This window comes from Cnephaeus nilssonii (genome assembly GCF_951640355.1).
Source record: "Cnephaeus nilssonii genome assembly, chromosome: 6".
NCBI lineage: Eukaryota > Metazoa > Chordata > Mammalia > Chiroptera > Vespertilionidae > Cnephaeus > Cnephaeus nilssonii.
In genome coordinates this window covers 14,578,955-14,723,133 of record NC_137077.1, presented here as the reverse complement: position 1 = coordinate 14,723,133, position 144,179 = coordinate 14,578,955, and the positions used below count along the sequence as shown (strand labels likewise).

At 40.3% G+C, this 144,179-nt stretch overlaps 2 protein-coding genes and 1 pseudogene across 3 annotated transcripts; 1 reads left to right on the top strand and 2 right to left on the bottom strand.

Annotated features, from left to right (window-relative positions):
- Nucleotides 1-17,535: 17,535 nt before the first annotated feature.
- Nucleotides 17,536-19,119, bottom strand: LOC307102040 (lysine--tRNA ligase-like; annotated as a pseudogene). Its single transcript has 2 exons — nucleotides 18,863-19,119; nucleotides 17,536-18,303 (listed from the first exon to the last, which is right to left on the bottom strand). The product of its transcript is annotated as a lysine--tRNA ligase-like (transcript).
- A 4,808-nt stretch (nucleotides 19,120-23,927) lies between these two features.
- Nucleotides 23,928-115,772, top strand: UTP20 (UTP20 small subunit processome component). Its single transcript, XM_079773390.1, has 62 exons — nucleotides 23,928-24,135; nucleotides 24,996-25,076; nucleotides 28,676-28,742; nucleotides 28,856-28,988; nucleotides 29,437-29,625; nucleotides 32,420-32,501; nucleotides 33,295-33,432; nucleotides 33,878-34,033; nucleotides 34,821-34,967; nucleotides 35,050-35,184; nucleotides 36,326-36,403; nucleotides 38,449-38,627; nucleotides 44,779-44,934; nucleotides 45,069-45,157; nucleotides 46,640-46,745; nucleotides 48,633-48,783; nucleotides 49,395-49,457; nucleotides 50,570-50,728; nucleotides 51,803-51,879; nucleotides 52,569-52,648; nucleotides 52,888-53,131; nucleotides 57,302-57,484; nucleotides 59,784-59,874; nucleotides 61,023-61,108; nucleotides 61,697-61,822; nucleotides 65,326-65,492; nucleotides 67,155-67,363; nucleotides 75,825-75,968; nucleotides 76,674-76,753; nucleotides 81,027-81,244; nucleotides 81,737-81,881; nucleotides 83,591-83,678; nucleotides 84,424-84,567; nucleotides 84,684-84,734; nucleotides 84,845-84,997; nucleotides 87,126-87,281; nucleotides 87,612-87,752; nucleotides 88,188-88,325; nucleotides 90,643-90,782; nucleotides 91,039-91,121; nucleotides 93,606-93,901; nucleotides 94,942-95,081; nucleotides 95,343-95,499; nucleotides 97,534-97,632; nucleotides 98,948-99,115; nucleotides 100,293-100,459; nucleotides 101,309-101,450; nucleotides 102,342-102,458; nucleotides 103,638-103,808; nucleotides 104,041-104,172; nucleotides 104,580-104,690; nucleotides 107,058-107,137; nucleotides 107,524-107,593; nucleotides 107,724-107,906; nucleotides 108,616-108,747; nucleotides 109,198-109,330; nucleotides 110,789-110,976; nucleotides 111,719-111,790; nucleotides 112,541-112,837; nucleotides 113,063-113,189; nucleotides 114,407-114,552; nucleotides 114,859-115,772. The coding sequence occupies exons 1-62, from the start codon at nucleotides 24,091-24,093 to the stop codon at nucleotides 115,012-115,014; spliced, it is 8,382 nt and encodes a 2,793-aa protein (XP_079629516.1). The 5' UTR covers nucleotides 23,928-24,090; the 3' UTR covers nucleotides 115,015-115,772.
- A 66-nt stretch (nucleotides 115,773-115,838) lies between these two features.
- ARL1 (ARF like GTPase 1) lies at nucleotides 115,839-130,061 on the bottom strand. Its single transcript, XM_079774025.1, has 6 exons — nucleotides 129,850-130,061; nucleotides 127,549-127,686; nucleotides 125,227-125,308; nucleotides 122,989-123,100; nucleotides 120,656-120,834; nucleotides 115,839-119,718 (listed from the first exon to the last, which is right to left on the bottom strand). Exons 1-6 carry the CDS (start codon nucleotides 129,851-129,853, stop codon nucleotides 119,688-119,690), a joined length of 546 nt encoding a protein of 181 aa, XP_079630151.1. The 5' UTR covers nucleotides 129,854-130,061; the 3' UTR covers nucleotides 115,839-119,687.
- Between the last annotated feature and the right edge of the window lie 14,118 nt (nucleotides 130,062-144,179).

Here is a 144,179-nt window from a genome sequence, read left to right as displayed (position 1 = left end):
GTTTTCTTCCCAATTTGAGGGTTAGAAGGTGACTCAAAAAGATCAGTAAGTTGAAAACAGTATTTTACTGAAATGTGAAACATCCCAAGAAACATTTGTTAGTTATTGGACTCTACCCAGAAACCAAAATTTAAGGTTCTTTCCAAAGTAACTGAAATATCAACCTAAATATATGTCTATTATTGATGAGAAGTGACTTGAACTTGTGGCCCCTGAAATATCACTGAGATATGATAAAATACCATGGAATTAAGTTTGCAAAGGTTTCTTAAATAGGACACAAAAACCACTAAACACAAAAGGAAAAAAAGTAATACGTTATGTTAAAATTGAGAACTTTGTTTATCAATAGACATGATTAAGAATGAAAAAGCTCCCATAAAGTTGGAGAAGATATTTGCAATCATTACATTAGGCAAATTACTCATATTCAGAATATATAAAGAACTTCTACAAATCAATAAGAAAAAGATACTCAATAAAACAATATCCAGAAGAATTGCCCAAAAAAGATATTCAAATAGCTAACAAGCACATGAAAAAGTGCCTATCTTCATTAAGTCATCAGGGAATTGCAAATAAAAACCATAATGTGATATACTACTTACCCACCAGAATGGCTAAAATGAAGAAGATAAAAAGCATCAAGACTTGGCAAAGATGAATCCTGAAGCAACCTGAATCCACATGGACCACTTGTGAGTGTGTAAATTGGTACAACTTCTTAAAAAACTGTTTGGTACTAAAGCTGAATGGAAGCAACCCCTCAGACCCAGCAATTCTACTCCTATGTGTATACCCAACAGGAATGCATGTATGTATTCACCAAAATACAAGCATTAGCATGTTCATAGCAGCACTCTAGATAGTAGCCCCAAAATGGAAATGTCCCAAATGCCCATCAATAGCAGAATGGATACATAAATTGTGATATAGTCACACAATGAAATCCTATGCAGAAATATGAATGAATAATTTATAACTACAACAGCAATATGGATGAATCTTAGAAACATAATGTTGGGCAGAGAAGCCAAACACAAAAGAGAGCATATGGTATTGTTCCCTTTATATAAAAATAGGCAAAACTAATCAATGTTGTTAGAAGTCAGGACAGTGGTTATCCTTGATGGGAGAGGGGAGTAGGAATAATGACTGAAAAGGAACATACCACAGGGCTTCTGTGGTTTGGTAGTATTTTTTGACCTGGGTGCTGGTTATAATTTTCATTCCATTTATGAAAATTCATGTATGTACTGTTATAATATGTGCCGATTATAATGTATATTATAGTTTTAACAAAAATGTTTTTTAATAGCTAGGATTATAAATAGATCTAATCCATGTTCACCAGAATTTATCTTGGAGAGAAGTTCGTATGTGGTTGGAAGCAATATTTTCATGAGCTGCTGGTTACAACAGTATGGTAGACAGTTGCTGTGTTGCTTGCTCTTATACCTCTTGTTCTTTTGGAAACAAAATTCCAATTTTCCTTTGGATAATTATCTATTACATGATGAGGCTTTCAGATACAATGTCCTCCCCGCCCCCACTTCCCCATTACAGGGGTATGCATGCAACTCAAGCCAACCACTCAGAGAACCTTATCCATCTAGACATAGTTATTTGTCCTAATATTGGCATATATCCCCAAAAGGGTCAATCAGAATCCTTTTTAGTATATCTGAGGTCAAGGGTGCTTGGTAAACCCTCAGATTCTCAAGTACATCAGCCAATAAACCCCATTTTCATGTAAGTTCATTAAAGTGGGTTTCTGTTGCTTGCAGTCCAAAGAGTTCTGACTTTAGTGGTAAGGTCTCTGAAGGTATGTTCAGGTAACATAGCTGGTTTCCAAGTTACCTTGTAAGGAGGTGGTTCTAGTTAACATTGGAACTTTGATTAGATGGTATATGCAACCTTCACAGCTCAGTACTTGTAGTAATCGATTGCTGTGTAACAAATTACCACAAACTTAGTGGCTTAAAACAGCATATCATTATTACCTCTCAGTTCTGTGGGCCAGGAATCAGGCATGGCTTAGCTTGGTTCTCTGCTTCATGGTCTCCTACAAGGCTGCAATCAGGGTTGGGGTCTCATCTGAAGGCTTGACTGGGGAATTGAACACAAATTTACATAACATCAGTTTGAAGGGCACCAAATTATTAGCCTGCCTGGGCCATATGTTTTGGCCTGATATACTGTATATTCACAGCTAGTATAAGTATTTATGGAGTTCAGAAAGTCAAGGAGCTTGGAAATGATGCATAGTAAATTAAATTAAATTTCTAAACCCAAATGGAAAAACACTCTGTAGTAAAATTCCTCTGTATTCCTCAAACCTTAAGAAATAAAAGGAGTAGCATGAACTTTATGGAAGTTTTACTATGAAAATACTGACAGTCAAGCATTTTTTTTTTCCATCAAGCACTTTAAATTGCCTTTATATTAGTTATCTCTTTGGATTCCTCTATAAGTTCTTAGACATGCATCAGACGAGGCAATATAAATTGATTAAGATCACAAATATATCCCCCATTTAAAACCTGGAAAAAAAGAAAATTATGTCTATATAACATATGTAATATACAGATAATTATTATATTTACTAGAGGCCCAGTGCATGATTTAATCATGCACCTGGTGCACCAGCGGGCTGTCCGCCGGTGCCCCAGGCCTTCCGAAAGCCTCCGGCGCTGCGGAGGCTTTCGAAAGGCCTTGCGACGGAGCAGACAGGCGGCCAGGTCCCCCGCTTTGGCCTTTGATCGCGGGGGACCTGTCCGGCTGGCTGTCCGCAGGCGCCCCAGGCCTTCCGAAAGCCTCCGGCGCTGCGGAGGCTTTCGAAAGGCCTTGCGCCGGAGCAGACAGGCGGCCAGGTCCCCCGCTTTGGCCTTTGATCGCGGGGGACCTGTCCGGCTGGCTGTCCGCAGGCGCCCCAGGCCTTCCGAAAGCCTCCGGCGCTGCGGAGGCTTTCGAAAGGCCTTGCGCCGGAGCAGACAGGCGGCCAGGTCCCCCGCTTTGGCCTTTGATCGCGAGGGACCTGTCCGGCTGGCTGTCCGCAGGCGCCCCAGGCCTTCCGAAAGCCTCCGGCGCTGCGGAGGCTTTCGAAAGGCCTTGCGCCGGAGCAGACAGGCGGCCAGGTCCCCCGCTTTGGCCTTTGATCGCGGGGGACCTGTCCGGCTGGCTGTCCGCAGGCACCCCAGGCCTTCCGAAAGCCTCCGGCAGCCATGGTACAGACGCTGAGCTCCTGGCGCCGCGAGCTCAGCGTCCTTCTGGCCCAATCAGCTACCCCGGCCACCCTGAGTCCCGCCCCCTGCGCCTCCTGCTGGCCCAATCGTGGGCGTAGCGGAGTGATGGTAATTTACATATTACCATTTTATTATGTAGGATAATATAATTTTTATATTTTATGTAAGTGTCTAGTATTTTTGTATACTATGTGTGCCATATAAAATATAATATAGATAGGTAGGTAGGTAGGTAGAGATATATGATACATAGATAGATAAGTCACATTATTTTCCCTTTGAATGATGAATTCTATCTTTATTTCCACCTTACTTACGGTTAAAATTTCATCTTTTTGAGGTTATAGGAAGAAATGGAGAGAGAAGACTTCTGTATCTACACTTGAGTGGTTTAGAGCAAGGGGATTTGTGCCAGTCCAACACAGAGATAAGAAAATAAAAACCTGTTGATTCATAGCCAGTACAGCATGTCTAGCCAGCTCAATGCTGGCACACATTCTCAAACTCACAGTTTCAAGCTTATGAATAGGAAATGTTCCAAACTCATTTGGAAGCATGCATTAAAGTGACTACTAGTATTATCAAAGATATACATGAACCCTGATAAATAAAAAAACTCTTCTGAAGATATAGTTAGTAGCAGTTTTCCCTGTCACAGAAAAAACACATGTGTTTTTCAGGTCTGAGTCAACAGCCTCAAGATCTTGGCACTAGGTTCTATATCAGCTATTTTGAACCGGTGTGCGGCAAGAATATTTAAAACATGCATTACCTGACTAGTCAGGGACACTGACCTCTTTTCCCTTAGATTATCAAATTTTAAAAAAATGACAAGAGCCAACACAGCAATAGCCACCCAGTATGAATGAATCCAAATTTATACCTGTTGTTGTCAGATCAGCAAAAATATATTTCTTGGTGTGCTGCAGAACTTTAGTAATTAGTTTATGTATGCCACAAGATAAAAAAGGTTAAAAATTGCTGTTCTATATGTCGGTACTCACTGGAAACGTGACTTATCTGAAGTCCCGGTACTTTTGTGGAAGGCTGTGCTTTGAGTCCTAAGCACCCCACAAATCTAGGGTCACCATTCTCATCATAGTCTAAGTGAATGCTACCCACACAGTTAGAAATATATGAAAAGTGAAAGTGAATCACTTTATTATAGAGACCTGTAAGAAATATTTTGCCTGTCCAGCTCTTATTCCTCACTCTTTTAGTAACTCCATACAGCTCAGGTGAGCTGACCACAATACACCAGGGGTGCACAGAAGAATCACTTGGGCCTAATAAATTAGAGTTACAGCGATTGGTTTATGGGTGAGTATGTGGACACAAGGCCCACTTTGAATCAATGAAAGTCAGCCCAGGAACTTATCCCAAAACAATTACAAAAGAGGCATTCTGGAATTATCAGGGGGAACACTTTGAAGATATATAAACGTCTAACCACTATGCTATACACCTGAAACTCATATAATATTGACTATCAACTGTAATTGAAACAAGTTAAAATAAATACCATTACACCATATGCTTAAAACCTATTAAAATTTATACTGTACATACATGTTTATATATGTGTGTGTGCACCCATACATATATCTATATCAATAAATCAAATCTTGGAATTCTAAAAAAAAAAAAAAAAAGTAAAAGGCATTCACTTTGGGGCTTGTAAAATGTAGAGCCAACATGGGAATTAAACTCTCCTAGGACAGGGTTGAAGCAGCATTTGAGTAGCAAATCCCTGTGTTGTACTGAGAGTATTGCTAGTAATCAATGAATGTCCTAGGTACTTCAATTTTGTCCTCACTTGGGGTAGTTTCTGGTGTCCTTTGGATTCCCAAAAGGGCTGAGGAATGCCTTCATCTCACCAGCTGTTAAGGAGCTTGACCTTACTGTCCTGGATCTAATCTCTACTTGCCAAAGTCCTCTTTAGTCATTTTTCCAGATGGCCAGTATGACTTTATACTTTAGAATACCTGATAACCTGCTTGATATGCCTGTGTTCAGGAAATGTGTATAAAGACCAAACTTAAGATGGCAAAATGCCATTATTTAAGAAAGAATTTTCCAACAGAGCTCCCCAAAATAAAATGGATGTCTAGTAAAGTCCCATGTCACTGGAGATGTTTTGTACCAGTACGATTCAACAAGGCTAAGTAAATTGCCCAAGATCACACAGCTGGTAAGGAACAATGCCAAATAATAACCAAAACAGCCATGCTCCTCCCACCATGAGAAGCTACACTGTTTCTTCTAGTATCCCTATACAGATGGATTGGCAATGGCATTTTGGCTTTCCTCTGTCTTTCACTCTCCTTCAGTAATCAGAGGTGTGTATTTTCAAGAAGGGTACCAAGCATGTGACCACAGAGCAATATGGACTAAATTACACATAGAAGGACTGATCTAGAATCATGCCTAAGTCAAAGCATAATAACACAGTATGTTTCTACATTGGTAAAATGAAGCGTATCCTAAAGAATCGGGCTCCATTTTTTGATGTTTGACTTCTGACAGCTTTTAAGCCTCACCCCTTCCTCTTGCCCCTTCTGCCCCACATCTGGACAACTAATTAGAAAGTCTGGGTGCTCCCTCCATTTGTGCTGTTGAGAAGTTCAAACCATGTGTGGGAATCCTCACCCTGGTCTCTCTCTCTCTCTCTCTCTCTCTCTCTCTCTCTCTCTCTTTCTTACACACACACACACACACACACACACACGCACCCACACACACTCCAAACCAGTATCATTTCCTTGTCCTATCTCAAGTCATTTTTTTTTTTCTTCATCTGCTTGGGAGCCACCAGCTCTCCCCAGAAAGCCTCATTATGTGAGTAATAAGCTTTTTTATACCCTCTTGGTATGTTTGTGGCATCGTCAGCCTTGATATGCCAATCAAATTTTGGCTGGGGATCCTTCCTGTTTCTAAGGAGTGGTCACAACAATGGAAATAATACTATCTCCAAGGATTATTGGAAGAATGAGAGATAATGCAATAAAGTACAGTACTTTACAATCACATAGTAGGTGCTCGCAAGCCTGTGATAAAGTGGAAATGAGTTAATAATTATAGAGCCACTTAGAACAGTATCTAGCAAATATTAAGTGCTTTCCTTTTTATTTATTAAATTTAGTGGGGTGATGACATTGGTCAACATGAACATATAGGTTTCAGGTATGGGTTTCTGTTGTAAGATCTGTATATTATAATGTGTTTAAGTGCTTTGTAAGTATTTGAAGCCTCAGAAGAAGCCTTAATAGAAACGAAGCATGGCAATTTGGGCATATTTACAATATATACTCTCTCTCATGCAAGTTTAATATGCACTTAATACAACTCCCCTATAAGCATGTGGTTGCACTAATCTGTGATCCTTCATCAAGTGAATGTCTGCAGCCTTTGACTTGAAGTGCCTGTGAACTGCGGGGAGAGATGAGAGACCTGAGTTGCCTCAAGGAGAACTACCAAGATCTATCTGAAGAATAGTCTGACAGCTACAGACAACTCGGATGACCTCTAGGAAGAACAGAGCTCACGGGCAAAAACATCATCAAGATCTTTAGCTGATGTTTGGAAGTCAATCTAACCATCCCCAACCTTAACCCCATGGGATGGTAAAAGCCTCTATGAAAGATTTCCTCCAAAAACAGTAAGCAATATTAGGACTGTGATGGGCCAATGGTCCCTTATTCCCATTGACTTTGATAGTATACCTATTTTATTTTTTCCTTTTTAGAGGTAGAAAGAGGATGAGACTTTGTGTTTTTAGCTGGAAAATCTCTACCAGACACATTAAGTTGAAATCTCTAAAGTGCATGGAAGACTACATCTTCCAATTTTATGACTGGTATTTCTAACCAAAAACTTGGGTATGCAGCAAATGTCAAAATCATGAGAAGTTTCTCCTCTGATAAAATGTTTTGCGATGTATATTATGGAAGATAATTTTAGATGATGGCATTAAAATATATTAAATTATATGGGGGAAAAGTTACTCCTCTTAAAATTTATTTTATTGTTTCTGATTACACCCTCAGTAAATTCTCAGTTGCTGTTGGTCTTCTAGTAGCCCTATAAACAGGGAGAATGCCTTTCAACAGTATGGTGATAGCAGAGGGAAAGGGGTTTGGGGGATGGTAGAAATGGGCAAAGGGGGGATAAATAAGGATGGAAAGAGACTCCACTTTGAGTGGTGAGTGCACAATGCATGTGCAGATGATGTTTCAGTGAATTGTACACTTGAAGCCTATATGGTTTTCTTAATTAATGTCACCCCAATAAATTCAATTTTCTTAAAATGTTAAAAGGAATATCAGGAAAGAGGTTTAGTTGGAATTTTTTCTAATATTTTCTTCGTTTTCATTATATTTACTTTTTTTTCATTATATTTACTTTTATAGGTACATTCAATGTTTAGCAAATGGTACCTGTCTCCAATTTGATGGTATGATAGAAAGTCCCTTTTCAAAAAAAATTTTTAATTTTAAGAAAGTGATTTGATTAAAAAATCAATTTAATACTAGTACAGGTAACAGAAAGATCTTCAAACACTGGGATGGTAGTTCAGAATGATGAAGCTTTGGGAATCACTGACCTAATATATATTTAAATTACAAGGCACAAACAATTCCCAGAAGATGATATCTCTGATTAGTTTATCTCAATTCTAAATCCTGACCTGAAACATCTAAGCCAATATGTTCCTGCCTGTACCTCACTTTCTCTCTCCCACCCTATTCAACTTTCCAATATGCATGTGTTATCTTCAACTGTTCTTCAATGCCAGAGTTTCACCATGAGAAGACAGGGGAGTCCAGTTTTATGGGTAATAGAAATAAGCTCAATCTAATCATTTTAATCCAAAAGTTATTTCCATCAAACCCACAGAGGTATGTAATCAACACTGCTGAAAACATTTTCAGCTTCAAAGGACTATAGCAATTAGTTAGCTTTGTAGTTATCATATGATAGTAAGTATAAAATAAATTATTTGGCATAGAAATTGGATGGTCTTCAACTGAAATCAAGGTAAATGCACTTTTAAATGACAATGAGCTTTAGCAAAAAATAGATGACAGATAGATAGATAGATAGATAGATAGATAGATAGATAGATAGATAAACAGACAGGTATATACATAACATGTATATATTCAAGAAATCATTCAACATATGGAGCACTTACTATAGACAAGACAATGTGCTACTTGCTGTAGTGGATCAATAAAGACCTTGTCTAGTCTAGGTTCCCCAAAAGACGACATATATAAACTTCCTGGCACAGAGAAAGTGCTAAATACTAGTAAGTGTTAGTTCTCTTACTTCACTTTCTCCCTTCCATATTCTCATTCTTAATACAAAGCGAAAGAGCCTCAAGAACTCCTTTTACTGGTAAGTAAAAGGAAGAGGAATGCACTGGAGGGAGCCCCTTGGCCCTTCTAATAAAGGAAGTCATTTTACAACAGGTACAAAAGATTTAACTGGAATGGAGTCAGACTTTTCAGAGCAAATAGCTTTGTAGCCTCATTATCCTGGCTTTAGACTAGCTGTAGGAAAGCTTTTGGAAAGCAGGACGGAGGCTACCCCACCGGAGGCTAACAGGACAAGGGCCAGAAACTGTATGTCCTGGGGCCAGGAACTGTATGTCCCGGCACCAGGCTCCATCCTGCTGTCACCATCCATCGCCAGCCCTGGCAGCTATGACCACTGCAGGTTTGACACTGATGCATGTTTGGGAAGAGCTGACTTTGGGGAATTCCAATACACGCCCCACATTATTGAGGAAGTGACAGAGTTCTTCACAGGTGAGCCACAGAGCGTGTTCACACTCCCAAGAATCCTGTTTGATAAAGGGAACTCCACAACCCCAATCACAAGGGTTCTTGAGAAGACATGAATGGTCAATTTTTCTTTTTTAGGAAAATGGGAAATGGGTGTTTTTTAGTTGCCCGGAGGCTAGCACAGGACCTGACATATCTAGGCATCCAGGATATCATGTGTTGTTTGAATAAACAATAAACTAAAAGTATCACTTAGGAAGTTGCCAGTTCTGTGTGACCTGTTAGGAGTCTAACAGAGTGACAATGATAATAGCTAACACATACATAGTTTCTATTATATGGTAGGCACTGTTCTAAGTGCCTAAAGTTATTACATTTTTTACTCTTGCAACAACCCTATGAGGTAGCTATAATTATTAACAGGAACAATTCTTTTAAACCCACTGTACAAAAGGGAAAATAGAGACTCGTATAGTCTAAGGCACTTGCCCAAGACTGTCCAGTAATATGAAGCTGAATTCAAGCCCAGGATGTCTGACTCTGGAGTCAGTGTCCCTAACCACTGAACTGTACTGCCCCACGGAAAAATGGAAGCAAGTTGCCACTCATACCGTACCCTTCTTATGAAGAGATACTTGAACATATGTATAGCCTAGTGTGTTTTAGTAAACACACACCTACATCCTGTGGAGGAAGCACAATCTGAAACTCTGGACTCTTTTCTATCTAGTTAGTGCCAGGAAACTTAAACATATACAGTCCCTTTCAACTGAATTAGGAAGAAAAACCTCACAGCTCAAACTGAATAATAGCTTGTAAACACCTTCACATAACAACCCATAATGAAAATGTATGAACCAGACTTTGGTTTGAGGTCTTACTACGAAGAATATTCATGTATTTAACATACAGAAGACCCCAGACTGTCTTCCTGAGTACAATTATTAACTCTGAACAGGACAGAGCTAACGAAGAGCCATGGAGAAAGAAGCTCAGTCTAGTACTATTTCTTGAAGCTCCCACCTGGATCCAAAAGGGAAAAAGTACAAACACGTGATTTCTTGATGTGTAGGTTTTCTTAAATATTCACAAGTTAATAATTTAAGTCGTTAATTTGTAAACAAAATATGATACGGAGAACAAATTGTGTTATTTAAAAGGTAATTGAAGTGCTTATAAAATACTAATTCAAAATATACTACAGAAGATGTCATTTGGTAATGGGACACAAGTTTAAAATTGCAGGTAAATGTAGTCTTTGTGAATGTGGTTAAAATCTCATTCCTCCTAAATTCCTTTCTCAGTTACTGGCTTCATTTGGAAGCCCAGGTGATGAACCTAGAGTAGTCTCTCCCCCCGTCCCCCGTCCCCCCCGCCCTGCTTCTCTCTCTCTTTCTCTCTCTCTCCCCCTTTTCTAAATCATATTTGGATATGGGCCAGAGCTCTAAAAGAGAAATTGATAGGCACCCTACCCATTGAAGAGACATCCTAATACATAAAATAAGACTCAGAGATGCCCCAACAAGTAAGTGATAAGCCCATGTTCAAGCCCTGGTGTGTTGACTCCAAAGCTCATGGATTTTTCACACTACTGTTGTGAGGAATAAGGGCAGTATAAAAAACTAATATATGGAAAATTTTCTAAGTGCCAGCCCAATGTTAGACATCTTACATGGTTCACAAGATCTAATTCTCCCAACAACTCTACAAAGGAAATGTAAGCTCAAGAGCAATCCTCAAACCATTCCACCAAAATGCCCTTAGCATGCAGGGGAGGCCAGCTCTCCTCCCTGTGTGATCCAGAGGTGTAGCTGTGAACAGATGTTACAAACAAGAAATATTTGTGTGGTCTCGTGTTTCTTCTACAATTTCCTTAAAAATTTGGGCTTCCATCCCATACAATGTTTAATACTTGTTTTAATTTTAAAAAATGATGTTCTCTCCCCATTAAATCTTCTAGTGAAACTGACATTCCAGAAGGATAGTCTGTTTGTGTGGCTTCCTTTACCTTGCTTCTGACATATCACCAAGTTTTAGGAGTCGTTGGCAGTAAGTTTATAAATGAACCTATCCAATGTCAGCAAATAGCAGGATGTAAGTTGCATGGGAAGAGAAACCTTGCCTGACTTGTTTACCACACTATCCCTAGCACATAGGCCTAGGATAGGAGCTCAATATTTGTGGAATGATGAAGCAATCCCTGGAGCGTAGGCTTTTTAAAAATAGTTGGATCAAGCCCTAGCTGGTTTGGCTCAGTGGATAGAGGGTCGGCCTTTGGACTGAAGGACCCCGGGTTTGATTCCGCTCAAGGGCACATACCCAGGTTGTAGGCTCTATCCCCAGTAGGGGGTGTGCAGGAGGCAGCCAACCAATGATTCTCTCTCATCACTGATGTTTCTATCTCTCTCTTCCTCTCCCTTCCTTTCTGACATCAATAAAAAATATTAAATTAAAAAAATGGATCACTCTCTTAATTGCTATCTCCATTTGAAAAATTGATAAACAATCTGGACAACTGTATTATCTCTATGGTTGTGTAGAGATAAGTCAAGATTAGTCTAAAGCTTGCCCAAATTAGGGATTTAGCCCCTCTCTTATCAAGACTTTATTTTTATTCTTGTTTTCTTTCAAAGAAAAGGATATTGAGGAAACAAGAAATAGCAGATGGACCATTAGGCTCCACCCTACCTTGGTTCCCTATGACATGTTTCACTAAGTACTATACTAGTACAAACATTAGCTGTTCCACTTCCATCTCTCAGCCAGGCATGAGATTTCTCAACCACCCACACAGTAGCGTTGTTGTCTGTCTGAGTCAATCCAGTTATTTTTTTTTTCTAACAAGATGGATCATCGAGGATAGAGGTATTTTGCCCCCTTTTATTACACCTCTGGGGCAGAAGTTATGGGCCTATAACAATATCTGTTATGATCTGAATGTGTGTGTCCCCTTCCAAAATTCACATGGGGAAGATGCTAACATCCAATGTGATGTTATGAGGAGTTGGGCCTTTAGAGGTAATTAGGCTTAGATGAAGTCATGAGGGTGGAGCCCCCACATGGGGTTAAGGTCCTTATAAGAAGAGGAATAGAACATAGCGAGCTCTGTCCACACATAAGGACACACAGCTGGAAGGCAACCATTAGCAAACCAGGAAAGGAGTTCTCACCAGGAACCAAATTGGCTGGCACCCTCATCTTGGACTTCCATCCTCCAGAACTGTGAGAAAATAAGTATCTGTTGTTCAAGCTATCCAGTCTATAGTATCTTACCTAATAATAGACAAACATGTAAATTGACCATACCTCCGCTACACCCACAGCCAATCAGAGTGAGTATGCAAATTAGAAGGCCAAACATGGCAGCCGCCCAGCTGCTCCAGGCGCACTCAGGGCAGGATGCTGCTATGGGAGGGAGTGGGGGGGCGGGGGGAAAGGGGGCAAGGGATCTATAGGAGCGAAGTGCCACAGCGAAGACAAGACTGCAGACTCCGGAGTCTGCAGCGAAGATGGCAGACTCTGGCCAGAGTCTGCAGCAAAGACAAAGAAGGCCTGGGTCACGGGTGCCGGAGGAAAACCGGTCCTGGAAGCCAAGGGAAGGAATGCCTATTGCACGAATCTCTTCATGCAACGGGCCTCTAGGTTTGTTATAACAGCCCAAACTAAGACAATATCCAACCACAAATCTCTTTTTAGCTTGTTTTGAATACAAAGGGATAAATTTCTTTCTATTTTTACATACAACTGTTAAAACAAGTATGATTTCTAAACAAAGGGACTTCAAGAAGGAGGTGTGTAGATGTTACTTGCTTTCTTTCCTTAAAGCAGCTAAGTGGCCTTTCTCTGGGAAAAGGGCACCAAAATTTGGGTATAACTTACTTAATAACAATAGACAATTGTCATAGTATATTAATCTCAATTGCTTTCCATGACAAGGAAAAATTGTTACTAGGCCTTGTCATGAAAGATTTTTCCAAGGGTTTCCTATAATAATGATCTATTGTGTTTTTAAAAAGCAGGTTATAAAATAATATGCATTCTATAACTATAGTTTAGTATTTATAGGCATAAAAATGTTCTGGAAGGATACACTCAAGGATGTTGACAGGAATTACAACTATATATTAAGAGTATGTATAATTTTTTTTCTTTTTGCTTAGCTAAATATTTTAATTCTTGTGCTGCAAAAATATACTTTTGTAATAAGAATTTTGTAATAAAATGATTCAACTACTAATATAATACAAGATTCAGAAAAGCTACATACACAGTTTCTGAGAACACCAAACTTGCATTTAGAGTTTATGCTTTCAGAAAGGAGTAAGAAAATTAACAATTATTAAGTATTTGCCATGTTTCAGCAATCCTGCAAGGTTATTGATACTGTTTCCATTTTACAGATAAGGAAACTTGAGGTTCAAGGAGGTACCATGAATAGTGTAAATCATAGACTTAGTACAAGACAGAGCCATGATTAAACCAGATTCGTCTGATCCACAAGGCCACTCTCTCAACTTGACTGGACAGTTTATAGAAAGTGCAGAGACCTGGTTTTACTCATCACCACTCATGGCGCCTGTATACAATAAATAGGCTGCCAATAATGGCTGCACCTCAGTTGCCTCTGAGCCAAATTCCTTTCTTATAGCTCAGGGAAGGAGCACCAGGTCAGGCTCACGCACCAAGTAAAGACAATGTCTCCGATTCTTGTTACAACTTCAGTACAAAGTGCTGCGACTTTTAAGACTTAACGTGGCTTACATTCTTTCTGCTTGAGGTAAAAGCCCATTATTAGAGTGACTTAGAGCCCTTTGATAATTCTGAAATACACATGCTCTTAAGGGAAGCGCCTCTACATCATGGTCCACTGACAATTGGCCTCTTATTTTAACAACTGGCACAACATCACTACGTTGCCTCAATTGTCCTTTGTTTTCCTGTCCTGTCGACTGCTTTGTTAAGTATTAATATAACTTCGATTCCCATCACACCAAGGAGCTTTGGGCAAGTTATTTATGATCTCTCCCTGCTGTCACATCACTTCTGTGAAGGACTTAATTGCCAAACTTGGTTTTCCCATCATTAAAATGGACACAGTAGGGCACTGCATGCTGTATCTCATGGAATCAGTTTGGCAAAGTTGCAAGTGAAGAATTATTGGCAAGGAGTCAGTGTTTTAGGTGGAAGAGAACCAAACTCGGACCAAAACATGAGTGAGTGCTGACATTTAGGGAGTGGAGCAAAATTATGTGGGATGTGTGGTGATGGAGGGAAAGTACCTGTATGACAACAAGGACTATTTATGGAGCTCTTAGAATGGACAAGATGTTGGGCTGAATGCTTTACACATGTTATGTGATTCATTCCCACAAGCAGGAGCCGATCCAAGTTGAGGCTGGGAGGACTACACTTTGGGATGGAGTCTCTTAATTACAAAATTAAAAATACAACATGTCTAAGCACTCTGCCCCCTCCCACCCCCACCAATGATGGTATCCTGATGCCTCAAGTCCTTAGCTTCATGGTAAACCCATAAACCCTCACAAGTATGCATTATCCAGTCTAGGTATAAGAAAGTTCAACTAGGTTAAGAAACTTGCTCGGTCACAGAGCTACCAAGTGGCAGAGCAAGGATTCTAACCAAGCTCCCAAAATCCTTTAAAAAAAAAATGCCCAAAGCCCCCAAATAGGCAATTCATGAGGACAAACTCCCTTGAAAGAGCAATGTGACATCTTAATGTGGCTCTGAGAGTTTCCGGGCAGGGCCCAGCCCCTGTCAGAACCTGCAGGGCTTGGGCATGTGGAGTCCTGCCAGGACCTCTGCAGGAATGTGCACCTTTCAGATCCACAGACTCCGTAAGAAAAGCCACTGTTGAGGGAGAGAGAAAGACAGGTTTTGATGACTCTGCTCTTTGCATCTACAAACTGAAAAGTAAGGAGGGGAAAAAAATTATTTTTAAGACACACATATTTAATTTTGCCCAGCCCTGGATAAGGAGATATCACTGTTCAAAGCTGAATGCAGCGATGTGCTGGTAATTAGCATGCAGGGCAGAAGGAGGCCTGTTTTGTAGCATTTGCCAATTTCTATGGTGTCAATATTCCCATATTGATAAGATATGCGTTTCAAATTACCAGTGGTTGTCTGGCTTGCAAATTTCCTGAACATGGAGCAATCAAGCTCCTACAAGCAGGTACAGCTGCTCCAGCACACCATTCGCTGCATGTTGGACTTGGCCTTGGTGGTCATGGCCTCAAGATCTTTAGGAGGATCGTTCTTAAAACTCAGAGGCAAATATTCTTGGCCCTGAAATCTTGTTGCACTGTGGAAAAAGGACTTGAGATAAATTATAAAGTCTCAAGAATGTTAGGGAAATGAGTTAGGAATTCTGCGTGGCCCACCATGACTCATAAAATCTTTTTGCAACATGTACTCAACTACTGATACAGATATGAACCCTCAGTCTCCTTTTCCTAGTCACTGTACCTACTGACCTACCCCCCCTCAAGCCTGTTATCTGCACCCCTCACCCTATAAGTAACTACAACAGCCAATGGCACATGTCAAACCTCCTCATCTTACAGATAGGCAACTGAGGCCCAAGAAAAGAAAAATTACAAAGGCCATATAAAATTTTAAATACTAACAGTGGACTAAAACTTAAGTCTTCTGACCTTCTATAATCCTTTCTAACACCTTGCTGTTTAAGTAATTAAGCCTTACAATAAACATTTCATGATGATATCTTTGAACACTATGGTATCTTCCAGATTAATTTTGTAACAACATCAGGAAAGTGATAATTTGGCTGCTTGGGGCCTTGACTCATTTCCTCTGCCTTGTTCAGTTTTCTGAAGCTATAAACACTCAACCCTGTACAGCTAAGCTCAGGGCTGCCCGACTCAAAGACTGGCTAGATTCCCCCCCCCCACCCCCCCACAAAAAACAAAAAACAAAAACAGAGCCTGGTACAGCAGCTCATAGAGAGGTAGTTTATTTTGGGACATAGCCCGGGGAAGCAAGGAAAGGCAACACAGGTGTGTTATCAAACTGAGCAACTGGGACTTTCCCCACTGGGACCCCAGGAGGAGTCTTATAGAATGTCTTTCAGAATTAGGGGATTCCTGCAATGTGGTACTTTCAATGTGAAAACCAGGAAAGTCCTGGGAAAACTAGGACAAGTTGGTCACCCAATCAGAGTCATCTGCCCAATGGCCAGGCGAGAGAAATGTTTACGCACTAGCTCCCATGCTTCAGTGGTTAAGTTGCCCCAGGACAGTGGTCGGCAAACTCATTAGTCAACAGAGCCAAATATCAATAGTACAACGACTGAAATTTCTTTTGAGAGCCAAATTTTTTAAACTTAAACTTCTTCTAACACCACTTCTTCAAAATAGACTCGCCCAGGCCGTGGTATTTTGTGGAAGAGCCACACTCAAGGGGCCAAAGAGCCGCATTTGGCTCACGAGCCGCAGTTTGCCGACCACTGCCCCAGGAGATGCCAATTCTCGCACACTTGCATGTTTGCATGTGTGAGACTCAAAGCACATTTTCTCATGTGTCCAAAGAACTGGCATGAGAGCAGTCCCCGAGTAGAATGAGATGCAGGGCACCTGAGGAGAGGGACTGACGGCTGACAGTGGCTGGGGTAAAGCTAGGGACAGGATGTGTACAAGGGGCATCCCAGGCAGTTCATGAAGGGTTGTACAAAGAGCCTTGGTCCCTGATTTAGTAGTCACCATATCCTCTGGGACCTGGGATATGGTGACTACTAAAGCTGCCTTGCAGTTCACCAGGCTGCTCTTTCATGAATCTACCCTTGACAAGATGTTGACCCTTATATGGTTTTCCTTCCTTCCTCCATCACTTCCTCTTTCCCCCCTTCAATAAATATTTAGTGAATACATATACTATCTAGGGTCTATGCTATGTACTTGAGATATAAAAATAATTAAACATAATCCTTGTCCTCAAGAGCATGTAGATGGAGGACCAAATCATAAAACAGTTATAATACAATATAACTCTGGCAGAGAAATGGACAGAAGGGAAAAGGGAAAAGAAAACCTTCACATAGGAAGTAAATTTTTTAAAAAAATTGTATTGATTTGAGAGAGAGAGAGAGAGAGAGAGAGAGAGAGAGAGAGAGAAACATTGATTTGTTGTTCCACTTATTTATGCATCCACTGGTTGATTCTTGTATGTGCCCTGACATGGGATCAAACCCACAACCTTGGTGTATCCAGACAATGCTCTAACCAACTACCTGGCCAGGACCTAAGAAGTAACCTCCTTAGTCTCTAAGGAGGAGGATGATGATAATAACAACAGGGACAGAGAACTTCGATGGGATGCTGACTATGTAGCAGGCAATGTTTTAAAGTCTTTATAGCACTAACACATTTACAGTACAATATCCCTGTGGAGGGGGTGCTATTGTTATCTGTGATTTAGAAATGACAAAGCTGAACTATTGAAAATGGGTTTTGGTGAATAACTGTCAGTCTTCAAAAACCTGCCGCTGCCTCATGGGGTCATTCAGCTCAGTGGAGGCATTGCGTATTTCCTTCCTCATGACAAAAAGCTCAAAGTGCTCTGTCAGACCCTCTTTAGGGCGGTGCCATTTTACAAAAGGGTTCATTATCTGTGGGTGATCATAGATGAATGTAGGATTGATGCATGCCACTTCCAGGAACTCCTCAACAAGCTTAGTGGCTGTGGTCCGAGGTGGAGGGCATTCAACAGCTTTCGCCACACAGATATCATCAGGAATTTTGCAAATTTCTTCAGTTTCAAAGAGGATAGTTTCTGGCAGCTTCACCCCCAAGGCTTTCTCAAGCTCTTTCTGGAAGGGTGGGGTGAAGTCAATCTCATAGGCTTGGCCCTCCAGGCCACTGGATGGTGGGTGGCCTTGTAACCATCTGTAATGTGCTTTACCATCCCTGAAATCATGTTCTCTGCAATTTCCTTGAGATCATGATAATCTGTAGAGGCCATGAGAACTTACAGGTGGTGAGCTCAGGATTATGAGTCAAATCAGTTTCTTCATTCCGGAACTAGTGTCCAATTTCATAAACTCAGTCAGTGCCACCAACCACCAGCATCTTGTGGCAGAATTCTGGAGCAATTCTCATACATACATTCAGGTCCAGCTCATTGTGGTTGGTGCTAAAAGGCTTGGCCACAGTTCCCCCTGGGATGATGTTCATCATGGGAGTTTCAAACTCTAGGAATCTCAACTCATCCAAGAAACTTCTTATATATATGACTAGAGGGCCAGTGCATGAAATTCATGCACGGGTGTGTGTGTGTGTGTGTGTGTGTGTGTGTGTGTCCCTCAGCCCAGCCTGCACCCTCTCTAATCTGGGACCCCTTGAGGGATATCCCTCTCACAATCCAGGACTGTTGGCTCCCAACCGCTCGCCTGCCTGGCTGCCTGATTGCCCCTAACTGCTTCTGCCTGCCAGCCTGATCGCCCCCTAACCACTCCCCTGCCAGCCTGATCGACACCTAACTGCTCCCCTGCCAGCCCGATTACCCCTAACTGCCCTCCCCTGCTAGCCTGGTAGTCCCTAACTGCCCTCCTCTGCCGGCCCGGTCACCCCCAACTGCCCTCCCTTGTAGGCCTGGTCCCTCCCATCTTCCCTCCCCTACTGGCCTGATTGTCCCCAACTGCCCTCCCTTGCAGGCCATTTTGTAGTGGTCATTTGGTGTCCACATGGGGGTGGCCATCTTTGACAAAATGGGGCGGCCATCTTGTGTGTTGGAGTGATGGTCAATTTGCACATTACCTCTTTATTATACAGGATGATCTTAGTGGAGGATACACTTCTGCCTCACAAAGTCATTCAGGACCAATTTCAAGTATCTCTGATGATACTTTGTTTCCTTTTCTTTGAGGCCAAAGTGAAAATGAGGTAACATATGTAAGCAAGGACACAGCAGTGTGATTTCATAGGAATCACAGCTAACCCTTCTTGGTTTACCCAGAATTCCCCTGAACTTCAATTATGTCTCCTCAAAGCAGTTTGTTATTGATATGAATGGATTCTTCTTCTGATTTATAATTCCTGGAATTGGCCATGACTTGCAACTTGAACCCCTCTTCTCAAAGGTCACAGAAGATGAGCTTCCCCTTGGAAGCTCTTTTGGCATGGATCCTATCTAGAAAAAGAACTGCCACGTTTAAGGTAATGTCACTCAGGTGGTTCCCAGGCTACAGGTGACTGTATTCTTGGATGAAGTGAGTGACTGAGACACCTATATGTAACTAGTGTGAGTATGGGTCTTCCCCATTAGCCTTCAGTTGATGGACTGCTTGGCTGCTGATCTTGTAGTATTGGTTTAGGTCTAGGCTCTCCTCTTTGGCACCCATATGCTTGTCAGTGGTGTGGTTGGTGGCAGCAGCATTGTCCTGGCTTAGTTGTTTCTCCCTGAGCTCCTTCTGCTTGGCTTCCTTCTCTGCTACTTTCTTCTCAACTTGCATACATCTCTTTAGCTCATTTTTGCTCACTTCCAGCTCACCGCTATCCACATTCCCCTAAGGTCCCTGAACCATAGTCATCTTTCTGAAAGGAATATGGGCTGTTCCTGTGACTTGCTTTGCCCAATAGCATACAGTAAAAGTGGTGCTGTGACTTGTGACAGTTCTGCGCCTAAGCTTTTCACTCTTCCAGGCTCTCCCTTGCCATGAGGAAAACCCAGGCTAGCCTTTGGGATGAGGAGAGACCACATATAACACAGCCATGCAGCCAAGTCATTCAAGTCAACGCCATGTTAGATCAGCCAGTCCCCAACCAGTGGTCAGCAGACCACAGATGCCTGAGTAAGCCCAATCAAGATCAGCCAAGGCCCTTGGGGGTTCTTCCAGTTGTAAAATGTAATCATTCTTGTTTTTGCATCCGATTCATTACAGGATTTGGCCATTAGAAAAAAAAAGATTAATCTAAAATTGGACTCCCGATTTATTACACCATGCCACCACTCCCAGATATTTGAAGCAACATTGTTTAGGTAACAACAATATTTTTGTTGTCGTTTTTTCTTTCCTAACAATTGGGTAAATAAATGTTTGTGAAGTAGGTGAAAAATAAATTTATAACTTCAACAACTTAATAGCTAAGTGCTTATGCATTGACAATGAAAACAAGAGAAAATAAATAGCATTTTGGCTCTCACTTTGGCATTTATGATTTGCTAGGTTGGCAAAATGAGCAGATCCTGAGTAAAAGAGAGTTAAGAGTGACTGATTAATTAAAAAAGAAGAAAGATCAGCCAAGGCTAACCCAGAAGAGCAGAATCACCCAGCCAACCACAGACTTGTTGAACACCACTGTGGCTTTTTTCTATGCAGCTTTACTGTGGCATTAGATAATGGATATAGTTTAGCTTTCAGGCATAGCAGGTATTAGACCTGTATTAAGCAGAACAATTTATTAATCAGGAAAATTGGTCTAAGTTTCAAGCAACAGAAATCTGACTTAGATTTGCTTAAACACACAAGGGAATTTTTTGGCTTATATTATTGAAAAGTCCAAAGGTAGACACAGCTAGATCTAGATGCCCCAAATTTGTCATTAGGAACCTGATTCTCTCCATCACTTGGTTCTATTCTTTCCTGTCTTCATTCATTCTCACGCAAATACTCCCATGGGGCAAGATGGACACCAGTAGCCTCCAGCTTATACTCCATTGTATTAGTTATTAAGTGAAAGAGAATGAATGTTTTTCAATAGTTCAAGTAAAAGTCCTAGGGACAACTTTCATTAGTCTGACCAGGATCATACACCTGTCCTTGACCAATCTTTTTTTTTTTTTCTTTTTCAGGGAGATACACTGGACCTAGGCCAGGATTATGCATGCAACCCTGGAGATAGGGGATGGGTTAATACTGAAACCACATTGACGAAGACTAAATAAGGAGATTTCCTAAAGGAAAATTGAAATAGTGCAAACGAAAGAATGGGGAATAGATGTCTTCTATACTCCTCAGCATTACTAATGAATTTTTTTTAAAAAAGAGAGTGATGACTGAGCATTGTTTTTCTGCAGAAGGCAGTTCACTCCTACCTGTAAACACTATTCAACATTGATGCCAAAGTAGCTATTGTTATGCACAAGGGTTCTTCCACCCTGCCCAGGTGAATGGTCTAAAAATCAAATTTTGATCACATCTCTCTACCACATAAGTAAGATCCAGTGGCCATACACATGACAGGGCTTATGACAGTCAAGGAGCAATAAGGTGTCTGAACTTAATCTCCAAGACTCTTTGAAGTGTGCTTATGAGCTACCTGAATCATAAAATTGCTTCCATGTCCTAACTGGAGAGGTAGCACAGTGCGGTGGCTAAGAGCACAGATTCTGGGTACAGCCTGCCTATGTCTGGGTTCCAGCTCTGACTACTTTCTGAGACTATGTGACTTTGAGCAAGTGAATTAGCCTCTCTGTGCCTCAGTTTTCCCATCAGTAAATGGGGGTAACAGAATTTACTTTATCGGAAGAGTAAATGAGTCATTATATGCAAAGCACTTGGAATATTATCTGGTCTGTTATCACAGCTATAAAGTGTAAGTTATTAGTCACCTGGGAAAATGCATGTGACAACAATTCTTTGAATGTGGAATAAAAAGCCTGACACTGGCAATTAAAGATTCATGACCTTGGCTAAGTCACTTGTTGTCTCTGGGGTAATTTTACTTCTTCAGCTATAATGTGACGGAAATTATATCTACTCTGCTTACCTCACAAGGCTGCCACAGAATCAGAGATGATGGATGCTAAAGCCTTTGAAAACCTCCAAGTCCTTTATAAATAAAAGGCCTTATTAATATGAATTATCTTCATCCAGATTATCTGATTAGTGTGCAATCAGGGCAGTTTTTCATCCCACGCTGTTTTGCGCAAGGAATCATTAGGAAAGAAAATCCACCGCTGACATAAAATTATACATTCCCCAGCCAAACCCAGTTCAAAAGCCTTTGGGACTGTTCTGGGATTTGAAATATCCTCCACCATCTTTTGTACCTAGCATGAAATAAAGTTGATTGTAATAGAAAAGTTATTAAACTGGGGGTGAGGACACCTGGATTACAGCTCCCAGTTCCGCTGTTAATTTACTGTCATCTCACGTGAGTCATTTTATTTCTCTGGGCTTCCCTAGTCTATAAAATGATGAATGCTTATAACACTGTGACTGCCTAGCTTTTGTGACAAAGATGTTCCTGGGCATTGGGGTTCTGGTGACTTCTTGGTGGAATATCACCTTCCTGGCCACTGCTAATTGTTCGGGCACTCCAGGGTTAAACTTGGGTCTTCTTCTCTTCTTCGTCCTCCTCTTCATCATTTTCTCCCTAAGTGATCTCTTCCAGTTCCATGGCTTTAAGTATGTCACACTTTCTGTAAAGTGCATGTAAGGTATTTAATTCACACCTCCACCCTGACCTCTATAGTGAGCTGTAAGCAGGAGTGTATTCAATTGTCTGCTTTACATCTCTCCTTAGCTATCTAAGATGTAAGCACCTCAGACTAGATATTTCCAAACAGAATTATTATTATTAATATTCCTATTGTCTGTGTTGTTCAGCTCATAGAACAATGCATGGCCATAGTAGACTCTCAAAATATATTTGTTGAATGAATCAGTGAAAAAATATATATACGGTACTCACACACAACTGTTTGTACAATTATGTTTAACAACATGACATTAGAGTGACGGGAAAAACACCAAAATGTTAATGGCTGTGCATGAAATTGTAAGTGTTTTTTTTTTTAATTTAAAATTTCTTTTCTATTTTTCACTTCTTGGTGGAGTATCGCCTTCCTGGCCATTGCTAATTGTTCAGCTAGAATATGACGGAAATTATATCTACCCGTCTTACCTCACAAGGCTGCCATAGGATCAGAGAAGATGGATGCTAAAGTCTTTAAAAACCTCCAAGTCAAAAATATCAAACTTTAGGGAATGATTAACCGGGGAACTTATATGCATATATGCAGAGAACAAGACAATAGTGTGATGAAGGCATGGGAGAAGAGGTACAGGGTGGAAGGGGTCAATGGGAGAAAAAGAGAGGGGACATCTGTAATACTCTCAACAATAAAGATAAATTTAACAACAACAAAAGGAATATCAGACCTTGGAGCTGAGCGACCTTTGCAAGACTGCACTTACCTTACTTTCTTCCTATGCCAAAGGGGCTTAAAAATAGGTACCTCATTTATATTCATGCAGCATTCACAGTGCTTGAGGAACAGAGTGAAGAAATAAAATGGAGTCACTATAGTAGTGAAGCTGCTAAATTACGAAAACCAAGTAGTTCGAGATATGAGGAAAAGCCGTGTCGATGCCTGCATACACCACAGACCTCAGATAACCCTCTGATGACCCCCCTGAGGGATTCAGGAACGAATGGACACAGATCCAGACCAGGGGTCATCTCCAGGTTTATCATCTTTCACCAATCCAGAGGCTAAGAATGCAGGGCTGATTCTTCTCAAGAATATACTTTAAACTGTAAGAACCTCCAGCTTTTCTTTCCTTTTTTCAGAATACTCTGGGTTTTGCCTAGTCGTATGTCTGTTTGCAAACCCTGGGAACCTTGAATAAATCTTTATCCCCTATTTCTAGACCAAGGTTCCTGATTCACGCTTTCCTGTGAAATTACGAACGTAAAGAACTTCGTGGTGAGTGTCTGCTGATAATAATGACACACGGTTCCGTTTGTCATAAAAATACACACGTTCCTTATATACCTTCACCAAAGGGAGCAAAAAGAACTCCGCCGACCTACCCACCAGCCGGCGCCTCCACCTCCCTGGCTCCCCCGAGGGTGCGCCTGCTCCGTCCCCTCCTTCCGCCCACGTGACCCTCCCAGGCTCCTCCCCGTCTCCAACATGGCGGCCCCCAGGCGCGCCGGCCGCACGTGAGGAAGAGTTTGGACACCTGGGGATCCCAGAGCGCAAGTGTGTCAGCTAGCTTCCCCTCGTTGCCTTCTGTTGCATCCCTTCGGCCTTTCCCCGCGCCCTCGTGGGCCGCTGCCGCTCCGCCGTCATGAAGCCAAAGCCCGTTTCCCACAAGACCGAGAACACACACCGGGTGAGCGAGGGGTCTTGGGCCGGGAGCCGGGGGCCGCTGGAATCCCAGCCGTGGAGTTGGCCCCGAGCGGGATCCGGGGGGCTGCAGGGTTCTGGGCCTCGCCTGAGTCACTTGCCCCGAGACTCCAGCAAAAGAGGGCGACTCTCTGCGTGTAGTAAACATGGGGCGGAGAAAGAAGTGTGGCAGCTAATTGCGCCCGTCGTGTGTGGGGTCTGGAGTGCTTGGGGATCCCCTTCAGTCCGGAGCTCTGCTCCCTCGGACAGACGGATTCCTTAGGAGCTGTTCTCCCCGGCTGTTTTATCTTCAAAAGGCCAAATTAGGGGGCGGGCCGCTGGGAGACCATGAGTGATTTCCAGCCAATGGCTGCGACCCCACTCTCTCTGTCCCTTGAGAGTTCCTTTATTATGGTACAACCTAGGTTTATATGGGCCTAAAAACACTGTTATGGCAACGACTTAGCTGGGTACCTGGGAAACCTAACGGTGGATCTAGCAAGGCCGCATCGCCAGCGTTCGCTTAGGTCCACCACAGCCTAGCATGGGAATTTTATTTGAAATGACACACCTGACAGAACTTAGGCAAATATATTCCTAGACGTATTCTGTGACGTTTGTATAGTATCGCGGTGCATTTGTTTAAGGTTCTGTGTCTTTCAGTTTGTTTTTACACTGTTGATTCATCAGTGATAATCTACTTGTACTTTTAAAACTCAATCATACGTTTTATGATTGACGGAAAATACAAGTCTGAAATTGCAAGTGAAGGGTACCATTATCTGTAATGATAGTACCTGAGTAGGCTTACCTTGATGAGTATTAAATGATGATGTATCTGAAATATGCTCCCTCCCTCCCTTGCAGTTTCTGACATTTGCTGAACGATTGGGGAATGTGAATATCGATATTATCCACCGGATTGACAGAACCGCGAGCTACGATGAGGTAAGAGAATGTCATACTAACCTCTCTTCTAAGTATTCATAGTGAGATTTTCAGTCTCTCCTCTTAGAAGTAGATTGTTTTTCAAGCCATTCCTTTATGAACATGAAATGCATTCGACCTAATACAATAGCCATGCATGGCAAATTAGATTTAAATTAAATTTAAAATTTAAATGCTCAGTAGTCATATGTGGGTAGTTGCTACCTTATTGGACAAGTACAGAAATGAAACATTTCCATCACTGCAGAAAGTTCTGTTGGGTGATGCTGTGTTATACAACTAACTTGATACTGAGGTGGCTTCTGTGATCCCGGCCTCTCCCTGTCCCGCATGCATTCCGAGAACTGTTGCAGATCCATATTCTGAAGCTACAATTTTAAAGAAATTATGAGCAAGTCACTTTCCTGGGGCTTAGTTTCCCCTTTTATTAAAAGGGGCTAGGACTACATAATTATTTTCTACTTCCAGCCATGATGTAACTCAATCACACCTCTCAAAAAAAATCTTGTTGCTTCAAGTAATTAATTCTTTGCCAGGCTTTTTAAGATCCAGCATAACATGCTTTTAGCTTAGGAATCCGATCTCAGTTCTTAACTGTTCATCACTTGGCTGTAGTTGGACTCCGCTCACTCTCTCTTTGAATGCCTTATCTCCACTGTATGAATTCAGTGTGTTAAATGATGTTCTCTAGGTAAGCACATAATGCTTGGGGAACTCATAGTTAAGGGAGACTAATCTAAATTATTTGGGATTGTAGGGTGGAGTGTAAAAATGATAAAGTAGCATGGCTGGTGTGGCTCAGTGGTTGAGCGTCGACCTATGAACTAGGAGGTCATGGTTTGATTCCTGGTCAGGGCACATTTCTGGGTTGCAAACTAGACCCCCAGTGTGGGGTGTGTAGGAGTCAGCCAACTAGCTATTCTCTCTCATCATTGATGTTTCTCTCTCTCTGAAATCAATAAAAAATAAATTTAAAAATTTAAAAAAAAGATGAAGTAGTTAAAGTGATACCTGATTTTAGTCTTGTTGTTTGTGTAGATTTTGGCTTGGCAAAGAGAACAGGGAAGGCTGTTTAGGCTGAGGGAGAAGCCTATATAAAGGAACATGTAGGGTGTGTGTTTGTGTTCGATGGTGACTGGAATGGGGGAAGGGAGTACCTGGTGAGAGAGTCAAGGATCATAAAGGGCTTCATATGGCAAGCTAAGTTAGGATTTTATCCTGAAGCTATGGGAATTCTAGGATTGTAAGGCAGGGGAGTGAGTGACATGATGAGGTTGATAAGGTTTAAGCTTTAGATCTCTCTGGCTTTAGTGTGGAGGAAAGAGCAGGACTGGAGTCAGAGTAACCAGTTGTGAGGATTCGGTAGTTACCTAGGTAAGAAATGATTATGGTAGTAGCAGTCAAATGGAGAGAAGGGAAGGATTCCAGATATATTAAAAAAGTAGGATCAGTAGGGCTTGTGACCTGCTGGATATGAAGGGAGGAAGGGAATGGAAGTTTTTTGGTTTCAACAACTAGGTCAGTGGTCGGCAAACCGCGGTTCACGAGCCACATGCGGCTCTCGAGCCACAGTTTGCCGCTCTGTTGACTAATGAGTTTGCTGACCACTGAACTAGGTGATTGAGGATATTATTCATCAAGGTAGATTTGTAGGGAGAAGAGCATGGGGTTCGTTTTGTTTTGGGCTGGTTAAGTTTGATATACCTGTGACCATCCAAATGATGGTGTCCAAAAGACATTTGGATGTATGGATTTGGTGACTTCAGAGGTGGAATTATTGACTTAACATTCAGCATATGGTTTATAGCAGGGATCCTCAAACTTTTTAAACTGGGGGCCAGTTCACTGTTCCTCAGACCGTTGGAGGGCCGGACTATAGTTTAAAAAAAAAAAACTGAACAAATTCCTATGCACACTGCACATATCTTATTTTGAAGTAAAAAAACAAAACGGCAAAAACACCCGCATGTGGCCCGCGGGCCATAGTTTGAGGACGCCTGGTTTATAGTTTAAGTCACAGGAGAGGTTGAAAGTACTAAAGGATTGAATGTTAAGTTGGTGGAAAAGAGAGCCTAGAATAGGATCCTGGCCTGGGTGGGCTTAATGGCCTCAATCAAGTGTCTCTTGTTCTCCAATAAGCTGGACTAGGCTTCTTTTCTTAATGGCAGAATCTTTCCAAGAGAGCAAAAGCAGAAACTACGAAGCCTCTTAACCTAGCTCTGGCAGTCACAGAATCATTTCCATTGCATGTTATTGGTCAAGCAGGTCATGAGGGTGAGGAAAGAGACTCTGTCTCTTGCGGGAGGGGCTGCAAGTCACATTGCAAAGGGACAGGGACACAGTGTATCACCAGTGGTTGACATGTGCCCGTCACAGTGCCAGGCTAGGAATGCCTTCTACCTTAAGGTTTTAAACTGTTTAGATGTATTTCCCTTCTGCCTGAAGAGACACTGGAACAGAATATAATTGGATTCTCTTTCTTCCTCTCTAGTCTCTGTAACTATTGATTTTATTTCATTTTTATTTTTTTAAAGATTTCCAAGGCACTATGTAAAGATTTACCCCTTTTTTTTAATATATGTGGTAATATATGTGGAGGATCTAGCATGCTGTTTGTGTATGTGCTTATGTATTTGTCCTCTCTTTCTGTTTCTCTGTCTCTTTCTCTATACATATATATGTACATATATACACATGTATGGTAATAATTTATTGGTCTTACCTTTCAAAATACAAGGTAATATATATTATGTTAAAAAGCTAAATAATGTAGTGATGAACTTAGACTATTGCATTATCTCAGCCCTCTACCCCTATTGCCAAGGAAACTGATATTGGCAGTTTGGTATACGTGTATTCTTCCATGTTTTTCTCTCATACAGATATGTGCGAACGTTTATAGAGGTCTTTTTAAAAAAGAAAAATTGATTCCTACTGTACACTTGGCTATGGAACTTTTATAAAATACTTTGGGGAGTATATCATCAACATCCTTCTTGTTCAATATAGTATAGATCATTTTTTGCCACATAATATACCTTAGTATGTATAGACCACAAGTTATTCCAGTCATTTTCCTATGTTGGATATATAGGCTGTTTTATGTTTTCTCCCCCACTACAATAAAGCTAAATAAACATCTGTATGCTTGTATCTTTGCAAGTTTTATAAGAAATATCTCCAAAGGAGGACTTACTGGGTCCAAGGGTATACCTGGTTTTCATTTTACTAAGAAATGCCAGATTACTTCCCTTTAAGATTAAAGAACTATGAAGAGTCAGTGCATTTTTCTGGGCCTAAACTTGTAAAAAATAACAGGAAAAAAATTTTTTTCCTTAGTATGACTGTTTTATAGGTTTTAGAGAATTATATGCTACAACCAAATCAGCAAAACTTTGTTTTATTAAGCATCTCTCCTTATTGTACACCCGAATGCTTTTCAAGTATGTTAGCTAATGCCCTTTTTTAAGAAATAAAAGTTTAATTCTTGACTATCATCAATCATTGTCTTAAGATATTACTCTATCACTATTATTATTTACTTTGATTATGGTTTGTCTTTGAATTAAATAATTAATGGGTGGCTTTAATCTTGACAGGAGGTTGAAACCTACTTTTTTGAAGGTCTGCTGAAATGGAGAGAATTGAACCTTACGGAACACTTTGGTATTTTCTACTTTGTTTCTATTTTATTCACCTGTCATTTGCACTTTATATGTTCAAAACAACTAAATCATGGTGTGATAGAAAAACAACCTTTTTTTTTTTTTTTCATCCAGGGAAATTTTATAAAGAAGTTATTGACAAATGCCAATCATTCAATCAGCTGGTCTATCATCAAAACGAGATAGTTCAGAGTTTGAAGACTCACCTGCAAATCAAGAACAGTTTTGCTTATCAACCCCTTTTGGAGTAAGTAGCATGTTGAGAGAAAGCTCATGGATATTTGTCTGAACTTTATGAATGGTTGTGTTTATAGCTACAAATGACTTAGATCTGATGTTTAAAAATAAGAATTTACCTTTTCTGTTAGTCTGAATACTAGTGCATTGCCATAAAACAGAATCTTAGGCATATATTTTTTTGCTTTTGTTTCATACTTTTAAGAGAGCCCAATTTTTCTTTGATACAGTGGGAATGGTTGACCATAATTTGTGATGGAATGCACCTTCTTGCGTTAGCCTTATCTTTGCTGAACTCTTGAAATATGAAAAACTTTATACCTCTCAAGATTTGATTCGGAAGGTTTAATTAATCCTGTCATCATAGGCGATTAACTATAATTTATGAAATAGACTTGCAGCATTTGTTTTTTGGCCTATATGTCTCACAAATGTTACTTTTCTTATTGTTAATCCAGTTTGGTCGTACAGCTGGCACGAGATCTGCAGACTGACTTCTATCCACATTTTCGGGATTTTTTTCTGACTATCACCTCAATCCTGGAGACTCAGGACACTGAGTTGTTAGAATGGGCTTTCACCTCGCTGTCGTATCTTTACAAGTACCTGTGGAGGCTCATGGTGAAGGACATGCCCAATATATACAGGTGACCCTTTTCTCTCTAATAGAGGGTTTATCTTTTTCTCTTTTCTTTTTTTTTGCTTTTAATTTGTATTATATTTTATTGACAATTCAGTGCTGTTGGGTAAGTTCATAAAGTTATGCAAGCATCGCCACAATACAGTTTAAGAACATTTCCATCATCTCCAAAAGATTTCTCATGCCTGTTTGCAGTCAGTCCTGCTCCCCATCTGCAGTAGTTCTGCGAGCAAAAGCAATGTATGCATGTTCAATGTTCAAGATTGCCTCTGTGAAAACAGCTGTATGATCCTTTGCAATAATGAGAACTTTTAGCCTTTAAGTTTTATAGGTTTTTATGTTTTGGTCAAGGGCACAATATAATGAGTACTGACAACCAGGAGAGAATTTCTGATTCTCATTTGTATTTAGTTAAAACAAGCCTAACACCTGTCATGTATATCTGCCCACATGGCTACCTGACTTTAGTATGTTCTTTAATTGCCTTTTCCCTGGCTTCGGTCTGACTCCAAACTATTTTTCCACCCCAGGCCCCAATTATTTCCTTATATAAAGTTGGTTCTCTAGCCAAAGTGGTTCACAGTCCGCTTTGCCAGTCTGCATTGACCTGACCTTCTCTTATATCCAAACGATTGAACTCATATCTCCCTCCCCATTAAAGCCGGCTTGGATTCCATAACCTCCACTAACATTGCGGGGCCCCTTGGCCAGAAATGGAAGCTTTGTGCTCAGCCCCTTTGGCATTCCATACCACTTACATTATACAACCTCTGTTCATAATTGTTTGTTCATAATGTAATAGTATCCCCTACAAACCTGTAAACTGTTCAAGGACATGGTCTTAAATATCTACATTTCCCCAGTGCTTGTCATACTTACTAAACCAAAAGAGACACTCAGGATTTATGAGCAAATTTATGAACAAGGAAATAGAATGAATTTCATAGTAGCTTTTGTTTAAAAGAAGGGAGATATTGTTCATAATTGATTTCAATCTGGGACTTGATGGAATTTTCTACTTGGTGTCCTGATTTTTTCTACATACTTTAATTGCCACATGAATACATAGATTAAATCTTCTCCCCTACCATATCGGTGTGGGTATGGGTTAAGACTGTAGATTTTGCTTTTGTATCACCTCCCTTCACCGTACTCTTCTTTGAACAAAGAATGAGAAAGAAATACTTTCCAGCCTTTACTATTTATCTATGAAGCTTTTGGTCAAATGTATTAGAAACCAAGATTACTTTATTAAAAACTTATGAGATCTTGGGGGAGATACATAGTTTATTTGGTTTCGTGAGTTCCGTTAATTTTATGTCTCCTAAGTCATTTCTCTAGTTCTAAATTTATTTGCTTTGAGTATCACATCTTCAACAGCCTGGATAGTTTCACTTGAGTATTACTGAAACCAAAGTCAGTACAGTCTCATTCAGGCCAACTCGTTTTATTCATTCATGTGTTCAGTAAATATGTCCTTATGCCAGGCCCTGTTTGGTTGTCCCGTTTCTAATAGTGACACCATCATTCTTCCCATCACTGAGATTTGGTGCCTTAGGGGCATCTTCGACTAGTGTCTCCAAGGACTCCAGATCCTCTTCATTCTGTTACCCACTCAGTCAGTTCACTGAATTGAATACTGTCTGTGTGTTAGGCACTTAAGATATAGCCTCAAAAAGACATATCAAAATCGCTCTTCTTTCAAAGTTTACATTTTAGCAGGGAGAGAACTTCTTGGGCACATGCCTGGCTTGCGTGGGGCTGGACAAGGAAGCCTGGGTGGTTGAGCGGCATGTATAAGGCAGAGTAATTAGGTGATGTCAGGATCCTGATTGTTAGGCGGCCAGATCATAGAGGGCCTTGTGGACACTGTTAGGTCTTTGGTTCCATTGCAGGGACTCTTGAGTCCATCCTATGCAATTCCCTCCATCACCAACCTCTTTCATGCTGTTGTTCTCCCAAGCTTGTATGGCTTGAGCAGCTTTCTACTTGGAGTGCCAGGCTCTTCTTCCTTCCTTTATTTCATCCCGTATATTGCTGCCAAATGAGTCTTTCTGAAAATAATCATTTCTTTTTCAGCCAATATTAGTACCTGCTATGAGCACGGAACCGTTAGGTAATAGGGATATGCAAAGATGCCTTTCTGTCATTAGGAAGACCAACTTAAGCAGTGATTATACAAATAACTAGTTATAGCTACACGACTCTCTGACCTTGAGCAGGTTGATTAGGCTTTGGGCCTCAATTTCATTATCTGTAGAATGGGCATATTAATACTCCCTACGCTACAGAGTTGTGCTGAGGAAAGTAACAGAGGGAGTGCCTACATGAATGTAAGCTAGAGTCCAAACTCTTCTGCTTGGTATTCAGAGCCACCTGTTTACTGGGAGGCTTTATCTGCAACTGCCTGCCCCGACTGGCAGACGCCTCCTTGTTATCTCTTGACCATGATTATTTCTGCAAACTCTGTCTTTGATCTTGCTTTTATCTCTGGTGATATGCACTTTGGTATTCACCTGAATTCTTCTTGTTCAGGGCTCACTACAAGTTTCAACTTTTTATGGAGTCCTCCCTGTAAGTCCAGTACCACCAATCCTTGCTTCTTAATTTCTGTGACCTACAGTCTTCTGTTCCAGCGTGTGGGTGGGTGTCTTGGTAATCAAATGAGATTTTAAACTTTTTGTTTTATGCCTGCTACATATTCCTTTCATACCTAGTTCAATGTTAGTTGGATTTATAGTTGGCATTTAGCTCATCTTTATTAAAATTATAATTATTAAACTTTTTTTTCTCATTTATAGGATGTATAGTACACTCCTGGCTCATAAAAAACTACATATAAGAAATTTTGCTGCTGAAAGCTTTACTTTTTTGATGAGAAAGGTTAGTCTGATATTTTATGTTTATTGCTCATTAATTCTCAAGAACCTGATGTACAAAAGCCTGATATCTTTTATAATGTAGTTATTATGGAATAATTATATATATGTATATGTGTTTATATATGTGTGTGTATATGTGTCTATCTATGTATACACACACACACCCCATAAGTATTTTGAGTTTATATCACCATAGGTTTAGTCTTCTCACTAATGTGAAATAATTTGGGTCATACTTTTGTTGTTATTTAGGCTTTTGGTAGTTTTCACTCTCTGTCTGTGTGTGTGTATGTGTGTTTAAAAGTGCCACCTAATTCAAGCCAGTAAATACATGAACAGTGAGATTAACAGGAATTTTTATAAGGATTTCCTGGAAGAAACTGATTGCATAGTGTCAGTTGTATTGGTTTTAAAAACAAAAACATTGATATTAAATGTCTTTTATACTCATAAAATGATTTTCTATAAAAGAATGTTCCCTTATCTAGTTTTTCTTGGTTACATCCCTTACACCAATGAATTACTCTTGTGTGATGTTATAAGTGTTAGTATGCTATTATAGTAGTTTGAGATCATTACAAGTGTCTGTTCCTAGAATTTTGTCCTAATTATATTTAACCTTTTGCACTCGGATGTCGAGTGTGACTTGACACGGTTAGCATCAGTAGCAGGAATCGAGAAAAAAGCAAGCGAGTGCAAAGGGTTAAATATAAATCTGTAGAATAATGAGTAAAATTTCTTTATTTGGATGTTTGTGTTTTAAATACAATTTTCCATTTACATTTTTGTTTTAGGTCTCTGATAAAAACTCACTTTTCAATTTAATGTTTCTTGATCTTGATGAACATCCGGAAAAGGTAGAAGGAGTTGGACAGTTGCTCTTTGAAATGTGCAAAGGAGTGAGAAATATGTTTCACTCCTGTACAGGAAAGGTAAATAGCCGGGAGGAAAACTTTCAGTCTCTGTGAAAGGGGTTGAAAAGAAAACAAAAAAGATTTACTGAAATGATGGACAGAAGACTGCCGAGAATAAATAGCATTAAATGGGGAGCATTAAGGCTTTGATAGCAGTATTTACCTAATGTAGGCTCTGGATCACTAGGTATTTTTACTTGCAAGATCATTGCTCTCTTCTTCATCCCGAATCCTAGTAACATCAATTGATTAATGAGCAAAAGTGGGTGTGTGGGGGCAGCTGGATGATGAAATTCCCATCCTAGTTAGAAAATTCCTTTTAAGACAGTTAACCCTCAAATATCCTTGATTAGTTCTAGATTCAATTTTAAAGTGACTAATATAATCAGAGTGGGAAATCACAGTGTAATACTTAAAAATGAAGGTTTACATGTTTATTTTAATGACTCTTGAATTCCCACAGGCAGTGAAGCTAATTTTGCAAAAGCTAGGACCAGTTACTGAAACAGAAACTCAACTGCCATGGATTTTAGTTGGAGAAGCACTAAAAAATATGGCCAAATCCACTGCTTTCTACATCTACAAGGAACATTTTGGTATATTTTTTGAATGTTTGCAAGTAAGTTCTAATTTTTCAGGACTTGTATGTAATAAGGAGTCCAAGAGTTGATTATTCTTGCTTGTTTAGCAGACCACTCCTGGAAACTGTATTTCATAATTGCCCTTATACTTTTATACACTTATTGGAATTTTCCTTCCCTCAACCTCCTGTACTATTTTGATTTGATTTGATACTTTGAGATGCAGTAGGGCATAGTGATTAAGAAAGCAAGCTTTTCAGCCAGACTGCCTGTATTTAAATCTTGGCCTTGTCGCTTATTGTTAGTACTAGAAGCCCGATGCACAAATTTGTGCACTGGTGGGGTCTGGCTGGCCTGCCCCATCCGGTGATTGGCCAGGCCTGTGGGGTGAGGGGACATGGGAGGTTGGCCGGCTGACCCCACCCCCTGGTCAAACTCCCAGTCGAACTCCTGGTCGAGGGGACAATTTGCATATTAGCCTTTTATTATTTAGGATGACCTGGGAAAGTTATTTATGTCTCTATTCCCCCATCTTTTCATCTAGTAAGTGGGGTAATCCTTTTTTTCTCCTTCATGGTTGCCATGTGGATTGTGAGGAAATACTTATGAGGAGCTTAACAACCATGTACTCAGAAATGTTAGCTGTTATTGTCCTTAGTGACTCCCAGTAAATGTGTCCCTTTTTTTCTCAGAGCAAAAGTAAGTGAAATTTTTGAATGCTTCACACAGTATTTTCATTATTTGGTTAACAGATCAGTTGGATATTTTATAGTTATTCTCTCTGTTAAATATTCTCTCTTTTAAATTAAAATTTTTTGTTTGCAGGAGTCTCTCCTGGATCTACATACAAAAGTAACCCAAACTAACTGTGGTGAAAGTTCTGAACAGATTAAAAGGTTGTTAGAAACATATCTGATACTTGTAAAACATGGGAATGGATCAAAGATAACCAAGCCTATTGATGTTTGTAAAGTGAGTTCTCAAATTAATTTGCTTAGAGTTTATCATTAAAAGCTGATTGCTAAGTACACATTGTTTTTTCTTTTACTTTTAGGTATTGTCTCAAACATTACAAATAGCCCATCTCTCCACATCTTGCCGGGAGACCCTCTTGGATGTAATTTCTGCTCTGATCCTAGGCGAAAATGTTGCCTTGCCAGAGACCCTCATCAAAGAAACTATAGAAAAAGTAATTTACTTCAGCTTAATTGAGTGGTTAATAATATGTTTTATCATTGCACAAGCCTCCTGGGGAATATAAATGAATCATGGCAAAGGCTCTGCCTTCTGGGAATTTATAATCTTAATAATCTTTAAATTGCACGCTATAATAAGGAAAAGATAGTGTGATAAAAGCTAAATCTGTTCGGCAAATGTTCACCAAATATATATAGCCTACATTGCACTGGGTATGGACTAGATTTCACAGAGGACACTATGGTGCCTATGATTTTTGATAGGGAATGGTGCTCTGAGAGTTAGTCATTACAATTTGTCAAACTAATCTATTGATGTCATATAGAAACATAATGGTTAGTTTTGTCTGGGGTTGAGGGACGGAGATTGCTTTTCAAAGGACTTGTATTTGGGGTAGTCCTTGAAGGTTAATAGCAGTCTGCCAGTCAGAGGAGGGGTTGAAAACTCTAGGAGAGGAAACAGCAAAGCTGTGTTAAAAAATGTATGACGTTGAGGCACATGGACACATGAGGAAGTGTAATGTACGTCATGTCAGCAAGGCTCTGCTTGGCTTTGAAAAGTTAGGTTGGATGTTATCCTGCAAGTGTTGAAGGGACCTGGAAAAACTAAGCAGGGACATGATTTGATGAAATTTGCATTTGAGTGAGTTTAGAAGATGGATTGGAGGGAAGTGGGATTGCAAATAGATCAGTTAGGTTCTTCCTAGCTTCGTGTGCACAGTAGAAAGTACAGAGGAAAGTTTAAATCGTGCTGCTGGCTCCTGTGTAATTCTCTGTAGCTGGAGAGAATGGAGCAGCTCTGGCAGAGCCCTGTGTCCACTAGAAACGCAGAGCCCTTCACGTCTGTGTGAGTTGCAGGGGACAGAATTACTCCAGCTGCTTTCCCGAGGGGCCTCTGCCTTTGTCTCCCACTGGGTGTGTCCCTCTCACAACCGCAGACTCGGCAGTCAAGTTCTTTTCACCTCGAGTGACTGTATCAACTTGTATTGAGCATCCCACCACTTTCTGCTTGCAAGTGGAGGACCTTGAACGTTTTGGAAGTTTTTGTTTGTTTGTTTGTTTGTTTTTTCCAGGAATGGGGAAAGTACTCCCTGTGTACTTATATTAAAATTTTTTTTTATTTGTGGTTCACAGACTTTTGAGAGCCAATTTGAAAGACGTTTAATTTTGGACTTTTCTGAAGTCATGTTTGCTATGAAGCAATTTGAGCAGGTGAGGAAGATACTATGTTTCCATTTGTTTTGTTTTAAATCAGTTATAGTAAAATAAATTTAAAATCCTGTGATTTTTATTTGCTTTTTTTTTTAAAGGAACAGAGTATGTATTGCATGTTTGTATTCATATATGTATATATTTTAAATGATTCTAATTTTAGTTCACAGATAAATTTTATTCCATATGCTAAGGCATTTAAATTGTTTTTATTTTTTTAATTACAGTTGACATTCAATGTTATATTAGTTCCAGGAACCAACTTGTTTTTGAACCTTTTGCACTCGGAATGTCGAGTGTGACTCGACACGGTTAGCATTAGAATAAAGGAATCGAGAAAAAAGCAAGCGAGTGCAAAGGGTTAATAATCCTTTTGGGAGTTAAAAAACCATGTGGTAAAATTGGGCGGCAGGGGGGGGGGGCAGTTTCAGAGACTTTCATGTGAATTTGAAGCATAGAAAATAGTTTCTAAAACACTTTGCCTTGTTGGGTTGTTGCGAATTGATTTCATTGCTACAGAATAGATCCTGATGGAATGAAGTCGAAATCTTTCTCATCAAATCCTGAGTTTATTTTATCCCTTTCCTCTCACTCCCATCAAACATTTGCCACTCCTTGAATACTTCATGGAAACCCATCTCTGTATCTGTTCTCTCATTTTCCCTTTAGTCTTTAATAATATAATCCTTTGTCTCAAAGAAAAAAAAGTCTTTGTACACATACCAGCTCTGTTCCTTCCTGCCCAGTGAGTGTCCTTTATCTGGCTTTTTTATTTTTAATTTTTTTTAGTAACTGCATATTTTCCTTCTTCCCTGTTCCCTTTTGTCTTTTTAAAAAAATGTTATCTTTATCAGAGTACTCTATGGTGTTTAAAATTTAAAGTCAAACAGGGCTAAAGGCAGTCACTTGTTTTCCACTCCCATCTTACACGAAGCAAACCATCTAATGAGTTTAGGTATTTTTTTCTGGTGTTTACTTTATATTTTTAAATCATCTGAATTTGTTGCTTTTCTTCTATGCATTTGTTTTAGCCCTCATCTATAGACTTCCTCCTATGGTAGATGAATTATGGTTCTTTTACGCCTCTCATCTTAATGGAGTTATATCACAAATTTTGGCTGAGTTCATATTCACCATATATTTCACTCTTATTTAAAAAGGAGTATTCTGCCGAAACCGGTTTGGCTCAGTGGATAGAGCGTCAGTCTGCGGACTGAAGGGTCCCAGGTTCGATTCCGGTCAAGGGCATGTACATTGGTTGCAGGCACATCCCCAGTGGGGGGTGTGCAGGAGGCAGCTGGTTGATGTTTCTAGCTCTCTATCCCTCTCCTTTCCTCTCTGTAAAAAATCAATAAAATATATTAAAAAAAGAAAAGGAGTATTCTATAATTATATTCCTTTCTTGTATACCTTCACATTTTTCCTGAAATTGCTTCATTCTTTAAAAACTGGAAATTGTTTTCTTTGAATAGCTGGTCAGTGAGTCTGTTTTCCAACAGCATTGTAGAATGCTTTTCACATGACACTTGGTCAGATAATCTAGCAGTTCAGATAGGTAGTCAGATAATCCCCACCTTTTCTGGAGACATTCCTCCTGGAGCAGTTCTAGTCTGACTGTGTTGTTTTTTTAGCCCACTGCACAAATGTCAGACTAGAGCATCCTTTTCTTTTCTCTTGTTTCCTAGATCCCACATTTTTCTTGTGTTATAGTTTACTCTCTTATTTTGATGAACATTCTTCAGAGGTTAATGGAAGTAAAATTTTGAGATTTAGTACATCAGAAGATGTCTTTATTCTTTCTTCACACTATATTGCTAGTAGGCTGGGTATAGAATTCTAGATTGTCATTTTCCCTCAATTTTTCAGGCATCACTCCATTGTCTTCTGGCTCCCATTGTTCCTGTGGAGAGTTCTGATGCCATCATGGGTCCTGATTCTTGGTTATGATTTTTTTTTTCTCTGTAGAAGTATTAGACTCTTCTTTTCCTTAGATGTTCTGAAATTTGTATCTGTTAATAAGTGTGATTTTTCTTTCTTATTTTTAGCTTTTTCTACCCAGCTTTCTCTTATATATTGAGAACTGCTTCTTGATTGATGACACTGCAGTCAAAGATGAAGCTCTGGCCATTTTGGCCAAGCTCATTCTGAACAAAGCTGCACCTCCCACTGCTGGCTCGATGGCAATTGAGAGGTACCCTCTGGTTTTCTCACCACAAACAGTGGAGTAAGTTCTACGTCTTTATTCCCTTTATTGTTGGTAAAAATAATGCAATAACAATGCCATAAAAAAATGAAGATCTGTATGTATTAACTAGAAAGATGTTCATGATATGTTGTGATGAGGAAAAAGCAAGAATATTTGTGAAATATCCATTTTGCAAAGCTAAAACAAAAAGTGTAGGTAAGCATAGGAAAACACATGGAAGATACACAATGTCTGGAGGATGGTAAGTAAAAGATGTGACTAAAATTTTTTAACCTGTTTTAAAATACATTCACATACAGTTGCAAGAAATATTTCAGAGAGGTTCCATATACTCTTCACCCAATTTTTCCCAGTGGTAACATCTTACATAAGTTCACTGCAATATCACAACTAGAAAATTGGCATTGGTGCAATACACAATTCCATTTTTATAATGTTTGAGACCTACGACTAGGCAAAGTTCTTAGACTTGACATCAAAGACTTGACCTTGCACCCACCTTACTCAGAGTTACTAGTTTTACATGCACTTGTCTCTACATGCGTATGTAAATGGATACAAGTTCTGTGCAGTTTTATCACGTGTGTAGTCGTAACCACCACCAGGGTCAAGATACAGAGCTGTTCCATCACTACACCGATCTTTTGTGCTACCTTCTAATAGCCACCCTCACCCTTCTCCCCACTCCATCTCTACCCCCTGGGAACTACTAATCTATCCTCTATTTTTGTAATTTTGTCATTTTAAGAATATTATATAAATGAAATTGTACAATATACCTTTTGAGATTGGCTCTTTTCATTCAACACAATTCCCTTGAAATCCATCCAAGTTGTGTCAGTAATCCATTCCTTTTTATGTCAAACGTCATTTCACATGCTTATTGCTGAATAGTATTGTTTAATCATTCACTCGCTGAAAGACGTTTAGGTCATGTCTAGCTTTTGGCTATTATGAATAAGCTGTTATGAACATTCCTGTACATACTTTTTGTTTCTCTGAGATAAATGCCCAAAAGTGAACTTGGGTTGTGTGGTATGTGCATATTTGGTTTTATAAGAACCTGCCACGTGGTTGTCCAGAAGGGCTGTGCCACTTCCTGTTCCCCACACAGTGTGAGCGACCCAGCCTCTCTGCATCCTCATCAGCACTGCACGGTGTCACTGTTCTTTGTTTTTACCAGCGTAATAGGATATAGTGATGTCTCATGTAGTTTTAACTTGCAGTTTCCTGATGGCTGATGATGTTTAACATCTTTTCATGTGCATATCTGTCATCCACATAGTCTCCATAGTGAAATATCTGTTCCTTTTCCTGACCCATTTTCTAACTCTTGTTTCTTGCTTTACCACTAGTTTTGAGAGTGCTGCATATTTTTTAGATACAAGTCCTTTCATCAGATATGTGGTTTGCAAATATTTCTCTCCCAATCTATAGCTTGCCTTTCTTTGCTTAAAGATTTTTCAAAGAGCAAAGTTCTAAATTTTGATAAGTTCCAGTTTATCAATTTCTGCTTTTATGGAAAATGTTTTTGATGTCAGCTCTTAAGAACTCCTTGCCTAGCTGTAGTTTCCAAATATTTTCTCCTATTTTTCTAAAAGTTTTATAGTTTTATGTTATACATTTAAGTCCATGATCCATTTTGAGTTAATTTTTATATAAGGTAGGAGGTTTTGGTCAAGATTCTTTTTTTTTTTTTAAATTTCTTTATTGATTAAGGTGTCACATATTTGTCCTCATCCCCCCATTCCCAACCCACACCCCTCCCCACGGATGCCCCAACCCCCTGTTGAACTTAACCATTGGTTAGGCTCATATGCATGCACACAAGACCTTTGGTTGATCTCTCCCCCCTCCCCCTACCCTCCCCTATCCTCCCTCTGAGGCCCGATAGTCCGATCGATGCCTCCTTGTTTCTGGTTCTGTTCTTGTTCATCAGTCTATGTTGTTCATCATTTCCCCTAGATGAGCGAAATCATGTGTCACTAGAGATATACTTATAAGAATTGGATGTGCGACGAGCAATAATAGTTACGCTGACAGGCAAATGAATCAGTCTGTAGTGAGTTTCTTTCTGGACCAACAGTTCTTTTGAGACCCAATATCAATGTCCACCAGTTCCTTATGAGTACATGTCGGCACTGACCCCTCAGCTCTGGATGGTGGACAAATGGTGGTAATGCAGGTCCGACTCCCTCTGGTTTGGTCTCGGCCTGACCCAGGGGCACGGCTTCACCCGGATCCAGGGGCCCACGGCCTCACCCGGACCCGGGACCCAGCCTCACCCGGATCCAGGGGCACACGGCCTCGCCCGGACCCGGGATCTAGCTTCCCCCGGACCCAGGGGCACTTGGCCTCACCCGGACCCAGGGGCGCGTGGCCTCTCCCAGACCCAGGGTCGCGTGGCCTCACCCAAGATTCTTTTTTTGCCTACGGCTGTCCATTGGTCTGACAACATTTGTTGAAAAAGCTTTTCTTCTTCATAGAATTGCTTTTGCACTTTTGTCAAAAATCAGTTGGGTGTAAATGTGTGGGTCTATTTCTGGGTTCTCTGTTTTGTCCCATTGACTTATGTGTCTATTCTAGGCTACTACCACACTGTCTTGTTACTATAGCTCTAAAATAAGACTTAATATCGTGAAAAAATATTCTTCTTTATTCTTTTTCAAAATTGTTTCAGTTATTCCTGTTCCTTTGCCTTTCTATAGAACTTTTAGAAGAAATTTGTTTGTTTACAAAAAAAAAAAAGAAAGGAAAAAACCCTTCTGGGATTTTGTTTGGAATTGCATTAAATCTATAGATCAGTTTGGGGAGAATTGACATCTCCACAAACTGTTAACTTTGTTTACATCACGAGGCTGGCAAGAGGAAGAAAGAAGTGACTTAGCACTTAGATCATATACCTTTGCATTGTTAAAGGCCATGGATTACTTTCTTAATTCTATTAAAAGCAATGCATACTCTTTGGAACTTGAAAACAGTTTTACATGTAAGTGAAAGGATTCTGCTTATCATTTTTCAAGTAGTTCGAGTGGGTGTGCTTCTAGAAATTATGCATTGGAATACATAGGAATAAAACATTTTCTTCTTTCTTTAGGATTACTTAGACCTGTTGCTGCGTTCCTTGAGTTTGTGCTGAGTAATCAGCTTTGAGGCATTGTAGCGTCCCTTGAGTTGGTGTCATTGTCCCCACAATCACACAGCAGAGTTAGGTTTTGAGTCTGATGAGCATGAGATTCTGAAGGAACCCATCTTTTTCACGTGTTGCTCATATACCGATTTTAAAAGGAGCTTCTCTTTCAAAGCATACCAATAGGGTCCTGTTGGTTTTTTCACTTTGCCCAGCTCTGATTCCTAAGGAATGGGTACTGAATAACCTCTGTAGAATTATTCCGTTGGAACTTTTCTCTTGATTTTGCAACACCAAGCCAATCCCCAACAGGCAAATTCCTTACAAATGGCCAGGACTGTGGGTTCTGGGCAGGGGGAGCCAGCTGCGTTGTTCGCTTCCCTGAGGTGAGACCAAGGGCGCCACTGAGGCCGCAAGTCAGACCTGCTCACCCTCCGGCTCAGCCTTCTCACATCCTTCTTAGAACGTGGCATGAAAAGTATAAAAACATTAATGGAGGCATGGTGACTAACGTGAGGCAAGCGCCACAGCTTCTGTGTTCTTTTCTCCAAGGAAACCTCCTTCTGCCACCTCCACAGAAATAAGCCAGATGCGAATGTTCAGTCACCCATCCACCCATTCACAGACTTGTTGTGAGAATAAAAAGAGATGATAGATGTAAAAAGACTCTTTGGAAGATGAACTTATTCTGTCATTTGACAGATATTTATTGTATCAGGCACTGTTCTGGGGCATAACAATGAAAGAGAAAAAGGTTCCTTCTTTTGAGAAGATGACATTCTTGGGGTGGGGGTAGTATGTGAGGCAGGGACACAAAATAAATTTAGATAGTGGTAAAATGAAAAGAAAAAAGGGTGTTGCGAGGGAGAGTGAGTGGAGAAGCTGGACTTTCTCTAGAGAGGGGACTTTTGGGTCCATTGTAACTATGGGAGGAGCCAGCCTGGTCAAGGAAGGCTCTCCAGGCAGAGGGAAGAGTGTGAGAAGGCTCTGGGACAGGAATAGCCCCAGTGTGTGTGAGGAACAAAAAGCAAGCCTGTGTGGATAGGGAGCATTGAGCTAGGAGAGTGGAATGAGGAAGTGAGAAATAGACAAGGGTCAGATCACTTAGGACTTCACAGAACGAGGTAAGGGGTGTGGATTGTATTGGAGGAGCTCATTGGCAGGTGTGACGAAACAAGGGAATGGCATGCCAACTAAAGATGCACTTTTTGAAAGCTATTTGTAAGGTTTTTGCAGTTTGTTCAGTCATGGTTAGGACTTGACAGGCTATATATCAAGGGGTAGTGATTTTTAGAAATTGCCCATGAAATTATCAGAATTTCCAAACATTCAGTATCCTGATAAGTATGACACAAAAGGGAATGCAACTTTTTGATTACTTTTAATGATAAGGAATAAAAACCTGATATTCTACTTCTGTTGAAAAACAAGCTAAGCAAACTGGTCATGGTGGATTAATTATAAAAACATCATTTTACAGGTTTTTATGCTTTTACTTTAGATTAGATTTTTTTTTTTAAAGAGGACAGAGGTATAGTTCATTGACAAAAATAAAAAGAGGCTAACAAGAATAGTGCCAAAGTAGTACTTAAAACTGAATGTCATATCAGAAAACATCATTGAGTGACCATTTATTGTATTAAAGCAGCAGAGAAAATTACTTCTAAATCATAATCATTTTAGTAACATTTGTCAGATTCACTACGAGAACTTTGCGACGTTGTTCTACATTTGTGAAGTATAGTACCTCCCACCCCCCCACCCCCTTATCAGCAAAGGATACATTGTTCCAAGTCCCCAATGGATGCCTGAAATCTTGGATAGTACCAAACCCTATATATATTATGTTTTTTCTTTACATACAGGCAACACTCATTTTTCTCACTTTAAGGAAGCACTTAACAGCTTCTCTTTGACATATCAGAGTTGCCAGCATCACTACCCTTGTGCTTTGGGGCCATTATTAAGTAAAATAAGGGTCACCGAACACAAGCATGGTGCTATCTGATAGAGACTAACGGGCAGGTAGCAGTGTGGAGAAGCTGGACAAAGGAATGAGTCACACCCTGGGCGGTCGGTGCGAGACTTCATCACACTCCTGCGAACAGCACTCTATTTAAAACGTATGAATTGTTTGCCAAAACCGGTTTGGCTCAGTGGATAGAGCGTCGGCCTGCGGACTGAAAGGTCCCGGGTTCGATTCCGGTCAAGGGCATGTACCTTGGTTGCAGGCACGTCCCCAGTGGGGGGTGTGCAGGAGGCAGCTGATCGATGTTTCTCTCATTGATGTTTCTAACTCTCTATCCCTCTCCCTTCCTCTCTGTAAAAAATCAATAAAATATATATATATATAAAAAAAACACGTATGAATTGTTTATTTATGGAATTTTCTAGCAAAACTGCAAGTAAGTTGTGGGGAGAGAGGGGAACTGTAGTAAACTTATATCAAAAAGGAAAGAGGCCCTAACTGGTTTGGCTCAGTGGATAGAGCCTCAGCCTGCGGACTGAAGGGTTCCAGGTTCGATTCGGTCAAGGGTATGTATCTTGGTTGCGGGCACATCCCCAGTGGGGGGTGTGCAGGAGGCAGCTGATCGATGTTTCTCTCTCATCGATGTTTCTAACTCTCTATCCCTCTCCCTTCCTCTCTGTAAAAAAATCAATAAAATATAAAAAGGAAAGAGGATGGTGGAAGTCAGTTTGTCAGTTTATTCCAATAAACTTACCTCTCCAGTTCTTAAAAATATGTGCATCAGCACAAAATTCAGAAATAATACTTAAAACTGGAAAAGACTTCCTTTAAGTTATGAAGCAAATTAAAATGGAAAAAATAGGAGAAAGTAGAACCAGTTTGGTTGAAAAGCCTTTCGCTAAAATCAGAAAGCGATACACATTTGTTTGGTTGTGTATATTCACCCATCACCACCAGTTCCCTCCTCTCCCCAAGTGCTCCACACATGGAAAGGAGCCCAATTCTATATCCAGCTTCTTAAGGCAAGAGCGATTACATTCTGTCCTGTTTATCTCTTCTTCTTCTTTCAGATCCTATGTAAGGCTGAGGAAGACCAGATCCAAGGGAGGAAAGGAACAGATCCCAGTATTGGACCATCTTCTGTCTGTAATTCAGTTACCCCCAAATAACGACACTACCTTCCTCTCATGTGCTTGGGCAGCCCTTGTCGTGTTACCTCATATTAGGTGAGAACATACACCGTGTTTTATTTTGAAAGAGATACTTAGCATGCTGATGAAAACCTTTATTAGCCATTCCCTGCCGTTTCATGAAAAAGCCAGTGTGAACTTTTCCCTTTTTCTCCCCATTTCTTGGATAGGCCCCTTGAGAAAGAGAAGGTGATACCCCTAGTCACATGCTTCATAGAGTCACTCTTCATGACGGTTGACAGAGGGAGCTTTGGAAAAGGTCAGTAACAATTCCTGTCTTTCTTTTCTGACACACCCAAAGTCATTGTAAACCCACAGGATGCCAGAGGATAATACTACATTGTGTTCTGGCATAACCTCCTATGTGATAAATACGGAAAAGGAGGGCAAATAGGAGGTGTTGCACTTGTACTTTATAACCTGGTGACCAGATCAAGGCGGTTTAAACATAAGCTGAATCTAAAGGTCAAAGAAATAAGACACCCCCACCCGAGCCCCAGCCTGCGTCTTGTTCCCTGTCTCCCAGGCCCAGGCTGCCCCTTCTGCTCCAGGCCTTTGCTGATCCTAGGAACACACTTCCTTTCCCAACTCTCTGGCTGCCCTTGGACGTGCCGTCCTTCCTAGAGTTCTCTCTAGGTCTGTGCCATTTGGTGAACTCTCTCTTACCTTTCTCAGCTCAAGCACAACACCTGTAGGAAGGCCCTCGTGGCTCTTCCAGGCGGAATGTGGCCGCCTACCCAAAACACCATTCCCTGGGGTGTGCTTGTACGTCTCCCCTCACTAGCCTGAGAACAGCATAGGAATTTTGTTTTATTCTAGCACAGTATTTTTTTCTAACAGTCATTCATTCATTCATTCATTCATTCAACTATTAATGTGCTATATTCTGTGTTGGGAACTAAGCAGACATATTGGAGAATAAGGTAGCTTCACCTCACTTCAAGTGCTCAGTCACACATGACAAGTGGCTACCATATTGGACTGTGGCTGCTTATTGGCCCAAGAAAGAACATTCATACCATTGCAGGAAGTTCTGTTGGGCAGCACTGTTCTCAAGTCTAGAGCAGGGCTTGGTAAAATGTTCACGTGAGGACTAGTTAGTAAATACGTTAGATTTTGTGGGCCACATTCAGATTTGTGGTATATTCTCTTTGTTTGGTTTTTGTTTAAAAACAAACTTTAAAAATGTAAATAATTATTCTTATCTTGCCAGCCATATAAAAACACACTACCTACAAGATTTGACTTGCTAGCTTGCTGGCCATAGCTTACCAACATCTGGTCAAGGATTAAATGAATGTATAATTAATATTAATTAAGTGGATTATGGATAGTAGCCATTGGATATGTGACTTCTTATAAATTGGAGACATAAAATCAACATGAGCTTTATACAAAGATAGTCTTAGCTTTTCAAAAGTCCAAGTCTTCTCTCCTCCTAAGTTCTAATTTTGATAATGCCAGTTGGTGGAATCATTGAATTTCGTCCTCATCTCAGTTAATGGACCATACATTTTTATTCTCTAATTCTGAATATATTTTTCTCTAAAATTAACATATAACTTGGAGCCTTCTCTTTTAGTTCCTTTCTGTTAAATTCTGACATTTACGGATTATTCTTTAGAAGGCTCAAATTTAACTTAATTTTGTATAAATGGCAAGTGTCAGATAAATGAGATGTCCGGTAGTTACTGTGTCAAAGAAATAAGTACTGTGGCTTCTCCTGTTTTTCTGCGTTTAGGAAACTTGTTTGTTCTTTGTCAAGCTGTAAATACTCTGCTGAGTTTGGAAGAATCTTCTGAGCTTCTTCATTTGGTTCCCGTGGAACGTGTGAAGAATTTAGTATTGTGAGTAAACACATTCTCCATTTACCTTAATAACAAGTAAACTACAAAAGCTTCTGTGTTTGTGAAATCTTGGACATTGTATACCTGAGCTGTATTCACATAGGAGATTCATAATTGATTTAAATCCTCCAACTAAAATAAATACAATTCTTGAGAGTTTTATATGCAGGTTCATCTTGGTAAAGGGGAGTTTTGCTGTGTGTGAATTAATGTAGAATTAGTAAAGGGTATTTCATGCTGATTACTCCCAACCATAACATTGCACAATGTTGACCTTTTGTAACTTGTTGAGTGATTCCAACATACACATTCCTGCTCCTTTAATGTTCTCTCTCACCTTGACACAATCAGCATCTCAGAAAACTTCCCTGTGGTCTTTATACTATACACCAGCCAGCTCTGGTTTGGGTAGTAGCACAGGGCCATTAGCCATTCATTACTGGATTTAGCCTCCTTTTAAAAAAAAAAAAGGCCTTCTGGAAACCTGGTAAACTAGTTTGTTTCTGTTTCTGGAGTCCAGAACATTTTATTCCCATGCTTTTTAAAAACAGATTTATTCATGAATATTCATTCGCTTTTTCTCATGCACCAGCCCCCTATTTTGGGCACAGGAAGACATAGTGAAAGAATCACTAAATTTCCTGCCTTCAGGGAACTAACATGCTAACAAACAAAAAACAAAAACAAAAAAAAAAGTAAACAAAATAAGTAAGTAAAGTAACTAGCATGTTAGGTGGTGGTGAGAAAATTAAAGCAGAGGCAGACGACAGGGAGAGTCTGGAGGTTGGGGATAACAGCAGTTTTAAATAGGGAAGGCCTCACCAAGGAGACATCTGAGCAGAAGCCCGGTAGCGGCAAGGGAGTAAGCCACGAGGATGTCAGGGCTCTCAGGCACTCTCTCTTCCAGACCCGGGGAGATTTGCGTGCCCATGGCAGGGGGTGGGGAGAGGGTGCTGACTTGAGCAACAAGGAACTGTTGTGGATAAGCAGAGCAAGGAATGGATAGTAGCACAAGAGGACGTAGAGGTGGGTGTGGCAGGCCGTGTATGACCTTTGGCCTTTGTAGGGCCTTGACTTTTACTCCGAGTTTAAAGGGACAGAGGAGGATTTGGGGCAGGGGGGTGTGACTTAGGCCTAATCATCCTGGCTGCTGTACTGAGAAGAGACTGAAGGGCAATAAAGAAACCAGTTAGGATCTCTTTACATTTGCCATTTACCACTCCCCATATCAAATAGCACTCCTCCTCATCCCTCACCCTCTCCCCTCTATCCCCACAACCCAGACTCTCAGTCTAGCTTCCTTCCCCTGATTTACTTTTCTCCTTCCCCTGATTTACACACTTATCGCTCTCATACTGACAGTTCATTTGTTTACCGGCTACCTTCCCCTAATGGAATACAAACTCCAGGAGGATAGGGACTTAGCCTACTGTGTACTGCTATATCCAGTATCTAGAAAAGCCCCTGGCACATAATAGACACTCAGTAAATATTTGTTAAAGGTGGGTGGCACGGAGAGGTTAAGCGGCTTGTCCAGGCTTATATGTTAATGGATGATGGGGCTGCCCCACCCCAGAGCCTGTGTGCTGGACCCCTCCTCTGTCCTGCTTCCTCATTAGCTCAGTGTCATTGTTACTAACAGCTAGATAGATTGCAAAGACAGCATACTCCCGCCTCTGTCTCCAACTAGCTATGTGTTTTTGAGCACGTCATTCACTGTCACTAGCCTCAGATTCATCTCTAAAGTGATGCTGAATGTCCACGTGAAACTCGTACCTGTCCCTTTCTACATTTCCTTCACCAGTGGTAATTTTCCGTGGTTTCTGTTATAGTCTGAATGCTCTGGCTATGCGGGACAGTTTGGGTCTAATAAATGTCTTGTTGCAGAATGTTTCCTTTGGAGCCATCTGTGTTGCTGTTGGCTGATCTCTATTATCAGAGATTAGCCTTATGTGGCTGCAAAGGGCCGCTTTCTGAAGAAGCTTTAATGGAATTATTTCCCAAGTTACAAGCAAACATTTCAACTGGTATATCCAAGGTAACACTGTCATGTGGTGTGTGCCCATCTCTCATTTTTTGTTTGTATGTATTGCCAGTGGTTGTCACAGCTCCTTAATCAGAAAGTGCTGCTCTGGGGTGATTTCTGTTTAAAGCAGTGATTCCTGAACACTGACCTACAAACTGTTTGCAGCAGTTCTAATTGGGGAACTTAATAAAAATGTAAATTCGGGATCCCAACACCCCAGCTCTGATTCAGTGGGGGCTTTAAAGCCCTCTGGGTGATTCCGCTGCTCATTTGAGGTGTATAGAAATACCTGAATACATTATTCAGAGAGAAAACTCACTAATGTCAATGGAATTGTGAACTTAATAAGTTCATTGCATTTATTTACGGAAATGCCTGTAGTGTCACAGTTCAAAGAAACAACATGGTTTTATGTGCAACCTTCCCTTCCCATCTAGTCTGGTCATTAAATGCTCCATTTGAATAAGGTGTGTGTTGGTGTTGAACATGAAATAAGAGATAGAATATACTTATATTACACTGACAAGTGGTATATTTTTCATAATTCTATAAAATATCTCACTATTAAACAGTTTCTTATGTTTAAACTTTGGACTTTGAAACATGCCTTTTACTTTCTCTAGATTCGGCTTTTGACAATAAGGATCCTAAACCACTTTGAGGTTCGACTTCCAGAACTAATGGAGGTATTTTAACTGTTCGATTTGGGTAACTTTTAAAAAATGTAACTTACTATATATATATATATATATTTCCAAAACTAGAGGCCCAGTGCACGGATTCAAAGACAAAACTCACTAATACGGACATCCCCCGAGGGGTCCCGGATTGCGAGAGGGTGCAGGCCAGGCCGAGAGACCCCACCAGTGCACTATCAGGGCCAGGGAGGGACTACAGGAGGGCTCCAGGGTGTGTCCAGCCTGTCTCACCCAGTCCCGATCGGCCCGACCCCAGCAGCAAGCTAACCTACTGGTCAGAGCGTCTGCCCCCTGGTGGTCAGTGCACATCATGGCGACTGGTTGAACGGCCGAACAATGGTTGGACCTTCGCATATTAGGCTTTTATTATATAGGATTGTAATTTCATAGAAAATTCAAACACTATGTAAATAGCTACCAAAAAATTGAAATTTTTTTTGTAATCCTTATTCCTGCCGAGCCAACAAGGCCACCACTGAAACTCCACAGTTAATTGGTGAATATTGTTTCAGACTTTTGTATACACATACACAATTTAAACTAATGGTGTCGTGAAGGTTTTCCATATCAGTGCCTCTCATCCTACCTCATTTCTTTTGAGGTTTGAATAGCAGCCCACAGTTTAAAATATCCTATTTAACCAATTCCTTGTTGGTGAATGGTTCAATGAGTTGCTCACAGTTTTTCAGGATTTCTAGTAATACACAGATAGTTTTGTATAGCTAAATATTTCCATCATGAAAATTATTACTTCTTGAGGTAGAAATTACTTCTACTAGAGATAGATTTATTTAGTGAAATACATATACTTTTTTTTTTTTTTTACAAATGTTACCAATTAGTTTGAATCATTTTGAGAATTACTTTCCTCTTCTTATCATTTCTGTGCTAGATACTAAACCTAAATTATCTACTAGAGAGTAAATGGTGTGAGGAAAAATGAATCATTTACACCCTCCTCCCACCCACCTCCCAAAAGTGTTGCTTATTTAACTTAAAACATTAACATCCCAGTTTTTACTTTTTAGACCTTTGGTCACATTTAATGCTTTTTTGGAAAACCACAGCTGACATGCCTCCCTGTTTTCCCGGCTGCTCAGGATGACGGGCTCTCGGAGCGGCAGTCCGCCTTCGCTGTGCTGCGCCAGGCAGAGCTCGTCCCCGCGACTGTGAACGATTACCGAGAGAAGCTCCTCCACCTGAGGAAGCTGAGACACGATGTGGTGCAGACCGCAGTCCCTGACGGGCCGTTACAGGAGGTATAAAACACCACCTTTTAGGAAAAAAAAATTCTACTTATGCTTTTAGATCTGTTTGGCTGGCTTTTGAAAAGAGAAGCATACCAAGTAGTCACCCCAAAAAAGTTTTTATAACTGGATAAATCCTCAGTTCCCTTAGATGCTTTGAGTTAGGTGGCTCTGTCAGTCATTTCAACAGTGGAAATAATTTCCTGTCCCCCTTCTGAAGATGTGTCCTGTGTGAAGGAAGGTAGTTAGTGACAGCAGAGGATGCAATGTCAAGTTTAAAGCCTGATTTCTTCTCCAGACTTGTTCACTGCCCCACGAAGTCAGCCTCTACCTTTCGTATCCGGGATTTTCTGTCCATGACCCTTGCAGATACATCACGTATCCCTTTGGGAGGGAAGCCAAGTGGAGGCATTCCCCTTCCAATCAGAGCAGCCTGTTCCTGCTCTGATTTATATATTAGTGTCCTGGGTTATGTTCTGCTGCTAAAACAGCTACAGGCACCCACCCCCAAACAGTACTAGAACTGCCATTCTGCATGATGCCTCCCTAGCCTATTGTATTCTGGTCATGACTGTCACTGCCAAAGGTGACTGAGAAAACTAGACCTTGTGAATGGACTCCTTTAATGCATAGTTTTGAGAACTCAGACATCTGCTTGCGAAGCCACAGCTGCCATTCCCAGCAGACTTGTTGGGTTCTTCACCATCTGCACTTTACGGATGTCTGTTCAAGTTTTGTCTAACGAGGTGATGGAGGTGGCAGTGTTTGTTAGGGAATTCAATCGTGAGTCAGATCTGTACGTTTAAATATTTCCTTTCAGCATGAACATCTGGAGTGAGTTTGAATACTAGGTTTGCTTTAGTGATTTTTCTGTGTTAAATAGCAAGTGACATTTTGGGGAGGGTTGGAAAATTATTGTCCACTGACGTGCAGATTGGTACTTATAGCTTGCAGATTGGTACCTACAACTTTTGTAAAGCATGAGCTCCTTTGCAAACCTCCAGATGTCTGAGTTGGGATATTTGCATCTCGGTGCCATTCTATCCTAGTTTGTTACCCACTTACTAAACGAGTCTGTAATTGCAGGTACCGCTTCGTTATTTATTAGGCATGTTGTATGTTAACTTCAGTGCTCTTTGGGATGCTGTTATTGAACTCATAAGGTAAGCATGGATGAAGCTATTACATTTTAACTACTGCAGAATGATGGAGCCAGTATTAGACTCCTTCTAGGTGTGATTTAAATGATTTAAAGGATTTATGGCTCTCATAAATCCTTTGTGGGTAAGGTGAAGAAAAAACAAACATGAATTATTCTCTCTGATGCCAAGTTTTTCAATAGTTCAAATGTTATATGTTTATTTCTTTGTACATTGAAATAACTTTAGAGGCCTTTCTTCTTTTACTTTATATGATACAGCTGTATTGTTGAATTTTTTCAGTACAAAGTATTGTATAATTGAATGATTTTATATATATATATATATATTTTTTTTTAAATATATATATTGAATCATTGAGCCAAACTTAATTAAAAAAAAAGGAGTTTCTCTAAATAGAGGCCACTCCTTCCCTTAATAGGCCATACTTCATACCCCATGCCCATTATTGTGCCTTTAAAAATAGTCTTCTTATGGGTATCACTTAGGTTTTTAAAAATACTGTTTAGTATTTTATAACTATAAAAATAATCTGTGTTCCATGCAGGCATTTTGAAGAATATAGAAAAATACAAAAGTCATTTATAATCCTACATTTTAGTTATATCCTTTCCTTTCACTCTTTTTCCAATAAGATACCTCAGAATAAAGATCATATCACATCTTTTGTCTGGTGATCTCTTTTTCTTTAGCTCTCATGCACATGAAATGGAAAATAAGAAATTTTGGAACGTCTACTATGAACATCTAGAAAAAGCAGCTACCCATGCTGGTATGTAAAGAGGCATCAAGTGGGACTGGGAAGAAAAGTGATTGCTTAACTTTCATTTTTACTGCTTCATTACACATGAAGTTGGGAAACAGAAATAAGAAGTGTGTTATCTTTGATAACCTTTGGATGTGGTTTATTGTTTCCTTATATTGCTAGAGAAAGGAATGTCCTGACCTGAGGGACACAAAGGACAAATGCTGACATTTCTCTGGTGGTTCTAATGACTTTCTTCCTTTCAGAGAAAGAACTGCAAAATGATGTAAGAGATGAGGACAAGTTCATAGGAGATGAAAGTTGGGAGCAGACTCAAGAAGGAGATGTTGGAGCGCTTTATCTTGAGCAGTTAGCATTGAAAACCAACTGTCAGGAAAGACTGGACCATACCAATTTCCGATTCCTGCTGTGGCGAGCTCTGGCAAAATTCCCGGAAAGGGTAGAGCCACGGTCCAGGGAGCTTTCCCCGCTTTTCTTGAGATTCATCAAGTAAGTGTTCTCTTCTTGGAATATATTCCTGGTAGTGTATCCTCAGTACCTGGAAGAGAAGGTACAAAGTATTAAGCTCCCAAATTGGCCGAGTTATTTTTATGTCTGTCATGTTTGCACATCATTGGCACATCTATAAAACACTGGCTCTGTCTGCTAACAACTAAACTAATTTAGTTCACCACTTAACTTTACATGAATTTAACTAGTCCACAAATGGTGTTAATGAAAAATTCCAGGTTACAAAATAAAAAAGGTCTTATCAAGACCGGCCAGAGTGGCACAGTTGGTTGAGCATTGTCCTGTGTACCAAAAGGTTGCTGGTTCAATTCCTGGTCAGGGCATATGCTCGGGTTGTGGTTCGATCCCAGGTCGGGGCTCTTTCAGAGGGTGGCCGATCAATGTTTCTCTCTTCCTCCCTCTCATTTCCTCTCTCTAAGCATGTACTCTGGTGAGGATTTTTTTTTTTAAAGGCCATATTGAGTTAGCTTGGTGCACAAAGAGCTTGCTATTTCTTGCCCTGTTTGTTCATTATTTTATTGTCTGCCTGCAGCTTAAAAATACTTTTCAGTAACTCAACTCCAGCCACTTTGTTTTGAGCTTCTTGAATGTTTTCCATGATGCTGAGGAATGTACACTTAAAAAATAATAAGAATGTTCTGGAGCATTGTTCTATTTTGACTCGATAAGCTGTGTGAGAATTAGATTGCTTTAAAACTAAAGATAAGGAATGTATATAGCACAGTACATGTATGTTTTCTAACACTATTTCATTACATGGGAAAATACTATAGGTTTAAGTCAAACAGGCTCTGAACCACAATATGTCAGGCTTGTTTAAGGAACAGCAAGGACGTCGGAGTGGCTACAGCAGTGATCCCAGGAGAAAGTAGCTGGAGATGAGGACAGAAAGTTAACAGGAGACCAAGTTGTGTAGGAACTTTAAGTGATCGCAAGGACTTTGGTTTTTATTGTCAGTGAAATGGGAAGACACTGGAAGGTTTAAACAAGGGTGACATGACTTCAGTTTTTATGGCTGCTATGTTGAGAATAGACTAGGATACCAGTGGTGAGAGTAGAGAGAGTCGAGAGTTAGGAAGAGATTGCAAAAATCTGGGGAAAAGTAGATGATGGGAGACTTGACCAACGTTACAGTAGTGCAGATAGTGAGAGGTAGTTGAACTCTGGATGTTTTGAAGAATTTCAATTCAATAAGATATTTTCAATAATTGCAGCTAGATTAGCCTGCGGGATTTGCCAACAGATCAGATGTATCCTGGTGGGGATGGAGGTGGGGAGGGTTGAGGGCCAGTGCAGGAAGGAGGAAGGGGAAGAGTCAAGGATGTCTCTGAGGGTTTGGCCTGAGCAACTGGAAGAAGAGAGTCACCATTTACTGAGATTGGGAGAAATGCAGAAGCTTTCAGATTTGTGGGGAAGATCAGGAGTTCATTTTTAGATACGTTAGTTTGGGATACTGAATAGACATTTAATAGAGATGTCAAGTAGGTACTTGAATTTGAAATTTAAAGTTCAAGGCAAAGGTTTGGTGAAAAGATAAATTTGAGACTCTTCGGTGTATAGGTGGGTTTTTTTAAATTTTGGGCAGGGAATTCAATCACACATGGGCATGCAAATCTAGAGAAAGATTTTCAAGGACTGACAGCAATATTTAGAGATTAGGAGATAAGAAACCAGCAAAAGAGGCCAAGAAAGACTGATAAAAGAAGAACCAAGACCACTTAGTATTCCTTGAAGAAAGGATTTCAAGAAGGGAGTGACCAGTGGAATCAAATGTGTCTGAGACATCAGTCCGATGAAGAATAAGAACTGATCATTGGCTTTGGAAGGAGCTTAACAAATGAGTTGTTTGGGTTAATCTGGTAGGGCTGAAAGCCTGATTTAAATGGGTTTAAGAGAGAATGGAAAACAAAAATGGAAATAACAAGTATGAACAGTTCTTACAAAAAAAAAAAAGAAGATATAGGTGGAAGGAGATGTGGGAGCAGAGAGGGAGCTGCTGTTGGGTTGCTTTTTTAAGATTTAAGCAGCGTGTATGCATGTAATGCTGCTGGGAAAGATCCAGAAAGGAGGGGTAAACTCACATGCAGGAGGGGATACAATTGCTAAAGCCATGTCCTTGAATAGTTAAGAGGAAATAGGATCCCTTGCATAAGTGAAAAGGTTTCCATGAATAATTCATCTGGCAAAGGTTACAAGCAAGATGCGGGCAGGTCAGTAGACGGGCTGGTAGAAGAGTAATGATTTTCTCTTTTTCACGTAACTCTTTAGTCTTTAATTTATTTATAGAATGAGGACAGTGGTATTTAACTTCCTTGCCTTGTTTTGAAGATCATATAAAATAATGTTTTTTAGTTATTTGTGAATTGCAAAGGGCTCTGCATTTGCAAGCTGTGTTAGTAGGATATGAATTTCCTACCTTGTTAATTTTTTAAGTTTTTCCCTCATGAAAGAAATAGATTACCCCTTAGCCTAAGAATAAAGACCTTCCTCTAATAGTACAAGATGCTGTGAGATGGGGATAGAGAAAGGAGCCTATAATAGGAAGTGTGTCTTTGAGTGTAAGAAGACAGAGATGAAAAATATACAGTTTTTTAAAATGTTCAAATTAAGACTAGTTGACACTGATTACCTATAAATAATACTTTGATAGATGATCCAAACTAATGGGAAACCCAAATGTCACCTTTAATCCTGGCAATGAAATCTATTACTGCCTTTTTATTTTTAATTTTGGCTAGAAATTTACCTTTCTATATCTGTGTCAAATAATTTGATATTAGAGCCAGTTTGTGAATCTCTTGTAAACATTCTCTGAGAAGAATCATATCAAGAATCAGGAACAAATGACTAACACTGGCAAAAACATCCCAGTAATAGGTGACAATGACACTTAATGAATACTTGCTATGTAGACACTCTTGTAAGTGCTTTGTGTGAATTATCTTAAATTTAATAAATGAGTGAGTGTGCTGTGCATGTGATAAAGGTTAAAGATATGTCATGTGGTTAATTGAATGTTGAGAGTATAATATGGATGTTATTAAATCATTTTATAACTGACAGAGCAACTTTGCTCATTTAATTTGTTCATCCATTTTTTAAAAATTTATTAATTGCTAAATATTGCTAGGTGAGAACACAAAGTTGGATGTGGTAGCATCTCAGCCCTCCAGTTGTGGTTTAGTGTATTAACCGGGCGTTTCCTCCAGGTGTGTTGTATGGTAGTATCTTAAAACATGCTATTGTATCCGTGTATTTTTGACTTTCATATCTGATCAATTCCCTTTCATCTGTAGTTTAAAGCCATGCACAAAAGAGACAAAAACACACACACAATAATTGTTGGATGGATGAGTTAAAGTGACACAAAACAAATGAAGTGAATGACAGCGACAGCCTTCAAGAGATTAGTTACCTGCAACAATGGACCAAAATTAAAGGATGGACTTCATTAAGAACAAATGTGAATGCCAATTGCACAAGCTTAGTTTAGAGGAGACAGACATAAAGACCTACTGGTTTTTATTGCCTGGACCTTCAGTTGAGTCTGTGACTGCCCCCAAAAGCTATGCAGTTGATAGTTCCATCTGTTTTCTCAGTCCCCATACCTAGAGGACTGAATTTTGTTACAGCCCTCTACAAAGTAGAATGTATCTGGTTTTAAAGTGACCAACATGGTCTTAATGATATACTTTCAATTCAGCAATTGGCAAAAGTAGGTTTATAGTTGTGATACAAATAAATAATATAATAATAAATAATAGCACAAGCATAAACTGTGTTTTGTGTACTCACAACTGTAAACCTACTTTTGCCCACCCCGGTACTTACTGTAATCCACCCCTATTCCTGCCTTCCCTGGTTGTGTTTTCAGTGACAGGGAGGCTAATTTCAGCTCGGTCCAAAGTAGACATTTCAAATATCTTCAACAGTATAACGATGAGCTGTCTTCCGCAGTTAGTGATTGACTTGTGAAGTAGGGTCTTCCGAGGGGTAGACTACAACAGAATAATGTTTTAGAAGAGGCTTGACTAAGTGCCTCTGAGGTCTCTTCCACATGTGATTCTGTGAACTGTGGATGTACGTTTGTCACAAACAGAATTAGGACATTTCAGCTTCATCTGCCTTGTGTCACTCTTTCCACTGCAGCAACGAGTATTACCCGGCAGATCTGCAGGTCGCTCCAACCCAGGATCTGAGAAGAAAAAGCAAAGGAGTGGCAGCGGAGGAAACAGAAGAACCTGCTGCTGGAGACGATGAAGAGTTGGTGGAAGAGGAGGTGCCCCAAGATGAACCCTCACAGAAGAAAACGACAAGAAGAGCTGCAACCAAGTAAGTTCAGCATTGCTGCTAGATCACACGCCCATGGCTCTCGGCGGAATGGGGGAAGGTCTCAGGGCCTTGATGGGAAATGGCCTTGGACGAGATCACCTGCTCAGATAGCTATTTACATTTTACATAAGTGCTCTATCTCCCTGGATTTATTTTTTATTTTGTTTATTTATTTTTTTAGAGCCCAAAGAAAACTGTCATCTTCCAAGCATTTTGGTTGTTGGCTTTTTATTTCGTTCTTGTTTAGCCATAGAATGTTAGAGTTGGAATCATCTAATGATAGCTTTTTCTATGCATGATATTGCCCAGAGCTGTTAAATGGTCTTTGACCTGTGTTGTTGCCTTTTCTTAGCGCCAGGGCATCGTGTTTGTGTGCTAGGGAAGCGAGTAATGGAACATCTGTCCTCTTATAAATGAGCGTGTCAGCACTTGGCTTTGCCTTTTGACTTGTCTCCTTCTGGTTACCTTTTCTTCATGCTGTTATATTATCTTTTATTCCTGTGGGTAACTCATTTACCTAAATTGTTAGAAACCTTAGAAAAGCGAGAAGTGATCATGCTTGTAGAAGTTACTCCAGCAACTTGAAAATCATCTGAATTGCGGTGTCAGAGATCCACTGGATTTGGTGCCACTATGTTATTTTTTAACACTTTAGATCTCAACCTACATCTATTTGTTGAATTTCTCCCATGAGCCATTTATTAGTTCGCCCATTAATCAACTGTATTGAGTGCCTTTTGCTAAGTGCTGGGCTGCAGATATGGACAGTACATAGCCTCTGCATTGCAGGAAGTAAGGTCGAATGCTGGTGAAATATCTTTATAGAGGAAATATGTTTAAAAGAGTTATGGGAACACAGTAAAAAATGACTTAATTCTACCATAAAAGGAAGAAGATTTGTACAAAGTATAAGATGCCTTTGAAGCTGAAAGACGAAAGTTTGCGAGCAGCTAGGTCAGGGAAGGGCTCGCCAGCTTATGGAAATGGAATGTAAAACACAGAAGAAGAAAGGTCAAGGCCAAGTTTCGTGCAACTAAAGTCCCTTCTCTGCTTCTGCCTTCTCACAGCTGTGAATGGTCTGTTCCCCACGCTTTTCTAAGACACGTTGCTGTTTTCTCAGCATAATAGCCAGCACAATATTAGTCCTATTTGTTTGGTGAACAAATGAGTAAGTTATCCAGTCAGACCTCTTCCTTTCTCACCCTGAACCTTCCCTCTTTTTACTGTGTCCCTGCTTTGTTTCTGCCAAGTGAAACTGTTCGTGCTTCAAGACACAGGTCCCTTACTGAGGCTTTTCTTGTCCTTTAAACTACAAGTTATTTCACCCTCCTTCAATCTTTCATGACAGCCATTTATTTATACCTCCATCATGGGGCTACTCCGAGTCTTGCCTTGAATTATTGGTTAATTTTTTATATATCTTCCACGAAAATCAGAAACTCTTACAGGATAAGGTCCGTGTCTTAATTTTTCTGTCCCCTGTAGTCAGACCTAGGCTATTGCAAATATACACCATGGTTGAAAATCATGTTCTTGGTGCCATCTCAGTATATTCATAGTCCAAGTTAATAATCCTTCATGGAACACACCCCTCACTGGCAAGTATTTAATGAGAACGTGCAGCTTAGCTCCTGTTGTCTTTGGCTCTTTAAGGCTAAGTGGTACATAAAAAATACTTCATAACTGGTGGGAGAGGAGTGGATGTGTCAGTGGGATCATTTAGAAGTTTATTGTTAAACTGCAAGCACCCAGTGATAAGTAATTACAATGGACATTGCATCAGTCAGGGCTCTTGAGAGAAACCGAGCCAATGGAATGGAGATGCATGCATGCTGATGTATGTATGAATATGTGGACGGATGGATAAAGAGATGTGTTTTAAGGAATTGGCTCACGTGGTTGCAGGAGCCAGCAAGCCCAGAATTTTCAGGGCAGAACAGCAAGCTGGAAACTCAGGCAGGATTTGATGCTGTAATCTTGAGTCTGAAATCCAGAGGATAAGATTTCTGTTCTAGTCTTGTAATAGAATTCCTTCTTTTGGAAATACCCATTTTTGTTAAGGCCATCAACTGATTGTATGAGGCCCATCACATTTTGAGGGTAATCTCTTATCAAAGTTCCTTTATTGTAGATGTTAACATCTACAAAATACTTTCATCGCCTCACCTTGATTGGTGTTTCATTACATAAGTGGGTACTGTGACCTAGCCAAGGTTTTTGGAATAATGGTCAGAGAAACTAAAATTGGTGAGTACTTCATCTAAAGAAAATAATCTCTGTTCTTTAATTGTTTTTTAAGGCAATTAATTGCTCATTTGCAAGTTTTCTCTAAGTTTTCGAATCCACGGGCCTTGTATCTGGAATCCAAATTATATGAGCTCTATCTTCAGGTGAGTCAAATAAAGTCTTGCCTCTGCTATTACTTGTGAACTATTCTTTTCCATTTTCTTTGCCAAAATAACTTTTAGGTTTTCAATAATTGTTGAATAGAGCCCTGTCTGCATTCTAATATTTTTTATAATATCTCATAGTATTTTAAAACATATATATTTATAGTATGTATATATTTATAATATTTTTAAGTATATATATTTTAAACTAATAGACACTTTCTGTATCTTGAGAAACAGTTTTAGACATTACTAATTTAGTTGATTTTAAAAGCATTTTGAGTGACCAAACATTGACGGGCTGTATTAACATAATTATATCACGGGAAGTAGCTTTTAGAAGGGAGTGCATGTTGTGCCAACAGCAGTTGGCTACTTTTCACTTCTTGGTAAGTTAGCCAGATGGAGGATTTGTTATATTGAGGGATTTCAGGATCTGTTATATTGAGTGGAAGCAGGTAGTTGGCAGAATGGTCTGTTAACAGCCACAATATATGACCCTAAATTCCAGGAAAGATTGAAGAAAAAAATTTAATGTCAGAAGCTGAGTAAAAATTGGATGTCATTCTCAGCCATCTGGGAAACAAAATTTTCTTTCTCCATTTGGATGTTTTTTAGATGAAACATTTCATTTTGGCACTTCAGCAGAACTTATCCATGTCTTCCCATAATTCAGATCTAATTTGTTTGTAAAGCCAGAGCTCAAGTCTCAGGTGACCACAGGAAGCCAAGTTCTGAACTGGATGATCAGAGAGGCCTCAGAGCAGGTCTCTCCTGGCGTTATACTGACAGCTGTTACCTTCACGGTTGTATCAAGAGCTTTTGCTCACCACAGGACCAGCTCATTTGGTGTAAATCCCGATTGTGTAGGGAATTGGTCTTGGCCAAAAGACTGACAGACCCGAAGGTCTGGTGTACGGGATGCAGATGTTAGAGTTTTGTTTTTATTTTGTTCTTTGCTCATCTTCTCTTCATCCTTGTTTAACCTCAGGGAAATGTTAGGCTTTTGTCAGGAATCAGCATTAAACCACATCTAAAAATTTGAATTCTAAGAAACCTAATTTTATAGATTAACACAAATAAATTACTATCCCATGGTATGCAAGTATGAGACTTCATTGATTTATTCTATGAAATATCATCCTTAGTTGTTGCTTCACCAAGATCAGATGGTACAAAAAATAACCCTGGATTGCATAATGACGTATAAACATCCGCATATTCTCCCTTATAGGTAAGTTATTTGAAGCTAAAGAAGTGCTATTTCTTTGGTTGATTTTTATCTTTTTACCTGAGAGCCTCCTCTAAAATAATTTTATTAAGGCCTTGGATTTCCTTCTTTTCTAAGGAAATCATAATGCTATTTTAGGTAAGAAATTAAAACAGGGTGTATATTTATTTGTTAAGAGTGCTTATCCATATACATAATAATAAGGTGGGAAAGAGAATATTAATTTAAAAATATGTGTTGAGAACATTATACCATTTTTCCTTGCTTATATAATGTCTTAAAATTTTAGTGACTAAGCAAATCATAACAATCACTTTAAAAACTGAAGAAAGCTTTTGTATTATGCTCTTTGAAACAGCTGAATTATTGACTAAGTCTAACTCTTTATAATCCCTTTTATCTTTTAAAAATTGAGAACCTATCATTTTGGGATGTATTTCTGTGAAGATTTTCCTTTATGGATGTCAACTACTTTATAGACTATTCTTTAGTATCTATTTTTGTTACACATAGTACTTTACCATATTGCAATTTTTTAAAAAGTACTGTTGATTATTAAGTGGTGATTTGTGCTGTATTCTATTTTTAAAGGGAAAATTTGCAGAGATTGCTTGAAGACAGAAGCTTTAAGGAAGAGATAGTGCATTTTAGCATTTCAGAAGATAATACAGTAGTGAAAACAGCCCACCGAGCAGATCTGTTTCCTGTTCTGATGAGGTATTTGTACTGTTTAAATTCTGGTTTATTTTTATATTTTTAAGTATATGTTTTTATTGATTTTAGAGAGGAAGGGAGAGGGAGAGAGAGACAGAAACATCAGTGATGAGAGAGAATCATTGGTCGCTGCCTCCTGCACACCCACTATTGGCGATCGATCTGCAACCCAGGCATGTGCCCTGACAGAATTTAACCGTGGCCTCCTGGTTCATGAGTTGATGCTCAACCACTGAGCCTGGCTATATACTGATTTTTTTAATAGTGGATCACAAAAACAATTGTGAATATTAATAGTATTATGGTTCTTTCAGTAGTTGTGAAATTCAACATTGCTCTTTTACTATTGAGAAGTAATAAAAATAATTCCTTTATTTGGTATGTAACTAAATATGAGATATAAAAGGTATTGACTCTTTGTGTTACTTATTTAACCATTTCATCACAAAACTTTGTTACTATTAGTTTTAATATTTTTCATTGGATTTTCTTGCTCAAAAAAAATAGTAGTAAATAACAGTCATCAGTCAGATTGTTAGTCTCTATTATAAACCCTTTGAGGTACCATTTTACTGAGAATAAAATAGAAAGCCCTTACTGCTCTTTAGGGGGCCTGGAATGGCCTAGTCCAGACAGCCTCTCTAACCATATCTCTTCCATTTACCGGGCCCTCAGAGCCCACTTTAGAGCCCTTGGACTTGCCATCCCTCTGCTTGGAACACATAACAGTTAACTCCTCTTCACTCAGCCTCATCTCCAGAATCATTATCCGAGATGCCTTCCCTGACCTCATTAAATAAGATCACACCCTTATCACTCTAGTCCCTTACCTCTCTTTATTTTTCTTCACTATACTCAATCATCCAACATAGCTCTTCTTTTTTCCCTAGCTAGAAGGTGAACTCTACGGCCTCTAGTAAATATTGGTCAAATTAATTCTGTGTTCTCCTTTATGATATAAAATCTCTTTTTCTGTTTTGTTTGTTTTTGTGTATTGGTGTTTTGTTTGTTTGTTTGTTTTTTAATGTTCATATTGCCTACATAGCCTAGAAGAACTAAGTGTGGAGGTGATGGTGCTGCTGGTGGTGGTGGTGGTGATCATTCTTGTGTTGCTCCTGGAAGTAACAGTAATGCTTCTAGAACAGCCACTTTTTTGTGTATGGGGGGGGGGGGGGGGGAGAGGATTTATCTTTATTGTCGAAAGTATTATAAATGTCCCCTTTTTTTCCCCATTGATCCCCTCCACCTTGCATCTGCCCCCACCCTCCCTGCATCAGCAAATTAATTCAATTAACACAGCCTTCACCGAACTATTGTCTGTGTCCATGAGTTATGCATATAAGTTCTTTTGCTTAATCTCTTCCCACCTACCCCACCTTCCCTCTCACATTTGTCAATCTGTAGAACAGCCACTTTTTAAAATATATATATGTGTGTGTGTGTGTGTGTGTGTGTGTGTGTGTGTGTGTGTTTTAATTGATTTTTATAGAGAGAGGAAGGGAGAGGGATAAGGAGATGGAAACATCAATGAGAGAGGAACATCATGTATCGGCTGCCTCCTGCATAGCCTCTGCTGGGGATTGAGACCACAACCTGGCCATGTGCCCTGACAGGGAATTGAAACAGCGACTTCTTGGTTTTGGGGTTGATGCTCAACCGCTGAGCCACACGGGCCAGGCAGAACAGCCACGTTTAAAGTGTAGTCTGCTCCGTCTTGACGGGCTGTTCCTGAGACACTCTTCAGAGGTTCACAAAGTGAAAATTTTTTTGCTAATACGACTAAGACATTACGTTAGAAAGTTTTATCATGCTAAGAAAGTAGCTTTTATTACTAAGTTACTTCTTAGTATGTCATCAGGAATGGATGTTAAATTTTATTAGAATGCCTGTTAAGCATGTAATAATTTTTTCCTGTGAACCACTGACCTATATTAATCTAATAGATTTGATTAATTATTCTTTCTTGCATTTCTGGGGTAATCCTTATTTATCTTGTTTTAATGCAGCATTGGATACTGTATTTAGAAATGTTGTGTTTTATGTTCACAGAAAGACTAGTATATAGTTTTGCCCCATAACCCTTCTCAATTATCACAGTTAGATCACCTTTCATAAATGAAAAAGGACCGTTTCTTGCTTTCTCTCTTGGAAATTGTTTTTTCTTGAATGTTTAAAAAATATGTCTGTAAAACTACATGAGTTCCACATTTACTCATGTCCCAAGTAGATCCCGGGAAAGGATCTGGGGCGTTCATCTAAGGCGTCCCTTGAGATAAACTTTAACTGTGCAGGAATTGGGACATTCAAGTAGTTGCTGATGGAGAGACTGCTCTGCATCAGCAGGACCGAGGGCAGGCTTAGGACCAAAAAGGCCAAAGGCTTTAATTTTAAGTTTAAGGGTACGCAAATTAATTCAATTAACTGCCGGAGGAATTACACCACATGAAGCATATGCAGTTGCAAATCACACACCTTTTTATTACTCACACAAATTCCTGAGCGGCTGCGGGTACAAACTTCGTTAGGGATCCCCGTGGTGTTGTCCTCTGTGGTCCGGCAGCTAGGCTGGTCTGGTCCGGGTGCAGAGGGGCTGGAGTTCTTCTCCCAAGAGCTCGGTCGCATCTCAATTGGGGATTTCTGGCCGTTCTGTCATCTGGCAGGAAGAGGAGCGTGGAGCAGCGTCACTTGTCAGACCGACAAAGGGATGGGCCTTTGTAATGTCTCGACAAGACAAGCATCGTTGGCTGGCAGGGGTCCATATTTAAAGCTTGTTGGTACCCATAGCAGCCCAGGTGGCTATCAGTGATTTACGTCAATGCACATATGTTAATCTTAAACACGGTGAGGGGGCTAAGGAGAGTACATCATTCAAGCAAGTTTTTATCTTGACACAAGTCACTCTGCGTCAGTTCAAATACTTATCTCGGGTACACACGCTTCAGGGCAGTGGGTAATGTATCTTTAATATCAGACTTTTAAGTTTACGTTAACTCAAACATTTTTTAACTTTTCTCACATTCTTTAAGCATTTTTTAACATTCCTATATTTTACTACAACAACTCATGAATACTGGCCTATTTAGGTTTTCTTCTGAAATTATTTTTGCTTATTTATACATGTGATTTTCCCCCCAGAAAATTACCCATTTAATTGAAATCTTTCTAGTTTCCTTATTGTACTTGTATTTTCATTTTATTTCCTTTTAATCTATATATACTTGTTTTCATTCTTTCTTTAGACTTACCTTTTGCTTACCTACTTTAATTGCACTTTTTTCTTTATTATTTCCTTCTTCCTGCTTCCCTTAGCCTTGTTTGTGTGTGTGTTGATGTTTAACTAAATTTCTATGTTTAATATCTGAATTCTGTTTCATTCTTCCTTGTTTCATAGTATATCCATTTAAATCTGTTGAGTTGCTATGCTACCCTTTTCAGGAAAACAAAACACGTAGTATTGTGTTTTAGGGTTAATGTGCAAACAAAATAATGTTCTTTTGACATTTTAGGATTTTGTATGGGCGAATGAAGAATAAGACTGGGAGTAAAACTCAGGGGAAATCTGCTTCAGGCACCCGCATGGCCATTGTTCTGAGGTTCCTGGCTGGGACCCAACCAGAGGAGATCCAAATATTCTTAGACCTGCTGTTTGAACCTGTGAAGCACTTCAAGAATGGTAGCTGTCACTCTCCTGACACTCTGAATGTGTGTTGTCTGCTGTAGACTTCTAATGTCTCAGGCTAGGTGTCCCGCTCTTTGGTATCTTTCTGATGGGGTTGCTCCTCCCAACCTCAGTGGGGGACTTTTTGGCTGAGATGCAATTCATTTTAAACTTTGATTGGATTAGCTGGAGCTCACAATTGTTCACAGCTGATAGGCACCCATGTGTTAGGAATCCCCTGATTAGAAAATGTGTATTTTGTTATTGCTGCTTTGCAGTTAGGCCATTTGAGACTGGTACTCATCTACATACAATGAATAGGCTTTTCCTTAGAATCTTAAAGCATGCTACAAAATTAAACTTAATTGTCTTGGTATTATGCATTCACTGAGTCATTCATCTACTGATTAATGATTTGTTGAATACCTCCTGTAACCCAAAACTCTTTTGGAAATAGAGTATTTATAATCTCTGCTCTCAACCTCATAGTCTAAATGAAGTGGGTGTAATAAGTGTATTCAGTGAGCTGTAATGCTCTGTGGTATGTTCTCTGGTATGCATGTTAGTAATTAATAATAATGGCTAACGTTTATTGAGTGCTAACTTCATGCCAGATATTACAACAGGTCCCTTTACAGACAATTCAGTTAAACCTTGAAACAACCCCATGAGGTATCATTAACTTTTGCCCCCATTTTATAAATGTAGAAACTGAGGCTTAGAGAAGGAAGTATTTGTCCATTACCTCTAAGCTAGAAAATGGTTAGAATTCTAGTCCAGATCTTTTTGACTACAAAACCTCTAATCCAGTTTCATAATTGCTTTAGGCAAACATATATATTTATTTGTAGGGTAATGTGTGGCATTTGTTTTATATTTTTTCTGGGAAAATGGATCCAGCGGTTCAAAAGTTTTTCACTCAGCATAATGTTGCTCTGTGAGGGAAGTTGGCTCTAATGAATACGAGATTTTGTTCAGTGTAATAGCCTCTGGTTAAGAGGGCAGCTATAAATGATACTCTCATGGATGGAACACTTAGGTATGTGAATCAACGAGCTATCATCTCATACCATTTGGTTAGAAGTAAAGCTCAAGCAATAAAAATTCATGTCTTTTAAGTAAATTATGAAATAAGTTTATAAAGGACTATTGTTTCATTTATTTCCCAAGGGCTACAAGAGAAATAAAACATTTGATTCTCAGCCCTCCAGGAACTTATAATGTAGCCACACATTTTCTATGAAACTCTGAAGTCAGCATAGTCATTGGAAGCTGAGAGAGAAAATGCTGGGAGAGTTTCTAGATGGAATAAAAGACTATTAGTAGCTTGCATTTTGAGAATAGTATAATTAGGATGAGAATTGGGTTTAGAGACTTAGTTCTGTCACAAGTTTCTTACTCTTTTATCCCTCAGTTTCCTCATCTATAAAGTGATAATACTAGTGAAACCTAACATACCTAGCTCATTGAACATTTGGTAAGATACAGAAGGAGAAAATCAATGAGGAAAGTATATTATCATCTATAAATTACTGTAACAATAGAAAATACTGTATTACTGAGGAAAATTGAAAGGAATCTATAATAACAATGATAACAATAAGCTGTAACTATAACAAGATAATAACAAACTTCTATTGCCTTTTACATGATATCTCTGTTCCTCTGTTTCCCTAGGAGAATGCCATTCTGCAGTCATCCAGGCAGTGAAAGATTTGGATTTGTCTAAAGTTCTTCCTGTAGGTCGCCAGCATGGTATCTTAAATAGCCTTGAAATAGTATTGAAGAACATTAGCCATCTGATCAGTCCGTACCTACCAAAGATCTTGCAGATACTGCTCTGCATGACAGCGACTGTGTCACACCTCCTTGACCAACGAGAAAAGGTGAGAGAGATTCTCTGTATATGCTTTTTGGGGACCTAGTAAGAGTATGTGTTGTAGTTTGGAAATTGGTTGGGACTTGAATACCTCACATCCTTCCAGGTTAAATCTGTCTTATGCAAAATGTCTTTAAAACAGTTTTTCATATAATGGAGATCTTCATTGTTAGCAGTATTTATGTATGGTCAGAAAATGCAAATTATATCAAGTATACATTTTAAAAGGATATGAAATAGTAGAGAGTGAGTTCCATATGCATCTCAGAAACCAAAGTCGGGCAGAGCGGAGTTGAGCTGATGTTTCTTAGGTTTTAATTTTAGGAGCCTAGAGATGAAGGACATCTTCCAATGCTCATTTATCCGGACGGCTGGAGAATGAATAGAGCACTGTTAGCATCATCCTTGTTGTTTTGACAGTTACCCAGAGCTCTTTTAAAAGTAAATGCTTGATTGCTGTACTTGCTATGTTTTGACTACAGATAAGAAGCAAGGCCAGGCAAGACAAGCCAGCTAGCCAACTGCAAAAAAAGAGACTTCACAAAGTGCTGCTCAGTAAATATTTTCTGAGTTGTATTCAAGACAGTAGTTAGTATGCTCTGTTAAAATAGGTGTGTGAACATAAGTAAACTCTGGAGTTCAGGGAAACAATGTCTTTATGGGCTAAAGACTTCTGGAAATAATAGGACGTGAAGTGAAAATTCAGACTCAGATTTTTGCTGTGGATTCTCGGCTCGTGATAAATAGACACAGCTAAAATTATTTCATTTGTTTTATGGAGTTGCCTGGTGAACTGCCTCTCAAATATGGCCATGATAACTGAAAATTGACAGCCAAAATTTATGCTGCTTTTGGGGGCTGTGCATAGATATAAATCTGCTTTAGTAATGAAATAATATTCTCTGGTTACCAAGATTCAGAGGTTTAGAACGCACCCTCCATTTTGGTAGGCACTGTTTTGTTTTCATTTTTTCAGTCATTTCTTCAGCAGATATTAATTGAGCCCTACTCTGTGTGTGGCACTGATCTAAGCACTGGGGATGGAGAGTGAACAAAGCACTTGTCCCTTTCCTTGTTCAGTAAATACTTATTTCATCTGTGCTGTCTACCAGGTAATGTTCTAGGTGGGGAATGAAAAAGGTTAAGACTCAGTACTGTGGGGAGAAAAGTGACAGGAAAATAAAATGAGACCCATTTATAGATCTCTAAATGTCATTCTTTGTGGAGCGCTCTCCTGTCTAGATAGTACCCTCTTCCTTGTGAATTTTAGCTGCCTCGGCCCACCCCCTCAAGTCCCATGGCTCTGTCTTCTCATCTTGGACTTTGCCTTCTCACACTGATGCCTGAAACTCTCCAGGCAGAATGATGGGGAATGTGTAGGGCTCACCTCATCTGATTCTTCTCTATTGGGGCTTACTGTCATCTGCTGCCTGCTGTCCAGTGTCTGAAAATTATTGTTTCATATATTCTGTTAAATTGTCTAGTGTCAGAGAAGGGAGGCTAAATCTGATCCCTGTTGCTCCATTTGACTGGAATGGGAAAATCACCAGAAAGGAGCAGGCAGACAGTCCTCCAACTAACATCGGGCTGGGAGTCCAATATCTAGAGCAGAAACCTCATGGTACCTGGGGCATCAGGAAGAGTCTTCGGCAGGGGATTGCCTCAGGAGTGGACCCAAATTAGCCCTGGGATTAAGGCTGCTTTGGCACCACCTTATAAAGCTGAAAAAAGATCACACTTTTCCCAAATAAATGAACTGCATCCCGGAACAAAACTCAAAAACATTCAAATTATTTTAAAAATAATAGAATTCACAGTGTCTGATATTCAGGCAAGTTTTATCAGGCATCCCAAGGAGGAGGACAATTTTATTCATTATGAGGACAAAAACTAGTCAATAGAAGCAGACCCAGAAATGATATATAGATGATAGAATTAGATAAAGACTTAAGAAAGCTATTAGAAATACACTCCATATATTGACAAAACTAGAGGAAAGCAGGAACATGTTGAAGAGAGACATGAAGATGTGAAGAATCTTACCTTATAATAGAGAAACATGCAAATTGACCGCACCTCTGCTATGCCCACGATTGGGCCGGCAGGAGGCTGGGGGCGGGACTCCGGGTGGCATATCCGCCGTTGAGAAGATCAAGATGGCGGTGCCCAGTGGCCGGGCCCATGCCGCTGCTCCCGGGGGTGCCTGGGGCGATGGGCACCCCGGGGGCGTTGCTGGGCCCATTGGCACCCCGGGGGGGCGGGGCCGGGCCCATGCCGCCGCTCCCGGGGGTGCCTGGGGCGATGGGCACCCCGGGGGCGTGGCTGGGCCCATGCCGCTGCTCCCGGGGGTGCCTGGGGCGATCGGCACCCCAGGGGGGTGTGGCCGGGCCCATGCCGCCGCTTCCCGGTGTGCCTGGGGCCATCGGCACCCCGGGGGGGTGTGGCCGAGCCCATCGGCACCCCGGGGGAGCGTGGCCGGACCCATGCCGCCACTCCTGGAGGTGCCTGGGGCGATCAGCACCCCGGGGGGGCGTGGCCGGGCCCATGCTGCCGCTCCCGGGGCTGCCTGGGGCGATCGGCACCCCGGGGGGGGGGCGTGGCCGGGCCCATGTCGCCCCTCCCGGGGGTCCCGGGGCGATCAGCCACCCGGGTGGCGTGGCCGGGCCCCTCCCGCCCCTCCCGGTGGTCCGGGGGTCGATCGGCCACCTGGGGGGGCGTGGCCGGGCCCCTCCCGCCCCTCCCGGGGGTCCGGGGGTCAATCGGCCACTTGGGGGGCGTGGCCGGGCCCCTCCCGCCCCTCCCGGGGGTCCCGGGGGTCCATCGGACACCTGGGGGGGCGTGGCCGGCCCCTCCCGCCGCTCATGGGGGTCCCGGGGGTCGATCGGCCACTTGGGGGGGCTTGGCCGTGCCCATCCCGCCCCTCCCGCCGCTCCCGGGGGTCCCAGGGGCCGAGGCTTTCCGGGCCTTGGGCACCAGCGGGGAGCCTGCACCGATCGCAGGAAACCACTGGGGGTCGGCTTCTGTGTTCAGTAGCAGGGAGGCTGGGTGCGGCGAGCCCAAGGCCAGGAAAGCCTGGGGCGGAGGCTTTCCCGGCCTTTGGCACCAGCGGGGAGCCTGCACCGATCGCAGGAAACCACTGGGGGTCGGCTCCTGTGATCGGTAGCAGGGACGCTGGGTGCGGCGAGCCCAAGGCCAGGAAAGCCTGGGGCGGAGGCTTTCCCGGCCTTGGGCACCAGTGGGCAACCTGCACGGATCACAGGAAACCACTGGGGGTCGGCTCCTGCGATCCTTAGCAAGGATGTTGGGTGCCGCCGAGCCCAAGGCCACCGCCCGGGGCCAAGCCCCGACCCTGAAAAAGGCAGAAGGCGGTGGCCACAGCCAAGGCCTAGGTCCCTGGTGCCGGCAGAAAACTGGTGCAGGCAGCCAGGTGAATGAAGGTCTATTGCACGAATCTTCGTGCAAACGGGCTACTAGTCTATATAATAAAAGCGCAGTGATCATAACACTGTAACGACCAAAGACCGGTTGCTGTGATGCCCACTACGGCCAGCGAACCCATCCCCTCCCCCGGCTCCACCCCAGATCAGCCTCTCCCACCCTGATTGAGGGTGGGGTGGCTAGCCAACCCCTCCCACACCTATTCGGCCCCTTGCCCCGGCCGGCCCAGTGCCCCAGAGGGGACCCCCGCCATGATCAGGGGCACGGCCGGGCTACAAACTGCTAGCAGCCCCTCACCCAGGCCGGTGCGGTGCGGCAGTCTTAAAAATAAAGAAAGACCCGCTGGAACTCTGAGGTGCCACCTGGCACTGGCCACCCCGCCCCCGCCCCCACCCCGCTCGGAGCCCCAGGTGGAGTGGCTCGGGTGGGTGTGGGCTGCGTGGCCCCAGGCCCCAGGGCCCGTGGGGGTGGAGACGTTCGTGCCGCAGCCAGTGTAGTGACGCCGGTTAACTTTGCTGGGGAGGCCCGTGAGGCTCCTGAGTGTTCGGGGGCAGCCTGTTTATGCTGGGACTGGGTGCCTGGCTGCACACATGCGGTGGGCGTGTGCTGGGAGCACGGCACAGGTGTCATATGGACATTTGTGTGTGAAAAGGTGTGCGTAAATACATCTGTTTCTCAGAAGTGTACCTGTAATAGGCAGTTTTCAAAATGTAATCCAGAGCAAGGGATCTGTAGCGAAAACACGCACACAAGAAAAGGTTTTTGATACTAAACACAAAGCTGTAATTGAAGTGTTTATGCCCTAATGTACTGTTAATCAAACATATGGTGATATTTATCGCCTGGTGGGTCTGTTTGAAAGGTTTGGTCGATCAGTTCTCTTCACAAAAATAAAATAATGTAACTAAGTGATTACTAAATATATACTTCTAAGGCCAAAGTAGTTTACCCACTTTGTGTACTTTTTGCACGTATGTAAGCACATCAAGGCTGTTTATAAAGTATAACTTGGATGATGTGACAATATGGTTGAGGAAGGGGGTGTGGCCGGTTGTTTTTAAAATTAGGCACCTCACAGTTTTTAAGACAAACGTGTTAACTTAAAATCTTCAGAAGACAGGGCCAGGGGTCTTTTAAGACCTTTGTATAAGCCTAAGACATAAAAAAGCAGCTACCTTTTTAGGATGTGGCCTGAAAGAAACCTGTTGTTGTCAGTTATTACTGTCTTCAAAGTAAAATAACATTTTTGCAGCCTTTTTATGTGATGGGTTTTTTTTTCATACTTTCATTACAATATTTGAAATAAGTGTCATTATTTTAAAGCAATAGTTTTTTCCTCTCAATATCAGAGACCTAATTTTCACACACACCCCAAAAATGTTTATTTGAAGTAACTTATGCATCTGGACTCCAGGTGGCCTAATAAGCTAAGTGATTAGACAGGTGCTTTTATAGCCAAGGTCAAAGGCTCTTTCCCCTGTTTAGCCCTTGAGGGGGAAGCAGCCAGAGGCTCTCCTGACCAGAATAGGGAAAGCGGGGAGGGGCAGGAAAACCATTAGAGGAAAAGGAGTGGGATTGGAAACTCCCTCCCAACCACCCTTAAGAGAGTTCAAATGCTGGGAGCAGCTGTGGGCGGGTGGGCGGGGCTGTGAGCGGGGTAGGGCAGGTGGGTGGGGCGAAAGCACAGCAAGGCACACACGGGTGGGAGGGGTGGTGAACTACCATGCGATTTTGTGCGCTGGGCCTCTAGTTTAAGATAAGAGAATGTTATAGGGAGTGACCAAACTGGGGGTAGATGGGTGCTGCTTTAACTAGGGTGGTCAGGATCCTCACGCAGGAGGTAATATTTGAGTGTGCACCTATTGGTCCATGGGAAGAACATTTGGGGCAGAGATCATGATTTGTAGCCTAAAGTCCCTGAGGTAGAACAGTCTCAGCCCTTTCTGAGAACAGGGCAGGAAGAGGTGGCTAGAGCACAAGTAGCAGGAAGAATTGTGTAATGAGCTCAGGAGGCAGGTAGGGCCTCATGGGCTGTGCCAAGGAGCTGACTTTACTTCCAGGTGTACTGGGAGACCAGTGAGAGGTTTGTAGTAGGGGGATGATAAGCTCAGTTGAATGTGTTAAAAATATCACTTCGATTCCTTTGTGGAAAATAGACTGTGCGGAGGCCGAGAGTGGAAGCTGAGAAGAGGTCTTGGAGCCCTGGCCGGTGTGGCTCAGGTGGTTGGAGCATCGACCCATGCACCATAGGGTCAGAGAGCAGGTTCAATCCCTGGTCGGGGCACCTATGGGAGGCAGCCGATTAATGTTTCTCTCTCACATCGATGTTTCTCTCTCTCTCCCTCTCTAAACTCAAAATAACCTATCCTCCGATGAGAATTAAAGAAAAGACAGATTTTGGAAGATTATGTTATGAGAGTTTGAGGATGATAGGAAGCATTATGTGAGAATTTTCTTTTATGCATTATAGCCAGTGACAGTGACTTTATTTCTACATGGATACATTAAATCCTGAATGGTTAAAAGTTTTTTTTGTGAGTGTGTGTTTTGTTGTTGTTAATCCTCATGCTAGGATATTTTTTTCATTGAATTTTAGAAAGAGTGGAAGGGATGAAGGGAAGAGCGGAGAGAGAGAGACACACACACATCAATTGGTTGCCTCCCACACGCGCCCCAGTCAGGGCCGGGAATCGAAGCTGCAACCCAGGTACGAATCGAACCCACGACCCTTTGGTGCACAGTCCAACTCTCTAATCACTGAACAAAGCCAGCTAGGGCTGGTTAAAGGTTTTATAAACCCTCTGTATGTCCTCTGCCTTTTTGGTTAAGGTGGAAGTCAATAAGTAATACAGCCTTACTCCTGTGTCAACAATCAGTAACTCAGAGGATCATTTGTGCAATTTCACAGTTCATTAGTCAGTGAGATGCTAAGCTTCTTGACAGGTAGGCATTTCTCTTATTTTTTTAAAAAAATTCTTGGACAAATCCAAAGAATTCTTTGAGGTGCTATATTGAATTATTGCACAGTAATATTGCTTAAATAAGTTAAAGTTCTACCTTTGTGTGTATGAACTACATTACACATTTACTTTTGGGTCTTTCAGATCCTCTGAGGTATTGACTGGCACTCAGATGTTTATTGTGAGGGTAGCTTTGTTTTGGCTTTATTTTTCTTTACATTTAAACAATGAAGTAACTTGGAAACATACATAAACTCAGGCCTGTTGGTGATTCATCTAGAAACTAAAGTCCACAATTGATTGCTTGCAGGATTTTCCTCCAGTTTATCCAACAGTTAGTGAGCAGATTGGGCAGCTGGTGCTGTAGTTACAGAAGTGAATAGAACACACAGGTCCTACCCCACAGAGAAGGGGCTTGGTGGTGGGGTTGGGGAAAAGGTGGAGGGGGTCTGATTTGAGACCGTGTTTGCAAAGATTAGTTTTTCATTTGCTCCAGGAGATCATGATACCATGTGGGGGTTTTTCAAATATCAGTAGTAGTTTTTATCTTTTCATGATACAGCTGATAATGAAAAGATTGCTAGTGGAATTGAAGCAGAACAGAATGACTTATAACTGTGTCACCTTATCCTTGCCTGTCATTTCCTGTCTTTGTAACTTGTATAAGGAGATAATTAACCATAAGTACATGGTAGAAGCTTGCTGGGTATGTGAAATATCATGATTCCTCAGACATGCACAGCAAATTAATGGTGTCTTTACACCTATTCACTTGAATTGAAAATGTGCTCTTCCCAATTCACATACTTGTTGATCAGAATATTAGGTCTTCATGAGAAATAACTTCCCTTTTAGTTTTTTCATAATATCTTGGCCGTAAGATTTGATATTCATTTATTAGAGCATTTGTGTTGTCTTGAGAAATTTCAGGGTAGTTTTTAGATTTTTATGTAGGTAATTAAAATCATCTGTAAAAATAAGTTGCCACTTATAGATCCAGAGTCCACAGTATATTTATCAAGTGGAAAAATATTTAGGAGTTGAGTCTTAACCCATGTGATTGCTTTTTTTAATATATATTATTATTGATTTCAGAGAGGAAGGGAGAGGAAGAGAGAGATAGAAACATCAATGATGAGAGAGTCATTGACCGGCTGCCTCCTTCACACCCCACACTGGGGATTGAGCCTACAACCCGGGCATGTGCCCTGGACAAGAATCAAACCCAGGACCCTTCAGTCCACAGGCCGACGCTCTGTCCACTGAGCCAAACGGGCTAAGGCCCATGTGTTTGGATTTTACAAATTCTGTGCTCGGGAAAAATCTCTCTGAGGCCTTTTTCTCTCTCTGCCTAGCCTAAACATCTTCATCCCTTAAGATCCCTTGGAAATTCTGCCTCTTCCATGAAGCTTTACCCTTCTCAAATTTATAATTCCTCCCCTCTCAGATATCTTTGGCATTTTCAGGCTCACATAATTTAATAAATTTTCCTTCATTAAGATTTTATGTATATATATTTTTAAATCCCTAGCCAAGGATATGTTTATTGAGTTTAAGGAGAGGGAGGGAGGAAGAGTGAGAGAAAAAGAGAGAGAGAAACATCAATTGGTTGTCCAACTGGGGATTGATTGAACCTGCACCCTGCGTATGTGCCCTGACCTGGAATTGAACCCAAGACCTTTCACTGGACAAGATGAAGCTCCAACCAACTGACCACACTGGCCAGGCCCTTCAGTAAGATTTTAAGCTGAGGTCAGGACTATGGCTGCCATGCCATTGGACCCAACAGTGGGACTCAGTAAATTGTTCCACTCTGAGCCAGAACCAAATGCCTTCATATATGTGATTTCTCTAACTCCATAGAGAAGGAGATGCCCTGCAAAGAAGCAGCGTCTGTCACAAAAGAAGGTGCTGTTAATTCAGAAATCCACCCACTTCAGCATTGGTGCCTCTAAAGAGAGACATCTTATTTTCTTCCAAATTACATTTTTCTTTGAATTACATACTTTGAGATCTTCCCTTGCCTTATCAGTTGTTGTTTTTTTTTAATAGAAGATCTTTGCTTTACAGATACAGCTGAGGTTTATCAACCCCCTGAAAAATTTAAGACGTCTTGGAATCAAAATGGTAACTGATATCTTTTTGGATTGGGAGTCCTATCAGTTTGGAACAGAAGAAATTGATGCTGTATTTCATGGTGCAGTTTGGCCCCAGGTAAACTTTGATCTACATTCTGCCTGAATACTTTTGCTTTTTCCTTCGTTGTTACTGCACCAGCAGAGTCTACACTCAGACATGAATGAATGCCTGTCCTGGTCTTTTCTTTTACGTTGAGCCTTTCTTTATTTCTGGAAGTTTCCGAACTCTTTCTTTGCCTCCACTACCACCTGAAGCTCAAGAGCTAGTTCCTGCAATGCCATAGCAGTTATTTTAAGGCTAATTTGAATATGATTGTGTCCCTTGCGCAATATATAACTCGTTGCACCTCACATGATGTGTCTCTGGATTTTTGAGGGGAAATACACAGATATTTTTGTCACACGTTTCCTTGTTTGATTTCTCTGGTTATAACCACTTGGTGACAGCTAAGGTTACTTATTGCTACGAAGACTGTAGGAGAGTCGCTATTTTAGCGGATTTCTAGCTGCTTGAGCTCTGTCATCTCTAACCATTTGAACTTAAGCTCCCTGGTTCCTTTCAGGCATCTAGCATTTCCATGCACCATCTTTGCCATTTTTCTTGTGTAGGTGTTACTTGGATTACCTTACATTTTCCTCATTCTGTCCTTTAACTGTTCATCTCTGTGCCTTCACTGTTTTATCCTTCGGTGCAGTTTCCATGTCTGTTCTGCTTTTTAGTTGTTGTTTTTTCTAAATTCTGTATATGTTATTTTGTATTCTGTTTTTATTTTGTTCCTAGATCAGCAGGCTTGGAACTGAGAGTCCGTATTCTCCTACTCCTCTGCTGAAACTAATTAGTATCTGGAGCAGAAATGCAAGGTATAGCCTCCCCTCTCCCCCTTTTACAAAGAGCAGGTAAATTACCCAAGGGCACTAATATGACTTATGGTCTTTCCATGCAGTGAAGTATTGTAGGTGCAGTTTAAGAGAATAAGGCAGCTGAATCTTAAAATACATAGTTTAAAGAAAACATAGTTGCTGAACAATATTATAGTATAATTCAAGAAAATGCTTATGCATGTATGCAAATAGAAAATGTCTAGAAGGACATATGAGAAGCTGTTAATGTTACTGTAGCATGTGGAGGTTTGGGTGGGCTGTTTTTGCATATATCACTATGTCATGAACATTTCCCCGAGTCATTAAATAGTCTTCAAAAATACACTGAAGACCTTGATGTCCTCCTCAGGAAACCCTGTTACATTTTTACCAGTAGGAAGGGCTCATTTATTTCCCAATTTGAGGATGCACTTTCATATCTTGTTTTATCACTGGATATATGCAAGCAGCATTCCATAGGCACATTGGAGAAATGTTTTATGTTTGTGTAATTTTTATGCAAAGGAGCCACAAAGGACTTTGATGATAGTGACTCAGTTTTATGTTAGTTGGGTCCTTCACAAGGTATAGATCTGCATCACTGGATGCCACTCATTGTCTTCTGCATTTTCTCTCTCACTTTTGTTTGGAGTAAAAATAGAAGCTATATACTTATAGAGGAGGTAAGTGGCAGAACTTTATTTTTCTTTTCTATTTAACACTTACCTGGTAGAAATCTTTAGAAGGGTTGACTTCTCTTGAATCCTCCATAGCAATAGATATGCATGTGTAGTTGTGTGTAGAAGAATTAATGAGTGTTTCAGAAACACTTGATGGGAATGTTACTCTTCAATAAATTTTTATTTTGAAATATGGCTCCAGTTTGCATAGCGTCAATCAGACATTGCTTACAACTAAGGTTAAATTATCTTAGAAATTAGGTGCATTCAGGACAACAAAAACTTGCTTACCAATTATAGTAATCATAGCCCAGCTTGCATGGCTCAGTGGTTGAGCGTCAACCTGTGAACCAGGTGGTCATGGTTCGATTCCCAGTCAGGGAACATGCTCAGGTTGTGGGCTTGGTCCCCAGTTGGGGGTTTGCAGGAGGCAGCTAGTCAATAATTCTCTCATCGATATTTGTATCTCTCCCTCCCTCTCTGAAATCAACTAAAAAAATTTTTTTTTTTTTTAATAGAGTGATCAGCCCTAGTTGGTTTGGCTCAGTGGATAGAGCGTTGGCCTACGGACTGAAAGGTCCCTGGTTCAATTCCCAGTCAGGGCACATGCCTGGGTTTCAGGCTCGGTCCCCAGTAGGGGGCCTGCAGGAGGCAGCCGATCAATGATTATCTCTCATCATTGATGTTTCTATCTCTCCCTCCCTCTCCCTTCCTCTGTGAAATCAATAAAAATATATATATAAAAAAAATAAAAATAGAGTGATCATAGTGTCTGTTGTCCAAACTAAAACATTCCTGAGGGTGAAGAGATGCTACAAACTATTAAGCTATACATTGGAACTGTTCTTGGCCACTCTCTTAATAGCTGCTCTGGTTCTGGCCACCATGACCCCTGAATGACTTAGTCTTTTCCTCCTCTGAGCTCTTTTCTTTCCTGGAAGACCCTATGACTACATACTGTCTTCCTTCCTTCCTTCCTTCCTTCCTTCCTTCCTTCCTTCCTTCCTTCCTTCCTTCCTTCCTTCCTTCCTTCCTTCCTTTCTTTCTTTCTTTCTTTCTTTCTTTCTTTCTTTCTTTCTTTCTTTCTTTCTTTCTTTCTTTCTTAATTGGTTTCAGAGAGGAAGGGAGATGGGGAGAGAGAAACATCAATGATGAGAGAGAATCATTGATTGGTTGCCTTCTTCACGCACCCTGCTGGGGATTGAGCCAGCAACCTGGGCATATTCCCTTGACCAGAATCAAACCTGGGACCCGTTGGTCTGCAGGCCGATGCTCTATCCACTGAGCCAAACAAGCTAGGGCGACATTCTGTCTTTATTATACTCTTCTGTCTTCAGAGCTTACCTGCCTAATGCTCCTTGAAGGCAGACACCATTTTGTATTATTGTATCTTCCTCCATAGAGGGTTACCCCTCTTAATCCACAGTTAGTCATTATTCATTGCATGTTATGAAGCGCTTAAAGTTGCTGACTAAGCCATACACTCAAGCACAGAGCATGCCCATGTGGTCTTCAGTTCTGTTGGTCAAGAGGCATACTTAGAAGTGGCATTGGATCTGATGGCCTCTTGCTAGGACCTTGCAATTGAAAGCAGTTCTCTCACCTTTTCTGTTTGAAAACATTTTAAGACAACCTACAACATAGTGATAAGAGTCATCTCTGAAGCCACACAAATCTAGCTTCAGGTTCTAGCACCACTGTATGTTCTTTGGTAAAATTCGCTTTCCTGAGCCTCAGTTTGCCACCAGTAAAATGGAAATAATAACAGTACCTACCTCATTAAAAATATGTAAAGCGTCTTCTTGGTGCCTGTCCATACATCTATTGGCCAAAGATGTATGAATATAATCTCTTAGAACTTTTCTATCAGTTTGTCAGTACTAAGTATATTAAAGTGCCTGAGCTCTTTTTCCAGTGATGATTGACCTTCCTACTAGCAGTTAGGATTGCATATCTGATTGTAAAACAGCTGCTGATTTGGCCTCAGCTGGAATGCTTCTGTGCCCTCCACCCAGCTGGTGTGCTTCATGGCCCAGGATGCTCTCATTGTCTGAGAGTCGTTCAGTATTGGGGATGGACTCATCCACCTCCCCCCGACAGATGGCCCTAATCTCTGAACTGAACAGTGCCTATCCTGATACAACAAGGCTTATCATTGAAATATAGCCAGTCAACAATACATTTGTTTAGACTCTGGAGATTCATGGTTCTAATCTCAGCTCTACCACTTATTAGCTCCATGGCTTTGGACAAGTCTGTTTCTTCATCTGTAATATAGAGATAATGATACTACCTCACAGAGATCTTATGATAATTAGATGAGAAATGTACATAAAGTGCCTATCCTAATATATAAAAACCCTGGGTCGTAACGACCAGTAATGACCGAGGCTTGACCAACCGGAAGTCAGTCCTGCAGTTGTGGTGCCCCAGCACTGACTGCTGAGGGGGCTGTGAATCAGGGCCAGAGAGTGGCCTGAAGAGAGAAGCAGGGACTGATCCATTGCCTCTTAGGCAGCTTTTGATCAGCACTTGCCTCTCTCTTTCTCTCCCAGTCTGGCCAGCAGCCGTGCCTCCATTTCTCTCAAGGCCTACACCGGGGCTGCTTATCAGCCCTACCTTTCTGATCAGGCCCCCTTGATAGGCCCAGAGAAACTGACTGGCATAGCAACTGACCAATCAGAACCAAATGTGGGTACTGTGAAGAACCAATGGCTGCCCAGGAGGTGGAGCTTCTGACTGGCATAGACACTGACCAATCAGAACCAAATGTGGGTGCTGTGGGGAGCCAATGGCTGCCTAGGAGGCGGAGCTTTTGATGCTGACTGGCATAGAATAGAAGCCGACCAATCAGAACCAAATCTGGGTGCTGTGGGGAGCCAATGGCTGCCTAGCAGGCGGAGCTTTTGATGCTGACTGGCATAGAATAGAAACTGACCAATCAGAACCAAATTGGCCAGCAGAGGAGGGAAGTTGGGGGTGAGATCAGGCCTGCAGGGGAGGGCAGATGCGGGAGAGATCAGGCCAGCTGGGGAGGGCCATTGGGGGCGAGATCAGGCCAGCAGGGAGGGCAGTTTGGGGCAACCAGGCTGGGAGGGAAGGGCAGTTGGGGGCAACCAAGCCGGCAGGGGAGGGCAGTTAGGGTTGATCAGGCAGGCAGAGGCAGTTAAGGGCAACCAGGCTGGCAGGGGAGGGCAGTTAGGGGTGATCAGGCTGGCAGGCAGAGGCAGTTAGGAGTGATCAGGCAGGCAGGCAGGTGAGCAGTTAGGAGCCAGCAGTCCCAGATTGAGAGGGATGTCCGACTGCCGTACATCGCCCAAGGGGTTCCCAGTTGGAGAGGGTGCAGGCTGGGCTGAGGGAACCCCCCTCCATGCACGAATTTTGTGCACCGGGCCTCTAGTGTAATATAATGTCGGTGAAATGCCAATTATTATCCATCGAATTTTAGACTTTAATTTCCCTTTTGAGTATCTTATTAAGATTCATATAAAAACATATTTGTTAAACTGACTATGAAAATTCATGTAGAAGATGTTTTTACAAATAAGCATTGAGAAATAAAATGACTATTTCAGTATTTTTTTTTCCTGCAGATACTTCCCTTTTCTGGCTAAACAGAAACCAGGGCACCCAGAATGTGACATCCTGGTGAATGTTTTTGCGATTCTCTCAGCAAAGAATCTCTCTGAAGCCACAGCCAGTATTGTGATGGAAATAGTAGACGACCTTCTCACCCTTCCTGATTTTGAGCCCACAGAAACAGTCTCGAGCTTGCCTGTGACTGGATGCGTGTACACAGAAAGTGCAGACGGTATGTGTGAAGTCAGTAGAATTTGACTTTTCTTTTCTTTAGAAATTAATACCAATTTACATAAACTGAGTTTTCTTTGCAGTGGTAGAAATTCAGGTTACTCACGCTCCAAAAAGTACAACTATCCTCTGGAAAATTATCTAATGATTTCCACTGTCATGTCTCTGAATTGTTCCTACCATATTTTGCTAACAAGTCTTTCACCACTAACAAAAATGGCTTAAGGGTCTCTTGTATAAATTTTCCATTCAGCCATATAGCTATTTTGTCTAAGAAGAAAGTTATTTAATTTTTAGAGTTGAAATTTATTAACCTTTTGCACTCGGATGTCGAGTGTGACTCGACACGGTTAGCATCGGTAGCAGGAATCGAGAAAAAAGCAAGCGAGTGCAAAGGGTTAAACTTGCATAGTAATTGAGAGCTTCCTTTGTCTGTCATTATGAAGATACTGTAGTTAATTAAAGTCAAAATACTTGTCACCATTTATTTCAGAGTCTATCACAATAGGAGGACGATTAATTCTACCTCATGTACCTGCAATTCTCCAGTATCTCAGCAAAACCACAATAAGTACAGAAAAGGTGAAAAAGAAAAAGAACAGGGCACAAGTCAGTAAGGAACTTGGCATTCTTTCCAAGTAAGTGATACATATTCTTAAAAGATAACTTCACTGTCCATGGTCTTAATTTTTTAAAATTATATCTAGTTTTTCAGTTGTTTTAATGTGATTGTAAGCTAAAAAGATTTTCAGTATTTTTGAAGGCCCTTTATTTTTAAGTTAGTGTAGAATTCTGTTTCTCTGCTGGAGTATTCATTTTAAACCTTTTATGGCATTTGCCTTCATTTAAACATACAAGAGAACAGACTTAAATTCTAAAGTAGACTAATAGATTTGCTTGTTTCACCTTTGCATGTTTTGTTCAGTTAAAATTTTTAGTAACATGAGATCATATAGTTTTCTTGTTTTTGTTTCTTGAAATATTTTTACTGATATTTAGAGAGAGAGGAAGAGGGAGGGAGAGGAAAAACATCGACATGAGAGTGACACATCAATCAGCTGCTCCTGTACGCCCCCTTCCTGGGATGGAGCAGTAACCCAGGCATGTGCCTTGACTGGGAATCAAATTGGCAACCTTAGTGCACAGCATAACGCCCAACCAACTGAGCCACATGGGCCAGGGCAAAATCATATAGTTTTTATTTTATTTTGTTTTACTTCAATTGATAAAAAGAATTAATTTAAAAGAATAGTTTGTTTTGTTTGTTTTTTAAGAGTTAAGATCTGAAAAGGGTTTTTAAAGATTTTCTTTGGCAGTAGACCTAGTAGTATATGGTTATCCTATGTAATAAAAACCTAATATGCAAATTGACTGAACAGTGGAAAGACCAGTTTGCTATGATGCACACTGACCACCAGGGGGAAGACGTTCAATGCAGGAGCTGCCCCCAGCTTATAGGCCCCAGACCAGCCAAGGGGGGTGCGAGCGGGCCCCTCTCCCCCAATCGCCCCGCTGGTCACCCCACAGATTGGCCCTGATTGTCAATCAGGCCTAGGGACCATACCTGTGCACGAATTTCATGCACCGGGCCTCTAGTGATTTCTGTAAAGAGCAAGGTTGGTAAACCTGAGTACAAAACATGATTCTATCTTAAGCTTTAATTGTTTTAGGACTCAGTTGTTGAAACTTTATTAATTCTTTGATACGGACACCAACATCAAAAAGTTGTATGTTAGAATCTTCCAGGAACTTCTTGTAAACATTTCATTTATACTATAGTATTTATAAATTATGTAGACTGGAAAGCACACTGGATGCACTGGTTACATTTTAGCACAGGCTCTGTGCTAGTGGGAAGATGATAGATCAGGCACCAGAAAGACCAGTGTGGAGGGCCTGCTCTGCCACTTCCTGGCTGGATGACATTAACTTCTCTGGGTCTCGGTTCTCTGGGGAAAGTGGAGCTAATAAATCCCACATTGTAGAGCTATGGTGGGAGTTAAATTGAACTACTTTTTGTAGTCTTAAACAAGTCTTGGCACTTAAAAGTGTTATTTCCTTGTAAAATATGAAATTACTAATGGCCAAATTGTAGCATTGGAATGTACTTTAACCCATCTACACAATCAGACGTTACAAAAGAAATAGAATAGTAGCCGTGAGCCTGAAGCTGGAGAGAAGTAAGAGTGGGCACTGCTGAGAACTGAGTTAGACTTTGTATGCAGGCACACATACTTAGTCACCTGTGACTTTCATCACTAATGTTTTTCTACAAAGTCTTAACTCCTTAGAGAAATACTCTTAACTTGTATGTTTTCCTGACCTACCAGTTCTTTTCCTTCTCTAGAATCAGCAAGTTTATGAAAGACAAAGAACAGAGTTCTCTCCTCATTACACTCCTGCTTCCCTTCCTCCACCGTGGCAGTATTCCTCAGGTATACACATAGGACGTGACTTTGCCTTTGAAGTGGCGCTTGATTAGGGTTATTTGCAAACAGTAATTTTATTGGTTAGATTCTGTGTTGTATTTGCCTTCAAGCATTTGTGAAAAGATTTATACAGAATTATAAAATTGAAAATAGAAGAGAAAAATTGGGACAGAATTTTGGGAATGGGGGCAGGCAAGAATGTGGAGACATCATTACTGTAACAGTAAAAGTGTCAGCCCCTTCTTTTCCTTTGTTTAGCTTCTCATGCATTTCAGGATTTTGTTTTCCCTGACTTTGATCAATTACAAATCTGGAACCCAAGAAGTGCATTGTATAATCTCAAATATGGATCACAATGGCAAAACTGAAAGAAAAGTCAGACTGTTTTAATATTCAGACATAGCTAAGAGTTCCTAATATGATTTTCAAACCTCAGTTCAATCTTGATTAAAAGAGTCTTCCTGTGGCTCAAACTCATTTGCGAGGCCTTAGTAGTTATACTGAGCATCTATTATATAGTAATTCTGTTTAAAAGACCACAGATCTCGGGACAACCAGAGGCGTAAATTCTTCACCAAGCTCGTTTTTCTTGGCTCTTTTTGACTTCACAATAGAAGAAAGTTTGTTTGAAGACCATGCATATTTTCTATTAGAATTAAAGGAAGAAATTGTTAATGGACATTACTGTGGGTTTTATGTTAAAATACTAAGAACTTTTAAAAGATAATTTCTCTTCCTATTACTTCCTAAGGATACAGAGATCGATATTCTGGTGACAGTGCAGAACCTGTTAAAACACTGTCTGGAGCCCACAAGCTTCCTCAAGCCTCTCGCAAAACTCTTCTCGGTGATTAAGAATAAGCAGTCAAGACAGTTGCTTTGTACAATTTTCCAGGTGTGTGATTATTCATTTTCACCCGAATCACCTCTGTGAATGAGAGCAGGGAACATGGGTGGTGGGCAGAAAAGTTAAAGTTTTATTCACTAATGTACCGTTTTCATTCCTTTTAGACTCTTTCTGATTTTGAGAGTGGGTTAAAATATATTACTGATGTTGTCAAGGTAAGAAAGAAAAACCTTATTTCTCTTTTACTTCAAAAGTGTTATGTCATTTTTGTTTACTTAATATTTATATATCTTCACTTACATGGTTCCAATGGCATTTCTCACAGCTTAACGCCTTTGATCAAAGACATCTTGATGATATCAATTTTGATGCTCGCTTCTCAGCATTCCAGACCATCACCTCTCATATTAAAGAGATGCAAACCGTGGACATTAACTACCTAATTCCAGTTATGCATAATTGCTTCTATAATCTGGAGGTAGGTTTTTATAGCAAAACTTTGTCAATTATTTTCTATTGTTTTGCTAATACAACTACCTGACCTAATTTCTTAATTTGTGTTTTGAGGAGGACAAGAGTTTTTTTGTGTTTTTTTTTAATTTTTTTAATATACATTTTACTGATTTTTTTACAGAGAGGAAGGGAGAGGGATAGAGAGTTAGAAACATCGACCAGCTGCCTCCTGCGCACCCCCTACTGGGGATGTGGCCGCAACCAAGGTACATGCCCTTGACCGGAATCGAACCTGGGACCTTTCAGTCTGCAGGCCGACACTCTATCCACTGAGCCAAACCGGTTAGGGCTGGACAAGGGTTTTTTAGTATAAAATTCTTTAAGTTGTGAAATATTTTGTTTGGCAAAGACCATATTGTTATTCTCAAGATTTGAAAGACTAAGATTTTGAATAAAATAATATATGTGGAAGTCAAAAAACAGTATATTAGAATAGAGAAATTCATAAGGACAGTAAATTAGGGGTTATCAAGCACTCAGGGGGAGGGAGGAATGGGGAGTGACTTTTGACTGGTACAAGTTTTCCTTTGGGAGTGATTAAAATGTTCTGAAGTTAGATAATAATTATGGTTGCATGACTGTGAATATACTAAAAATCACTGAATTGTACACTTTTTTAAAAAGGGCAAATTTATGGTATGTCAATTATATCTCAACTAGAGGCCCGGTGCATGAATTTCATGCACGGGGTGGGGGGGAGGGTTGTCCCTCAGCCCAGCCTGCACCCTCTCCAATCTGGGACCCCTTGGGGGATGTCTGACTGCCAGTTTAGCAGTCAGACATTTCTCTCACAATCCAGGACTGCTGGCTCGTAACTTCTCGCCTGCCTGCCTGCCTGATTGCCCCTAACCGCTTCTACCTGCCAGCCTGATCACCCTCTAACTGCTCCTCTGCTGGCCTGATTGATGCCTAACTGCTCCCCTACTGGCCCGATCGCCCCCAATTGCCCTCCCCTGCTGGCCCGATCACCCCCAACTGCCCTCCCCTGCCAGCCCGATCGCCCCCAACTGCCCTCCACTACTGGCCTGATCGTCCCGAACTGCCCTCCACTGCTGGCCTGGTCCCCTCCAACTGCCCTCCCCTGCCGGCCTGGCCCCCCACCCCCCAACTGCCCTCCCCTACCAGCCTGATCGCCCACAACTGCCCTCTCCTGCCGGCCATCTTGTGGTGGCCATCTTGTGATGACGTGGGGGCGGCCATCTTGTGATGATATGAGGGCGTCACCACCTAGGCTTTTATTAGTATAGATTTTTCAAAATTATGTAACTATATAATTGACAGTTTGCCCTTTCCTATATGTTAGAAAGGAAAGGAGTGTGGGCTATATTAAGTACCATGTTGCTGAACTGAAGATAGACCCCAAAATGAGGAAAATGAAGCCCTTAACTAATAGTTAATCATGTAATGGGATCAGTAATCTGTGGCATTTTATAATTATTCATCTGATATTAAGGATTATGTAATATATGAAAAAGTAATCAGATTTGGGGTTCATTCTTTATATTTCATGTCAAACTTCAACATAAGAAATTCTGTGTGTGTGTGTGTGTGTGTGTGTGTGTGTGTGTGTGTGTGTTTCTTTTCCTTCTCTTCTTTTTTTTTGGGAGGGGGCGTGGAGTTCTTTTTTTGTTTTATTTGTTGCAAGGAATTCTAAATTACTGCCTGGTTGGCTGAGTTGGAAATACTTTCTCTGTACTCACTACCTACATTGTCAAACCAGAAACTCTAGTGCAACTCACCAGAATTATAACCAACCAACTTTGTCCTTTTCAGTGATCACCTCATACTAAATATTGAGAACTGAATCTTTTATTCTGTTTGCTTTGAGAAGTAAAAGTAATTCAAAAGTTTATGTCATAATATTTCCTGAAATTGAGTGACACTTCTCATTGAGCATGATATTTCAAAGTTATTTACTATATTCCTCACACCCTATGTTTGGTTCTTCCTTAGGTATGACATACTTGTGGGACATTTCTCAGTAGGGATTTTTACACAGAGCAGTGGAAATATTTTGTAAACCTTTTCATTAAGAAATAACATTCCGTATTATATTATTGCATAGAATTACTTGGGTGTTTTCATGTTTCCAGTTAGGAGACATGTCTTTAAGTGATAACGCCAGCATGTGCTTGATGAGTATCATCCAAAAGCTAGCTGCTTTGAATGCCACGGAGAAGGAATATAGAGAAATCATTCAGCGTTCACTCCTGGAGAAACTGAGGAAAGGATTGAGGAGCCAGACAGAGGTATTGGGTTTGCAGTTGTTACTTTTTCTCTTAAGTTTGTTATATTTCTGTTTTTCCCTACTTCTCTACTTAGAAAAGCAGTCAGGCTTAGTGCATTTAATTAAAATACTTGAGTATGTAAATACTTACCAAACATTTATGAGGGGGAATGGAACAGAGCAATCCCTTTTGATGTAGTTTGTTTTTATAGTGGGAATGTTTTACTTTAAAAAAAAAATTTGTGTGTGTGGGTTTTTTTGTGTTTGTTTTTGTGTGTTGTTTTTTTGTTTGTTTGTATTAATAGGGAGCAAATTCTAATAAAAAAATTTTTTCTCCACTTGGTATTTGCAGAGTGTTCAACAGGATTATACCACACTGCTTTCCTGTTTAATTCAAACCTTTCCCCATCAACCAGAATTTAAAGACTTGGTACAGCTTACTGATTGCCATGACCCGGAAATGGACTTCTTTGAGAATATGAAGCACATTCAGGTAGAAGACATTTCTGTATTTTTCCCCTGCCTATAAAATAGGCAGTTCACAGGTCTGTCTCTTTTTAAAAGATACATTATAATTTTCCAAAAAGTTGTGAATGTCTCATTCTTGGTCTTCGTGATATCAATCAAATTTGTGTAGGAGATGATCATTTCCTGGAGTCTGACTTCCTTAGTGGTATCACAGACCACACTAACAGTGTTACCTTTCTCTGCCAGTTTTAAAGAAGCTTACATGCCTTTGGTTCCTTTGTTAAACGAGTGCTATGGATTATGTCTCTGGAAGCAAGTCAAGGCACAGGTGTTTGCTCATGTAACAAGGACTGTATTGTACTCCTTAATCTTTCCGTGGAACAGGGACATGATACTGAAATGGAGTTGGCTGTAGGTGAGATTATTCAGTAACTAATCCATATTTTATCTTAACTCGTAGATCCATAGAAGAGCAAGAGCCTTGAAGAAACTGGCAAAACAACTAACGGAAGGCAAGATTGTGCTGTCTTCTAAATCTCTTCAAAATTACATCATGCCTTATGCCATGAGTCCAATTTTTGATGAGAAAATGCTCAAGGTAGGGCATTAGATCTAGAAGCTGGTAAATCTCTACCATGACACACTTTCCAAAATGTAGATGGGAAAATGGCATCTAAATTTCGTGGCATCCATATTGATGATGTCACCATAATTAGAAGCTTAGAATAGTTTTAAAGCCTTAGAATTGTGCCTGGCACATAGTAAATGCCCTGTAACACACACTATAGTTTCATTTTTGCTATTATTAGCTCACAAAAGGCCAAACACAGAATATTTCCCCTGTTAGCAATGATCACATTACTAAGATCAGCTGAGTAGTTGTCTTCCCAAGTGGCTCATAAGAGACAAAATAAAATAAATACCTTTTCTTTAGCATGACACCAGATACAGACACTATTATAAGTACTCAAATACGTACTATTACTTCTTCCTTACCACAACTCAACTCTGTGCTACACATTGTTACCAATATTTTACAGGACAGTAAACTGAGAATAAATGAGGTTAGGTAACTTTCTCAATGACATACAGTTTCAGATCCAGTATTTGAACTTAGGACTGTCTTCACCATTATTCTCATAGTGCCTAGAATAGCACCTGGCACGTGGTAAGGACTTGATAAATATTTACTGATTAAATAAATTAATGAAAGACAGTTCCCAGAAATTCAAGTCTAATTTCAGTAATATAAGAATTTGTGACTTGAACTTATACTGGATTGATTTATGGTCTTATAAAAAGATAGATTTGCTCTGTTGTTTCAGGGTATTAAAAAATTTTTTAAAGAATTGCCTAAGTAGCCCTGCTTGGTTTGGCTCAATGGATAGAGCGTCAGCCTGTGGACTGAAGGGTCCCAGGTTCAATTCCGGCCAGGGGCACATGCCTGGGTTATAGGCTCGATCCCCAGTGGGGGGCGTGTGAGAGGCAGCCAATCAATGATTCTCATCATTGATGTTTCTATCTCTCTCCCTCTCCCTTCCTCTCTAAAATCAATAAAATATATTTAAAAATAAAAAAGAATTGCCTAAGTAAATAAAAGAACACTTTTTTAAATTCCAGTTTAAAGAGCCAGTAAATACAATCAACTTGGAGTTAGTTAGCAATAAAATAAGAAAGAGATATAGATGGGAAAAATAAATTATATTTAGTCGGCACTAACATGATATATCTTTTTATAGTCTTACTAGAGGCCCTGTGCACGAAATTTGTGCTCAGGGTGGCGGGGGGCCGTCCCCTCAGCCCAGTCTGCACCCTCTCCAATCCAGGACACCTCGGGAAATGTCCAACTGCCAGTTTAGGCTCAATCCCAGGAATCAGGCCTAAACCGGCAGTCGGACATCCCTCTCACAATCCAGGATCACTGGCTCCTAACTGCTCACCTGCCTGATTGCCCCTAACTGCGCCCCCCCACCATGCCGGCCTGGTCGCCCCCAACTGCCCCCCTCTGCTGGCCTGGTCACCCCCAACTGACCCCCCTGCCTGCCTGGTCACCCCCTGCTGGCCTGGTCACCTCCAAGTGCTCCCCACCACCACTGACCTGGTTGCCCCCAACTGCCCCCCTGCCGACCTGGTCACCCCCAACTGCCATCCCCACCTGCCTGGTCGCCCCCAACTGCCCCCCTTGCTGGCCTGGTCACCCCATGCAGCCTGCTGTACAGTTGTTTGGTCGTCCCTCACTAACCACCCTGCCAGCCTGATCGCCCCACGCAACCTGCTCTTCTGTTCGATCGTTACTGTTATTGTGATGGCGTCCCAGACAATTTGCATATTCCTCCATTATTAGTATAGATTTTTAACCTGTGACTTTACACTTAAAGGCAGTATACTTTAAAAAAAAATTTATTGATTTCAGAGAGGAAGCGAGTGGGAGAGAGATATAGAAACATCAAAGATGAGAGAGAATCATTGATTGGCTGCCTCCTGCATGGCCCTTCCTGGGGATTGAGTCTGCAACCCCGGCATGTGCCCCCAGAATTGAACCGTGACCCCCTGGTTCATATGTTGACACTCAACCACTGAGCAACACTGGCCAGAGTACTTTTCAATGTTGAGCAGTGCAATATATAATTAACTTTGACATTTGTCAAGTTTTACACATTCACAGCAGGGTTGAACCTATCAGGGAGGTCTGAATGGAAAGAGTCTAAAAATGTATTAATGTCTTTCAATTAAAGGAAGGTGTCATTTCTTTAATTGACAGCATCTTTTCTTAGGGGTTGGGAATGGAGTGTAGTTTGAGCATTCTTTTCTATAACTTAATCACCTATTGTCTAAGCTTTTTAATGTACCACATTAGCTCTGTATTTTATTTACAAATGCTTGTTGTATATTGATGCTTTCCATTTGTTTTACAGCATGAAAATATAACCATTGCTGCCACAGAGATTATTGGAGCTATTTGCAGACATCTGTCTTGGTCAGCATATTTATATTACTTGAAACATTTCATTCATGTCTTACAGACAGGACAGATCAATCAAAAATTGGGTGTCAGGTACAGTCAAACGTCTTATTTTTGTTTTTATTTTTTAAATGTAAACTTTGGATTATTTACTGAAATCTTTTTGTGTAATCTAATTTTACTTTTACATTGTATTAGTGAGGTTATGCTAATGTTTGTTAAAGTCAAAAATACCTAAAACCGGTAAAAGTAATTTTAATGTTTATATATGTTTAAATTGCCTCTCCCTTTTAATCATCAAGTGATATTATTAAGCAAATAAATATTTCTGTCTACCTTTTTTTAACAGCTTGCTAGTAATAGTATTAGAAGCATTTCACTTTGACCACAAAACTCTTGAAGAACAAATGAGAAAAATTCAGAATGAAGAAAGTAAGTTTTTAAAACTTTCTTTAAACTATATTTCCATTCCATTTTTGGGTACTCTATGATAATTAATTAAAGATTTACCCAGAGGAAATTCAACTTATTCCTTGTTTTTGCTCTTGTAGCAGTGTGTCAGGAGGAAGTTAAAATGAATACTTTGAGTATACTTGTAAAAACTTATGTAATGATAGAGAAGGCCAGTCTATAAGTTATATAGGTGAAATATCTGAGCTGTAGACTATTTACATAGAAATCCAGTAATATTGCCATCACATTTGGAAAGAGCAGTAAGCAATGAATGCAAAGGAAAGAGCAACAGTTAATGAAATATTAAGTAGATACAGTAAGGAAAACTAAAAGTAGATATTCGACAAGATTATAAATCGACAAGCCTCTGGCAAAGTTGACCAGTGAAAATAGAAGGTATAATTAACAATATTGGGAACTTTAAAAGGTCACAATTAAATGAAAAGGTAAAATAATATGCTCTCGGTACTTATAAATTTGAGTACTTGGCTGAAATGTACAAAATCTAAAAACAATAAAATACAAAAACTAACTTTAGTAGAAATAGAAAATCTAACCACTAAAGACATTAAGTCTGCAGTTAAAAACCTCATGATGAAAATGCCAGCCTCAGACTGTTATATAGGCAAGTCTACAAACATTCAAGAAATGGATAATTTCAGCCTTAATTAACACCAGCTCTTTCAGGTGATTGAAAAAGGACGCCCCCACTAAGTCATGAAATTGTTATAACTGACTAATGGAATTTAACATATTAGTATACAAAAAATATTGATCATCTAAATATACATGGGAAATATTGATTAACTTCAATATCTATGTATGATTAAAGCTATTATCAAGCAAGAAATAAATAGAAATTGAGTTAGCCTGTTAAAAGATGTCTTTTAAAAACCTAATACAACATCATAGTCAATAATAAAGGTTAAAAGTCTTTGCTTTAAAACTAGAATGAGGCAAGGATAACCTACTACGAATGCTTATATCGAATATCAGTCTAGAAGTTCTAGCCAGCACAGAATAATAAGGAAAATAATAATAAGGAAAATAATAAGGAACAGAATAATAAGGAAAAGAATGAACACTCAAGTAGGCCAAGGTATATGTCCTAATTGTTTTTGGCTAAAGATGTTGAACTGTTCTAGCCCTTAGTTTGCATTCCTCTATATTCTTACTCAAAATTTTCTAATTCTTTGATTCATGGTAAAATCATTCTAGAACCACACTAATGAATAGAAAAGACTGGTTTGAATGTGTAGGAACTACTTGTATTTTAAACAATTAATGTATTAAAGCCCTTTAACAGTATGTTGAGCCAGCTGACTCTGCATTTTGTAATTTTGCATAAATAGAGGAAACATTAGACATTTTAAATACTTAATTTGCTTAACTGTCTCTTCTTAGATATGACTGAAGTTTAACGCATTTTTTGAGCACCTCCTGTGAACTGGGATTTTATAGACATAATATCATTTGTCCTCATAAGAACCTTACAAACACCTTAATTATTAGTTACCCACTATTTTTTATAAGAAAAATTAAGATTCAGAAAAGTAAAGTAACTTTCCCAAAGCCACACAGCCAGTAAAGAAAACAAAGACTAATAATTACCATGTTTTGAAAGTCAATGAAGTGTCAGAAATATATTTTAGGCGCATTATAGCCTTCATCTCATTTAGTCCTCACATTAGCCGTGCAAGGTGCTATCTGCATTTTACTGGTGAAGAACCCAGAGCCCACTAAGGTTAAGGTAACTGACTGTGGTCATATGGCTGGTTAGCAGAGCCAAGGCTGGACTCGACCCACAATGATGTGCTGCCTGGTTTTCTTTAATAAACAGAACCCTGTGGTAAGGGACATTTCTGCATGAGAACTGATGGCCGTATTGTGATTTTCATGGCTCGACAGTGTAGGGTTTTGCTTTCAGAAACCTCCAACCACAGTACCTTGGAAGCTTCCTTTTGCTCAAGATCCTCTTCCCGGACTAACCTCCCAATATGTTCCCAAAGTTCACACTTTTGTAATTGTCAGTATACTTGTCTCTATTCCTTATTAGACTCTAAACCAGGCGTCCTCAAACTACGGCCCGTGGGCCACATGCGGGTGTTTTTGCCGTGTTTTTTTTTTTTTTTTTTTTTACTTCAAAATAAGATATATGCAGTGTACATAGGAATTTGTTCATAGTTTTTTTTAAACTATAGTCCGGCCCTCCAACCGTCTGAGGGACAGTGAACTGGCCCCCTGTTTAAAAAGTTTGAGGACCCCTGCTCTAAACTGTGAGAAAGAAAAGCAAAACAAAACCCTAACCCATAACCCTCTCATGTACTGTGATTTCTTCAGCACTTACCTTGTCTGCCCATAGTTAGTGGCTAGATGTTTTTTATTGGATGTTGGTAGAAAAGACTACTTAACACAACTGCGTTGTTTCCTTATTTGATTTGAAATGCCTTTGTTGTTTACTAGATATGGACACAACAGAAGTGACTGAGTTGCCAGAGCCTGAAGCCATGGAATTAGAGCCAGTGGATGAAGAAGAGATGGAACATAGATGTAAGAGTTTGTCAGATGGCAACGAAGAACTAGGAAACCCTGAGCCAGCCGATTGTGAGGGAACATCAGCTAAGGAAACCGAGTGTGTCACCAAGTCCTTCTCTTCCCTTCCTCGAAATAAGGAAGAATTGGAGAGAACAATTAAAAATATCCAAGGAGCCATAACAGGGGATATCCTACCCAGGCTCCATAAATGCCTGGCATCTACGGTAATCATTCTGCTTGGGGCTCAGCAGGTCTGTGTGAAGCGGGGAGTTTGTGGGGCGCTGTCAGCCTGAGGCTCCAAACTATTACTGATTGATGTCAGTGACTGGATTTTCTTTTATCTCAACATTTCACAGTTCACTTTCTTTCTCCTCTAGTCATCTTCGGGTTCATCTCCTGCTGCAGTTAGGCAGTAATGTTCCTTCTTCATTATGATTTTCACCTGGTAGATATATGCTTTTTTATCTCTGAAGTAGATAGTAAGATGGCTCCCATTTCTAAAACAGGTTATTAAAAATTACTGTCTGTTTCCCTTTTTTACTTCTTGGCTACTTCTCTACTATTCAAAATTATCTTCACCCTGGTTAACGGATAACTTTTAGCAGTGGATTTTCATGATGCCATAACCCTTCCTACTCAGTATAAAACATGGATTGGCAAACTGGCCATTGGCTGAATCTAGCCTGTGGCTTATTTTTGTAGCTAAAATTTTGTTGGAACACAGTTAAACTTGTTGATTTACAAATGGTCTGATTCTGCTTTTGCATTACCACAGCTGAGTTGAGTGGTTTCCACAGAGATCAAACCAAAAATATTTATTCTCTAGCCCTTTAAAGAAAAACTTTTCCCAACCCCTGGTGTAAAATATTAACTTGGTCATTTTATATCTTAGTAAATAACTTTATTTGAGACACTATATTTCTTATGAACCAACAATGTCACTCAAACACTTGAAAGTCCCAATTGATACAAATTTTATAGGATTTTTATAATATTTCATAGCAGTCTTAACCCACAGTAGTATAAACTTGGCTTTATTTTTTTCTGGTTGCTCCTTTGAAAAACATTTGTATTTCTATTATTTTTACAATTTTTAAAGGTTTATTCTCAAACTGCATAATTTAGTTTGTTTTCTAAGGCACTACACTTAGAAATGGACATCAGTTATATCAAAAATGCTTCTCTTTCAAATGAAAGGTTGTAGTGTTGGTGGGTCCCTGATCTATTTATCTTCATTTTAGTTTAACCTAAATTTTTCTTACAGACTAAACGGGAAGAAGAACACAAGCTCATAAAGTCCAAGGTTGTGAATGATGAAGAAGTGGTTCGAGTTCCTTTAGCTTTTGCCATGGTTAAACTAATGCAGTCCCTTCCACCAGAAGTTATGGAAACTAACCTGCCAAGGTATGTTATGTGACAATCGCAAAAGTTCCGTGAAAATCACAAATTGCCTCTTTCTTCCTAACTTGAATGTCTTTTATCGGGAAGAAGAGAGGTACTGTCACAATTTGCTGTGCTTGACAATCCTAAGTGGGAAATCTGGGTTATGGGCAATGAAGAAAGAAAAGGATGTTTATATTTTTATTTGCTTCTGTGTGTGTGTTTTTTGGTGCGTTTTTTGTTTTGTCTTTTTGATTAGTCTTTTTTCAATTTCTCATTTTCTAGTATTTTGCTAAAAGTGTGTGCCCTCCTCAAGAATAGAGCACAAGAAATCAGAGACATTGCACGCAGCACTCTTGCAAAAATAATAGAAGATCTGGGTGTGCACTACCTGCAATATATTTTAAAAGAATTACAGACTACCCTTGTCCGTGGCTATCAGGTAAACTGCATTATGTGCTTTATTTTTAAGTTGGGTTGGAGTTTTTATATTTGCGGTTTGAACACTATAAGTCATGCTGCTTTGGCCCTATCTTCAGTATAGTTGATCCCCTTAGATAGCCGTCAAGAATAGTCAAAAGTTTCTAATCAGTATTTTTTAAAGCTCCAGTATTTGATTTTTGTAAAAATCCTTCTAGGTCAAGCTTATATAACCTGTCATTTTTATCTTAAATCACTTCATGTCAACTTCTGCATTCTCTGAGTTCTTAAAAAAATCTTGTTGAATGCATATTGAATGTATTGCCACAAATGTGAGCAATAAACATACACATCTATTTAAGATTTGAAACAGTGTTGGGCACTGAGCATACAAAGATAAATCAAGTACAGCTCTGTCTTGGAGGATTTAGTCAAGATATAAGGGAGCATCTACAGTATTTAAATGAGTAGTAGCCCTTCTTTAACCAACTGTTTTTCAAGCCCATCCCATCCTATATAATAAAAGGGTAATATGCAAATTGTCCCTAATGGCGGAACAACCAGGAACGACTGGTCACAATACACACACTGACCATCGGGGCAGATGCTCAATGCAGGAGCTGCCCCCTGGTGATCAGTGAGCTCTCACAGGGGGAGCTCCACTCAGACACAAGCCGGGCTGACAGATGCGAGCGCAGTGGTAGTGGTGGGAGCCTCTCCCACCTCCTCGGCAGTGCTAAGGAGCCTCTCCTGCCTCCTCTGCAGTGCTAAGGATGTCCGACTGCAGCTTAGGCCCGCTCCTGGGCTGCCAGAGGGATATCTGACTGCCAGCTTAGGCCCGTTCCCCTGGAGAGCAGGCCTAAGCCGGCAGGTGGGCATCCCCGAAGGGGTCATGGACTGTGAGAGGGCGCAGGCTAGGCTGAGGGACCTCCTTGCCCCCAAGTGCACGAATTTTCATGTACCAGGCCTCTCGTTATTTATTAAAATAATTAAAATAGGGAGAGGTAGTAAAGGGTAAAGGGGGTCAAATATGTGGTGATGGAAGGAGATTTGAGTTTGGAATGTGATCACACATGCAATATATAGATTATTTGTTATAGAATTGTATACCTGAAATCTGTATGATCTTATTAACCAATGTCACCCCAATAAACTTAATTAAAATAGAGGACGTCTAGGCATGTAGACACTACCAAAATTGTACTGTTCAGCTGTCATTCTTCATCCTCCCAAAAGTATTTTTTTGAATTATTTAAAGTCCTCAGGAAACATTGCAAATATGTAAAAGCACTAAAAGATCACAAGTAGACACATATGAAACTATGCCTTTAAAATCCAGTCTGTGTATGGACAACCCAGTGTGCTTCCTTGGCCTGTGATCATTATCTCATGTTTACCTTGGGAGCAGTATAAAGATCAGAAAGCCTGAGAGCAGCACAGCGTAGTGATAGGGCTCTGGTGCCAGCCCGTCTGCTTTTAAATCCTGACTCCACCGCTTCTACGCATGTAACCTTGAGCAAGTTACTTGACCTGTCTGTGCCTCAGCTTTCTCTTAAAAAATGCCAATAACACAGCACCTACATCAAAGAAAGAATAGGTGAAGATTAAATGATTCCCTACATGGGAGGTATTAATATGTGCCTAGCCTGTGGTAGGCTCTTAGGAATGTTAGCTCTGGTTACTCTTGAGGGCAAAAACTTATTTGTGTCCTTCATAGCACGTTATGTACCAGCTTTGATTGCATTCAACACTGGCACACTCTTTAATTCACAGGTTGGTTTGTAAAGTTATGGGCTCTTGTGCCTTTATACATCCCTGGCTTGGCCTCGTCGCAATAATCCTAAGCATGGTCATGTGTTTCTGAGCAGCTTTTTTACAAAATGACCATTTGATCAAAGGATTTTAGATAGTGATATAAGTACGTGTCATTTGTCAAAGCTTCTCCCGGCAGTAATGACAGATATGTACCCGAGTGCTCTGCAGTAGTTCTTAGCTATTACTTTTTCCTAGTGTGGTATCTTTACCAGTTATACTTCTTTTACACATTTCATTTTAGGTCCACGTCCTGACTTTCACTGTTAACATGTTGCTGCATGGCCTCACCTACAAGCTGCAAGTCGGAGATTTGGACTCTTGTTTAGATATAATGATTCAGGTAAGATTTAGAGAAAGGAATTCCAATGTTTTTTTAAAATAGGCCAAGGACACCAAACAGTCAGTTTACAAATAAGAGAGAATAATAGCCTCTGAAAATGAAATTAATGTTCTGTCTCATATCTTAGATTAGCAGGTTTAAAAAGCTAAGACTCAGGTGAAGTGAGCTGGTGTGCTGCCATTGTTTTCTGGAAGGAAAATTGGCATTGAGCAAAAATTTCAACCACTTCAAAATATCTGTTTTAAAAGAATAATCAGAGTTGTGGTCTCGGGTTTATATAAATGTATATTTACCAGAGCTAAATGTATAATAGTGAAAAATTAATAACAGCCAACTTTTAAAATTGAATCATTTGATAATTTAGGGTAGGATTTGGAAGAGATTAAATATATATATATATATATACATATATATATATTTTATTTATTTATTTTTTTTTATTGATTTCAGAGAGGAAGGGAGAGGGAGAGAGAGAGAGAAACATCAATGATGAAAATCATTGATCGGCTTGCCGCCTCCTACACGCCCCTTACTGGGGATTGCCCGTAACCTGGGCATGTGCTTGATGGGAATCTAACCTGGGACTCTTCAGTCCACAGGCTGATGCTCTATCCACTGAGCCAAACTTGCTAGGGTTGGAAGAGACTAAATTTGCCACACAACATTTTGTTCATTATTTAAAACTGCAGACACTAACATTTTGAATTAAATGTATTAATTTTGATTACTAAGTTCAAATGCCATGAGCTTAAAAAGAAGTTAAGCAGCTCTTTGGTGATATCTAAAACTTGTCTGCAAATTATGCAGTTATATGTATAAATCTGTGCAGTACAGTAGGTCCTTGAATAATGTCATTTCATTATCACACTAGAGGCCCAATGCATGAAATTCATGCAGGGGGCTCAGTCCCCGCTGCCGTGGCTTTGTGCAAAAGGTCGTCTGGTCTAATTAGCATATTATGCTTTTGTTATTATAGATTGCTGAGATGTTTGTATCCGTTAGCCTGTGGAAAAATTGGTTTTGTCGCATCATTTTGCTTAAGGTTGCAGAACCTATCCACGACAATGAAAACACCATTTTCTTCTTTTGTTTCCCATTAGTATAAACCGTCAGGTGTTTCTGTATTTGTTATTTAGTAATTGGTTCCTAAACTACATTGAAAAAAGTGAACTTTAATAGTAATTTCTTCCGTCTAATTTCAGTCCAGTCCAACTCGCTTTCCTTGATCTGGACGTGCCAGTGCTCTTTTCAAAGACTGCTTATGTTGGCATATCTCGCTGAATGTACGTAACTGCTATTTGACCTTCTTTTAAAGATTTTTAACCACGAGTTGTTCGGTGCCATTGCCGAAGAGAAGGAAGTGAAGCAGATCCTCTCCAAAGTCATGGAGGCCCGAAGAAGCAAGAGTTATGATTCTTATGAAATCCTGGGCAAGTTTGTAGGAAAAGATCAGGTTACAAAACTGATCCTTCCGCTAAAAGAGGTGAGGACTAGAATACTGCTTGGGGATCTTGAAAAGAGCCTGGCAGGGCAAACCTAGCTGCTCTTGATCACGATTTCCCTGGTGTAAGGACACCAATACCATGTGGCCACTAGCTGGCAGCCCTGAGTTGAGTGTTGTAACCCAAAGTTCAGAGTCCCTGCTGTAAACCCTGAGATACAGGAGGAAAGATAAGAATCGAAGAGTGGGTGAATAGTACAGCTGGGCCCAGGCAGCAGCTAAGAATGTAGCCTTTGGAGACTGCTGCTCCTGGAATGCCAAGAGGAAGAAAACTGGCATTTGTTGAACATACATAATGTTCTAAACATTGTGCTTCATTATCTGTTCTAATCTGCACAACCACCCTGTGAGATCTATGTACCTCATCTTAGAGGCAAAAGTCAGGCTCAAGAAGGTAGAAAGGAACATGGTTAAGGAGGAAAGTCAATACTGAGTTCCATATCTTTCTGATCTGAAGCTCACATTTTCCCATTGTTTCTTTCTGCCTCCTATTGGGCAGGGACTGTAATTCACCTTCCTTAATAGAATTCTCTGTGCCTATTGCAGGGGTGAACATTCAATAAACATTATTAATTCTTTTTATTGCTGTTATATGTACTAAGACGAGAACAAAAAGCACTATCTTAATGGCATGAGTTATCTATAATTCCAAATGTTTTGGTGCTGGATTAACTCCATAGTTCCTCAAACGCATTTAGCCTGATCTAAGAATGTTAGCTATGCTTTGAGGATGAAAAGTCAACAGAGCACATGTATTTTCTATGTGTATCATCAAATCCCTCCAAGGAAATGACAGTTATTACTGCCAGGTCTATGCAAGGAAATGGCTTTAATGCACTTGGAGGGTCAACATCTCACAAATGTCACATCCTGTCTCCAGCTGTGTGTCCCCGGGCCTCACCCACAGAGAGCAGAGAGGGGCTGCAGGACACCCAGGGGCACCCACACTGCTGACCCTGGTCTTCTCTGGGGTTGAGGTGATGGGTAAATTTGACTCTGTTCTATCTGTTTGAAACCTTACAAGAATGTTTCATTTTTAATTAGAAAAATATATATTAAAAAGCAAATATACTGGTATATATATTTTAAAAACTACCATTAGAACAAAGCCCAGTGCAATTCTTTGTTACCTGAGCATGACATCTGTGTTTGCCTCTAGATCTTACAAAATACCACAAGTTTAAAACTGGCCCGGAAAGTTCATGAGACCTTACGCCGAATCATTGCAGGACTAATTATAAATCAGGAAATGACGGCAGAATCCATTCTATTGCTTAGTTATGGTTTGGTCAGTGAAAATCTCCCCCTGCTAACAGAGAAAGAAAAGTAAGTTTGAAAAACAAAAACTCACATTTAGGTGCTTGTTTCTGATAAGACATTCAGTTTTAAATGGGTTAACTTAAAAATTTGTTTTAGTAAAAAAAAATTAATACTTATCTGAGTTATAAGATGGTTCTACTTTGTGGTGTTTTCTCTGATATCATTTCTTTTTGGGATGTTGGTTGAATCAAAGTTAGGATAGAGTTTAAATATCCTATATACCTCTTATTCTGGTCAAATAGAGATTTAGATCTTGAATCCTAATAGCAACTCTACATAGTACTGTCTTCATTTCAGAGTGGCTGCCCCTCTTCACCAATCTACTGAAGGTGGATTTTACCATTTAAATATCAGGACAATCTCATTTCACATATGAGAGGACCAGCTCTGGGGAGGGACAGGTGCTCACCTTCACAGTAGTCTCTTAGATTAGAATCTGAGCTCTCTAATGCCTTGAGGTTAAGCACCAATTTACAATTCTCTTTATTTTACAAAGCATACCATAAACTTCTTTGCAAAAAATAGGAGCTCAATACTTATTGTTGCTTCTAAGGAGATTTAGATCTTAAAAGATTTAAAAATGCCATATTGGTAAACTTCCTTTAGCTTTTGCTTCTGTGTTGTTCTAAAAGAGACTCCTTGGCACTTGTTTTCAGGCATCAAAGAAAGGGAGTGTACCTTGCTGTTCATCTGAATTTGGGAGTGTCCTCTGTGTCTCCTGGTTAAGGGAGAAAAGACCCCACACCAGACAACACATTAGCTAGTGCTCAACTCTCATCCCCAGAGAGGGCCACAGTAGCTTTTTATTGGGAATGGGAATGCAGCATTTATTTTTTATTCCACTGTGATTGACAGAAATCCAGCAGCCCCTGCCCCGGATCCACGTCTGCCACCCCAGAGCTGTCTTCTGCTCCCCCCAACTCCAGTTCGAGGCGGGCAGAAAGCTGTTGTGAGCAGGAAGACCAACATGCACATATTTATCGAGTCTGGGCTTCGGGTAAGAATTAACCCTAAAGTGAGACGCACTGCACTTGGTGGGTCTGTGCCTTTTCCTGCTGCTGAATCTCTAGTATTGCTTATTTCCACTGTAAATGTCATACTGTAAGTAAATTATGGATTTTTTTTAAAGGTGCACTGGTCCATTTACTATTTATATTGATCTCTTCCAGTACTTACTTTGATAATGTAGCTCTCTCAGAATTAATGATTCTGACTTAATATTTATTATGGTTTCATTGTTGCTTTGCCCATTAGTTTACACCTCTGAACTACTGTGAATTCTTTTAAAAGGTGGTGAGCTTTTAAAAACACAAGTCTGGTCATTTGATTTCCTTTTAAAAACCTTTCATTGGCTTCCATTTATCCTAGGAGTGAGCCAGTCCTGCAATTGGGCTGTAAGGGCCTTGCCTTGTACTGTTCCCATTCCAACACACGTTCTAGCCACACGTGGCTTTCCCTCGGTTCTTAAAGTCTCCACACTGTTCCTGCTCCAGGGCCTCACCACCCACTCTTCCCTCTGCCCAGGTCCCAACAGAGCCCTGCATATACAGTTATTTCCTAGAGTCTGTCTCCCTGGCTAAGATCCATCAGTGCAGGGACCGTGTCCATCTTGGTCATTGCCACGTCCTGCGTGCTAAGCCAGTGCCTGGAATCACAGTAGGTGCTGAGTAAGCATTTGGTAAATGAAATTCTAATCTCAGCTGCACAGTAAGCTCCCACCTCTTCACTTACTGAGACTCTCCCAGGCAGTGTCTCGTTTTTTCCAAAATTTTTATATATCAGAAAAGGTAAGAAATCTTACCATTTCAGGCTGTCTCTTATTTCGCCTTTACCTGACTCATTTGGTCTTATGGCCACCTGCTGTGAAATGTCTTTTTAAATCTTTTAGCTGCTGCATCTGAGTCTGAAAACTTCCAAGATCAAGTCTTCGAGTGAACGGGTTCTGGAAATGTTGGATCCTTTTGTGTCTCTCCTCATAGATTGCCTGGGTTCCATGGATGTGAAGGTGAGCACCTGTCCCTCCACAGAGCTGGTCCTGCAGAGTACCTAGAACTGAACTCCTAGGCGTGTGCAACTTAAGATAGTGGGTTTTGCTCTCCAATTTAGTAATCCCATATGTTCAGATTGCCCTTAACAGTTTATAAAGCCCTTCTAGGTACATTAATTATTTCATTTAATCCTTGCAGCAGCTTCATGAGGGTGAGTGGCGGGTCCCCATTGTCAGTAATCATCCTCACCTCCTCACCATCGTCACTACCCCTACTCCCTGCTGTGAATCCTCAGAACACTTCATGGGGTATTTATTATTGTTTCTGCTTATAGATGAGAAAACTAGCCCTTGAACTAAGTGACTTGCCCCACAACGTAGATATAGCGTGTGAGCCTCCGTCTCAGACTCCAAAGCCCACACCCTCTCATTCCTCAGATTGTCTGTTTTGCGGAAGGTTCTGAGAGCTGATTTGCTCTAGTCAGTTAGGTAAAAGCTGCAGAGCTGGGATCTATGCCCCGGTCCTTCTGACTCTGGAGCTTTTTCCTCTGTCTTCATCTAATCAGCCCAGGAAGGCCATCAGCAGCCAGAGCAGTGGGAGTCTTGTCAGGTAGAGCTGAACTAGGTGAAGAGGGTGAAGGTCATTTACCAAATGCTTACTCAGCACCTACTTTGATTCCAGGCCCTGGCTTGGCCTGGAGGTTCAGGGATTCTCATGTAAATCACTTGGGTTTTCTAAAAATATTTTTTTATTGCTTTGAGAGAGGGAGAGGGAGAGAGAGAAAAACATCTGGCATCCTTTTGATCTTTGTATTTCTACTACTCATTAGAGTATCATGTATACATAATACAAGCTTAGTAAGAATGATTAAATTGAAGTATCATTTAGAAAATAGAAAAATCATTTATAATGTGTGTGTGTTTTTTTAATTGCTAAAATTGGCCAGCCTAGGCAATTATTTACCCGTATAGGTTAAGAATGTGGTAAGGTAGCTTGTGGGTCATCCTACAGCAGTAAGTTCTCCTACAGTGGGGAACGGGAAACCCCCCTGCCTTCGGCACAGTTCTTCCAGAGGGCTGGGCAGAGCATGTCATTCCTTCAGCATGGCTGCGACTAGAGAGTACCCCGCCGCGGTGCTGGGTCACTGAGTGTGGTCACTTCATATGTTGACTGGTTTGGTTTGGTTTGGTTTCCAGGTGATCACAGGTGCTTTGCAGTGCCTGATCTGGGTCTTGCGGTTCCCTCTGCCTTCCATAGAAACAAAAGCGGAGCAGCTGACAAAACACCTTTTCCTTTTGCTGAAGGACTATGCAAAGCTCGGGGCAGCCCGGGGTCAGAACTTCCACATGGTGGTAAATTGTTTCAAGGTGAGCTGTTTTCACTTCCACTTAGAAAAAGCCAGGCCCAGGATTAACATCAAAGTTAGTTTTCCCCATCGTCCTTTGTGGTCTTGGTCAAAATGTATTCCAGATTTATTTGCTAAGGCCAGAGGGCTGATTTTCTGTGTAAAAAGCATTGATATCGTATTAAATCCTCATGATGTCACTGGATCCTGATTTGTGGGACATCCTGGCATTAACCTCACCATTGACCTTGCAGTGTGTAACCATACTTGTGAAGAAAGTGAAGTCTTACCAGATAACCGAAAAGCAACTCCAGGTCCTACTAGCATATGCTGAGGAGGACATTTACGATACATCAAGACAAGCCACTGCATTTGGTCTCCTAAAGGTACAGTGTCATCAGAATGTTGGGCTTTACAGTTCATGAGCCTCGAGTCAAATACTTAAAATAACATGGAACACAGTATTTTGACTAGCAGTAGACTTTCAAAATTATGTAATTTATAAAGATGATGATTTTGGTTATTAAAAATATTTGAAAGTGAGTTCTGTATTAATACTTCCAGGGAATTCTGTACAAATACAGGTATGTTCCCGTACTTATTATATTGGACATTGTTTTCCTTTTTTTACTTGTGAAATATACTTAACATAAAATAGCTTGTTTTAATGATTTTTCTTTGGGAGGTACTTCCATTATGTTTGAAGACTGCCTGTGACTACTTTGACACCAGGTTGGCTTATGCCCATCTCCAATGAAACATGAAGCGTATGTCTTTTCCTTCTGTATTTTAGGCCATCTTATCAAGAAAGTTGCTGGTCCCCGAAATCGATGACGTCATGCGGAAAGTATCCAAGTTGGCCATTTCTGCTCAGAGTGAACCTGTCCGGGTCCAGTGCAGACAGGTTTGTAGAGATCCTACTCCCATAGCAGGAGTCAGGCCTGCCTTCTCTGTTTGGTTTTTAGATAGAGAGATGGAAACACTGACTAAATTCTGAAGACAACTTTGTGCCATGTTGATGCTTTATTCTGTGATTCAGGAACCCATTACACACCACATGTGAGGAGAGCACTTTTCAGTTAACGAGGAGCATTTTGAGTACAGCCTACCATGTGTAGCATGTTTAGATAGGTATAGCATGATAGCCTGCAGCAAGGATTCCCATGCAGTGGTCCAGCCATCGACTAACTATTTACACAATCGACTAACTATTTACACATATCCTTGTGTGTCGGGTGGTGCCAAAAGAGGGTCAACAAAATTCTTATAGTCCCTGTGTTACAGCAGGCAGGCACAAAACAAAATGCCACAAATAGTTATTTAATTACAGACATCGTAAGTGCCAGGAGGAAATGGTATTATCATATTTCATCACAGGACACACCATTATTTATATGTCTCAAAAAAAAAACTGTGTGACACCAGGGTCAGATGCTACCAATTGTAAGACACATCCCAGTTTCAGATATGTGAAAATGTGAGCTTCTTAGAGTTGATGGACTATGGAAGAGTGTATGATAAGAGCATATGATCAGGTGGAGAACCACCCTATCTGAGAGTCGGTCAGGAAGCTCAGGCTTCCTGAGCATTGGCATGTAAGGAAGATTCGACGGAAGAATAAGGCTTCACCTTCCAAGTGAAGGGAGTGGCAAATGCCAGAGGAAGTAAGCCTTGAGGTGGGTAAGAGCTTAGCTTTTTGGGAGCTAAATGAAGGTAAGTGACAGGAGGAAGGGAGCCAGGTTAGAGGAGACCTTGTGGTCTTGTTAGATTTAGGGCTTTGTTCTGAGAATAGCAAAAAAACAATTGAAATCAATAGGCAGGGGAGTGACACGAGCAGATTTGTGTTCAGACCTGTGTGCATCCCTCATCACGGGAGCAGCCCAGGGGGTGGAAGGGTCTGAACTGGAAATATGAACTCAGAGTTAAATGAGTGTTTGGGCTGCTAAGGAGGCCAGGGAGGAAAGGAAAGAAGCTTGTCTTGAGCAAACGTTTCCTTAACTACTGTTTTTTACGAAGGGGAGCTAGCTGCTACTTACTGAGCACTAGCTGTGTGCCCAGCACTTTGAATACATGACTTCAGTATCCCCAGTTATGGCTGGGGGGAAAAACAGGCCTGGAAAGTTTAATGATGTGCCTGGTTCTCACAATCTATATATATAAAAGGCTAAGTGACCATCTGACCAGTAGCTATGATGTGCAATGACCACCAGGGGGCAGGTGCTCAATGCAGGAGCTGCCGAGCTGCGGTGACTTGGCAGCTGCAGTTCTCCGGTGACGTACCCCGGAACCAGAGAGGAGGGAGCCCGATTCCGGGGTGTGTCACCCGAGAACTGCCCTCTCGCAATCCAGGACCCCTCAGGGGATGTTGGAGAGTCAGTTTCGGCTGATCACGGCAGGTCAGGCCGAGGGACCCCACCTGCCGGAGGGACCCTGCTCACTCTGCAGCTGCCCTTTGAGCCACAGCACCGCCCCAGGTGCAGCTGTCCAGGAAGGGACTGTGGGAGGTTGGCTCCAGGGCAGTCTCACCCCACCAGCCACCTTCTAATTAATTTTCTTTCAGTGTGCATGAATTCGTGCACTGGGCCTCTAGTTTATTAATAAAAGAGGCTGAATAGTATATGGTTTGAAAGCAGAGCATTTGGATAGACTAGGCATGGCCACCTGAACAAGTTACTTATTTGTCTGCCAAACTCATTCTCTTCATCTGTAAAATGGGTCAACATCACTTACTTCCTAAGGAAGTAATGAAAATTACCTGGGAAACAACCCAGTGTTGGGCACATAGAAGGTATTTAGTAAGTACAATAGTTATTATCAGTATTAATGTTATTACCACCATTATTGTTATTCTTACGGGGAAATACAGGGTTGAACCACAGTCCATATTCAGTCCACCACATCACACCACCTATCAGAACAAGAAGAGTTTCCATCATGTGAGCTTAGATTTGGAGCCCTAAACAGCCAAGCCAGGGTTGGGCCAGGACTTGACTCTTGGTTAGGTGTATAGGGCGGGACCTGGGTAAGTAAGGTGGGAGGAGAGAGGAAGGGGTCCAGTTCTCAACTCAGGAGGCCAAGCTTGCCTAAGTCAGTGGTCGGCAAACTCATTAGTCAACAGAGTGGCAAACCGCGGCTCGTGACCACTGGCCTAAGTGATCACTCTTCTGAAAGGTCTTTTTAACCTACCAGCCTATCCCAGAAAGCAGCTTAGGAAATAGGAATCCTAGAGTGATAGGATCCCAATCATCTTCTGTGTGACTTCTGTTCCTAGGTTTTTCTGAAATATATTCTTGACTATCCCCTGGGTGATAAATTGAGACCGAACTTGGAATTCATGCTCGCTCAACTAAAGTAAGTGTAAGCCATAAACTATGCAGCGACGGTGGGGAAGTTTCTTCTCTCCTTTTAATGTGGCGGCTGTCTTGAAAAGAACAAGACTAAACATAAGGGCATATTCTCTGAGGATGATCTGTGAGTCACTGACTTAACTAGCAAACGTTGTAGCAGTTCTGAGTAGCTTTCACTTCAGTATGACCACTGATTGTCACTGGAGTCCACTGAGGAGAATGGTAAAGATCTAACAGAAGTACATGTAAGACTGCACAGCAGTTGGGAAAATGGAGTGTTTTCCACTTTTTAAAAAATAGACTGGCATCTTGAGACAATATTTTAAATTCTTAAAAATAATTGTTGGTAAATTTAAAAGATACTAACAAGTCCTGCTGTTCTTGCCCTAGTTATGAACATGAGACCGGGAGAGAGTCCGCCTTGGAAATGATTGCTTATCTCTTTGACACGTTCCCTCAGGTATCCTCTCTCACAAAGACAAACTGGTAACTGTGTTTCCCTCGAGCCCTCGGGTGCCCACGGTCCTCCCTTGGTGGGGCATCTTGGGATTCCAGTCTCAGTGTGCTCATATGTGCCCGTTTTCTTTTAGGGACTGCTCCATGAGAACTGTGGGATGTTCTTTATTCCTCTTTGTCTAATGATGGTGAACGATGACTCTGCCCTGTGTAAAAAGATGGCATCCATGGCGATCAAATCCTTACTCAGTAAAATCAACCTTGAGAAAAAAGATTTTCTTTTCGATATGGTTACCACCTGGTTTGGAGCAAAGAAGGTTAGGGTTGCTTTGAACCATATTCCAATGGAAACTCTTAGCTTTTGGTGTTTATACTTTAAATAAGAACACATATTCATTGTTGAATTAATTTTTCCCAAATAGCTTTATTATTTTTATTTGATTATGTTCATAATCTTATAGTAAAATTTCAGAAGATGTAATAAGTTGTAGATGTAACATAAGAATCACCTGTATTCCCACTACATGGTTAATGTCAGCCAGTTACTAAGAATGTGTCATAATTCACTTAGCCAGCCCCCATTGATGAGTGCTTTCGTTTCCAATTTTGCTTATTCAGTTGATAGAATGTAATTTTTGTCAGTGATTGTGTCCACTTGCTGACTCTACCACTATCAACACTGGCCCATCTTTTGTGGAATATAAACAACACATCCTAACGTAATACTGGTTTTAGTATTAAAGTCAGAAGGTGGGGCGTGGCAGGGTGGTATGAAACTTTTCTATTTTTTAAACATTTAAAATGAGAAAAAATCTATTCAGTGGATAAAGATGAATCACTTTTTAAAAATGTTTTTCTTGGATATGAAGATTTCTCCATATTCTTGTCACCAATGATCCATTTTCCATCAATTTCTGGTTTCATAAAGAACTGTTGAGAACAGAATCATGCCCTTTCATTTTATAGTTTTGGAAACAGCCTCCCAGGTTGTGTTGACATTGTCTTTTGGTGGCTTCGCTTTGGTAGAGCTTAAGTAGACAGCTAGCTGCGCTGGTCTGTGGAGTGTTTGTGGAAAGTGAAGGAGTCGATTTTGAAAGAAGACTTGGAACTGTTCTCCCTGTGATTGAAAAGGAAATTGATCCTGGAAACTTTGAAGAGGTAAGTTACTTTGCTAGGGAATGAGAGTTTTGCTAATTTTTGTAGTTTTGCTTCAGGTGATAACAGCTAATAGATTAAATAATGTGTCCAAAAATGCTTTTTTATTTATAAAAGCAATAGTTCAATGCAGTTGGATCTTTTTTAAATGTGGACTAGAGTAAGTTTTCTTCCCACAGTATATGACAGAGGTTCTCAAGCAGGGTGATTTTGGCTCCCAGAGGACATTTAGCAATGTCTTACTGGCATTTATCTAGTGGTTAGAAGCCAGGGATGCTGATAAACATCCTATAGTACACAGGGCAGCCTCCCACAGCAAAGAATTACGCAATCCAAATGTCAGTAGTGTTGAGGTTGAGAAATCCTGATGTACATTTGCACGCTGGGATAAAAATGTCCATCAAATGCTTTGCAATTATTGTCTTGGTTGATTTGCATCCATCCTGTTTTTAGATCATGGAAGAGACTAAAGAAAAAGCTGCAGATCGCCTTCTGTTTAGTTTTCTCACACTGATAAGTAAACTCATCAAGGAATGTAATATTATTCAGTTCACCAAGCCCTCTCAGACTTTGGGTAAAATCTGGAGTAAGTATTGTCTTTTTCTTTAAATCTAAAAATAAGCACATTGTGATAGAATTATTGAAAATAAATTTGGGAAATCAAAATATGAATACTTAAGAAAGTGTAATGTCAGGGGAAAAGACCATAAGAAAAAGATTTAAAGGGCCTGTATACATTGATTACAGTGAAAATGTTTCTTTGTGGGGGGGGGGAGATTAAATATATATGTGTGTGTATACATACATATTAATTATAAGTAATACATTTCATTTATAAAATAAAGAATGTTAATTATGGAGGAGTATAAGAATTGAAAATATTCCCCAAAGTCCTCCTTGCTACTTGATAATAACTTGGTATATATTCCCTTCAGTCTTTCTGGGTTTTGTTTTTGTTTTTGAGGTTGCATAATTCCATATAAACTTTTATATCCTGTCTGTTTATACTAATAGCTATCCCTTTAAATAGCTATAAATAGTCCATTATGTAAATATGCCATATTTTATTAAACCATGTCATTTTTGTGAGATACTTAAGTTATATGTCACTCTTTAAATGAAAAATATCTCAGATTTTTTAATTTAAATTATTCAATTTTGTTTAGTCAGTAGAAAATAGACATTGGAATGAATGCTTTAAGTACCCACCTGTTTCAAGAGAACTTGTGATCCTGTGAGAAATACATGGCCTCCTCTGGTATGGCTCCCCTGAGACATGGCCAGATTATTACAAAGGATCATGTAGAACCAAAGTAAAACCATATTCATGAATACAGCGACAGAGACTAAAACTCAGATATGACATGATTCAACCAGAATTTTAATCTTATTTCCCAGCACCACAAGGCTTTCCACTGTATTCTCCAAGTGCAGTGTATGGAGAGTGGCCGTGGAGCTTGAGTATGGCCTTTAACAAATCCTGTTTAGGAGTATCATTTCTGAGTCCCTACTTGGTTCTGCCTCTTACAGCTTGACATATCACTTGGCCCTTCGAACACATCCATTTCCTCATCTATAATCTCTGATGGAAATGACAATTCCAACCTCACAGAACTGTTGTGAGGTCTAAAAGCCCTGTGCCTGGCACGTAGAAAGCATCGTAAGTGATACCTTTCCAGTCAGCTATTTGGAGCCACCAATTTCAGTAATTATGAGAAACAGATGTTTGTACGTATGTATGTATATACACAAACATTAATTTTAATTTAGAAATTGTAAATGTTAATGCCACCTTTATCGCCCTCCAATCTGAAAGTAGTTCTTATGGACCTGGTTTGTTTTAGGCTTACCTCTCCCGTGTCATTGACCACGTTAGGAGCTGGTTTGCTAGTTGTTCCCAGTGTCTCTCACCTCATTGCCCCCTCATGTTCAGTTCCCCAATCCAGGCACATCATAGGTACTGAGGAAATGCCTAAGTTAGTTCTGTTTACCACCAGAGTCCAGAAATCTGTTGACATCTGAGAATGCATTTTGGTTCCCTTAGGTCACGTGCACGCTCACCTGAGACATCCACACAACTGGGTGTGGCTCACTGCAGCCCAGATTTTTGGGTTGCTCTTTGCCTCTTGCCAACCAGAGGAGCTTATTAGAAAACAGAATGCCAAAAAAACGAAAAGGAAGCTCTCAGAGCCTGTAGCAGTCCGGTTCCTAACAAGTGACCTTGACCAAAAGGTAAGGTTTCTCTAAAGCCTTTCTTCCCTTGTGACCCGTGTGCGATGTTCACTCTAGTTCATGTAATATCCGGGGTTAGACCTTGGGAGAAATCCTTCCAGCCAGCACCTTGTTGCTTATGTGAGTCTATAGAAATCTTAGGAACCAGAAAGGGGTCACCCTCAAGGCCAAGGTTTTTCAAAGGTAATTTTTAGGCTATCAATCTAGTCAGACTTTTGCTTTGCTTAGTTAGACCATTCATTATCTTAATGTCTAAGTTATCAACATTGGAAAATAAGACTAATACTGTCTGTCCTGCCTCCTTCATAACCTTATGGATAATTAATGATGTCATGGTTCATGAAAATGTTAGGTAGGGACCATGTTATTTCTATCTCTGATTCCCTCAGGAGCAGCACAATACCTGGCTCATAGTGGGAACTATGTATATATTGATGAATGAGAAGAGTGAGAAGGGAAGAGGGGAAAAAAGGATTGGAGTGTTGCAAAGTTCTCTTTTAGTAATCTCAGAGATCACAATCTATATCTCTCTGCTTAAATGTTTGTGGCAGGTAGAAGGGAACTGTTACACAGTTTTTAGCCTTTTGCACTCGGATGTCGAGTGTGACTCGACACGGTTAGCATTAGAATAAAGAAATCAAGAAAAAAGCAAGCGAGTGCAAAGGGTTAGCCATGAACCTTCCCCTCTCCAAATCCACTCAGAAATGCCTTGTATTGTATCTGCCAATGTCTGTTTTCACAGATGAAAAGTATCTCCCTGGCCTCTTGCCATCAGTTACATTCCAAATTCTTGGATCAGTCTCAAGGAGAGCAGGTAAGTATCATAATCCTATCCAGTTAAATAGAAGGGACCTATTCTACCAACAGTCTAGGAAAAGGCTCACATTTGGTGTTTGGTTTTTGTTTTGTTTTCCCTAGTTTAATGCTTGGGGAATTAACTGAAATATAAACATATACTCAAATACATGTTCAGTTATGCCCATATATCTAATTGACTCTGGGATCCATTGGGGGAATATTCTTGGCTGCATTTAAAATTCCTGATACAGACAGTACAGTGGGAGACTGTTTATTAAATATTTTCATCTTTAGTCTTATCTACTCCACATTGTGACTAATTATTTTCATATTAAATTATAATACTGAATTCCTTTTCTTAGTATTTGAAGAGAAAGTAATGTTCTTGCTACCGGGTGGTCTGAGAATTGTCTTAAGAGAAGACAAGTAATTCTATCACTAAAAAGCTTTATATATTTCCATATTATAAAGTTTAACCACATGTAAAATTAAATATAGAGAAGGCATTTATGAATATGCAGTAAATGTAAATTGCTTTTGAATAGTTGGTCTGCTGCGCCCTTTTCTCTTTTGATAGCGCAATTGGACTGGAGTGGTGAGGGAACACAAATGTGGCATATGGATAGGAGCAAGGCACTGCACGTCTCTTGTGAGCCGTTATGGACCAGACAGAGCAATGCAAACTAAGAAACTAGAAACTAGGTGAATGCTGTATCTAACGTGTGATCTCAGCTGGCATACCAACACTTTTGTTTTGTTTTTTTAGGTTGTTAAGAATTTGTTGTTCGTAGCTAAAGTCTTATATTTACTGGAACCTGATTCTGGCGATAAGCAAGGGCAGATGAAAGAAGGCCTGGAAGAACAAGAAGCTGTAGCAGGTGGTGTGGCCAGAGAGGCAGTAGGACATGAGGCCCATGCAGATGGGAAGGCGGAATCTGACAAAGAGGAGAATGAAGAGGGGAAGAAAGAGCACAGCAAGCCAGCCACGCTGCTGTGGCTGATCCAGAAGTTGTCTCGGATTGCAAAACTGGAAGCTGCTTACTCACCTAGAAACCCCTTAAAGGTGCGATACATATACAGAGTGACTCAGCGTGGCTTGTGTGTGTGTGTGTGTGCGTGTGTGTGTGTGTGTGTGTGTGTTTTAGTGGTGTTAGTGATTCTCCCAAGTTCCTAAGAACTTTTGCACCCAAAACTGAAGCAGTAATATCTTCGCCCAAATGGACCTTGTTTCCTATATTATTTGTATGGCTGCAAGTATAAGAGAAACACTTCTGATGTGTATTTTCAGAGAACGTGCATCTATAAGTTTCTCGGAGCTGTGGCGATGGATCTTGGAGTAGACAAGGTGAAGCCGTATCTCCCAGAGATCATAGCTCCTTTGTTCCGAGAACTGAACAGCACCTATTCGGACCAGGGTAACCGCGGCCCCTCTTCTGAGTACTTTGCACCTCCCTCCTGAATGCTTCCTTCTTCCTTTCTGCTCTCCCTCCCTGCCAGTTTATGTTAAGAAAGAAAACTTGCTGGGTATCAAGATAATTAATAGCAAACAAATAAGGCATGTTTGTGTTATATTTGACTAACTTCGTTTTGCTTTCTTGTGTCTAAGAGTGAACGTTTCCTAAAAGGTGTTTTACTCCTAGGCATAAATATTCAAAGAAAACTATAACTCGGGGTGGTTCTAAACCTCATAGTGCTATATGAACAATCATGAACTGTGAAATAATTCTCAAGAATTATAAGGCAGAAGTATGAAATAATATTCAGTTTAAATCTCTCCCTTTTTCCTATCAGCCTCACTGATCCTAAAATGTCTATTTTGTTAATAAGAAAAGAGGAAATTGGGGGTTGGAAAGAGAAAGTAAAGCAGATGTTAAAAAGTTTTAAAATAAAGCAAATGAAGTAAATGTCAAAGCAGGACCTGCTGTGATCCTACAACCTTGAGAGTTTCCTTCCTCTTAAAGAGGCAAAGCAGTGGTGAAGGTCAGGTCTGCTTTGGTTCTCATCAGCCATCATATTATGAGCACCTAATATTTGACAGGCACTGGGAGTTCAACAGTGGAGAAAAGGACTAGTACCTATTTTCAAGAAACTATTTTCAAGGTACACTGAACTCTCCTGAAATTGATGCAAAAATCTGGGTTCTTTGCATTTTGGAGAGAGGAGGCAGGGAAGCTTTTCGTGAGCTTCACAAAGCAGTCTGTAATCCACACACACAGAAGTTATGGCCAGAGGTAAGCCTCTGTGACCTGTGAATGAGCGAGGGCCTGGAGAAACACACTTACCTTTCCCCACATCTGCAGAGCTGAGCAGGTTAATCAAGTGTAACCCACAACAGTGCTGTCCACTTCTCAAATTAATGTCTTCTGAGCCAGGATTCTGCTAGGAAGTGGGCTTCTTGGTCTCTGGTCTCGTTGAATCCTGGATGAGATGGTGGCTGGGAGCTGTGTCCAACACTTCTGCTGCTGATTTTCTCAGAAGTGTAGGGGTTAGTTTCAGATTAACGTTTAATGTTCAAGTAATAAAAGTGATAATGCTGTAGGAGTTTAAATTTCGCATGTTGTTGATTTTGTAGATATTCAAATGTATCCTTTCCTAGGTAACTGTCTCTGGTTATTATTCTGTGTGTGAACAGATCCTTTGCTGAAGAATCTATCCCAGGAAATCATAGAATTACTCAAAAAGCTGGTTGGGCTGGAGAGCTTCTCATTAGCCTTCGCCTCAGTACAGAAGCAGGCTCACGAGAAAAGGGCACTCCGGAAAAAGAGGAAGGCTCTGGAGGTAAGTTTGCTGTTTGAAAATACAACACGGCGTGTTCGTTATGCTTAGTGACCGTTTTTAACCAGGGGTGTGTGTGCACACATGTGTCGCACTGACCCAGGGAGGCGCACTGACCCAGGGAGGAAGAAGAACTGGCTGTGTTTGAGAAGTGCGGACGTTCTAGCTGGGGCTCCAGATTTTCTTTAGTGGGGCGTATACACATTTGTGATGCTTGAAGGTGAATGCAATGGTCCATATGTGCATTTGATTTTTATTAGTTTAACATTTACTTTAAAAGTAATAGAAAATTTCTATTCTTTTTTCAAGTTTGTAACTAATCCTGACATTGCCGCCAAGAAGAAGCTGAAGAAACACAAAAGTAAAAGTGAAGCAAAGAAAAGAAAGATAGAGTTCCTGCGACCTGGCTATAAGGCCAAGAGACAAAAGAGCCACAGCCTGAAAGATTTAGCGATGGTGGAGTAATGTGCTCCCTGTGCTGACAGTGTCTCATGAACTTTCCAGTGTATCTGCTACTCAGAAGTCACAGCAGTTTTATTAAAATTATTTTAATATATTTTTATTGATTTGAGAGGAAGGGAGAGGGAGAGATAGAAACATCACTGATGAGAGAAAATCATTGATCGGCTGCCTCCTTCACGCCCCCTACTGGGGATCGAGCCCGCAACCCAAGCATATGCCCTTGACCGGAATCGAACCCACGACCCTTCAGTCCGCAGGCCGACACTCTATGCACTGAGCCAAGCTGGCTAGGGCAGGTTTTATTATTTAAGCTAAACTTTGGCAGAGATTGTATATTATACAGTTTAATATAATCATGCTCGTATTTTTTTAATTAAAACATTTTATAATACTACTGTATCTTCACTGTCTAAAAAGCATGCAATAATAGCAACAGAGTTTTAAAAAAGTTTTAAGATACACTAGTACTTTAAAACAGCAAAACAAAATATAGAAGTTAGGGCTAAGTCAAATATGATTTATAATACCCTTCTGTAGGAAATTATTATACTTCATCAAAAAGACATTAGGAAAAATCTGCACAAATAGGGAAATATAAACATATTCATTGATAAGAAGGTTCAGTATCATAAGAGGCTAGTTCTTTCCCAAGCTGGATCCCATTGATAATGCATAACTGAGCAAAACCCCCAGTTCTTTATATTTTATATTTCATATTACCTTAACGAGCTGATTCAAAAAAAATTTTTTTTTAATCCTCACCCGAGGATATTTTTCCATTGTTTTTTTGTTTTTTTTGTTTTTTGTTTTTTAAGAGAGAGTGGAATGGAGAGGGAGACAGAGAAACATTAATGTGAGAGAGATACATTGACTGGTTGCCTCCTGCATGCACCCTGACCAGGGCCAGGGAATCTGAAACTAAGGTATGTGCCCTTGACTAGAATCAAACCCGGGACCTTCAAGCCCACGGGCCAACGCTCTATCCACTGAGCCAAACCGGCTAGGGCTGATTCTAAAATTTATACAGAAGATAAGCTGAGCCATGATGCTCTTAAAAGAGAACAGAGTGTGGGGCTTCTCCTGTGAGTTATCAAAAGTGAGACACAGTGCTATCTATAGGAGAGACATGTGGTAAATTCTACTTCATTATAATTAAGACTTCTACTTAGAAAAAGACTAGGATATGGTATATACTGATAAAGGGTTATAACTAATCCCTGTGAATCAACAAAGATAATCCAGTAAAAAGTGGCATTGCACAGAAGAAATATAAATGGTCCTTAAACATTAACAATTACCCAATATGTTATATTCTTAAGTACTAAAGTACTTATGTACTGGTTGGTAAACAGTCACTACCTTGAGACCCCCACGCCAGAAGTTAAAGGGTTACTATCTGTACTGGTAGGGGGTCCTCCTACATCAGCTATGTCTAGTTGTTCAATGTTTTTAAATCACTCCTGTCTGTATTCAACCTCGTTAATAATTAGGAAAATGCAAATTCCATTTAGAAACCTTCAGATTGATAAAGCTGACAAATATCAATGTTGGCGAGCACATTAGCCTTTTATTATCTATATATATAAGCCTAAGCAAATGAACGACCAGTCACTATGATGTGCACTGACCACCAGGGGGCAGACGCTCAACACAAGAGCTGCCCCCTAATAGGCAGTGCGCTCCCACAGCAGGAGCGCTGCTCAGCTGACCAACCCTGACCAACCCGTCCGTCCCAGTGGCCCACCAGCCCAGCGGCAGCCACTCCCTCCCTCAGTAGTCCTGCAGTTCCAATCTCCGGAGAACAGGCCAAGCACCAATGGACCCGCGCCGCTGGCATGATCCCAACAGTGCCGCCAGCCTCCTGGGAGTCGGCCTTGGGCACCACGGCCGCTTCCCCTCCCTAGACACTCCGCAAAGAAGAAATGATATAAGAGTAGCTGCCAGATGGCTCCCGACAACCAGCACAAACGTCAGCAGGTCGGATCCGGATCCCACGCCTGCCCAGAAGGCCAATTGTGTTCCCCCCCGCACACCCCCCCAACCTCGGGATGGGTGCCAGACACAGGGTGTCGGGCTCTCTCCTCATCAGGACTAAGTGGGCGCGAGCCCGTGGCAGGCACAGTGGGGCTGGGATGAGCGGGAGCCCCAGGCAGCACTGGACTGCAGGTTTTGGCCCAATCCCCACAGGCACCCCGAGGGACCCCACCTGTGCACGAATTCATGTACTGAGCCTCTAGTATAGGATAATGATGGAGTTAAGAGTAGTACAGCATATGGCATCTGAATCAAATGTTCAAACATAACTTCAGCACCTATGTTTTAATGTAGATTGTGTCTCAAACAAGAGTTCTTACACTTCCAAGGAGTGTGTAATGTGCCAAAAGGAAAAATGTGGGGGAACTTGGCCAATTTCCATTAATTTTAAGTGATTTAGAATGCATGTATTGCTTTATTCAATTTTTCAGAATTAAAAGTAACACTAAGACAAAATCAGAAAGAACAAATACCTCAGGGATATTGAGCACAGCTTTGTTTTAATTAGTATTTATTGAGCACCTACTATGTGCCAGGTGCACCACACTAGATGCAAGGGATACTAACAGTAAATAAAGTAAGGTCCCTGCCCCCAAGGAGCTTACGTTTTCACAATTTAAAGTGCATCTCAAGTATCCTGCTGACAATTCCACCACTTCCAATTTAATTTTCAGTGTAATCACGTCATAGCATACCTACAACCAGTTGTAAAACAATGTTAAAACTAAAACATGCCTTTGATATTATTTGTCCAAGTCTCTTGTTTTTTAGAGAGAAAAAAAACCTGAAGGAATGGCCACATGTGCCTAGAACTCATGGGTTGGTGTGGTTTTTTAGATTTTTATTAATACCAACATTCAACTCCTGTAACATACCTATATAGTTGTTTCCTGCCAGACAAGGGCCTTATAATTCATACCATATTAAAATAAGTGTATGCTCTTTTATCCCATCTTATTCTTTGCAATAAACCAATGGGATCAGGATCATCTAAGTGCTGAACTTGGCTATAGCTTCCTGGGCCCTCCTCAGAATTCAAGACGGTGAGGGCCACGTGCTGGACAGCACCTGCCCGTCATGGCCTCACTTCCCCATACTTCTGTTTTCACAGTGATCCTGAACTTCTCCACTTGACACTGAGACCAAACAAATTAGGAATGGGTGCTGGAAAATAAGAAGAGTAAATCCCACAGACAAAAAGAGAAAGCCACATTCATTAGAGTGGAGAGAATGACCAAAAGTGTGAGGGAAGGCCAGAGGCCAACATTTGGTAGGACAGTGACAGGGACAGGAAATAAACCCCTAGTGTTTCTGAAAGTTGAGGGGCACAATAGTACTAAGCTCACTTTACCAGCATCTAATATCTTAAATGCAGTTATCCAACTTAAAAAATGAAAAAACTTCTCCCCAATTTTAGTAGTTACTGAGGACTATATTTACTTGTTTCACTGGAGCTAATTCTGTGGTAGAATGGGCAGTTTGAAAAGTTCCTTTGACCATAACTGATAGCCTACAAGTAAACCTAATTTCCAAAACCAAGAATGCTCAATTTCTCCCTGGAACCAATAAAATTTTTACTTCACCAATCAAATTTATATGTCCAATTACAAGTAGATAAAAGGAATGAAAGACAGTAAAAACATCTTTTACAATGCTTAAAATATATCTTTATTTCCTTCAATGTGAATTTTTTTTAATGTGTTGTGAATTCATTCATCAAATATAACCATTTAGGACTGTTTTTACTACCTCTACTAGTATGGACAGATAAATTTACAGGCATTATTTTAAATGTACAGTCTACTTCAGTTAGCATAATTTTATGTAGGGAGTTATAGCATTTGAACTTACATATGGTGTAGTTCATGGGGCAAGCTTCTGACCCTGAAGTCTCACTTTGAGCCCGGCTCCCAGCTTACTAGCAGTTGGGCAAGCCAAGCTATCAACCCAAGACTCGACACGTCCATAAAACAAAAACATTACATTACAACCTGTCCTATCTTACTAGTACATCACAGGGTTCTTGTGAAAATTGGCTAGGTATCAATATACACTGAATTTTTTCAATTATAAAATAACAATGACAGAGATACATCAGTAATTATTACAACTTCATGCCTATATCCAAAAGCTTTTAAATGAAACAGTTTAAATAAAGTGGTTACTGAGCAAATGAAAACTATATTACTCACACTATGTTCCTAGACTACTCTATTGAGTTAAATTTTTGGAAAAATTTAATTCATTTTAGAGGGAAAAACTCTGAGCTAAGATATTTATTAGTGTTTATACAAACAATCTGCAACCACATTCAAAAATAGGGTTTTTTTCCCTCGATAAGAGTGCATTCTTTAATAAGACTGTATTTGAATAAGAATTCCACACAAATAGAATATATACCTTAATAATACAAGAAAGCAAGGAAGGAATATTTTACATCATACAGACCAGTCAGTTGGTTCAATCACGATGAGCTATCCTTCCAACCAAATATTTTTTATATTTATTACAAATGTGTAGTCAGTTCAGTATATGCCAACAATCATACACAGCTCTAACATTTAGTAGTGTGAAGCACACTTAACTATTTCCAAAGGGACATGAGATGCGGTCTTCATTTCAGAAGAGCAGAAGTGACTGGATTATTGTCTGCTCTTTAATGCTTCAACTAACCTGTAAAGAGAAAAATGAACGGTTTCATAAATTTAACTTCAAACATTCAGGTAGAGTATCATCATTTATAAACTTTATACTGAAGATGGGTTCCAAAGCACTTTAAAATGTATTTTTATTGATTTCAGAGAAGAAGGGAGAGGGAAAGATAGAAACATCAATGATAAGAGATAATCATTGACTGGCTGCCTCCTGCATGCCCCCTACTGGGGATTGAGCCCACAACCCGGGCATGTGCCCTTGACTGGAATCAAACTGGGGACCCTTCAGTCCACAGGCCGACACTTTATCCACTGAGCCAAACCAGCTAGGGCTCCAAAGCACTTTAAATGATAAAGGTTAAGATAGTTATATTAGAAAAATGAAGTTATGGACTTGATTTCGAAGGTCTTTTAGCTTTCATTTTGTCTATCCTTTGAATGAATAATCAAAAAACCTACTTTCCAGGCTGCTACTTCTACAGCAGGGCTAGATGTGGATAATTCAGAGGTGACAACTAGTCTCAGTCCTCAAGGAGCTAATCTAATGAGATATACAAATCAATTATGAGACGGTGCAAGAAGTTCTGTATCACTGATCTGTGACGAGGACATCAGTGTGTGTGTGGTAAGGCAGTGGGCATGGAGATATGTCAGGAAAGACTCTTGAAAAGAGGAAAGCCTTAACCAAGGTCCCAAAGGGTAAGAAATTGGAGCCTAAAATAAGGAAGGAAAAATATAGAAAAATGGCAGAAAGCTGGTTTTCTAACTGTAATCAGATAGGTATGGTTGAAATAAAAGCTAAAGCACATTAAGGCAAGTGGAAGATAAGGCTGGAGGAACTCAATACAAGCCACTAAGTAATATGAATTTCATCCTTAAGACGTAAGGGAAATTACATGTGTACATAACTGCATACACACACACGCACAGATGGCTTCTAGAAACATGATGCTTACCATTCCATTGCCTCATCAAGGCCAGTGCCTTTGGTTGCTGAAGTTTTGAATATCTGCCATTTTCGGTCCTTCAAGGCAGGTAACCCAAGTGAATTTGCCATCTCTGAGGGAGTCATAGCCTGTTCCATGTCTTGCTTATTTGCAAATACCACCAAAATGGCTTTTCTCAGCTCTTCTTCCTAAATAAATCAGAAGATACTTAATTTCCTTTCATCAATGTGCTCCCTTGAGTTTAGGTAGACATGCCCCAAAAACAATATTTTAAAAGTACATTTCCTAATTATTAAGAATTATTTGAAAATTATAGAGAAGTTCATTAAAAATTATTTGAAATTATAGAGAAGTACAAAGAAAAGAAGCTTTACCCCAATCCTACCTCACAAACATGGTCACTATTAACATTTTGAGTATTTTCTACAGCTTTGTAATTCAGATATTTATGGTTTATTTAGTAAATAAATTTCTATATTTAAAATTGAATTTACACAGTTACATGCCCTGCTTTAAAACTAAACATTAAATCATGATTTTCCAAGCAAAATTTTCTCACAAAAAAAGGTTAAATATACTCTACACTATAATTACATGCACCATAAACTATATGACTGTTTTTCAGTATTAAACTCTAACAATTTCAATTCCACCAACAGTATATATGATAGTGCCTATTTTCAATGCAGCCTTGGTAGAACTAGAAATTATATACTTTTCCAGACATAGCATCCTATCATATGATTACTAGAGGCCTGATGCATGAAAATTCATGCAAGAGTAGGCCTGCCTTCCTTCCCCCGGCTGCTGGCACTGGCTACCCTCTGGCACCCGGGACCCGAGCTGCTTCCCTCTGGCCACCGCCGCCAGGTACCTAGGACCCGGGTTGTTTTCCTCTGGCTGCGCCGCCAGGCACCCAGGCTTCGCTCCAGCCCCGGCTTCGTTCGGAAGGATGTCCGGATTGACACCCAGAAGGACGTTCGGTCTAATTACCATATTACCCTTTTATTATTATAGATTAAGGTATTAAAAATGTATTATTAGCAATATATTTTTCTCTTGTGAATTATAGTTTATGCCTTTTGCTCATCTATATAATGAGTGGCAGATATTGGTATTATTAAAAACACTAATCCTTGCCCTGGTTGGTTTGGCTCAGTGAATAGAGCATCAGCCTATGGACAGAAGGGTCCTGGGATTCAATTCTGGTCCGGGGCATGTGACCGGGTTTCAGGCCAGTATGGGGCATGCAGGAGGCAGCCGATTGATGATTCTCTCTCATCATTGATGTTTCAATCTCTCCCTCTCCCTTCCTCTCTGAAATCAATATAAACATATTTAAATAAATAAATAAACAAATACACTAATCCTTAGTCATTGATTGTAATAAAACAGTGTCTCTGCTTCCGTTTTACCTTAATTTATATTGTCTGGCATCTGAGCTTTGGGGGATTTTTAGTATGAATAGAATTAAATCTATCTTTTCTTTTGTAATTCTTTCCAATCCTTTGATTTAGAAAAAACTTTTCTATCCAGAAATTTTAAACATACCTCTTATATATTCTTATAGTTAAAATCATCCACGATTTAATGTTTAGTTCATTTTTTAAAGCAGGTATAGAACTATGTGTAAATGTGACTTTAAATGTATAAATTTATTTACTAAATAAGCTGAATTAGAAAGCAGTAGAAAATACCGATTTTCTACATTTTTTTTTTTTCACTCCCTGGCTGAACTGCCATGTCTCAAATAAAGCTATAGCCACCATCTACTCTTTGCCCAGGGGAAGTGAAAACAAGTCAGATCCCAAACCTCCTTGACTCAATGTCTCCCCATTCACAATACAGACCAGACAAAGAGCCTGAGCTGAGGTGTATATGGGGTAGGTTTACTCTGCCTCCTATTTCTGTACAGTCAGTGTAAGCACACAGCCTGTCATTTTCTACATTTAATTCTTTACTCCATTTAGAATTTATTTTTGTGTATGAAAAAGGTAAAACAATTTTATCAATAAGTTTTGATATAATAGTTCTGACTCAACTTTACCTGTGTTTTATATCACATAATAAATATTTATTGATTAAACCAATTAAAAGAAGTCAAGAATTATCATTCAAAGAAAGTTACAAGGCTGGATTTTGATTTTTTGGGGTCTACAACCATCTACCCAACAATATTTCTGGAGTAGGAAATAATATGCATAAAAGAAAATTATAATAAAGGCATGGAGGGTGGGAGAAATCCCTGCTCTCCTTTTAATTATTCCTGCATGTAATAATAAATAATGGAAACAGCAAGCAAATGTAAATGTTTTCCCCACATTTTAGTAAGATTTTCTTACCTCCAACATGGCAACTAACTCTGATTTGGAAATGCCAATTCGGTCTCGGTCACAACTGTCTACTACATAAATGACGGCATCTGTGTTTGAATAATAACATCTCCAGTATGGCCTAAAGAAAATTCAGAAAGGGAGACTATATTATTATTTGAAAAAAGATTAAACTGATATGTTAATTTCATGCTAGGACTTGGCAAGGCAGGTGGTAGTTACCTGCCAATTTGGTCCCACCCATGTTAAAATCACTACCATAATGATGCAGTGTTTCCAATTGATATATATCATATCCCTCAGACATGAAGATGGAAAGAATGTTAATAAACATTAACTCACAGAAGTTCAAACTTTAGGCTGAGAAAAATCTATTTATAACCTATAACACTAAAAAGTTGTACACAGACCTGATCACTAAACTATATAATAAAAGGCTAATATGCAAATTGTCCCTACAGGCAGTTCAACCATTCAGGTGTTAGACGTGCACTGACCACCAGGGGGCGGCACAAAACATCGTGGGCATCGGGGATGGGGAAGGGTGGCCCCCCAGGCAGGCAGCTGCCAGGGACCCTACCCATGCACAATTTTTGTGCACTGGGCCTCTAGTATCTTATAAATCTTTAACTAGGAATTAAGAGGAATGGGTTCCTAAAAAAATTTTTTAATAACTTTATGTAATAGGCATTAAATTGATCACTAAAGACGCAAAAGAGTCAAATGCATAAAGTTAGAAACAGAATCAAAAGTGCTTTAAGAAATAAAACATGTTAAAAGGAAGCAGGACATTTGGGGAATGCACTACTAACCTTTTAAGGTGGAACCATAGTGAGCAACCACCGACAGTCACCACATACTTACAGTTGCCACATCAAGCACAGAATGCTGGGCAGGAGACCTGAGTTCCCCTAGGCATTTATGTTCACATTAGCCCCAAGTAGTGGGCCTGAAAGGTATTTTTATGAATTCTAAAATAGTCTGTCTCACAGAGGAAGGGGCTGGCAAGAACTAAATGAAGGACTCTTTAGTAAATACATTAACCCTTTGCACTCGCTTGCTTTTTTCTCGATTCCTGCTACCGATGCTAACCGTGTGGAGTCACACTCGACATCCGAGTGCAAAAGGTTAAATCTTGAGTCTCATGAAAACATTTTTCATTTAAGTGATATCTGAAGAACTGGTTTCCTTAGATTTTAATTCAATTGAGAGAAGAGGCAGGTTTACCTCATTTTAAACTAGGTAGCTACTCAGCCATCAGAAAAGATTAAATACTGCCATTTGTGACGACATGGATGGACCTTGAGAATATTATCATAAACATAAGTCAGTCAGGAAAAGCTAAGAACCACATGATTTCACTCATGTGTGGAATATAAAACTGCAACTCACAGACAAAACAACATATACTGGTTACCAAAGGGGAATGGAGTTGGGGGTGGGGGAAATTAACCATTTGCCTGCCATAAGCGTCTATACACCAACTTTAAAATCATTTTTTGTGAGAATTTTCAACTGAAAATATTCAAGAACCCCCAAATTGTAATATATTTATTTTTATAATATTCATTGCAAACTGATTTTTTAAATTAAATTCAAAATATCATGGCACGTGGGGATGGTTTCTGTTTTGGACATGTGGCAGTTAACTGGTTAAAGGATAAAGGGGACCAAATACATAGTGATGGAAGATGATCTGACTTGGGCACAGAGTGCAATATACAGATCATGTATACAGAAATGTACACTTGAAACCTATAGAATATTAGCCAACTAGAGGTCCGGTGCACATTCATGCACTGGGGGAGGAGTCCCTCAGCCCGGCCTGCACCCTCTTGTAGTCCAGGACCCCTCAGGGGATGTCTGCAGAGGGGTCCTTAGTGCTGCCACGGAGGCGGGAGAGGCTTGCCAGCTGTGAGCCCAGCTTCTGGCTGAGATGCACTCCCCCTGTGGAAGTGCACTGACCACCAGGGGGCAGCTCCTGTTGCTGAGCGTCTGCCCCCAGTGGTCAGTGTGCATCATAGCGATGGTTCGGTCTATTTGAATATTAGGGTTTTATTAGATAGGATTATATAGGATGCGCCCCAATAAATTTAATTAAAAAAATAAAAATCATTTTCAAAAAAAAAACAACCACTAGGTGCCTTCCATTTAAATTACAAAAGAAGATATATTTTGGTTTACTGCTGTTAACCCTACAAGAGCCGATGTTAAATACCACAAAATAATCTGATCTTTGCTCCGTACCTGATACTGGTCTGTCCTCCTAAATCCCAGACTTGAAATTTAAGGTTCTTGTATGTTACCGTCTCAACATTAAATCCAATGGCTGGAAGATAAATCAGTAGTTTATGTAGACACTAATGCATTCTACCTTCAAAGTACTCAATCTAATTGAGTTTCTGCAACAAATGATAACTGTTGAATTACATTAGTGGTTGAGATATTCCATTAAAGACAAGTCAGTATGCTATGCTACACACACACACACACACACACACACACACAATTAACAAGAGATCAGCATCACCTTCAGATTATATAAGAATCCTCAGTCTCCTCTGCAAATACGTAATTTTTAGCTCAATAGAAATCCTATGTTAAACTTCTCTCATAATACAATACTAACATACAAAAGTGTTCAGAAAGTTATATTTAAAAGGACAGTTGTAGATGTAGTCTAAAAATCTGAATTTTGGTAAGTAGCAAATAAACAGAACAAAATCAAGAAAGCCCAGATTCTAAACTTCAGTGGGTAAGGACACAGCAATGGCTGCTATTGCTTTATGGAAGTTGAGTTCTCCAATGCTGGCAATTTCACAGACCCTCTGCAGACTTCCTCAAGCACCCACCCGTAATAAGGTCACAGCTGGATGACCAAAAGGGAGATATCCCATCCCTTTCCTCAGCTATCCTTCTTGGGTGGAGCCCTGATACCACACAGATAAGGCAGGATACCACCATTTTCATTGAAAGGAATCTAAGAGAAAGTGCAAAGGATGCTAAAGAAAATTAAGAGTTATATATACAGTTTACTATGATTTTATAAGCTTAAAAAAAGCACAGTAAAAACTGACAGCTGTAGCTGAACAATTAATTTTTATTTTAGACTTAGTATATATTGGTAAATGATTCATATGTGTATCTAGCAAGTATGCTTATTAGCTAAAAAATAACTATCCTATATAATAAAAGGGTAACATGAAAATTTACCCTAACAGCAGAACAACCAGCCGCTATGATGCACACTGACCACAAGGGGGCAGACGCTCAATGCAGGAGCTGCCCCCCTGGTGGTCAGTGCACTCCCACAGGGGGAGCTCCCCTCAGCCACAAGCCAGGCTGATGGCTGCGAGCGCAACTTCGGTGGCAGCAGCCTCTCCCGCCTCCTCAGCAGTGCTAAGGATGTCCCCCGAGGGCTCCAGGGCTGCCAGAGGGATGTCTGACTGCCAGCTTAGACCCAATCCCCCCGGGGAGCGGGCCTAAGCTGGCAGGTGGACATCCCCTGAGGGGTCCCAGACTGTGAGAGGGCCCAGGCTGGGCTGAGGAACCTCCCCCTATCCCCGAGTGCACGAATTTTTGTGCACCGGGCCTCTAGTACTATTATAAGCAGTCGGAGCAAAAAACTAAAAAGTTCATAATGTCTTCCTTAGACTTGGGTAGGAGTGTAATCACCATCTTCACCAAGATTAGGAACACAGTTTCTATGCAAAGAACAAGAGTGTGGTGTAGCCCTAACCGGTTTGGCTCAGTGGATAGAGCCATGGCCTGCAGACTCAAGGGTCCCAGGTTTGATTCTGGTCAAGGGCATGTACCTTGGTTGCAGGCACATACCTAGTAGGGAGTGTGCAGTATGGAGTTGATCGATGTTTCTCTCTCATCGATGTTTCTAACTCTCTATCCCTCTCCCTTCCTCTCTGCAAAAAAAAAAATATATATATATATATATATATAAAGTGTGGTGTAAATCAGCATTCACTGAAATACAATCCACTGGGTTATGTGCACTGCAGGGATGATGACCAAGACAGATACAGCAGTGATGGGCAATTTTGAGAATCAAAAAACAAGGGAACTGAAATTTATTGAAGGTGGCAAAAAGAAAAAAAGATGTCACAGTTTTAAAAGTTCTTTCATAAAAGCTAGCCTTCTTTTTGTAATTTTAAATTCAAATAGTACTAAAAAGAAATACCTTGAATGACTGAGTAACTTTAGAGGCATAATTTAAATACTCTTAAACAGCCGAGCCAGTGGGGCTCAGTGGTTGAGTGTTGACCCATGAACCACGAGGTCATGGTTCGATCCCCAGTAGGGCACATGTAGGAGGCAGCCGACCAATTATTCTCTCTCATCACTGATGTTTCTGTCTCTCTCTCTCTCCCTCTCCCTTCCTCTCTGAAATCAACAAAAATATATGTACACAAATATATATTTTTTAGAAGTGTTATCAACAATATGCTCATACTAGAAGTTTACAATATCCTTATCAATTACTTTATTATATTATTAATTAAAAATAAAATTATGTTAGATAGAAAAGAGAAAGCTCTTATAATTTATCATACTTACTAGGAATAGTAGTAACAACCTCTCCAACCTGTAATCGATACAAAATTGTAGTTTTTCCTGCTCCATCTAATCCCAAAATTAAAATCCTCATTTCCCGGGTTCCAAATAGACTCGAAAATATACTTGAGAAAAAGCCACCTAAAAAAATAATAAAAGCAAAAAATGTATTAAGTATCATTTTTTGAACTGGTCCACAAAACATTTACTCTTGCCCCTTGAAAGCTACATCAAATTTAATATTATTTTCCTGGTTTCATAGATGTGTATTTTTGCTCCCATTGAAATATGTTATTCAACACAAAACAAGTAAACTATTGATTGTAACCATGTTCTAGATAATGTATTAGACAAGCACAGAAGATACACTAAAAATAAGAGATATATGACCACCACCCTTATGGAGTTCACTTTCCAATAAAGAGAATATGAGCACCTTAGCATGATCTCCCCACTACCCCTAAAACCAAAGGGCAAATCTGAATGACAGGGAGACAATGAGATCCTTGCATAGGAAACACAATTATCATTGCTGTACAGCAGCAGTATCATCACCTTTAACCGATAAGACTTCTATTAACAACAACAACAAAAAGTGAGACACAGAAGCCCAAAATAAAAACTATTCTTATAGAAAACTCATTGAAAAACATAATGCTAACATTCAATGCATCATGAAATATTTCCAGAAAACTTCCTATATGCAAAGTACAGTGTAATAGAAAAGCACTTGTAAACAGAGTAGAACTGTGGTTACTGGATGTGGAGGAATAGGAGAAAGGAAGAGATGTACAAGCTTTTGTCAAAAGATGAATAGTTTTGAGACCTAATGTACAGCATGGTGATGAAGGTTAATAATAATTTAGTATACACTTGAAATTTGCTAAGCAAGATCTCCAGAGGTTCTCGCCACACACACACACACACACACACACACACACACAATTATGTGAAGTGATGGATGTGTTAGTTTGACTGTTACTTCACAGGTATGCTTATATCAAAATATCATGTTGTACATCGAAATACATACAATTTTTATTTGTCAATCATCAGTCAGTAAAGCTGTGGGGGGGGGGGGGGGGGGAGTAATTAACATTAAAAAAGTCCTTCTAGAAATGGATTGTGTTTAAGTAAAATAACCCTAAACGTAAGGAAGGTGGAAATTTAAGAGTCTTTATTATTCTCTTAACAACAAATAAAGCTTTAAAAATATTTTTTCTTTTATGTTTACAAAAAAAATGCACTTTAGTTTGACTCTTTCCCACCGAAAGCCATTATATTGAAAGGAAGTTACATTAAACAGTATTTTAAAAGTTGACAACAGAAGTGATGCCATTCCACAATAGGTGGCTATTTGACAAAGAAATGGCACAAGTAAGAGCTGCGAGTCTGGAAAAATGAACACACGGGCTAGAGAACCTTGGGAAAGTGCAATAGAAGGGGTGGGACTTGAAAAAGTTCTTTCTACCTTTTACAAGTTTATATATATATATACACACACATTTTTTTTTTTAAAGCGGAAGAGCAAAACTGAAGGCGGTTATGGAAAAAGACAGAAAAGTGCTTGCGATGTTCCAGGGCAGGAAGTAAAATCCCTAGGAAACCGGGGAGGGATTTAAATAAGTCCAAGACTCGCCATCTCCATGACAGAGCTGTAAACAAGTGAAAGAATCTGTAATTTCCTTCTGGACTCTAGCGAGGAAGGAGGCTTCCTTTTACCTGCTGCTTGTGATGGCACTCCAGAATCTGCGATCTAATGTCATTCCCTAACCAGTAAGACCCTCCCCGTTTCCTTCCCCCACTTCACTCTCTACCAGAAACGCTGCAGAAAAGCCGACAAACCGCAAGGAGGCCACGGAACAAAATTGCGAGCCACACCTCCCTTTGGATTCCTCCAAACTGACGCGGTCCCAGCGACCAGCGAGGGAGAACCCGGCTTCCACTACGGGGTCAGCTCTCCCTTTGCCCAAGAATCCGCAGCGAACCTGGGACAGACACGGCCGAGCTCTGCAAGCCCAACTCAGCCCAGCGCGTCCAACTGGGTCCGAGGAGCGGAGGGGAACGTCCATGGCCGGGGGAGAGGCCTCGGGCGGCTCCCAGGGCGCAGCCCTGACCCCGACCCCGCTCAGGGGACCGGGAAAGGGGCAGGGGCGGCCGCTGCAGGCAGGTCCACCCCCACCGGTGAGGGAGGTCCCAGCGCCCCGCCCCGTGAGAAGCCGGCTCCTCCGGGTGCCCAGGCCGGCCCCTCTCCTCCGCCCGTCCCCAGCCCGCGGCCGCAGCCCCTCCTCAGACCCCCCTCACCCATGATGAAGCGCCTGTCCGCCCCCGTCGATCGTCAGAGACAGGCCCCGGCCTCGGCAGCGACTCTACTGGACCCCCGGTGCCGCCACCTCCGCTCGTCGTGGCCTCCGGTGGCTCGGAGGCGGTTTCCTTGGAAGCCTCTAGTCAGCCAGCAACTTCCACGTCGGCCACCCGGCGTGGGCGGGAGGGAGCGGCCGCGCCGCGACTGCGCGACGGAGGGCGGCGGCCTGTGCGTCCGCGTCGTGGCTTTCGACGCCAGTTCGCGGCGCGCTGGGTTATAAGCAGTGTGAAAGCCAGAAGGGGGAAAAAAAATAGCCAAGGGCCCAGAGTCTCTCCTGCTTCTGTTTCCCTGGACGGAAAGGACTTCCGGAACACGGAACTTGGAATTTTCATTTTAAATTCCAACTCCCAAATGTGGCGAATCCGTTAACCAGGAACGCGAGACGGGCTTCCTTAAGCAGCGCAACTGGACGCGCGCGCCGACTGCGGCGGCATCGCCAGAGCTGCTGGTCCTGAAGCGCCCGGCGGGGGCGCCTCCTCGGGGCCTAGGACTAGGTGCTTTCTCCGATGAGGCATTGGGACGTGGGAATAATAATAGGGGATCCCCTCTGCTACCGAGGCGCCGCAGCCTTACACCTAAGCCGCCGACTGCAGATCTTTGGCGTCGCCGTGCCCTGCACGGTCAGCTTTACAAGCCCTGCCCCCTTCCGTCCACCTGACTGCACACCTGGCCGCCCCTCCGTGATTGGCAGCGTGGACGGGCCCGGCCCGATCCTGGGGATTTGGGTGGGAGGCCTGCTCCCTGGAGGGGCGTGGGTCAGGAGTAATGTAGATCTAGAAGGCAGCCACACTTGGAGGATGCGGAGAAGGGGTTCTCCTAGACTCTAATTTTTTTAAAAAGGCTGAGCATGCGTCTTAAAATTTCGTAAAGATCCACGGAAAACTAAACCTGACCCTAGCCCCTCCCCACATCCTGCAGTTCTCCCATTGTTAACATTTTCTTGGGGTCTCTTACCAAATATAATATTCACATATTATGTATTTAGTTACCATAGAAATGTTCATCCATTAAACAAGTTTATGGACTGCCTGTGTTTTTTTTTTTTAATTTCAACTTTCAGATCTCTCCAGCTGCCTAGACATTGAACTAAATTTGCTTATTGCTCTCGACTCTCCTTCCTGCTCCCAAATCATAATTTCGCAGACATTTTTCTTGTAAGGAAAAGTTTTGGGGTTTTTGTTGGTTGTTGTTTTGGATTTTTGTTTTGTTTTGTTGTTTGAGAAGGGGGGAGTTGAGCGACTCTTCACCTAAACACCTGGGTTTTTTTTAAGGCTGTGCTTTGTAAGCATTGTGTTGTGCAACTTCTGGACCTCATTATGCTATGATTCCCCTCAGCTTTCTCACCTATTCTTCATCCACCTCCAGTCCCTCTCCTTGCCAAGATTAGCTTCTACCTTTTGGCACATCTTGGCCACCAGTTCTTCAAACTTATATCCATTTCAGATTTATGTTTCCAGTGCAATGACATAGTTCCCTGAAAATAGATTGCCCTTGAAGAACTAAAAGGAAAGATGCTGCAAACTACATTCACATTGTATATTCTGAACCAAATAGGCGAGTGAGATATATGTGAGGATGCTGTGTAAACGGAAATGCTATATGCATATTAAAAAGTGTTATTGCCCTGGCTAGTGTGGCTCACTTGGCTGAGTGTGGTCCTATGCACCAAAAGTTCTCCGGTTTGATTCCATGGTCAGGGCACATTCCCAGTGAGAGGAGTGGGGGAGGCAGCTTTGATGCTTCTCTCTCACATCAGTGTTTCTCTCTCCCTCTCCCTTCCTCTCTCTAAAATCAATAAGAATAATTTTTAAAGTGTTGTTAATATTACTAGATAGCATACTAGCCTTTCATAATGCATATTAAACACCTAAATTAAAGTCAATATGGATGCAATAGTATGATAAAAAATAAAAACTCTTCAAGCAATTTGATGAAGAACTTTATTTTTCAAGATTTATACATTTCATTCTTTGCTTTGACTGTGAAGATCAGATCTAATTTCCTGGATGCATCAAAAACAAAACAAAATTGTCCATTCACTGAAAGCTTTGATCTAACAACAAATCCCAAAATATTAAGATAGTGTTACCCTTTAAATTTTCCTAGAGTGGGTTTGAGACAAATAAATTTTTACTATTTACCATGTTTAAGGCCTTACTGCTATACCTATGAAATATTCTAAAACAGTCTATAAGGGTTTCTAAATTTTAGAGGCACTTATTAACCCAAGGGTGTTTAAAAAAATGGTTTCAAAAAGTTCTGAGCCCTAGCCAGTTTGGCTCAGTGGATTGTCAGCCTTTGGACAAAAGGGTTCCATTCTGGTGAAGGGTATGTACCTTGGTTGCAGGCTCCTCCCTGGCCCGGCTAGGACCTATGTAGGAGGCAACCAATCAATGTATTTCTTTCACATTGATGTTTCTCTCTGCCTTTCCCTCTCTCTTCCACTCTAAAATCAATGAAAAAATATCCTCAGGTAAGGATTAAAAAAAATAAAAAGTGCTGAGACAAAATTATAAAAAACAAAGTCATAAACAGTCTAGAGAAATTTAGCTAATCTTTGTTGGTGATTACATCCCACCTCTACCTTGTCTTCCCTTCTCTCAGTTCTCAATTCCTAAGACTAGAGTAGTTCTTACTTTCATAGGAACACAATTTTCAGTGTGTAAATGTCATGGAAAGGTGGTGAAAAATAAGGTAACAAGACTGCCATTTCATGTATCTTTTTAAACTATCTAAAGACAGCCATTATAATCTCTGTAGTAGAAAAGGTGCATATCTATAGGGCAACAGCATTTTTCAAAATGTCATTTCTATTCATATTGATCTGGTATTACATCTCCTGCTTCCTAAAAACTAATACTTGAGGAAGCAAAATTTTAGCAGCATGGTAGAATTAAAGCTAAATATTTAGGTTGTAAGTCTATGAAGTTTTATTCTTAAGACGAGCATGTAGAATTTGACCTCACCTCTTTCTAGTCTTTGCTCAAATATCATCCTATTTAAAATTGCAACATACTTGCCTGACTGGTGTGGCTCGGTAGTTGAGCATATACCCATGAACCAGGAGGTCACCATTCGATTTTAGATCAGGGCACATGCCTGGGTTGCAGGTTCGATAACCAGTAGGGGGCGTGCAGGAGGCAGCTAATCAGTGATTTTCATTGACGTTTCTATATCTGAAATCAATAAAAACATTTTTAAAGGATTTCTAAAATTGCAACCTATTCAACATCCCCCTTATCCTGATTTTAATACAACTTCCCACTAAACATATTATAATTTACTAATTTATTACACTTACTATTTGTTGTCTACTTCCTTTCACTAGAATATAACATCTATGAATGCAAGTATTTTTTGTTTATAAACAAAAAATATTGAGAGGATTTTTTGAATTATAAAATAAGTTCCTAAGCCCAATGTCATAAACATTAGTTAGTTTAAACATATAGCATGCAACATTATTAAACTTGTTTCCTGAAATAGGCCTATCTGAACCACTTGCCCTAATTTGACAGGGAAGGCCAACCTATCCTTTTCAACAAAGTTGTCATATCAGAAGAGAAGCCACCAGGTGGTGCTATTGCTTTAGACTATTCTCAGTAGAAAGCGATCAATTGGTCCAATTTAATAAACGTTGAGTGGACAATTTAATCCTTTTCAAATTTTATGATTCAGTAGTAATTTACTGAATTTTATTTTCCCATCACCATTTATCCCCTCTGTGCCCTCTTGCACTTCCACCCCCCATAATTTACTGAATTTTAAACTGTATGTTTGAATGCAGTTTGAGCAAGTAAAACCATTGCAGAATACCTTTGATTATAAAGTCGCAATAAGATCAGATAAGTTCAAAAATTTAAAACTAGAGGGAAGCTCCATTCCAACCACCTCGACTTCAAATAAAGAAGTGGAAATGAGCTAAGTGACAAAGCCAGGAGAGCAACCCTGATTATTTGGTTTCCAGGCCTGAAGTAATCTATAATAATAAAAGTGTAATATGCAAATTGACCAAGTGACCGAATAGCAGGACCATCTAGACAACCTTCCGGACGACCATGTTATGACACCCACTGGCACCAGGCCAGCCAAGGTGGGTGCGATGCAATTGGTCGGGGGCCCGGCCATCGCCCCATGATTGCCCTGCAGACAGAGGCCCAGGCAACTGGCCAGCAGGGCTATCAATCCATCGGGGGGCTCCACAATCACCCCAAAGAAGGAGGCCCAGGCCACTGACCGGCAGGCTGCGGCTGGTTGGTGGGGCCTCCCTCTTTGGGCAATTGATTGTGGGGCTCTTGGACTGTGAGAGGGCACAGGCCAGTCTGAGGGCACCCTCCCCCCCTGCCCCGAGTGCACGAATTTCTAGTCTATATATATAAAAGCCTAAGCAACCATCTGACCGCCCGACCATCCAACTGGTAGCTATGATGCTCAATGACCACCAGGGGGCAGATGCTCAACGCAGGAGCTGCCGAGCTGTGTGGACTTGGCAGCTGCAGTTCTCGGGTGACGCTCTCATAACCAGAAAGGAGGGAGTCCGATTCTGGGGTGCGTCACCTAAGAACCACCCTCTCGCAATCCAGGACCCCTCGGGGGATGTCAGAGAGCCGGTTTGGGCCCGATCCCTGCAGGCCAGGCCGAGGGACCCCACCTGCTGGAGGGACCCTGCTCACTCTGCAGACGCCCTTCAAGCCATGGTGCCACCCCAGGTGCGGCCTGCCAGTGAGGGACTGTGGGAGGTTGGCTCGAGAGCGTGTCCAGCCCCTCTCGCCCAGTCCCGTCCCACTGGCTGGCCACCTTCTAATTAATTTCCTATCAATGTGCACGAATCCATGCACTGGGCCTCTAGTTAGATTATAAGACTTTCTATAATGGAGCCATTTACCAGATGACCTATACATTTGGTAAACTGATTTTCAAACACACACGGCCATGCCTCAAGAATTAGCTGCAGTTTCCAAAGTTAGAAATGTAAAATTTCTGTGTGATCCATTGCTTGTGGAAGTTACATTCTTTTGCTCAGATTTTATTTCATGAAGCAGAAATCTATGAAATGTAAGTATAAATATATAAGTATAATTAAGATAAGCTTCAGATGGCTTATCTTACTTTATATTTAGAATTGTATTTTAAACTAAGGAGTGTGATTTCCACAAATCAAAATATGTACTGTATTTGAAGTGTTTCCTTTCAATAGCATGTACTTTACCAACAGAGCAGAATTTCCCTTTAGACTAAGTGGTGTGTTTTTTCTTAATTGAGATATAATTCACATACTGTGCAATTCAGGGTTTTTTAGTATATTCATAAGGTTTGTGACTGTGATTTCTATCTAATTCTAGAACATTTTCATCACTCCAAACAGAAACTCTATGCCCATTAAGCAATAACTCCCCACTGCCCCCTTCCCTGGCCTCTGATAACCTCTAATATACTTTTCATCACTATAAATTTGCCTATTCTAGATATTTCAAATAAGAGGAATCATACAGTATTTATCCTTCTATGTTTGGCTTTTACATAGCATAATGTTTTCAAGTATATCCATAGCATACTTGGATACTTGTCAGAATTTCATTCATTTTTATGGCTGAATAATATTCTTATGTGTGGATATACTTTTTTTTAATCCATTCATCACTTGATGGACATTTGGGTTGTTCCCCCACTTTTGGGCTATTTGAATAGTGATGCAAGTTTTTGTGGGAATATATGTTTTCAATTCTCTTTTATATATACCTAGGATTGAAATTGCTGGGTCTTATGGTAAGTAACTTTTTGAGGAACTACCAAATTGTTTTCCACAGTGGTTGCATTGTTTGGTGGGACTGTTTCCCACCATTTTACATTTGTACCAGCAATGAGGGTTTTCATCTGTCCATATCCTTGACAACATTTATTATTCACTTTTTAAATTATAGCCATTGTGATGTGGAGTGGTTTTGATTTTAATTTTCCTGATGTCTAATGATGTTAAGCATTTTTTTCATATCTTATTGGCTATTTGTATATCTTTGATGAGATGTCTATTCAAGTTTTGTGCCCATTTTTAATGATTTGTCTTTTAATTGTTGAGTTCTAAGAGTTCTCTATATATTCTGGATACTAGACCCTTATCAGATATATGATTTACAAATACTTTCTCCTATTCTATGAGTTGTCTTTTCACTTTGTTGATTGTGTCCTTTGATCAATAAAAGTTTTTAATTTTGATTAAGTCCAATGTATCTATTTTTTCTTTTGTAGCTTGTGCTTTTGGTGTCATATCTAAGAAACTATTGCTATTCCAAGCTCATGATTTCACTTTTGTACTTTTAGTTGATTTTTGTAAATGTTATAAAGTGGGAATACAAATTAATTCTTTCGCATGTGGATATTCAGTTGTTCAAGCACCATTTGTTGAGACCATTCTTTCTCTATTAAATGGTCTTGGCACCCTTGTCAAAAATCAGTTGGCCAGTCTGGCCCACATGGCTCAGTGGTAGAGCGTCAACCTATGAACCAGAAGGTCACAGTTCGATTTCCAGTCAGGGCACATGCTTTGGTTGCAGACTCAATCCCCAGTGTGGGGCATGCAGGAGGCAACTGATCAATGATTCTCTCTCATCGTTGATGTTTCTATCTCTATCTCTCTCTCTCCCTTCCTCTCTGGAATCAATAAAAATATATATTTTTAAAAAATCAGTTGGCCATAAGTGTACAGATTTATTTCTGGACTCTAATTTCTAACCCACGATGTATATGTCTATTCTTATGCCAGTAGATAACTGTCATATAGCTTTGTAGTAGGTTTTGAAATCAGGAAGTGTGTGCTCTCCCACTTAGTTCTTCTTTTTCAAGATTGTCTTGTCTATTCCGAGTCCTTTGCACATCCATATGAATTTTAGGACCAGTTCACTTCTGAAGAAAAAGAAGAAGCAATTGAAATTTTAATATAGATTGCATCAAATCTGTAGGTTAACTTGAGGAAAATTGCCATCTTAACATATTAAGTCTTTCAATCCATGAACAAAGGATGTCTTTCTATTTATTAAGGTCATACTTAATTTTTTTCCAACGAAGTTTTGTCGTATTCAGTGTATAGATCTTGTGCATTGGTTAAGCTTATTCCTGAGTATTTTGTCCTTTTTAAGACGAAGGGTTCTTAACCTGGCATCATATAAATCTATAGATAGACTTCTGGGAACCTGCAAACCTACTAAAATTGGTCCTCCCTGCCCCCACAAAATCTGTCCAAAATTTCCATCAGATTCTCAAAGGATCTGTCTGTGACCCAAAAAGTTTAAGAATTACTCTTTTACACTGTGTAAAGTAGGTGCTTTTATACCAGATTATACATGTAGGAGTTTTTCTTTCCCTTTATATTAAAGACTAGAGGCCCGGTGCACAAAATTCATGCACGGGTAGGGTCCCTAGACCTAGCTGGCGATCAGGGCCGATAGGGGCCTTCCTTCCCCTGGCTGTCGGCTGCCAGCCAGGGCCTTCCTTCATTCCATGCCATTCCCTGGTGGTCAGTGCACGTCATAGTGAGTGGTCGAACTCCTGGTCAATTTGCATATTAGACTTTTATTATATAGGATGGAGGGTGTCTTCGGGTGTTAAATCTTTAGGACAAGGATTTTATTATCTCTGAGAATGGTCTTTCCACCTAGGAATGAGAATATTTATTTATTTTTAAAAATTAATCTTGAAAAATTAGTATAGAAAAATTGCATAAAATAAAAATTAACAATTAAGCTTTTAAAAAGCTTTTTGTTATGAAAACATTCAAAATACACTGAGTATAATGCACAACTTCAAAATACCCTATTGAGACACTAGTTTCAGTGAACCTCCATGTATGTTACACCCATCTGCAATGTATGGCCACAGTTCACAACCACTCTTGTTTCATAATTATCCCTACCATTTGCCTCCTCTCTCCCAGCACTCACACTCTAAATTCTTTGGAATCAGATGCTCACACTTGCCCTAATCAACTGTGACTAGGGATAGTCATATTTACTTTCTTCTACCATTTGCACAGATAAAGGTGCAGAAAGAGGGAAGTTTATTGAAAGTGGGCTGAGAACACAATTGGTATTCACTATAGATATTTTCTAATACCATTATTTGTCTCCTTGGAGTAGATGTGACTGGCATTAAGTACAGTGTTAATGGCTCCTCTTAAACTATGGTTTGCTCTCATTGTTCCTGAGAACTGAAAAAGCACGACTATATCTCGGATCCTCATTCAGTAGGGAGGGCTTCACAAGGCACAGTAGCCAAAAGGGCTATGGTCTCAGATCTTTTATAGAGAATGCCCTCTTTACCAACCCCACCTTTTTCCTTTTCCCAGGGGCAAGACTGGCTTATCTCTCTCACTATTATACCCAAAGTGAGAGCTTCTCTCTCATTGTTTTATTTCCTTCTAAATCTCGTTATAGTAGTGGGGTAGGGAATGTTTCAATTACTTACTGCTGTGCAACACACTACTGCAAACTGAGTGACTTGAAACAACAATGTTGTGAGCGGGCTCACCCCAATGTACTTAATAAGCCTCTGTTTGCATCATGTTTTCTGGTGTCCCCATGGCCAAAGCAAGTTCCAAGGCCAGCCCAGAGTCAAGGGACACGGGTAATGAATTCTTGGAACAGTGATTGATTGACAGGGAGCTATTATTTGTAACAACTGTGTTACAGAGTCTATCCCATGGCCTCAATAATTCACATATAGATTTTTTCCCTCCAAGGACTCCCAATGTTTCATCCAATCATGGCATTAAGTTTGAAATCAGTATTTCTTGCAATTTGCATCAAGTCTGGATACAAATGAGGGTCTTTATGTACTCAGTCTACAGTGGTGAGACAGGAATAGAAACACTCTAATATTCCCATTCAGTTCCGGAAGGAATGGAAGTAGTGAAATTCTGCTAGACATATGTTACCAATGCCCCCTGCTCTGGGAGTAGGAAATGCTCCTGGATTATGACCAGTTCTGCTCCCCGGGAGTGGCTGTTCTCTCTCCAGTGTTTTTTGTGGCTCTTAGCCATGACCTCTGAACTCCTGGCTCCATCTTGAGAAATCCTTCCTTTTCCATAAGAAATGACTCCTATTTGCAAATTAGGTTGCTTTTTACTTACTTTTTGCCCCAGTATGTTGGGGACTTATGGGTGTCCTTTCCCCAGTCCCACTCCCCCATGGATGTCTTTTCATTTGTAATTGTCTCTATTGCTTTTACTCTAAAATGAAAGTACTTTCACCAATATAATTCTCTTAAAAACTGTAGATTTCCCAAGAATCTTATTAAGGTTGATTTGCATGCCTCAAGAGCTACATTCATAATTTTAGAAACAAACCCCACTTCTTGTACTGACCTCTATGTCAGTTATTTATTGCCATGTAACAAACTCTCTCTCTCTCTCTCTCTCTCTCTCTCTCTCTCTCTCTCTTCCTTTCTCTCTAAAATCAATAAAAACATATTTTTAAAAAGAGGCATGTACAAGAATATGTAGCATTACTCATAAAAACAAAAAACTAGAAATGACCCAAATTTTGCAATGTATTTACATAATAGAAACCTATATAACAATGCAAATGAAAGAACTAGAGTTGTACACAACAACCTGGAGAAATCATCTCACAAACATATTATTGAGCAAAGGAAGCCAGACACCAAAAAATGCATAGTATGTATGATTCCATGTGTATAAGTTCAAAAGCAGGCAAAACTGAACTATGATGTTAATTTTTTAGAAAGGAGAAAAAGCTTAATGATTAGGGGGAAGCATGAAGTTCTGATATTTTATTTCTTGACCTGACTTGTTTGCTTTTTTGATAATTCAGTGAATGGCACATTTATGTTTTGTGTACTTTTCCATGTGTTCTATTTCAAAAACATTTAAAGAAACTACATTATGATGTTATTTTCATCTATCTAATTGGTACAATTTTTAACAAGTGGCATGTGGGAAAATTGTCATTCTTACCCACTGTGAAATCGTTGACTGGCTATCAGGAAGTATCCAAATACCAAATTTTAAGTGCACACACGGGTGACAAAAATGCCAGTTGTAGGAAGTGATATAGATATGCTTGCACACTTACACAGCCACATTTGTATTGTACCATGCTTGCATGTGCATGGGAATCCTGAAAGTTTACATATGAAACTCTTAAGAGTGGTTGCTCTACAGATCTGAAGTTCAGGGAGACTTGTTGTTTATTACGTACACTTTTATACTGTTTGAATTTTATATCATGTGCATGGATTACTTCCAATAAAAATACACTAGTTGGCTCTTTTTTAGAAGTTACTTGCCCAAGATCATCTGGTTAAAAAGTGACAGCCTGGATTTGAGCCCTATTCTATTTAATTCCAAAGCCCATGCCATTAACCATAACTCTAAGTTTCCTCCTGCAGAGTCTCTTTTGTCTCCCTATAAAGTGAATGTATTTGCCTAGATCACAAGTATCTCCTTGGAGACCAGTATGGAAACTCTTGTTATATAAATGAGTCAACATGGCAGATAGGTGAGAGAGATCTACTACTAAGTAATGGCATCAGTACCCAGGAATCACCCCAGACACTCCATCCACCAGGTCTACTGCAGCGAGATTCATTCAGTCCCTATAATGCCACGGTATATGTGCCAGACAGAGGCGCCTATAGAAGCTAGCAGTTTGAATAGTCAATATTGAGGGGCGGGGGGAGAGAAAAAGAGCAAGCACATACTAGAAACATATAGCAGTTCCTAAATCTGCGTGTTCATATTAAATTACCAATTAACTTCAGAGGAATTTAAACCACCCAGCTGTGCATTAACTATAATAAGCATTCATACAGTTGGTTAAATTTTATAGGATATAGGATGGCTGTGGTTTCTGAAGTTAGCCAATGGATTTTAAACGTGAATACTCTCAGACAAAATGTACTACAGTAGAATTTTGAAGATGGAGTTTAAGAAAACAGCTTGGTTATTGGCAATTTTTGCTGTTATTGTTGCACTAACAGGAAAAGGAAATAAAGTGACATTCCTGAACATATGGTTGTGACTGAGATTACTAAACCACTTGTATTGCTTGCAGCTGACAAAGCAAAGGCTTAGGACCTTTATTTTAAAAAACAGAATGTGCCCAGCTGGCATGGCTCAGTGGTTGAGCATTGACCTATGAACCAGGAGGTCAAGGTTGGATTCCTGGTCAGGACATAATGGGCTTGATCCACAGGAGGCAGCGATCAATTATTCTCTCTTGTCATTGATGTTTCTGTCTATCTCCCCCTCTCCCTTCCTCTTGGAAATCAATAAAAATATATTTTATAAAACAACAACAACAACAAACAGAATGTAACTAGCCCCCTACAGATGACTTGGGACAGCACAATCAATCCTGTTGACTTCCCAGTGAGGAAAATGGGTTGTTAAGAAGACAAAACATCCACTCAATGATTCTTCAGCCTTGCTTTTCTCTTAAGCTCCAGTTCTGAATCTTAAATTCCTCACTAGAGAGTTCTTTATGAATATTCATTCAAGATCTACATTTCTGAAAACCAAATATCTCTCTCCCCTTAACTAAAAAGTAAAGCAAACAAATTTCCAATAATTGGTTCACTCTCACATCTTCCCTATTTCTCCACTCAGGGATATGAATTCTACCTTGCCTTAATGGCAACCTCTGGGTTAATGCAGACTTGTTTCTTTGGTCTTCCATCAACCTCACATTGACCAAAGCCTATTGATTCTTCCTTTACTTCTTACTCTTGGGCAGTAGCCATTAACTGATCCATCTCTCTTTTTCTCTCCACTCCCAAATACTCCTGGACACCACAATTTTGCAAGTACTAGGTACTCAATAAATGGTAACTGAATAAATCATGTTAATTTCTCTATTATAAACCTTTAAAACTCACTACAAAGATATTTATAATTGTTGGTTCCTTGCTTCCCCCAGAAAACTGTGAGCTTCTTAGGGGCAGAGCCTATCTTATATTTCTCTGTATCACCTAGTGCTACCATATTGGGATTCAATAAATGTTTGTTCAGTTTATGAATAGATGAGGCCAGAGCTGCTTAAGTTGGCATTCAAATACTCCCACCATCAGATCCAACTTACTGCCTCTCTCCTGTTCAGGCAAACATTGTGAAATTGGTGGGAAAACTCCCTGTTTCCAGGACTCTGTCTAAAGTGAGGTTTGCATTATCTTCAGGGAAGCCATCCAGCCACTCTCTGGTTCAGATCCCTCTGAAAAATGGATTGGCTTAGATTAAAACTCCTCAGACTTTAATGTATATACAGAGCATCCAAAGTCCTTGAACATGCGGAATCAGATTTTTTTTTTTTAATCTGTGACCAGGAGGGTTATATGTCTGTGATTTTCTTTCTTCTTCTTCTTTTTAAAAAAATATATTTTATTGATTTTTTACAAAGAGGAAGGGAGAGGGATAGAGAGTTAGAAACATTGATGAGAGAGAAACATCAATCAGCTGCCTCCTGCACACTCCCTACTGGGGATGTGCCCGCAACCAAGGTACATGCCCTTGACCAGAATCAAACCTGGGACCCTTCAGTCTGCAGGCCGATGCTCTATCCACTGAGCCAAACCAGTTAGGGCGGAATCAGATTTTGATTCTGCATTTCTACAAGCTCCTACAGGATGCTAATTTACTGGTCCAAAGACCAGTTCTATGCTCTACAACCTACTTATTATCTTCTGGACTTAACTTCTGCATGGCTGACATGATAATGTTTTCGGGCTTTTTCTCTTGGACAAAGCCTTCCCTGTCCCCCTTCTTGATCTTTTTTTATTTTTATTTTTTATATTAAGACATCCATTGTTGGTACTTGGAGTTTGACCCATCATCTACAAACAGGTGTCGGTTATGATGCAAGTACCCAGTTATAAACTCCTTTTTCTTTCCTTGAGGCTTACTAGTACTTAGCATAATGTCTCACATAGAGTAAGTTCTCAACAAATTGTTGTTGAATACATGAATGAATGAATGATTCACTTCAGCATTTCTACTCCATAAAGAAATCAAATGTCTTACTGTTCTATATTATCATATCCCAGAATATGGAGGAAAGAGCCAAAATGGAATTTCCCTAGTCTACTTAAATGAGGCAGTCCAATGTAAACTATTTGTTCTATTAAAAAAAACTAATGACATTAAAATAGCTAAAATAAGTTTATGTTAAAATTCAAATTTTTTCTCTTCAGTTTCTGAAACAATGAAATGTGCTAATGCTATTTCTGTACCACTTCCAAAACCAAATGAACATATTTTATTATGCATTTACGAGAACCTGACAGTATATCCAATAAAAGATTAGTTCTATAGAATATGACAATTTCAATAGCCTGGTTAAACAACTTGCTCTATGTCAAATATCATGTTGCATATCAAATGATGCAGTGAACTCCCTGCCTAGTGAAAAACAGAGTCTTTATTATTGATATAGAGAAGTTGTTTCAAATTTTAAAGTTAAAATAAGGAAGTGCTTTGAATATTGCCTAACTCACTATTGTGGGAAAAAAGTTAGAAGCATTTCAGAACATATCACCCTATTTTGCATTAAACATTTTTTTTACCAACTTGCAGTATTTGTTTTATAAAGTAAACTTTAACCTAAATATCAATTATCATTTTTGACAAGAGAAAAGAGGTGTATTATTTATTATCAAATTCTTGATAGATGGATGTTTTAGTTTTAAGTTATTAAACTGTAAAATCTCTTGGTAAACCGTGAAGCACCAGCTCCACAAATGTAAGGTATTCTCATCATTATCATGCATAAGGTATAACATTTCCGCAAAATGCTGAAATATATAAGATAAATGAGTACACCAAGTAAAAGTACTGTATCATTTGAATAGGAGGTATTTTAAAAATTAATCTTATTCTTAGTAGATTTTAGTAATTTAAATCAGTTTGTTTTATTAAACTCCAAAAGATTTCCATTCTTAATTTAGTTTTCCCACCTCTGATGGAAACTTCTCTTCACAAAATAAAATGCAAAGTGAAAATATTCAGAAACAGATGTTTACACCGATTTTTAATTAATCTTTATTCAGTTCTCTAGCTGATAGTTGTGGGAGAAGCTTATTTTTAATAGATGAGGTTTTGTTAAGCTCTCTGTCACCTCCTAATTGGAGTTCATCAGAATGGAGTAAGTAATGCAGAATATAGAATTGGTAGCAACTGGAAGGACTAAGCAGGCATGGCATTTCTAAATAGAATTGTTAGATCTGGAAGAACCTCGGAAATCATCTGGGCCCATTTCTTTGTTTT

Coding starts and splice junctions, on each gene's coding strand:
- UTP20 (XM_079773390.1), top strand. CDS start 24,091: ATGAAGCCAAAGCCCGTTTCCCACAAGACCGAGAACACACACCGG. Junction 24,136..24,995: donor AGACCGAGAACACACACCGG/GTGAGCGAGGGG, acceptor CCTCCCTTGCAG/TTTCTGACATTTGCTGAACG. Junction 87,282..87,611: donor GATTGAGGAGCCAGACAGAG/GTATTGGGTTTG, acceptor TGGTATTTGCAG/AGTGTTCAACAGGATTATAC.
- ARL1 (XM_079774025.1), bottom strand. Junction 123,101..125,226: donor GGAGGACAGACCAGTATCAG/GTACGGAGCAAA, acceptor AATTTTCTTTAG/GCCATACTGGAGATGTTATT. Junction 120,835..122,988: donor AGTTAGTTGCCATGTTGGAG/GTAAGAAAATCT, acceptor TGATTTATTTAG/GAAGAAGAGCTGAGAAAAGC.